Source organism: Megalobrama amblycephala, linkage group LG4, assembly GCF_018812025.1.
Source record: "Megalobrama amblycephala isolate DHTTF-2021 linkage group LG4, ASM1881202v1, whole genome shotgun sequence".
Lineage (NCBI taxonomy): Eukaryota > Metazoa > Chordata > Actinopteri > Cypriniformes > Xenocyprididae > Megalobrama > Megalobrama amblycephala.
In genome coordinates, this window is record NC_063047.1 from 48,182,918 (window position 1) to 48,304,866 (window position 121,949).

The 121,949-nt window shown below is 38.2% G+C and overlaps 1 protein-coding gene across 1 annotated transcript; it reads right to left on the reverse strand.

Moving 5' to 3' along the window:
* Positions 1-20,868: 20,868 nt before the first annotated feature.
* On the reverse strand, positions 20,869-121,619 carry flrt1a (fibronectin leucine rich transmembrane protein 1a). The gene is made up of 3 exons (XM_048189679.1): positions 121,170-121,619; positions 62,322-63,003; positions 20,869-25,422 (listed from the first exon to the last, which is right to left on the reverse strand). The coding sequence occupies exon 3, from the start codon at positions 25,292-25,294 to the stop codon at positions 23,207-23,209; it is 2,088 nt and encodes a 695-aa protein (XP_048045636.1). The 5' UTR covers positions 25,295-25,422; positions 62,322-63,003; positions 121,170-121,619; the 3' UTR covers positions 20,869-23,206.
* Positions 121,620-121,949: the final 330 nt, after the last annotated feature.

Below are 121,949 nucleotides of genomic sequence, written 5' to 3' on the forward strand. Positions count from 1 at the left end.
GAGAAAAGATGGGAAATGTTAAAAAGGACATCTTCTGTGTCAGAAAGAGAGTGGGAGAGAGAGAGAGACTGCTGGAGTGATATTTGATTGATTTATTCCATCTGCAGCAATGTCCAGACAGCTGTGTCCATGTGGGAATAGTCGTAGGATTAAGGCACTGGTTCGTGTAATTAATGGCTCGTGTGTGCCAGCGAGAAGGAGATCAACACTAAATCAAAGTAGAGAATGTGTGTGTGTGTGTTACACAAGGGAGAAAGGGTCAATACTAAATCACAAAAGCGCAAAAAAACAACAACAAAAACCAATAGGCTTTAGAATAGAGCAGAGATTGTGTGTTTGGTGATTAAAGCATGTCTGTGTGTGACATGGAACATGTGTGTGTGTATTTGTATCTGTGTTGCATTAGTATGTTTTCAAGATAAGAGATTAGATTAGATTTCCTTGTGCTTACAGTGCACCAACTACCAAAAGGACCACATCTCATGTTATCAGGAGCATGTTTCCACCGAGGGGGAAACAATTCATGCTGCTGTTCTGTATACCAGGAGTGTTGTGATGACCATTAGCCTTGTGCCTGCTTATGCAAAACACTCTTGCTCCTGTCATATTGCTTATAGCGATTTTCTTGATATATTCTTGCTGCTGTTTTAATGTTCAGCCTCACAATTGCATTACAGTTTTTTATTATTTTGGTGCTGTTTTCACAAGCCTGTAAAACTCTTTGTACTAATGTCACAACAGATCATTAAGCACAAGCACAAAATCTAAACCATTGTAGCACAAAAACTCATGGCCTGATATCTTTTGATAAGTATTAAAAACATTATGGATTTGATTTTGTCTCAGCCTCAGACGTCACGGCCACGGACCATTGGCTGAACGTCTGAAGCATGTGGCACACTTATATGGAAACACTTCAGGATTTTCGAAGTCGTCATCTGGTTGGTTGAATTCTACAGGATGTCTGGGAGATTTGTGTGTCACGTTCTTTAATAGTCCCCCTGGAAACAAATGCCATTATGCCAAACCCCCTGGCAGAAGAATGCAGTTGTTTTTACAACTGTGACAATGAGCGCTTATCAGGATAGAACTAAACTCTGGATTTTCAAAAGTATGTGAAGTTGCACAGCGTTCTTGAATGAATAATTTATTAGATGCACGCGGTCTGTTATTGTAGGGACATCGACTTTTACATTTTCATGCCTTTAAACATGATGCAGAACAAAACAAACTGTGATTGGTTGCAATACATGTCAGTCAAAGTCCTTTTGGGCAGTCGTATTAAAATACTATGTACTTACTGTACATCATCAAAATAATTGTTTGGTACAATTCCCTTATTGTGTTGATGTTGTATTGCAAAACACATTTTCTGACATTGATGTGGGATATGGGGGTTATGGCAGGTTTGGTAAAATTCTCCTTTAGTACTCAATCTTAAGAACATCTATGGGTTCAAGTGTACTATAAGTGGTATCTAAATACATTTTTAAATACAGAGATAGTATATTAAAATCACATTTTAGTTCATATTTCATGGCGTCTCAAAATAGCACAGTTGAATACACTTGGATGTTCTTAAGATGATCTTAAGTAGTACTAAAGAAGCATTTTTAGTATATTAAGTACAAAATTAGTGTGCAAAAATAGAGCATTTTAAGTACATTATAGGAGTACTATTTTTTTTTTTTTTGAGTGTGTGGATTAAGTGATGTTGTGTAAGAGATGATTGTTGCAAACATGGAAAATATACTGTGATGTAAGAAAAATTTCAGACATGTTCTGTAGGGGTGGTTAATCTGTCTGATTTCCCGATTCGATTCGATTACGATTGTTGAAGTCCCGATTCGATTACAGTCGATTTTCGATTGTTAACGATTCTCGATTAGCGATTATTGATTTTCCATTTCACAACAGTAAACGAAAATACACTACAAAGTGATTGCAGTATTAAAAAAAAGTCAGCTACTGAATTACTTAACTCTTTTATTGAGTAACAACAACTCAAAGCACTTTCTGTGTCGTGTAGTTATAACTTCAGAATTATTTGTATGTAGCCTATGTTCTGTAGAACACAGAAATGAATACATCACATTGTGTTGTGACTCATCAAGTTGAACTAAACAATAACAAATAAATGAAAGGCTTATTTCCTTTAGGAAGTAGATCAGAACCAACATACTGTAGAAATTGGACAATTTTCTTCTAGAAAGACAACGTGTTCAGGTGGAGGAAGACTGCAGGTTGCAGTCGAAACATGTCAAGGTAAAGAAAAAGTTTTTTCTCCACCTGAACACCTTGTCTTTCTAGACGAAAATTGTCCAATTTAATCATTAAGAAGACAAAATGAACATTTTTGAACAACTTACTGTAGCTTCAGCTTATATACTGTACTGTAGAACACAGTGACAAAATGCAACACACTAACTTGTGAGCAATCAAGTTGTACTAAACATACATAGCTCTGGAATAACCAGATTCTTATGGAGGAAGACCAGCTGGTCCACATGTTGTGGCGTGAGTGTGCTCCGTTGTGCTGACAATTTTGTCATATCGTGGAGAGTGCGCTGATTCGTGGGATGACGGGCTTCAGGCGGTCGTCTTTAACCCACCCTGCCTCCTCTGGATGAAAGCGGAAATTTCATCAAAATTTTTTACAAAATAAAATAATGCAAAATTTTTTTTTTTTTTTTAAATAAATAAAAAATCAATTTTTGAAAATGTAATAATCGATTCATACTTGTCCATAACATACTCGCGATTAATCAATAATCGATTTTTTTCACCACCCCTAATGTTCTGACAATAAAGTATCATATCATATCATATCATATCATATCATATCATATCATATCATATCATATCATATCATATCGTATCCTATCATCAAGTGTACTTTTTTCACCTGGGTGATTAGGTTTAAGGGAAGGTTAAGGTGTAAGGGGAGGGTCAACTGTGTAATTATAGATGTAATTACAAAAATTACAGATGTAATTATGCAGGTATTTTTAAATATAAGCAGCTTATAAATCATACTTGGTGATGTTTTTTGAAAAAGTAAAAATGCAGAAAGTTTTCTGTGATAGGTAGAGCATAGAATATACAGTCTGTACAGTATAAAATCATTATGTCTATGGAAAGTCCCCATTAAACATAGATACTCAATGTGTGTGTGTGGCCCTGGTAAATCCTACATTGTGGGGATGTCTGTGTGTGTGTGTGTGAGACAACACTTGTGATGTGTGAACACAGAACAGGATAGAGTACAAGGAAGAGGAAACAATCAATGACTGTGAAACCATCAGATTGATCAGAGATGCATCAGAAGGAGGGAGACAGATAGCAGGTAACTGCTGTATCAGATACAGACATTTTGCTTCACAGTGTGCCATGTGATACTGTAAACCAAGGCCTTACCATGGGACTGTCAAATTTCTGCAAGTCACCATTTCAATTACCAAAGTAAGTTAATGTAAGTCCATTTTCTAACGTGACATCTTTATTACTGTTACATATTCAATTCAGCAACGAGAGTGATTTGAAACATGTATCTTACTTTGTTTGCTATTGACTGAAACGTAGACTGAGACTAAAACTAGCTTTATCAGTTCCTTTTCGTCCTTTTTACCATCATCTCAAAATATTGCTGACCTCATTAGAAAGTAGTGATCACACAATACACATCCACACAGTCGAAAATTTGTCCTTGCTAATGCTATCTTTCCATGCTTAATTAGCTGCTTTGAAATGCACTAATCAAATGAAATAATACATTATAATTCAATCCCCTCTCTTAATAAGATTTGCAAGGTAAGTAAATGCTGTGTCCTGCTCTCTCTGACGCTCCATTTCAGTTTTTCAACCTTGCACATGGCTGTAGGCAATTCAGCCACGCTTACTGTTGTGAGATAAAAAGGAAAATGATTGATTGATTTATAAGAGTCAAATGAAGGACAAAGAGTCAGAAAAGAAGGGTTGAATGAATAGACGGTTGGATTGAAGATCAGGAAACGGAGGGAGCATGGCGAGACAGAGACAAATGGAGGTCAGTGAACAAGAAGACGGGGGAAAAAGTCAAATGTGTAGCCGGTGACCTCTCCCTTTTTCTGGGATAATCAATAAGAGAGAGACAAACAGTGACAGAGACAGAAGGGGAGAATATTATAACAAAAGCTGTCTTTCCTTTTACATTCTTTCCAGTCCATTCGACCTCTGTGGAATTCTTAACCAAAGTCTTTTTTAAGCATGTCAGTTCACTCGATGACCATTTTGGTAACGCCCCTGGGCTTCTATCCATGCATGTACATCTCCTACTGTATGCTTGAATTGAAATGAAATGCAGGACTTCCTGCTGCTGGCATGATGGGCCTGTCTCGCTTGTGTAAGCAGCGATGCAGTGTAACTACATCAGTAGACTTGCATTGTGCTTTCACACTAAGAGCCAGAGCTTTTACATGCACTTTAAAAGTTTGATTTCAAAAGGACAAAAAAAATGGGCATGCACAAAGCTTTTATATAATCACCATCTACTTTCATGTGGAAAACCTTTGTGAAAAAGAAGTGTGCTTAATTGTATTCAATGTGCACTTGTAGTGTATTTAAAATCTTAAAGTGTATTTAAAAAAACTGGATAATATAATTGTTACGGTCTCCAGCTCAGTCAATGATCATCCCTTTCAGCAATCACCCACACCTGTTTTCCATCAGCCTCATTAACAGCGCCTCATAAAAGCACAGACCTCACACCAGTTCAGTGTCCAGTATGTGGACTACTTACCTGCCTCCAGTGTTATTCTCCTGCGTCTGTTTCCCTTTGTGTCACCCTGTTGTTCCTATGTGTATCTCCATACCTACCAGTCAGCGAGGTGTGCTCTGTCCAGCCATTCACAATTCCCTGCAACTGTAAGAAATTAAATTTCAGTTACTATCCATCTCCATTCATGGAAAGTATCACTGCACTGTCTACTCACCTGTTTTCTGCCATTACGCTCAGTGCTCTCAATAAAACATCCTGTTCACCTGATTACTGTTTCAGAGTCTGTGTCCCGTAACAATAATATTACTGAAATACTCTTACATTTAAAGAGTGTGCTTAAAGGATTAGTTCTCTTCATGAAAATTTCCTGATAATTTACTCACCCCCATGTCATCCAAGAGGTTCATGACTTTCTTTATTCAGTCGAAAAGAAATGAAGGTTTTTGAGGAAAAGGATTTTCCAGGATTTTTCTCCATATAGTGGACTCCACTGGGGTTCACCGAGTGGAAGAGTATATATATATATATATATATATATATATATATATATATATATATATATAATTTTAATTCAGAAGAGAACTAATCCTTTAAAGAGTGTACACTTTAATGTTTGACACTCTTTAAAATAATGTCAAATTAAAACGTTAAAGTACATTTTATTAATTTATTAATATACATCATCGCGTAAACGATTGGCCCTCTGGCTTGTCAATCACTGCCATGACGTTCCTTGTGAGAGACGTGCGCGCTCCAGTAACTTTCCACAGGCGCCGCATGCAATGTTTTTGTCAGGAGTAACAACTGCAGATTATGAGTTACATGCGGCGAGTCCGACATAATGAATCCACGACACAGCGAATGCCGGTGGTAAACAAACACTCGTGTTCCAATACTCGTGCACGAGTTTTGGGAGGCGTTCTCTCGAAATGAGCTGTGAAGGAGGGGGGTTGTTCTTACGCATGCGCTCATTTCAAAAACTCACTAACAGTCTTTGGTTTCTCAGTCGACGAAAACAACCTCTGTAGTACCTTTAATATATTTTAAAGGTGCAGTGTGTAATTTTTAGCGGCATCTAGTGGTGAGGTTGCGAACTGCAACCAACGGCAGCTCACCCCTCCCTGTTGCGTGATTTGAGAAGCTATGGTGGCCGTCTGGCCGACACAAGTCAAAGATGTCGTCGTCTGAGATAGCAGAGAGTACGTTAGCCAGTCAAGCCATGAGGTTTCTTCTTACTTCTAACAAAGAACGGTCTCTGCTTCTAATAAACCAGACGACTACTACTACTACTACTACTACTTTGTGCGTATTCAACGTAGTGACGATGCAAGCTGCCTTTAAAAACACTAACGATTTAGAAGACGAACACCATAGTGATGAAACGCGCTCTGTAGAGTGTTTGTCCGTTTAGGGCTGCTGTAGATACATGCTGGCGCAAAATGGTGACATGGAGGGGGGACCCGCGGTGTATGAGATAGAAATGACTCATTCTAAGGTAATAAAAACATAACAGTTCTAGGGATGCACTGATGTATCAGCCCATTTTTGCTCAAATTACAACCACCGACATATCGAGATATAACAAACCGATGGTTTATTAATTAACTGTGTGAAGGCACTGAGCTGTATAATGACTGTTGCGTAATCCTAGTGCTGCTGTCTGCACTTTAATGTTAATCAAATAACAAAAGATCGCACACTATTCTTGACTAAATAACTTTTGTAACTTTCATAAGTGTAGCAGACCCCATCCGAATGATGACCAAAACTTTACTGATGCTTTATTAAGTTTATTGCGTCCGTTTTCACTCCAAAAAAAAAAAAAAAAAAAAAAAAAAAAAGAAAATCACCACAAAAGCTAAACAATACAGAGCACAATAAGTGTGCATTAATCTCTCTCTCCATTGCATTATCATCAACATACAACGAATTACACAAAACATTTATCACAACTAACAATAAATAAATACATACAGATATGCTTTTTTGGGGTGCGCAGCTGACAAACTTTAAATCTTCAAAATATCTCAGAAGCTTTCCATTACCTGTATTATAGCTCCATAGACGAGAACACCCAACAAAATAAGAGTCCAGCCTTAATAAAGGAGATAGTGCTGATCTCATTCATATTTAACTTACAAATATTAAAATGTATACAAAAACAAATTAGAAGATTAATCACAATAAAGTCTGTTACAATAAAGAAGGATTAACATGTATATAATTTATACAGTGAAGAATATGCAGTGTTATTTTATATTTTTTTATTTCAGTACCTGAAAACTATTAAACCTACCTAAAAAGCACTGTTTATTTCATATATATCTTTGTTCAGTTGTATTTATGTAGGCCTGCTGAATGTTAAATGGATCCAATCCATGTTCATTAAAAATTATTTGAAGATGCAGCAATGAACCTGCTAGTATATTTCAATGCAGGTGTTTTTGAACTTTGCTTATTTAAAACATGATCAAAATACTATCTATTTTGATGAAAACATTTCAAATAAGAGAGGAAGTGACAAATATCGGCATCGGCCAATAATTGTTTGTTAAAATCGGTATCGGCCCCCAAAAATCATATCAGTGCATCCCTAAACGGTTCTTTATGTAAGGTCTTTATACACCACCGAAAACATAGTTATTTATATTATATTGCATTTCTGTCAATAGATCCTCCAAAATTTTACACATTGCACCTTTAAATATACTAAATTGCAACTTCATTACAAATGTGTAATTATAGATATTTAAATAAATGGCAGATATGTTGCAATAAATGTATTCAATTTATTCAGTAGCAAACAACGCAAGACATGTTTCAAATCATGCTTGTTGCTCAATTAAAGATGTTACAGTAATTCAGACTACAGTTGCCATATTGGAAAATAAACTTACATTGGCTAACTTATGTAACTGACATAAAATCCATAGTTCTGTCCATTGTCTTATCAAAAGGTGTGATGAAGGTATGACATGGCCACAAAGTTTACTAGAACAGTTTGCTGCCAATACAATTTTCACTGTAAAATATGAATGAGTATATACTATAGTTGACACTTTCAAGGTGAGATACAGTAATTTGTCAGTTTCTATGGTAAGGCCTTTGTTTACAGTATCACGTGGCATACTGTAATGAAAAATGCTTGTATTTGATGCCATCTGTCTCCCTACCTCTGATCAATCTGATGGTTACACAGTCAAAGATTGTTTCATCTCTCTTGTACTCGATCTTGTACTGCTCTGTGTTCACAAATTGCAAATGATCTCTCTCTCTCTCTCTCTCTCTCTCTCTCTCTCTCTCTCACACACACACACACACACACACAAACATTGCGGTTATTATCTGAGATAAATCATTTATACTGTAACAAGAATTCATTACATTTAGTTATCCATTTAAGAAATTGCACGCCAGTCCTAGAATCTATATCTATAGAAATCAATATATGTACCAAATAACCAATCAAGATTAAATGATAGAAAAATGCATTAAACTCAATGAGTAGAGATGCAAATGAAAAGTTGATAGCAATAGCATTATGAAAGGCAGTTATAAATTTATATTATTTTGTATAGTAAAAAGGATATTTTGTATAGCCTCAAAGGATAAATAGTTTTGAAAATGTACCACTTGCTTGTGAAAATTGCACTAAAGCAATTTTAAAAAGTGTAAGTAACATGTAGGCTCTAGAATGGCAGGGGTAGTAAGGAGTATGAATGAGGAGAGGGAGTGAGTGAAAAGGATGGACGGTAAGATTGTGTCCTCTGGTGCAGTATGGGTTCTCCAGAGAGGCCATCTGTCATGTTTGACTGCACAGCCTCAGGCCCTCTGTCACTTCACCCTGTTACCCAAGCCTACACCGACCCAACATGCCTTTCACAGTCATCATTTACCTAGCAGCTGGGTGGAGGGAAGTATGTGTCTTGCTCTACCTCTTGTCATCAAGTATGCGACGAGCAGCACAGTATGTCTTTGAATGCTACAATATGAGGGACAGTTGGTGATCTGCTGTGTCTGTGCCTCCATTACTAAACTTAGATCTGTCTTCACTTAATTTAGCACATTTAATTTATGCTTGGTCTTTTGTTTACCTTTCTATTACACTTTTAATCAGAGTACAGTCATAGAAAACCAGAAAATATTACGGAATTTTAATAGATATACATAGTTATGCTCAGCTCTGAAATATTTAATCAGCTAATTTTGCTAATTGCTAATTTTGAATGCAATCACTTTACGAGATTTACAAGATTTTTTGTCATTTATGACACAACTGGTGCAGGCGAAATCGCATAATGTCTGAGTATGTACTACATTTGAATTTGAATTTACTTCATGACTGTTAAAAACATAGTATGAATATGGGAAGTATGAATGAAATTTGGACGAACTACGTCTGCCATATTGTTACTGTCACGTGACCTACCCGTGTCAGCTGGGTCGCTTCACTGCCATTCACAAATCCGTAGAGCTACTATATAGTAGGGAAGTATTTGATGTCACATGCAGCAAATGCCATTAACAAGATTTTCCATCATTTATGACTCAACGCTTCCCCGCCTTTGAAGAGTTTTTCCAGCAATCCATGTTTTCACTGTTATACAGTAGGGGGCGCAGTTACGGATCTTCTGAAATAGTGCAACAAGCAAAGAAGAAGATCTGCGTAAACCTGAAGGACTGGAGAGATGTTTTTTTTTTTTTTACGCACAAGTAAGCTAATGTGATCATAAAAACATTAAACTGCATAATATATAAATCAAAACTGCCTAACAGTACTGAGAAAGATGTCGAACCAAAGAAGAGGAATTTGACTGTGCAAGGTTTGGAGGTGATGATGGACTCAGTCTACTCCATCTATGTTCTGATCATCATTCAGTCTTTGACAAAAACACTCGGCTTTTTGTTTGAAATGGTTAAACTTACATTCTAGTGTAGATAAAAGAAAAATTAAAGAGGCTTTGTTCTTTCTTTTGATATATTGTCTGTTTACATATTTGTACAACAAAATTTTCTTGGGGTTATGAAATTTTTGTGAATATGGTCAAAAATGGCTGGTAACTTTTTAAGTAAATGCTGGTGGGGAAAAAGTTAAAATGATTTGTCAAAATTCTAATCAAAAATCACAAATGAAATGTTATTTTATGTGTATTTTTTATTTATAACAGTTAGCTCTGGTCCTCTAATCTGATTGGACAAGCATTGTTACAGCGACACACAAAACTTGATGCTTTGGCTTTTTTTCCCTTTATTTTTCTTTCTTTTCTTTTTTTTTTTTTGGTAGAGGGTGAACAATTTTGCTTATTTCATGTCCATACCTAGGAAAAATAAAAAGTAGAGAAATGTTGATATTGCTGTGCCATTGCAGTTAGGAGAAAGATAAATGAGAACGAGAGAGAGTGGAAAGCAGAGAGAGAGACTGGTGTACTATTACCTTAGGACTGTCTGTCTGTTGTGGAAATGACAAACAAAGCCATTTCTGGTAAGTTGAGGAAGGCTGTTCAGAGCCACATGTGTTGACTAAAAAGAGTCATTTTCAGCAGATTCTTTCCCCACGGATGAGGAGGATGTTGATTCAGAATAATCATTTCAGCATTTCTCTCACCTCTCTCTTATTTTCTCTCCTTCTGTTCAGAGAGGGCCCAGGTGCAGGGATAGACAGAATCATAGCTCTTCTCCATTGGACTGATGCATACTTCTCAACCTGGCTTCACATGCATCCACAGCATCTCTTTGCATTTTTTCTGTTTAGGGATTTGTAATATTGGCAGTCAACAAAGTAGCACAAAAATACAAAAAATAATTAATTCTGCCGAGCACAGCTAAGTGTGTTTATGTGAGACAGAGTAACATTTAGAGTTTTCACACTACATTTAGCCAGTGTATAAATGTCTACATTCTAGCAGTTATGTGATGTCTACCATCCAGTCAAGTTTGATTAATTAAACCATATACAATTTAAAAAACTGTTTTTCAACTGTTTTATATTTTAAAGGTGCCCTAGAACCAGTTTTTACAAGATGTAATATAAGTCTAAGGTGTCCCCTGAATGTGTCTGTGAAGTTTCAGCTCAAAATACCCCATAGATTTTTTTAAAATTCATTTTTTTAACTGCCTATTTTGGGGCATCATTAACTATGCACGGATTCAGCGCGCGGCCCCTTTAAATCGCGCGCTCCCTGCCCCCCCCAGCTAATATAACCCTCAAATGGATCTTTACAAGATGTTCGTCATGCATACTTCATGCATGCGTCGGATCATGTGAGTATAGTATTTATTTGGATGTTTACATTTGATTCTGAATGACTTTGATAGTGGCTTTGATAGGCTAACGGCTAACATTACACACTGTTGGCGAGATTTATAAAGAATGAAGTTGTGTTTGTGCATTATACAGACTGCAAGTGTTTAAAAATGAAAATAGCGACGCTCTCTTGTCTCCATGAATACAGTAAGAAACGATGGTAACTTTAACCACATTTAACAGTACATTAGCAACATGCTAACGAAACATTTATAAAGACAATTCACAAATATCACTAAAACTATCATGTTATCATGGATCATGTCAGTTATTATTGCTCCATCTGCCATTTTTCACTGTTGTTCTTGCTTGCTTACCTAGTCTGATAATTCAGCTGTGCACATCCAGACGTTAATACTGGCTGCCCTTGTGTAATGCCTTGAACATGGGCTGGCATATGCAAATATTGGGGGCGTACATATTAATGATCCCGACTGTTACGTAACAGTCTGTGTTATGTTGAGATTCGCCTGTTCTTTTAAACAAATGAGATTTACATAAGTAGGAGGAAGCAATGGTGTTTGAGACTCACTGTATGTCATTTCCATGTACTGAACTCTTGTTATTCAACTATGCCAAGATAAATTCAATTTTTGATTCTAGGGCACCTTTAAAGTTTGTATCTCCACTGAAAATAACATAAAAAATATTTACCTTGAGGTCAATTGTTTTCACATGGTGTGGAGCGAGGCCGGTGGCGATAGTGTGAATGAGCGTCACATGCGCAACACACCAGTCTCAAGTCCCACGGAAGAGCTCTGAAAGGATAAAAGGTGCGAGACGAGAGAAGATCAGGCCTGGACTTTATGTTGGTGCTTTATTTAAGTTTATGTGGCAGTCGTCCGTGAGGGGCTGCCGTTTTACTTTCGTTTTGTTTTTTATGTTTATTTGGTGATTAAATTTATGTTTACTAATCGCCGGTCCTACCTCCTTTAACATTGTAACACTGCTATTTTATTTTCCAGATGTCAGTTATTTTCAGTTATGTGGTCCTGTGTAGAATTTAATATATCTTCCTGTTCATAAAAAGAATTATATTCATTCATTCTGCATCATGCATCATCCTTTGGATCATCTATACAGCTAACCCCTGACAGAACACAAGACCCAGAAAAGATTTCATCAGCAAAATTAAATATTACATGGATATCCCCCCTGTCCATCTCCTCCTGCTGGAGCGGGGGATCGCTCCCTCAAGGATCACAGAAGGGACTTTCTCAATCTGGTGTGCCTAACTCACTACCCTTACCAATCGCTATGTGTTTTCTACAACATCAGCCTCAAAGAGCAGTCGAAGGCACTACTGCCAGTGCAAGCTTTGCTGAGTTTGTGGAGTGTGTGCTGGTAGAAAATGACTCACCATTTACTGTTTACATCGCTGAAGAGGACATCGCCATCCCCACTCCAGATCCAGAGCTCAGCCAACCTTCAGCCATGCTCACCGAGGATATGCCAGAGCCCACCGCTGACTTGGAGCTCTAGCCAGCCATGAAAACAAAGCCAGAGCAATATCCAGAGGCTGATTTCATCCTGGAGCCTGAGCCCAATGCAGAGTCTATCAAGGTGTGTGAGCTGGCATCAGTGTTGGTTGTTGAGGGCATTTTGATGAAGTTCAAGGGTATGGATTGGAGCCCTGCCCACATTCCCATCACTGATGTTAGTGCAATGAGCTAGGATAATTATGTATAATGAGCTGGATGAGGAGGTTTTGGCTTTGCTACAATCACCACTGGTCCCATCCAACTCCAAGTCATCTCAGTCATTGCTAAATAAGCCCAGTTCCAAGCTGTCCAAGTCATCACTGGTTAAGCCCAGCTTTAAGTGGCCGCTGATTAAGCCCATATCCAAGTCTCCTTCATTGTGGATAGTCCTGCCCAGCCTCGCTCTCCTTCCTCCACTGCCAAAGCCAACCAGTTCATCTGCGTTGTCTCAGCTGTCCCCTTTCAGCCCTTCAGTTCCTCCAGTGGTTCCGCTCTGCTGCACAGATCCACCTGGGGCTTCCAAGTCATAAGCTCTGCCTTGGCTTGTGGACCCCTCAGCTCCAGTTTAAGCCTCCGAGCCTCGGACTCCACCTCGGCCCTCCATAGCCCTTGCAGCTTTGGCTCCACGCTGGCTCTTTGTCTCTGTCTGGGTCTCTACCTCCATCATCTCCACTTCAGTCAGTCATCTTGCTGGTTACATCCAGACTCTCTACCAACACTTCACCATAGCTCCTCCCTCCATTGGTTCCTCTGTGGACCTTCTTCATGTCTGTGCTCTGGGTCATCCTCCTGCTCCTCCTTTCTCTGCTCTGGTCCCTCCTCTCTTTGCCCTGGCTCTTCCCACCTTCATCTCCTCCCTGGTCTCCTCTGTGTCTTCCTCAGCCTGCTCCTTGTACTCCTTCAGAGCCCATGCCATCCCTTCTCAGTTTGAACTGGGGGGTGGGTGGGGGGTTGGGTTCCCCTATAGCATAAAATGAGCAAAGATTCCATCGATTTGGAGGAGATCAAACATGTTTGATATTTTGAGCCAATTTTAGAACACATATTGTTCTCATTTGTCATGCAGCTGCTAGCAAAAGTGAAATGTTTCTGAGTGAGTTTGTTGAGATCGGGACAACCGGAAAGTCTGGTAGTGTGTGATCTTCAGTCATTTATCTTTAACCATTTATAAAGTTGGTAAGTGAATGATGCCTAATGTTTTAACATCTTTTCAGTTTATTCAAGCCTTAGAGAGGAGCTATTTTTCTTTTTTTACATTTTCAACTCCCTCAATTGTAGTCTTAAGTTTTCTTCCAAGAAAACCTCACAATATTCCTCATTTAAATAATTTCCACTCAAGGCATATGCTATATAAAGCGACAAAAGCCTGGTTGTGTTGCATTAGTAGTGTTTTTAAAACTTACTGTTATGGTGAGGGGTGTGACATTTCCCAAACACGTTCGAAGTGGTTGACCAATCACAACACACTGGTCCAGCTGACCAATCAGAGCACATTGCACTTTTTGTAAGGAGGAGCTTTATAGAGACAGAAACTATACAGACAGACTGGAAAGAGAGGTACAGCAACAATGTACACTGTAAAAAATGACCGTGATTTTAACAGTAAAAGACTTTAAAAATGCTGTGGTGAAAAACTGTTAATTGGCTTACAGAAAGTTCCCGTACTATATACGGTGAATAACTGTAATAGATCTAACAGTACATTTAATGTAATTTTACGGTAAAATACCGTTAAATTCACAGTTTTTGGAAGTGAAAATAACAATTCATTGTAATATTTACAGTGAAAAACCGTAAATTGACATTCCCACAATTCCCTGTGTGACACTTCACATTTGATATATTTTCGTTGAAATAACTCTGTTTCTTCTCAGTTCTTCTCATTTTTTTTAATCAGTTATGTACATTAGGGTTTTATGTTACACCTAATGTTGTTAAATGTGTTACCATGATGGTGTTTAGTGTGTGTGTGAATGACACTGTGCACCTTCTATATATAAGTATTGTCCTTCTCAGCTTGTGGAAAAGCTGCTTGTGATGAACTTTGATTAATCATGTGACTCTCATCACCACTGTGTTTTGTGATTGTCAGTGTATTATAAAGGTGCAAAACAGATATTAGTACTTCATTAGGTTGGTAAATTAACATTAATATCAGTTAATGAAATATGTTATTTTACTGTAAATGTAACAGATTTTTATTTTTTTTTAAGTTGCTACTGTATTTTTTGCGGTAAAATTCTGGCAATCACAGCTGCCGTTTTTTTTACGTAAATTTTACTGGGATTTTTTGTTACAATGTAAAATATGTGAAAAAACAATTATAATAACAATTATAAACAACATAATTTTTTCTTTTCTTTTCTAGTTTTCTTATTTTTGAACATTCAAGCATGAAACCCTATTCTAATAAACACCAAAAACAAAATCAAGACTCTGTAAAAGGGCATAATAGGTCCCCATTAAGAATTATTTCACATTTGACAAGCTACTAGAACACTAATTGCTCCTTTTTGGGATTATTTTCAAATTATTTTTATAATTAGTGGAGTATATATGTTGCCTATTGTAAGGATTCCTTTAAAAGACACCTTTTTGCCTAACAAGCCTTGAAGGTGGATGAAAGATTGTTTTAAAGAAATAAAATTCAAGTTTATATCTGCAGAATGAGTGTTGCCCTTTTTTTCTAAAGTGTGATACAGACTGGAAATATACCTGTATCAGTTTCCATTGCTGTGGCAGCAATAGAAATCAATATAAATATCTAGTTCAGTCATGAAACTCTAGAGAGCACAGGCTGATAGGTCCTTTCCATGCAATCTGCAAGCAAATCATTACCACATGGCACAAGCTAATTGGCTTCTGCTGATCCTGCAGCCAATGCTTGCTCAACATTTAAATAGTCTGGTCCTGTTTGCTGTAAGCTAGTCCTGTAGCGCACTTTCAAAGTTTCCCTGAAACCCTCCACCTCTCCCAGCTCCACCTGCCTAAATATGCTATGGGATTAATGTAGCCTATGTCTATTTATCCAGCAGCAGCATATTTTATATGCTCACAGCAGCATGTCTGTGTATCTATTAGCAGTAGCAAGTCCATACTTGCTCTGCAACAGCAGCAGTTGCAACATTCAGCAGCATAGCAGACGTATTCTGCCAAGTCCTAATACATTAACATTGCCATATTCAATAACATGCTAAAACTGTTGTCATGACTGAAATCCATGTTTTGCTTTGCAGAGATTAACATACTGTATTTGAGTAAACACCAAGCTAACTCATCAAGTTATGTATGAGTAATGATACATTTTCTTTTTTGGGAGAAAAATAATATAAGTCTTACTTTATATTAGGTATCGTTAACTACTATGTGCAATACAACATGAATACAAGTACTTTATTTGGTACTGATATCTTTCTAATGCACATATAACAGATAAAACATACAAGTTAGCAAGTTCACATTGTTTAAAGAACTCAGTCCCAGAGGTAGTTTCAGTACATTTGCCTTTATTCACATAGAAAAAAAAAAAAAAAAAACATACTTTATACAAAATAGTGTTGTTGTTTTTTGTTTTTTGTGTTTTTGTCTCTGAGTTTTCATCACACAGCTTGACAGAGAAAGAAAGAGTCATATTTTCAAAAGCTGCAACCTACAAAAAAAGACATTCATAAAACTGTTTTCCTCTCGCTTTGTGAGATGACAAATAAACAATCATTAGACAGTCAGTGACCTCATACTTTCTACTTTTAAAAACACTTAAGAGAACAGAACTTAAACATAACAATGTGATTCACTGGGGGTTTCAGGTTTTGTTTGTTAAGTAATGATAGCAGCATTTGTTTGCTTTGATGACGTTATCCAACAGCAGTTCATAGAATGAAATATGCATCAAACATGAGAAACAGTAAGGGGTCCTCTTAGTCTGAAAAATAAGGACAAAAATGTAGTAAATATAACAATGATAAGGACTGAATTAAAAAGTATGATGCATTTGTGTGCACTGTGTATCTGGTATACTGCCAACTTTAATAATAATTAAGGGTTTAGTTCATTGTAAGTTACATTAACTATATTTGCAAATAAAAAAAAAGAAAAAGTGTGATTTTTGTTGTGCATCTTGAAAGTTACATGATAACACAGTAACACTATTATCAAGTAAACTGGATTGAATGTTACACGTTTTCGGTACAGCACTATTCAGTACAGTATTTACCACAACATATATTTGCTGGTTTTGTTGTAGATATAGGGGCAACAAATAAAAAGTATAGAACAATTTTATTCATGCTTTTAATGTCAGTAAATAATAATAATAATAATAATAATAATGGTAAAATGTAATACCATGGTGCTTTATACACTGCACAAAAAAAGATTTAAACCATCTTAATCAGTATGTTGTCATGTTTTCCTTTAAAAAGTATCTAAACATCCTTAAAACATAAATTTACTAAACTGATGAATATAGACATTTTTTTTTTATGTTGTGGATAAATTTGATTTGCCGTCCACCATTGGCATTTTTTCTTTTTCTTGTTTTAAAGGTACACTATGTAACTTTTTTGTTCATAATTAACAAAAGTTAATGAGTCAATACATCATCAATCCTTTTTTCCAAAACGTGTTTTTGTCTTACCATGATTAACTATGGTAAACCTATTATAAGTGTTTATTAATCCCCCATTTAAAAAAAATAAATAAAAAAACGCTGAACAGAGGAGAGTCTGCTGGTTAAAAGAGAATGTGACAAAGCTTGTAATAAAACAAGAATCAACATTGTCTTGACTTTTCGGAGATGATGAGAATCAAGGGATTTGAAATGCTGTAAAAAAAAAAACGCACATATGGTGTTTTTATTTTGCCGTTTTACTCAACAGGTGAGTAAGGTATTTTATTGAACAAATAAATTGTCATATGTAGCTCTCTAACAGAGCTCATTGTAAAACATTATCTATTGTTAAGGGTCATTTCATTATGGTTGTTGTAGCGCTGTGCTGGAATTTATTTTCAAGGAAGAAGCATGTCTATTAAGGGGTATATCTACAATAATGTCTTAAGCTAGTCAGCTTGAGATCCTTTCCATCTAAACTGGTTATATCTCTTAAGCCAGTGAAAGTTTTATGAGCAGCAGGATCCACACAGTCATGCAGAGCCAAAGCTCAACCAAAACAATGTTCTTCTGCAAAATGCATGAAGTTTTGTTTTTTAACTTCTAGGGGGCCAAAAGTTACATAGTGTTCCTTTTTTTTACAGTGTTGTAATCATTCAGTACCAGTATATGTCAAAGTACTATCTGATACCTCTAGTGTACCATGCTCTGCCACATAACTTGTTATGAGAGGGGGTCTGCTGTAATTTTCCCATAACATAAAACTGACTGCAATGAGTAAATGAAATCCATTTTGAAATCCACTGAAGCCTTGTATTGGGAATGTTTTCCTATTGTTGCACACAACTGAACTCTATAAGCCAGGGGTCATTAACTGCTTGCATCACTTACATCACTTAGACAGCATAAAAGAGTCATATTACACCATTCCCAGATGCCTCGGTTATGACAGTGTGGAAGGCCATAGAGATGAGATGAGAGTGCACCAGTGACATATGACAGACAGAGAATGAGAGGAAGCCTTCAGATGATATGGTTGAGTGACAGGCTATCACTCTCAAGGCATCAACTACTGCCAAGTTCAAATTGAAAATAATACCCCAAAATATCATCACTCCAAATTCTTCAGATACAGAAGCAGCTGATTAAGGGCCAGATTTACTAAACAGGGGAAATTAGCATGCGGCCGCAATCTCATAAAACCTCTGATGGGAGTTGAAAGTTCTGTGGGTGATCTACTGAGAATGTGTTTTTGAGCGGTAAATAATTTTAAAATAAAAATGTGTTTTTGAGTGCAAAACTGGTCACAAACTTTTCAATGCTGCATGTCTGAGTAAATCCTGATAGTCGTTTTTAAAAGCCAAAAGAGGGTATGCGCTGGTGCAAGCTGTTAGTAAATCTGCCTTTAAATGCACAAAAATACTTAATCAATTTATAATACAGCTTCCTTTTGAAATCTGGAACATCATAAGGGTGCTTTCATACTAGCACTTTCATTTGAAGTCAGAGTTTGGTTCGTTTGAATGATGTGAATGCTGTTTGAACTCAGTTGTGCACCTGTAAACTTTATCCGAGTCCACTTAAAAAGATGGTCTGCGGTATGGTTCATGTGAACTCCAGTACGGTTCACTGCTGATATAAAAGGAATCGTACTAAATCATGAGAGTGAACCATTATTGATGTGTTCTCACTCGCTTTTCTAAAGAGAGACTGATGCACTCCAACAGTATTCCGCCATAATAAAATAAAATAATAAAAGCTTTATGATTTGAAATGTTAAAAGCTTGAGGGTTTGAACATTATAAAGAGAAAAATTTAAGACCTAAATATTAGTATTAGAACTTGTAGTGTAAAATACAAATGTTATTATAATGTCACATATTCATTTGTTTAATTAACAATACAGTTGTAATTTATAACAGTGATGTATTTCTGTTATTCATTTTTCATAATAAAAGTTAATTAAAACTACTACTACTACTACTAATACTAATAATAACCCTGCGTCGTTCTTACCTATCAACAGCAGCTGCTTTGGTAATGTACAAATACTGCAGTTAGGAATAAAAAAAAAAAAAAAAAAACCAGTGTGAACACAATTCAGTGGGGGATGGGAGGAGAAATCGAACTCTGGCTCGTACCAAGCAACTGATCCAAGTATGAAAGCACCCGACGCTAAAGGTTTTGTGCTTAAAGCAATGGAGTTAATGACCATATTGCTATAAAGGCACTAAGGGACACCTTTATCATCTGTGTGTAGTGACATGAAAAACTCGAGCAGCAGTATTTGATGCCTTGGGAGTGAGAACGGGTTGTGTGTGAGGTGAAAAGAATTGCTGTTATTTTACAGAATGAGTATGCAGGTTGAGCTCCTGTCTCAGGGGTGACAACAGAAGGTGTGTGTGTGGTTGTGTATGCATGTGTGTGTATACAGTGGAGCGTGTGCTTGTGCAAAGAGACATCTGCGTTAATGGGGTGCAGGTGGAACAACTGCTGGTCAGAGTCGGCAGGAGATACCGAATTTGCAGATGGTTTAAATAAAACAGACAGGAAAAATTGCAACAGAAAATACTTTTAATGTACACCTCCATATTTTTGAAGCCCTAAAGAACATCATCATCACACACGCAAGGACACACACTGACTCTGTAATCCTTCTTTGCACATGCTGCAAATTCAAATGAAAACAATGGCGGCGGATCAAAGAGGTTTCTCAAGATGGGAGGGGGAAGTGAAGGCAGGAAATGAACGCCTGAACATTTCAGCTGCAAGCTGAGATAAAAATACGATAGGTGGAAGTTGAATGCAAGACCCCATTTACACCTGTAGAGTTGCAAAACCTGCAATCTCACTGCCTTTGTGAGAGCTGCATGAATCTGCATTACAGAAATCATGAGAAATAAAATAGGTTTCAAGTGCTCTCGAGATGCAGTGAATATTCTCTTGAGAGCAGTAGCAAATTATACCTGAGATGAATGCAAACAGTTCAGCCAAAAATGAGCTAAGCATTTACTGACCTTCATTCAATTAAATTTGGCTAGTTTTGATTACAAGACATACAAGAACTCGTGGCATCTTGTGTCATTAAGCTTTCCTGTAGCTCAGTGGTTAGAGCGTGGCACTAGCAATGCCAAGGTCATGGGTTCGATCCCAGGGATTGCACATACTCAGATACAAATGTATAGTATAATGCAATGTAAGTCGCTTTGGATAAAAGCGTCTGCCAAATGCATTAATGTAAAATGTATTAATTTCATATAGCTACAGAATGAGAACTATTCCGATAAGTGGTTGGAGAATGGATGGAGAACTATTCCTTCATGTTTGAATGAGTGCAAGCATGAATTTGATTTGATTTGATAACAATTCAATTTCGACTTGTTCCTCACACAAAAGATTTGGAATATAGTCTTCAGAGTCATACACAGTACTTTTTTTGTGCTTTTATGGTGACATTTTGTCCTTTTCGGAGCTTGGCAGCCCCTAATGACTGTAAGTTTTATCAACATTCTGCTTCGCCAATCTGCTAAACTATTTTTCCAAAACAGTTTTTATATGTTCCAAAAGTAAGTCCATTTCTTGTAAATTTCATGTTGAATTTGGAATCATATGAAAGTGAGAAAACAATGACTACATAAAACAAACCAACAATATATATATATATATATATATATATATATATATATATATATATATATATATATATATATATATATATATATATATATATATATTTATGTGTGTGTAAATGGGCTATGTTATCAAAGCAATGGCAACCGTGGGTAGTTGTCTCTCATCTGGCCTATAAATAAAAGTCTGAAAACCCCACAGGTAAAATTTAAAAAGGCTCATTAAAAGCACAGTGATATTTTTGGTTTACAAAGAAAAACTTACTGTGAGACTGTAAAACCAATTTGCACTGAAATGCCATGAAGTCTTGATTCATTTCCATCTCTGAAACAGAAGTTAGTAGTCATCCTTTGTGCAGAGAGAAAGGAGAAAGACCAAACGCCAGCACAACAGCAGACAGCAAAAAGATGACAAAACATTTCATGCACAGTTCAACACCACAGCCTTCATTTCGGTTAGGCCCCTGTTTTAATATGAAATCCATGTTTTATCAGTGAAATCTCTTGGTATTTTTCAGTTTGAAACATTCTACTTCTCTCTCGCTTTCTCTCTCCATCCATCCTTTCCAATTTTTGACAAGTACAGTACATTGCCAAAGAGTACATAAAATACAAGGCAGTGTAAGCTGTCTTAAATTCTCCACAAGTCCTCAAATACATAAATACAAATACAGCAGAGCAGAACAGAAATGTCCAGAGACTCGGGGAAAGTCTTTCGTACAACACACACATACCTTTTCTCAGTGTCTACCTTTGCGTAAGTTGACTGATAAGAGCTCCTTTATTAGCATTCTCTCCTGCTGTTGGCTTAAATGAATGGGTTGAAGACATTAACAAAAGGATAATTGCTACACAAGGAAATAAATGAAAAAGAATTTTCAGCAAAAATGTATCCACCTCACAAAATTATACAACAATCTAATGCACTCTCTATCTCCCACAGTGATGGTCCACAGTGTTATGGTTCAAATTCCTGGTTTCCCTCTAACACCCTCCCTCTTCTTCCTAAAACTCGTAACAGTACAACCGCTGTGGTTAGCAGCGAGGCCATATCCTTTTCTTCAGTGACATTTGGAGATGTAAATAAGCAATATTGTGCTAAGAATGTAGCCAAGCAACCTACAAACCATGGTCCACCTTAACAGAACATTGGTTTACTCTCTGTGCAAAACATTACTGGGGACGATCTATTGAAAACAAGAAAGTTTTGTGTTACCATTAAGTTTTTTACAGATATATTCCCATTTTTAATAAGTGTGAGACTGCCATGTTTGTGTAAACCGGGACAGTTTGTTGATACAGTGGGATAGCTTGGCTTGTCTGGCTGCTGTAGCTCTGATTGGTTGTTTGGGGGATTTAAAAATGGAAAAGTGATAACACACTGACCTCAGTTATAAAGGAAAACCTTTGTTTGAATATTTCATTGAAACTATCAGCAGGGCTTTATAACTTAAAAATTAAAGTGAAACAAATCTGGAAAGAACCAAGAAACAAAAATCACTAGGGAACAGAGTCATGACAATGTCAAATATCTAACTTGCGTTGTTTGTTTCTATCAACATACCAGGGTTCAGTTGCAATTTTAAAAATTGAAAGTTCTCAAGACACATAAACCCCTTTCATTCATCCTCTCAACTTTACACCAGTCTGAAAGTAAAACAATCAGCGTAACGCTTGTTGGACGTTATCATAGTAGCATCAGGCAGCTTTCAAGTGTATAAGATTTCAAATTATTTTAGTTTTTGAGGCATTTCAAACCTTGCTGTAGTTTTTTAGGGCCATGTCGTTGCTTGGTCCAGACACTCCTTCTTTAATAGGAATAGTAGTCATATTCTGCAGCTCATATCTCCGAAAAACAACTATGCATGTGAACCCATGCATTTTCCATAAGGATCACATCCCACAACACATTTCCAGTTTCTCTGAGCAAAGAAGTTATCTTCCTTTATGCAGGACTCACAATCCTGGATCAAATCCTTGACTCAGGGACCTTCATTTCATAGGAGTCAACTATTAAAATGTATATCAGGTTGGTTATTTCCTTTGAGAAGGCTGCCTCTCTCCCATATATGCATTGAGCTCTGTGAACAGTCTGTAAGCTGAATGCAGTGTGGGCTGCCCTTGAATCCACCTCAATGCACAGCCAGAGATGAAACAGCAATGTCAGGGACACTGATCATTACACCGGGAGGTGAAAATAGCATTTGGTATCACCACCTGAAATGGCATCATTGCCTCCTGGCACCACATTTATAATGCTTCCTATAAGCATCTGGGCCAATTAAAAATGTTATAGTCTCATGAACAGCAGGCTACATTGTAATGGAGACCAGAAGGCACAAAGGGATTCTGCAGAGCCCATGTTGATTAAAAACTGTGTATCTATGCAATACATGACTCCTAATTATGGTTTCTAAATCAAAGCTATCATGTGTAAGAGTAATCTATATCTGGAATGCCTCCTTCTCTATAGCCACGGTTGGTACCATAGCCAGAGTTGGTTATGTTTTGGGATGGCTTGTATAGACCTGTGCCATTCGAGGGGAAGATGGTGTGTATAAGGTAATCCTCTCGCACTGGTTTGGGTTGAAGAGACTGCCTTGTTGCCATTGGTGTCATCTGAAATCCAGGACCTCTGATCTCTAAGATGGTATTGTCTTTCTTTGTGCCTGACTCAATGTAGTCATCATAGTGTTTGCTCTTGCGAGAGCCACTATGGCTGTAATGGTCTCGTGATGCGAGGTGCCCTGCACGGTGCCCATACCAGCAGAAAATGGCAATAATAAGAGCGAGGGAAACTATTGCCGTTGCACCTCCAATAATTCCCGCAAGTGGAAGAGAAGTCATTTGATCAGAGCTCTCATCTTCCCCTTGTTCATCATCAGGCTGGCTGGGATCAGACGTCTCTGTTCTGGCACAAACTGGAACCTCATTTGATTCTGTGTCCCCGCCAGGCAAATTGCTTCTGCTACCACTGTTAGACACTAGAGGCACCATGCAGATGATGTAGCTGGAAGCAGGCTGCAGGGAAGTGAGAAGGTACTCCCGCCGGTCACCTCTAACCAAAGTTTCTGTGATGGACCCCATGGCAGAGCTAGTTCCCAGGCGAAGCCAGCTTAATCGAAAGGAAGAAGATGTTTGTGCTACACTCCAAGTAACACGGATGCTGTCATGGGATAAGGGTTTCACATTCAGGGCTAGGTTCTTGCCCACACCACTGCTGCTTAATGTGTAGTCCAACCCTGTTTCTGGAAGACCCAGGCCTGGTCGCTTGGATCTGAGAGTGAACAGGGACCCTTGAGGGGGAGAAAGAGTGGTAGAAATGGCTCCCACCGCTCCTCCACTCACCCTGTTACCGCCAACGCCAACCCCTGTACCTACTCCTCCACCAGCAGCAGCAGATAACTCACATTCATCCATCTGATTTGTGAGATCTCTAAGCGCCATGTCTCGGACTCGCTCTGGTGTCTGGCAGATAAAGCCTCTCACAGTAATTGTGTTCCCCTTTGCCTCCAGCCAGTCATGCAGCCAGCGCAAGTTGCACCCACAGTGCCATGGGTTTCCTCGCACAAGCAGCTGCCCAAGGTTATCCAAGTCCCTGAACAATCCTCTGGGAAGGGTAGTCAGATTGTTTCCAGAAAGATCTAGGCGTTGTAGTCTGCGCATTCCATCAAGTGAGCCCCGAGGCATGTGTATAAGGTTATTGTCCTGAAGGGAGAGTCTCTGCAGATGGGCACTGGGCAAGTTAAGGGGGGGTGTTTGAAGTGAATTACGGACCAGGGAGAGTTCTGTTAAGTTTGACAGGCGTGAGAAGGTATCGTCAGCTATGCGTTGATTAGCTAAAAGATTACCATCCAAGACCAGGCGGCGTAAAGAGGACAAACCTCGGAAGGCATGAGTGGGAATTGTGGAGATTCGGTTGTCATCTAAACGGAGTTCTTCAAGTGAGGCAGGAAGACCAGATGGAATGCTGGAAAGGTGGTTTCTGGAAAGGAAGAGTAGACGTAACCGAGGGTTGTCCGCAAAGGCTTGGTCCTCAATACTCACTGTAGAAACAGAGTTGTCGTCGAGATGCAACTTTTCAAGGAGCGGAAGTCTAGCAAGTGCAGTCCTTGGCAACACTCTAATGTTGTTGTCCTGCAGGTGGAGCTCTCTTAATGAAGGTGGCAAATGCATGGGAAAATCATCAAGCTCGTTATCATAGAGATATATAACACGCACAGTAGTGTGATGCTCCAAGGACCTAGGAAGCCCTGCATTGTCAATGTGATTGTTCTGAAGATAAAGGACAGTTGCAGATGGTGGTAGAGGTGGGATTGCGCTCAATCCACGGTCGTTGCAGTAAATAAAGTCCTCATCACAGCGACACACAGAAGGGCACACTATGTCACCTTCACCATCCAATCCCTGTGAAGAAGCTGCAGTCATCTCCAATAGCTCAGCCAACAGTGTGAAGCACAGCAGCAGAAAGAAGAGCAAGTCTCGAAGCTCCCCTATACCTTCAGGAGCCATCATGCAACCAGCAAGCTCTCCTCACCTCCGCTTGCCTTTTATAGCACAATTCAACCAATATAATGGTTCTTTAGAGAAGATGATTCAGAAGTCCATTTGGACTTTGGACTTGTGGTGTGTCTTCTTTCACCCTGGAAATAGATAAGAGAGAGACACACTAGTTAGCAAGTTAATACCTTGCATAGATTTTTATGATGTTCCAATAAAAGTCAGTGAAAGGCTAACATCATACATGGAAGCACATGTTAATTGAATCATGTACAATTGCTTAGTAATGCTGATGTTAATCTATTTTGCATTCTTGCAGTTCAACTGATGTTTGAACTTGCTGGCCTCATTTACTGATGCACTAATCATGAAGTATTAGAATGTTTTGAGTGAGAAAGTATGATATAGTATGACATGTCTTCCTCTTCAAACAAAAGTTAATGTATTACAAGTGTTGTAACTAAAAGTTGCTACTAAGTTAACTATATTTACTTTAGCAACAATACCGTAGCAAAGTTTTCAAAATAATCTATCTTTTCCAGTAACAAGCTACTTCCCACCATGTAGCAGTGCACCATGGGTTTTTATGCCATATTGTGTTGTACAAAACTGTATTTGTGGATTTGTTCAGTTTTAAACCCAGCCTACCTATAATCATCTGATTATAAAATTTATATTATAATCAGACTAGCCATCCTTTTCTCATTAAAGAGGGTTTTTAATTAATAAATCCCTATTAGGCTAACAGCATTAGACATATGAAAACTAATAAACAACACATGAAATATATACCAAAAATACAAAAAAAAAAAAAAATAATAATAATAAAAAAAAAAAATATATATATATATATATATAGTCATGGAAATCATCGGGGTAAGTGAGATATCTTTTCAAGTATTTTGTGTGTTTTAATTGGAAAGCAATATATTTAGTCACGTCTGGCAGCTAAAACAAATATTCACTATCATTAGGATATATAAAAAGGTAAACATACTATTTAATCTATAAGCATTTCAGAGATCACAGAGTCACAAAATCACAAGTTATACACTAATCCCTGTTCCACAGACAAGGCTTAAGCCTAGTCCCAGACTAAAATACATGTTTGAGCTGTCTTAACTGAAAGCAATTTGCACTGACATATCTTTAAATATGTCAGTGCCATTGTTTTGTCTCAAGATGCACACCAGTGATGCTTTTTTCTAAGTCATGTTTATAAAAGCCACTTAAATGTCCTAATTGAACTAAGGCCTAATCCTGGCTTAATCTAAGCCCTGTCTGTGAAACAAGGCCTAAGTGTATCATTTAGAACAGATTAATTTCTATTTCATTTTTTATTGCATGTTAAGCTATTCAACCAAACTATGAGACCTAAAAGAATGTATTACAGTCTTCCTCTGTGATTCACTTTAATTTAGAGATAATCATAATGTGTACCAACTTTTGTAAAGTTTGGACATTGTGTTTACCAGAAATAGGCCAATTAGTCATTATGGGCAACACCAATAATGATGACACTGATGACATTTTGTCAGGAGTATCTGTTGATAGCGCATACCAAATTTTGTGCAAATTGGACAAATAACCTAGGATAAATTCGAAAAAGTAGGCAGAAAATTTTTCATGTGGAAATGAATAAGCACATGTTTCATGTAGGTATAACCAATGACCTAAGAGGAAACTCAATTTTAGGCAAAAAAAGCATAACTGGAAAAACAGTACAAATAAAACAGGGTGAAAATGGAGCTATGGTTTAGTGTAAAAGCAGTGCATGTCTGTTTGCAGCCACATATGCTGTGTTTTAAGCAAAACATCTGGTTAAATGAGACTGCTGACCAATATTGAGTATTCAGGTCACTGCATACAGTACAGAGATGAATGATTGAGAGAGAAGGAGACAGACTGATATGCAGAGGGAGTGGGAGGGATTAGGAAACGTGATTGTGACTGTCTGGATTAAGCAGGTATTTTAGCTTACAAGGTTCACACACTTTTATGTTCAGCCTCAACTGGAAGCAGAGACAATCCACAATCTATGTTTATGATAATACACACATGTGTATTTTCTAGAGCAGGGATTCCAACCTGTGGGCTTTAGTTGGGGAAAGTCATTTTTAATCATTACTGTTTGGTGATGTTTTGCATGTGCAAGCATTTCTCACATTTTCTTGAGAAAATGTAAACATTTTGTTTTTACAACAATTTATTTCTTACTATGCAAAAAATTGATAGATGTTACCTAATTTTTTTCCCTTACACGTTTTCCCAATGAACCTTCCTTGTAATAGCCATTACCAAAGTGTGTATGGTGACATTTCTGCAAAAATATATTTTGTAAAAATATATTTTCCCCACATTTCGTGACACTTTTAAAGTAAAATGTCCAGTGAGTAGTGAAGGTTTGTTCAGGTTGTTCACCAAGCCGACACCGATGAACTAGTGGCGATGAAAGCAGACTGTGGGGTTGGCTCACGTCGGCAGCATCTGGGTCCAAAGTTGCCCTGACACACCAAACCGAAGACACCCGATGGCCAAGTAGCACGTCCGTTCTGTGCCTGCGTAAGAAGAAATGCCTCTCTGTACCAGCAGGTGTCAGTAGCTGAACAGCCTATCAGAATGATCAGATGGCCCAACCGACCGGCGAGCTCTGACACGATTCAACGTTGAATCGGCCGAAAAAAAAGCCGACGAGGACCAACTTCAGCCAACGGTGCGGAACACACTGAGAAAACTTAGTCGGCCGATGAACAAAAACTGCCCGACGGCCGACCGTCAACTTGGTGTGTTCCAGGCTTTATGTCAACAACTTTAACATTAGACATTACGTTTATATAATGATACCTTAATTGACAAAAACACAAAATGCTTACTACAATTATGAGCTTAATTGCATTACTTTAATCGAAGTATTGCATTTACATGAGGTAAAGTTTAATCGCAATATTGCCAAAATCCCATTATAATCGCATTACGAGGGTGCATGTAAATGGTTTCATTGAGTTCTTTTATTGTGACTCGTGTTTCACAGGACTTGTACCCGAGTGCTCCGTATCACAAGTGCAGTGCTGTACAAGGTAAGCTACTGAGCAACCTTGTTATTCAAGAAAATCCATAAATACGTAGCTGGTTATGTGATGCGAATGTGAAAATGTATTATTAATGGTAAAGTGTTTAATAATAATAGGGCATAATATCCCTGCTAAAAAATCTTATATAACCCAGGATAAATTCCATGTTGGTCCAGGCTGGTTTATGCTGGTTAGAGCTGGTATATTGCTGGTGTAGCAGGATAGTCATGCTATTCTCAAGCAAAACTGAGCTGGTGTTGTTGGTCCACCAGCACTCCTGCTCCCCATGCTGTGGACCAGCAAACCAGCATCCAATACCGGTCCCAGCATGCAGAACATACCTTATACCAGTGGTCGGCAATAGGCAGCCCGCGGGCCAAAACCAGTTACAAAAGACATTGTAACAGTCTAGTTGCATTTTTCATCAATTAATTTAAATTATCCTTTGACTATGTTCTGGCCTGCCATCTAAATTTTTTTTTTGGCCCAATGCCAAACTTAATTGCTGACCCCTGCCTTATGCTGATGACCAGCAACACTATATTTTTAAGCAGTGATAGCATTGTGAACTGTATGAAAATAAGTCTTAATCTACCCCCGTAATCATAATTTGTGTGTAAAGGAATAAAAGTTGTTGGTGTTTAAAGCTGCAGTAGGTAACTTTTGTAAAAATGTATTTTTTACATATTTGTTAAACCTGTCATTATGTCCTGACAGTAGAATATGAGACAGATAATCTGTGAAAAAATCAAGCTCCTCTGGCTCCTCCCAGTGGTCCTATTGCCATTTGCAGAAATACACCGCTCCCGGTAAGAAACAACCAATCAGAGCCAGGAGGAGTGTCTTAGCAGTATCAATCAAGCTCGCGTGTGCGCTGATCACACCCCTCTCATGCACAGCGCGTACAGGCGTTCAAATTCAAGATTACCGGTGTGCCGCAGATTTGCTTATGCCGGACAAACAATCCAAACTGCCAATTCCTCGAGTGGCAGCTGCTCATAAAATAAAGACGGGTAAACGTAAAAAGACAGATGACGATGATAAAAAAAGCCAAAAAGAAATAATTAGATAGAGCCCGAAATAAAACGAGGGTAAATATCGGAGCGGCTTTTCCGAGGTGAAGGGAGCTACGTGTCCTGAAAGGATTAAAAACTGATGCAGAGTCAGCCACATTTCTGCTTGACAAGTAAGTATCCCTGCTTGATTTGTTTCATTTTTTAAGAACTACACAACTAAGATAATTTCAAAACAGGCCTGCCCGTCCCCTGCCTGATGCTCCGCGCACACCACGGCTTCCTCTTCTCCCCGCCCGTTGACTCCTTGAAGTCGCTGTGGGTGTGAATTCCTCATCGGATCCCATTGACTCGGTGTCAAAACTCTAGCCGCATAACATACAGATAAAATGTCACACACTGTTTAAAGCAACTATTGAAACCTACTAATTCACTGGCTTGTCATGTTGCTGAAATAATGTACTAGCAAACCTTATTTAGCATTACATATCGATAGAATAATTACTTGCATACTGTAACGTTAATTACAGTTATATTATCTAACTAGCTATTTATTATTGATAGAAATAGTGCAACGTCATATAGTTACATTACATGTATTGCAAAATACATAATGTTTTGAGGACCAAGTTTGTAGTCAAAGTATGGGCAGGCCATAGTCAATGTAAATCACATTGTTCTAATGTGCCATAACTGTTTATCCGCCGTCATCGGTGGCCCTGCTTGCTTACTAGCCTGCGCGTTCACGGCAGGCTCATTTGTGATGGGGGAGGAGCTGTGGAGGGAGGGCTGTAGCACAGCATAGAGCAAGGGGGTGTGACCTGTGAGTTGTGCTCATTCAAATTTTCAGGCTAAGTCAATGTTTTCTAAAAACTCCCTACTGCAGCTTTAACTGCTACTAGTGTTCATTTCAGCTGGAAATGCAGTGAATTGTATGTATAGGTGCGTTTTTGTTGTTTTTTGTTAGTTTTGCAAAAATCTAGGCAATGAGCCTATGTTGATTATGTGTGTGTCAGACCCAGACACCACAGCTTACAAACCAAGAGATTGACTGTAATTGGACCATCCAAACAGCTGGTGTCTTTGTATGTATATGCGCACATACTGTATGCTGGTATGTGGATGTTTGTATCTGTAGATGGCATATGTTTTATGCATGCCATCTTCAGTGTGTATATGAGATGTTTAGGTGCACGTGTGTGGAGGCGAGTAAGGAGTGTGGTGTAGTCACAAGGGGACTTGTAAAAATGGGGCTGTCCAGACAGACTGTCGCCTTGGGGTGTCTTGCTCTCTCTCCTTTCCAATATTCCATCCATTGGGAGGGCAGGACAAGACTATATCAATTTACATTCAGGGACTCTGGGACAGACCAGAGGAACATCTGAATGACTCTGTGTGCATCGCTTCAGTGCTGTATCTACCACTAAACTCAGTGAAATAAAATGATTTCAGCTCATCCCTACTGCCAATTGGTAGCTTATAGTAAAACTGTGTTTTATTTGAAGAGAACAATACACTAGTCTGGCCGTACTCTTGAGGCTATTTGTCACAAGAGCCATACTATAACAATAAGGTTTGGAGTCACAAGTCCATTTGTAGAAAAATGCTTGTTTTATCTAGCTGTGGTTATGTATAGCCTATTGGTTTCAAAAAACAGCTCCAAATGTTCTAGACTGTCAGTGTGAAACGAAAGTTGTGATCATCTTTTCTTCTTTATTGTGACATATATCTGAGTTAAAAGGATTCTTGAACATAAAAAAAAAAAAAAAAAAAAAAAAAAAAACGTAGGGTAGGACTTTATTTTGTCTATCAGGAATTAATCGCTGCAAGAGTGAGTGGATGTTATTTGTGCACAGATAAATAATTTATAATAAATACTGAAATATTACATATAAAAAAGAATTGGCATTTTTCATTTAATTTTATTTATTTTATTTTTTTATGGTGAGTTTAAACAAAAATAGTAAATGTCACAATTTTTTTGAAACAATTTAACACATTCATTTACAATCAACTAGAGTGCATTCAGAAAGTATTATTAGTGCCCATTTATTTATTTGTTTGTTGCCCAAAACAAAGGTTTGACATTTTGGTATGTTATCTTTTTCATTTTTGCTGTTTCATGAATTATTTTTTATCTCTTAATTATTCAAATTTAGCTGAAAAGGCATTACATTGCTTATAGACTTTAAATACAGATATAATGTGAAAGATATCTTTTAATACATTCGATAGTATTTCATATTTAAACAAAGCTATCCTTCTCAAATGATTGTCAATAAACAGCAGGTTCCTGTTGTATCAATTTAGCCCATATAGTATGACAACATACCCGGTATAGATCCACATGTGTTCAATGCAATGTATCTTTTTTTCCCCCTAGCAATGTTCAATGTAAATTTAAAAAATAACCACTCTGAGAATCATTTACTAGACTTGTGCATTACAAGTCTAGTAAATGTGCATACATACACACACACACACACACACACACTGTTTTCCAAATTATTATCCAAGTGACATATCATTAGGATTTCAGTACAATAAACATTCAGATTTTAGTTTTTCTTAGAAAGTGATTGTTTGTTTATTTATCCATGTCTTTTTAGATAACTGGTATCAATCTCAGGCAAAATAATTTACTTAGGTACATGGAAACCCTATTTAGAGGTTGTTCCACATTATTAAACAAGTCACAGTTCTCATGCAATATGGGGAGGAAGAAAGATCTTTCTGAAGATGAAAAGCATGAAATGCAACGATGTGCAAAAGGCATGAAAACAACTAATATTGTGTGAAACTGAATGGAGATTATCAAATTATCATAAGGTTTGTGAGTGATTTAGAGCACAGCAGAACTCGGTCAGATAAAGGCTTATTAAGGAAAGTTCCTGTCAAAAAAAAAAAAAAAAAAAATTATTTTAAAAGGGCAGCTATAAAAAAAGCCAGTGTTGAGCACCAAACAGGTATTTGAAGCTGCTGGTGTCTCTGGAGTCTTGATAACCTCTTCATGCTGGCTGGCAGTTGTGTGTAAAGATGCATTTCAGTCACCACTAACCAAACCTCACAAAGAGAAACATTTACAGTGTTGAACACAAATTATTTTGTCTGAGATTGATACGAGTTATCTAAAAAGACATAGATAAATAAACAAACAAACACTTTCTTAGAAAAACTAAAATCTAAATGTTTGTGTACTGAAATCCTATTGATGTGTCACTTGCATAATAATTTGTATATACATGTAAAATAATAATACAGTCTCCAATCTCGATGCATAAAAACTGGACGACTATGAATACTTAAGTAGAAGTGAATGGTTGTGGTCTTCAGACCGTGTGTATTTTTTAATCTTTCAATAGATCTTGAAGTTTGTATTTTGGCTTTTTGACAAATGGACTGTAAACACTGTTAAAACACAAATTTATGGCATCATGTGTCGACTGCAATGTTCCTGTGGAAAGTCGTTACACGCCATTACAGCTTATCTGTCAGGCAATGCATTGCTGTAAATATTTTGGGAACTGAAAATGTCAGATTCAGGAGAGAGAGAGCGATGGGTATGATGATGGACGTTTACAAGTAACTGAGGAAACAGAGCGATTAAAGGTTGAATGAAAGCTGCGAGGGAGATGGAGGGACAGGGGTGAGAGACACTGTTAAGTCAGTGAGCTCTTGGATTGATGTTTTGGGATGAGATGTCTCTTTATACAGGTCCCACTGTGGATTTCACATAGCGTTAAAAGATTTACCTAATCCATCCGTCAGTTAAAAGATTTACCTAATCCATCCGTCAGTTTACTGAGACAGGCAGCATGCCAGTCAAATCTATTCATACTCCCGCTATCAATTTACTATCAATCTATCAATTTATTTTTACAACACCCTGTTCAAGTTGTGAAGTAAAACACATTTTAACCTTTTCAGATCAAACACCTAATGCTGATTTCTCCAGCGGCAAAACATGCCAATATTCAATATTTTAACTTAATAAAAACAAGTATTAAATGTATGTGTCAATGTATTAAAAACTTGATACATTAATCAACAAAATCACAGTAAATTAGATAATATAGTTCTTTATCTTAGCTAGCTGCTGTACAGCCGAAATGAACTCTGTTTGCATCATTGAATCATGTTCCTGTTATCAGTGTAAAGCTGCTTTGACACAATCTGTATTGTATTAAGTGCTATATAAATAAAGGTGACTTGACTTGACTAGGCTGTTAACGGTACAGATCTGTGTACAGTGTAAGGTGCTCTGAATGGGACTTTTCCAATCTGATTTCAGAATCCAGTCGTAACTATTGTTACATGTGGCAGTATAGAGCGTAACAATTGTGTTCTGAAGGAAAAAAACTCGTAGGAAAACTAATTTGTAACGATAACTTATAAACCTTTAAAGACAGACCTACTGTGTTTTCCGAGGTTGTTAATCAATGGTATTTGGGTTTTGTTAAAGCCATCTGTTCACTATTTAAACTTAAAATAAATTATGTTTAACAGCTAAATTTGCTGTGAAAAAATTCCACCAATCAGAGAGTAAAATTGTGACAAAAAAGCTTGCTGGGAACATCCACTCCCATGAAGCACCGCAAATGACATTATCGAGTCGGTCTTGCTACGCTGGCAAAATAGTAAAATGTCTGTGTTTTAATATATATATTAAAAAACATTAAAAATAGTGTTTCTATAGATATAATTAACAACTTATATTTCTCCAATTGTATTATGTCATTCAAAATGCTTCATGGGATTGAAGTTCTTTCCCTCACTAAAGCAAATAAAGTGTTCGTTCGCCCAAAAATGAAATTTCTGTCATTTATTACTCACCCTCATGTCATCCCACACCTGTAAAATGACTGGAGTAAATACTTCCAGAACCAACACTGCTGAAAATTGGACAGTACAGACTCATACCTGACTATCATATTATTTGTGGTGCATGCACAGCGCCATATGAAATAAAATAGACTAATTATCCCTTAAACACATACCTCCAGTCTTTATTTGCCCGGGACATCATTCACTACCCTCCCCCTCATTCATTTTTTTAAAGGTCCCGTTTTTCGTGGTTTGTTGAAGCTTTGATTGTGTTTATAGTGTGCAATATAACATGTGTTCATGTTTCGCGTGTAAAAAAACACAGTATTTTTCACATAATTTACTTATCTGTATACCGCTGTTTCCACTGTCATAAAAACGTCTCGGTTACAAAGGTAACCCTCATTCCCTGAAGGAGGGAACGGAGACGTACGTCGGACAGACCGACGAATAGGAATCTCGCTAGAGAGGCCAATCTACTTCGAGTGTAACTAAAACGAGCCAATGCACATTGGCATGCAATCATATGCATCAGCTGCTCGCAGCGCGGGTATATAATGAGCAGCAGGTGCGTTGCATCTTCAGGTTTTCGCTGAGGAGCCGAACCGGATAGGCGGCAGCATCAGCGGGGTACGGCGACTGTGGCGATGGGACGTACGTCTCCGTTACCTCCTTCAGGGAACGAGGGTTACCTTTGTAACCGAGACGTTCCCATTCAGTTGGTCACGTTCAACGTACGTCGGACAGACCGACGAATAGGAATCCCTACCAAAGCGCCACAGGAGCTGCCCCCTTCCAGCGCTCTGTTGTAAGCCACCTGAACCCCTTTGCCTGAGGATGGTGGGACAGGGCTAACACAGAGAGAGTCGATCACTGCTGTTCCCCAAAACCCATTCAGTGAGACTATTGGATAACGCTGGGAAAGCGTACCCTTTTGCTGGGAAAGGAACGCTGCGGAAGCCACATCCTTCCCCGAAGGAGTTATGTGGAGAAGTACATATGGACTAACCCTGTAGGGCTCTGCTACATATGGAAGAGCTGGGGTGACTCCAACCCGATGAAGGGTAGGTTCTCCCAGAGGGAAAGACACGGGCTTCGTTTAGGAGCAACCGTGGAACCAAGCATATGGGATCCCCGTAGGGTCACACATATGGAACCCAGCCTAAACCCGGTTCTCAAGGATACAACGGAGTATAGGCCTGGCGCCAGACGCTCCGCCACGTCGGCTGCCGAAGGGATATCGGAGGATTCAACAGGGTCTGCCTTGTAGGGACTCTCTGGAGAAAAGAAGCGCATGTAGCGCAGCAAGCCGACACTAAGCCGGGGCCTCTCCGTGCCTCTGACCTGTGGCGAGAACAAGGGAGGAGACCGGCTCGACACGAAGGCTATAGTATCTAGCGAAAGTGTTAGGTGTCGCCCAGCCCGCAGCTCTACAAATGTCTGTCAGCGAGGCGCCATGAGCCAGCGCCCAGGAGGATGCGACACCTCTCGTGGAGTAAGCATGCAACCTGAGCGGGCAGGACACGCCCTGAGCTTGGTAAGCCAGGGCGATGGCATCCACTATCCAGTGGGCCATCCTCTGCTTGGAGACAGCCTTTCCCTTCTGCTGGCCTCCATAACAGACAAAGAGCTGGTCTGAGGTCCTGAGGCTTTGGGTTCTGTCTATGTACTGTCGCAAAGCGCGAACTGGACAGAGCAAAGCCAGGGCTGGGTCTGCCTCCTCCAAGAGCAGCGCTTGCAGGCTCACCACCTGGTCCCTGAAGGGAGTGGTAGGAACCTTGGGCACATAGCCAGGCCGGGGTCTTAGTACCACGTGGCTATCACCCGGCCCGAACTCCAGGCACGATACGTCGACCGAAAATGACTGCAGGTCCCCTACCCTCTTGGTAGAGGCCAATGCAACCAGCAGCAAAGTCTTCATAGACAGAATCTTTAAGTCTGCCGATTGCAAAGGCTCAAAGGGAGCAATCTGAAGTGCTCTTAGCACCAGAGTGAGGTCCCAAGAGGGTATGGAGGGGGGACGAGGAGGATTTAACCGTCTCGCCCCCCTAAGGAACCTGACGACCAGGTCATGCTGACCAACAGATTTGCCATCTATGTGGTCGTGGTAAGCGGAGATAGCAGCAGTATGGACTTTGAGGGTGGAGGGGGACAGCCTACGCTCCAACCCTTGCTGCAAGAAGGAAAGCACGACTCCGATCGAGCATCCTCGGGGGTCTTCTCGGCGAGAAGAGCACCACTCGACGAACAGGTTCCACTTCGAGGCGTAAGCACGTCTCGTAGACAGTGCAAGTGCCGAAGTGATGGTGTTAAGTACCTCAGGGGGTAAGTCACCTAGAACCTCCGCGTCCCGTCCAGGGACCAGACATGGAGTTTCCAGAGGTCTGGACGCGGGTGCCAAAGAGTGCCCCGTCTCTGAGAAGAAGGTCCTTCCTCAGAGGAATGGGCCAGGGAGGGCTGTCGCAAGGAGTGAAAGTTCTGGGAACCAGGTCTGGTCGGGCCAATAGGGCGCAACTAAGAGGACCTGCTCCTCGTCCTCCCTGACTTTGCACAGGGTCTGTGCAAGTAGGCTCACTGGGGGAAACGCATATTTGCGAAGGCCCCGGGGCCAGCTGAGTGCCAGTGCGTCTGTCCCGAGTGTTCCCTCGGACAGGGGGTAAAACAACTGGCAGTGGGAGGTTTCCGGTGAGGCAAACAGGTCTACCTGAGCCTCTCCAAACTCTCTCCAGATCAGCTGGACCACCTGGGGGTGGAGTCGCCACTCTCCTGGCAGCTCAGCTCGTGATAGCTCGTCGGCCACATGGCTGAGCACACCAGGGAAGAGAATGGCATGAAGCGACCTCAGACGATTCTGACTCCAGAGGAGGAGATGGCGGGCGAGTTGCGACATGCGACGGGAGCGTAGACCACCTTGATGGTTGATGTACGCAACGGTCGCAGTGTTGTCCGTACGGACCAGTACATGCTTGCCCCGTAGCGGCCCTTTGAGGCGGCTCAGAGCAAGACGTACTGCTAGCAACTCGAGGCAATTGATGTGCCAATGCAGAAGGGGTCCCGTCCAAACCCCTGACACTGCATGCCCGTTGTACGTGGCACCCCAGCCAGTGGCAGGAGCATCTGTGAATACCACAGCATGCCAGGACACTTGTTCTAGGGGCACTCCTGCCCGGAGAAACAAAGGGTCCGACCACGGACTGAAGGCTTGGCGGCACTCCTGAGTGATTAGCACCCGGAATGTGCCGCGTTGCCACGCCCATCTCGGGACTCGGCCGTGAAGCCAGTGTTGAAGCAGTCTCATATGAAGCAGACCAAGCAGGGTTACTGCCGCCGTGGCCGCCATATGCCCCAGGAGCCTCTGAAAGAATTTCAGTGGGACCGCTGTCCTGCCATTGAACGTATTCAGGCAGTTCAACACCGACTGAGCACGTTCCTCTGTGAGGCGTGCCATCTGTTCGACCGAATCCAACTCCATGCCGAGAAAAGAGATCCTCTGCACAGGGGAGAGTTTGCTCTTTTCCCAGTTGACCTGAAGACCCAACTGGCTGAGGTGTCTGAGCACCAAATCCTTGTGTTCGCACAACTAACCCCGGGACTGTGCTAGAATGAGCCAGTCGTCGAGGTAGTTGAGAATGCGAACACCCTGTTCTCTCATGGGAACAAGAGCTCCCCCTACGACTTTCGTAAAGACACGGGGAGACAGGGCCAGCTCGAAGGGTAGGACTCTGTACTGATATGCTCGACCTTCGAACGCAAAGCGCAGGAATGGCCTGTGTCGCGGAAGAAACGAGACATGGAAGTACGCGTCCTTCAGGTCGATCGCTGCAAACCAATTTCGGGGACGGATGCACTCAAAAATGCACTTCTGCGTCAGTATTTTGAACGGTAGCTTGTACAGGCTCCGATTCAAAACTCGCAGGTCCAAGATCGGTCGTAACCCACCGCTCTTTTTGGGTACAATGAAGTAGGGACTGTAGAACCCTGACCTCATATCGGCTGGAGGGGCCGGCTCTATCACGTCCTCCGCCAGTAGGACTGCGATCTCTCCGCACGCAAGACAGGGGCAACGACATCTTTCACTGTAGTGAAGAGGACGTCCCTGAACTTGGGGGGGGATACCGGGCGAACTGAATCGCATAGCCGAGCCTGATGGTCCGAATGAGCCAGCGAGACGGACTGGGGAGCGCTAACCAGGCTCGCAGAGACCGTACAAGCAGGACCAAAGGGACCACCGGCGTACCCGCAGCGGGGCAGCGAGGTGGAACACAGGGACGCGGCTCGGGGGGCTCTCTTTGTGAGGCGGCCCGAAGCGGCGTCACAGTGTGCTAGGCAACACTTACCTGGTTCCACGGATGGACAGAGGGAGCAGTCAAGGCTTTGGCTGCCCGCTGCTCGCTGCTGTCTGCTGGCGACAGAAGAGGGGGATGAGAGTGGTGAGGTTTTTCTCCTCCCACTGCTCTCCAAACCCTCTTCAGACCTGGAAATGGAGGAACTGCTCTTTTAATTTTGGGTACCACTGCCTCTTGGGTCAGTGGCGGAACAGAAACAAACCCAATAAAAGGATTTACCACCCGGCCCTCCTCCAGGGGTGGAAGAGCAGCCCCACCCATCTCTGGGTCGCCCGTCTCAGGGGTGATTCTCACCAACCACTTAAACAGCTGCAGAGACGGGAGGCGTCATCTCCCCGCAATGGACACAGCAGAGCCTGCTGGGCCAGAGTTTCTTGCAGGGGACGACACCCTTGGCGACGAGCAGACCGAGGGGCGGCCCAAGAGGAACTCAATGGTTTGTCATGGGAAGCTCCCCGATCCGCTACTAACTGAGGAGAACCGCTGGGCTCAGTCCTCGACAGTGTCACCGAAAAGGCCACCTCGTAAGATGGGAGCATTGAGAAAGCATTTAGCTTGACAACCTCTCGCACCTCACAAGGTAAGCCAGGGGGCACTTCTGGACCACTGAGGTGGACATCGTCTGGCTGAGGGCCTGCGCCGTGACTTTGATCACGGTTAGTCAACAAGCGCAGCTCAACCCCAGCACAGAACTACCTTCATGCAAAAAGAGTGCCTTGGCCTCACATGCAGGGTGGGTGTGGTCTGTGTACATCCACCCCAACCAAGAGGGTAGTGAGAGAGGAAAAACTTATGCAGATTTTGGCACTTTTGGCATTCGCATCTAGAGCGCAGAGCGAGCGCTGGGTTGCCGTGACAACCCGCGCTGCAGCCCGGCAGCTCGACGGCATACGACACGCAGAGGAGCGAGAGGTTTGCTCTCGCTGATCTCCACGGTCTTCCCAGAGTGTCGGGCAGACCCGCGGCTGTGCTTTTACACACAAGCGGCAGCTGGCCAACAACAGAGGGGACTCAAGCTTCCCGGAGAAAGAAGAGTCACGACCGGCGTGTCGACGTGATCATGTTCTCATATGAAAACATGAAACACCCACGAACATCATTTCAACACGTGCCCAGACATGTGAAACAGTGATCGTGGCCGTCAGTGAGGACAGGAACGACCGCATCCAGAAACACAAGTAGGATGTCATCTTTAAAAAGACGTGAATCTACTTGTGTAAGCTCTTTCAGGGACTTTACTCTTTTAAAAGTGCTGAAGCACGCAGGGGAACGGCCGCCGCAACACAGACAGGGATTGTGTGCAGCCTGTCGTGTGCTCTCTCTCTCTCTTTGAAGGCGCTCACTCTTACCAGCCGTAAAAACGGCTTTTCAGCGCTCAAAAGCACACCGTACTGGCCGTGAGAACAGCCTTCCGACGCTGTCAAAACAGCTATTTGCTCAAAAACGGCAAACGAAACAAAAACAGAAAAAGAGAGGACTTCAACCCCGCTGCTGTGCTGTTCGCCTGCACTCGGAAAAAAAGAGAAGTTCAACCAAAAAGCTTGACTCGTCTTCTAGCAGACACTCGCTTGCAGAGAACAGGAACAAACACCGTTCGGCTCCGAAGCGAAAAGCTGAAGATGCAACGCACCTGCTGCTCATTATATACCCGCGCTGCGAGGCGAGCAGCTGATGCATATGATTGCATGCCAATGTGCATTGGCTCGTTTTAGTTACACTCGAAGTAGATTGGCCTCTCTAGCGAGATTCCTATTCGTCGGTCTGTCCGACGTACGTTGAACGTGACCGACTGAATGGGAACGGGCTGATGACTTCCTTGTTCTATGAAGTCCCTCCTTCAGAAATACGTAACGAGTTCTGATTGTGCCAGCGGTTCCTGTGTTGTGATTCGACAGCAGCTTAGCGCTCCTTGCCCGGAAAGGTCACGCCTCTTACCATAACGTGGAGATGCACGCGCTCAGTGTTATAGTAAACATGTCTTTAATTTTACCCTATCAATTTGAGCCGGAATCAGACCCGGTGATTGGACTGCGGGATGAAAATAACAGCGTTTCGACGACATGGCGACAAACACACTCTACAAACGCAACTCTTGTGTATTCCTGTGGGCGGAGGTTAGTCAAAAAACTGTTTTAGTGACGTCATTAAAGAAGGAAGTAGAGGGATGTAGTCCAAACTGGCCGTTCGATGTAGGCGACTTCTGTTAAATAAAATATCTCGCTTGGCATTGAACTTTGAGCTTTAAAATTTTACAGATTTTATTTATACTCTAACAACAACATTACACACTAACTAAAGTTTGAAGCATGGGATCACGAAGAACGGGGCCTTTAAAGTTAGACACAACTAATTTTTCTGTATTATGCGGACCAGACAAGTCATTTGGCAAATATCACTTTTTTTTTTTTTTTTAAAGACCAAGCTTCTGCACACATACACACTCAAACATGCAAACCTATAGACTAAACATGTAAATGAACGGCAAGTAGTAATTAATAATATTACGGAAAGTAATAATTAACCATTTTTACAATGGAAGTTATTCAATCAAAAAACAACTTTAGCTCGATAATAATTTTCCTGCTGTCATTGTGAAGCTGCTTTGAAACAATATGTATTTTGACTTGACTAGTTTAATTATCATTCAATAAACTTATTAATAAATGTTCATTTATTAAACATATTAATACATATTAATTAACAAACATACTTTGGGTTCATTTTAAGCAAGCAATACAGTAATTTTTAAACAATCGTTAAGTTAAATAAAACTACCCAGCAGGTTGGGCAAACATTTAACCCAACCACTGGGTTAAAACAACCCAATAGCTGGGTTAAAACAATCCAGTTCAGTTCAGGCTGTTCTAACTTTAGCAGGCCAAAATTAGTGAAAATGAATTAAATTTGGTAGTGGTATCATGGTAACTTGTCTGTATTCACGGTAAACCTGCTGTGTATCTAAGACATATATATGTCTGGTGGTCTAAAATGTGTTTATATCATGGGTGTAGATTTTTCAAACGTCAGCCTAGTCATTTTTTTCTTTCATTCTTTCTTTTTTTATTTGCTCTGGAATCCGTAAGTTACTCGGTATCTTTTAGTCTCATAGTCGTAGTAACATGTTTGTTAATGTCCGACAAATAAGTGAATGGGCCACTTCTTTACTGGTCACAATTATTTGTTGTTGTATGTAAAAGAAGCATACATACTTTAATTATTCTCCACAAAAAAACAATAACAGCTTTCAGGTTTTGAATAATTTCACACTTTTGTTTTTTGAGTGAACTATTGCTGTAAAGGGGGAAAGGAGAAACACAAGACAAAAATTACAGACTTCTCCTTTAAAACGACATTGTGGTTCCAACCTCCATATTTTCTCTGACACAATATACACAAGCCACAAATCCTAACAAGACCTGAGGAAGAGGGAGAAATAATGGTTTTCATATTCTCCTTGTGTCAGCAGTCTCCTGTCAGTGCAACTACATTTTACTGACAATCAAACCTTCAGATCTCTATCTCTCTCCCTCCCGCCTCTCTTTGAGAGTGACGTTAAATAAGTACATATTCCAGATCCCTGTTGGATGCTAAAGGAGCCGTTCCACCATCAAAACCTGTTGCCATCGAATTCATCTGGCTCGATGTCTGTCCCAACAGAATCTCTGATTAAAAATAAATCCTGGAAGCATTAGCGCTGAAGCTGTGTTCGCCTCCACAATCAAATGGCAGGGGACTGAACAAAAAGGCCACACAACCATGTGAGGAAAACTGGAGGAGAAAAGAATATTCAAATGTGAATAACTGAATACGAATTAAATCTTGTGCTATCATGTTTTTTTTTTTTTTTTTTTTTTTTTTTTTGGCATGAAGGATATGCTTCTTATGGAAACTTGTTTCTGCCACTGAATAAAAAATGAAAAAGGTATAACTGCGATTTATCTCACAATTCTGCACAATTCTAGACATTGTAATAATTCATCAACTTGAGTTCATCAGCAATCGCTTGGCATAAATCTGTGTTTTTCATTGATTGAGAATCACTTTGAAGCAGTCTGAAGCGTTGCGCGAGCCTGTGGAAGTGTAGAACGTGCAACAGCACCACCTTGTGACACTGCAACATCTCTGCAGCACACGTGGGAATGTCAGCGGGAGTAAACAGTTCTGATGCACACGTAACGAGCAGGTATGAAACACGTAGGATAAAAATATAAAAAAAATAAAAGCATAAATGTGTTTCCAAATATACTTGGGTAGCCGTTAATATACCTGGGCAGCCCGCCCAAGTAAAGTCTATGTGTGGGAAGCACTGTGACAGTGTGATGAAATAGGTTGGTTGTGTTGTTTTTCACCGTCCGATGACATATTTTACAGATTGTTTTAATCTGCGTCTAGTCGCTTTTCAAATAACCAAACCACTTCCATTTAACTGAATACGTGCTACCTTTATTGTCGACCATTTCATCATTTTTGGATAATAACTCGAGGTTAGTTTCACTTTCATCGCTGCTTCCACTCATTTTTGTCGTCCTTGAGTCGAGTTCGCTTTGCAAAGTGCTGTAGGAAATTGACTTTGTTATTTGACGTGAACGTTAAAAGCTGCACGCTGATTGGCTGTTGTCGCATATTTCTGCTGTATGATTGGCTCTTATATTAATCCATATCGAGTAAAGATGCCTAGAGCTTATCATCGTTATCAACATATATTTTATCGCGATTCGATATGATATCGTTTATTGGCACAGCCCTAATTCTGACTTTTTTTCTCGCAATTTTGACTTTTTTCTCAGAATTGCATGATATAAACTCACAATTGCGTGATATAAAGTCAGAATTGTCTTTATACAATTTATACAGGTCTTTTTTCCTCAGAATTGGACTTTATAACTCGCAATTGCAAGTTTATATCTTAGTTATATCTTACCTTATATCTAGTTTAGAGATATAATTATATATCAGAATATATTGATTATATATCAATATCAGAATTGCGAGAAAAAAGTCAGAATTGTGAGTTTATCTCTCAATTGCAAGAAAAAAGTCAGAATTGCAAGAAAAAAAGTCAGAACTCGCAATTGTGAGTTTATAACTCTCAATTCTGAATTTATTCCTTGCAATTGTGTTCATATCTCACAATTCTGAGAAAAGTCAGAATTACGAGAAAAAAAGTCTGAATTACAAAAAAAGAAGTCAGAATTGTGAGTTTATATCGCAAATGCGAGAAAAAGTCAGAATTGTGAGAAAAAAGTCAGAATTGCGAGAAAAAAAGTCTGAATTGCAAGAAAAGAAGTCAGAATTGTGAGTTTATATCGCAACTGCGAGAAAAAGTCAGAATTGTGAGAAAAAAGTCAGAATTGCGATTACTCGCAAATGTAATAGAACTAATACAAATGTAATTTATAACACACAATTGTGAGTTTATAACTTGCAATTCTGACTTTATTTCTCGCAATTGTGAGTTTATCTCGCAATTGCTTATTTCTCACCATTCTGACTTTATTTTTTGCAATTGTTAGTTTATATCACGCAATTTTGAGAAAAGAAGTCAGAATTGCAAGATAAAAAGTCACAATTACCTTTTTTAGTTTTTTGTTTATTGGAGGAAACAAGCTTCCATAGATTCGCTTTATAAAATAATTTGATCAAATGAAAAACATTTTCTGCTATAAAATATGCAGTTTCTTCTTTTTATTTGTATTTGTGAACACTGAAGACCATTTCTGGACACCCAGAGGAAAGAAAATCACAAAGGAATCTTTTTAATATCTCGGATGGGTACTAATGAGATTTAACAGAGATCATGTACAGAACTTTCTCAAATCTGCTTTTCTCCTGAGATAAAGTCTTCAAGAATCTCACATGAGTCTCCAAGAGATCTCAACAAAGTCTTAAACAGAGCTCAGATTAGCCTGTTTCCCCAAGAGAACTCATTATGAACTCAAATATATTTCTCAAACTCTCCCAAGAGCAAATGATCTGAACTATGCTTCTGTTCTCTTACTGAATGTACTGTAAGTTATTGTTTATTTTTATTAAGTTAGAAATAGCAACATCTGAGCAATAAAATTGTCATCTGAGCAAGCAACTTGAAAAATGTATATTATCCTTATCTTTATCGACCACGCAGTGCCAACTAAAAGTGACTAATACAATATTACAACTGGCACTATCAACATGTTACTAAAGACTTTGCATTCATAACATGCATATCTTTAGTGTCATATGCAACAAAAGCTTCTAGCCTGTTGGCAGCTGTTTGAAATGTGTCAGTAGCAGTAAAAGAAACTGGCATGATTAATTTGTCATTTTCTTGTACAAGAGCCCTCATGACAGTCATTCAGTAGTCATCGAAATTTTTTAAACGCCTGCATATTATTGCATGTGCCATTGTCTGCTCTGTGTATTTTCATGCCAGGCTTCTCTTTACCGTAAATTTTAAAATTTTATTCTAGCTTCATAGCATGAAAATGGATTTGGATAGAAGGTATTTAATATTACAAGGTTGTTCACTGAATAATAAGCGACGCACATTCATGTTAGGTCATGTCTACTTTAAAAAATGACTTTCGGTTGCTTTGTTACTACAAATCACAGTCAGTGCTCCTTTACAATATAGATCATAATTTTCACTTTGTAAGTTTTGACATTGCATTACAGATTTAAAATCATTCTAAGAGCTAAATAATAGCAGCTTAACATAAAACTGTGAACCAAGTAAAAATTACAGCAGTTTTACTACCCAGGCTATGTTCGAAATAGAATAGGCCTACATTATGTGGAAAGTATACATTTTAGTATGTGAATATGCTGTAATTTGTATGACAATAAACATTTGCTATCTTACTCTTGTCATATTTTATCAAATGACCTCACTACAATATGTAGCATGTTTAATTCAGTGAGTGGCATCCAGTTTTTATCACATATATATATAAAAATATATAATTTTGCCTTTTTATTCTGATTTTGTCTTTGTGCAGTCTGATCAAATATTTAAGAAAGACTCTCGGTTGATATTGCTTTGGTTCATTCATCACATTAAAAATGGAAGGTCATGTCAAGGGCATTGCATTGTAGGATATATGCAACCCATGCAGTGTGCTTCTGTTATATAAGATATTATACATCATCGGTATTGCTGGATTATGGACTGAGCCAACGAGGCCTGCCAAAGGAAGCTGAGCACCAGGACCATTGCTGCAAACAGCACAAGCTGACCACTCCGATCCCCTGGATAGGGCAGGGCAAGGCCTGGTTGAGTTGAGTTAGTAGTGTGTTGAAACTTGCTGTTATGGTAAAGGGTGTGACATTTCCCAAACACGCTCGAAGCATTGACCAATCACAACGCACTGGTCCAGCCGACCAATCAGAGCACATTCTGCTTTTCGGAAGGAGGGCTTCATAGAGACAGGAACTAAACATGGGTGCATTTCCCAAAGCCAACTATGGTCACAAGTTCTGTGGTTACCAACACAATTCAACTGAACTTGCGACCTAACAATGCTTTTGGGAAAAACACCCCATATGACTATCAGAAATGCACCATCACATGACGACTTTGAAACTCCTGGAGTGTTTCCAATTTTGTGTGCCATCAGATGCTCAGCCAACGGTCCGTGGGCGTGACGTCTGAGGCTGAGACTAGTGACAGACTGGGAGAGAGGTACTGCAACAGTGTATATAATATGTGAAAAATAATGTTTTAAGCAACATTCAAGCATGAAAACCTGTTGTAGTAGACTCCAAAAACAAAATCAAGACTTTGAAAAAAGCCATAATATGGCTTCTTTAAAAACTAGCAGGTAGACTGTAAGAAATTCTGCAATCTCTTTCAAGACTCCATTATTGAACATTTTATTGCTCAGAGGTTGCTTTTTCTAAGCTTATGAGCTTTTCTGAGCTTTGTTCCCATTTAATAGACAGGACAGTATGGAAGAAGAGACAGTAATCATGGATAGGAGAGAGAGGAACAGGAACGGGAAATGACTTTCAGTCAGGACTGGAAATCAGGTTGCTCGAGGCTCTTTCTAAACTCAGGATACTAAGTGGTGATTCTCTTAAACATCTCATTTAGGTATCAACTTTGTCTTCAGATGATTCTCCTAAAATTCCTTAGGAGAATGTACGTAATGTGCTTGACTGAAATTTTGTGGATGAATAGGATTGAAACTAATTAAAATGTACTAAATAAAATAAAACAAAAACACTGTTCATGAAATCTTCAAGTTTATGTTGAAGGCAGTTCACCAAAAAAAAAAAGAAAAAAGAAACTTCATCATATAAAAGCAATCATATTTCTTCACAAGACTTAAATTAAACTGCTTGATTCATATGGATTCATTTTACGACACATTTATAAGCTTTTTGGATCTTTTAAAGGGTTAGTTCACCCAAAAATAAAAATTCTGTCATTACTCACCTTCATTCATCTTCGGAACACAAATTAAGATATTTTTGATGAAATCCGATGGCTCAGTGAGGCCTCTATTGACAGCAACTAAAGACATATTTAAAACAGTTAATGTGACTACAGTGGTTCAACCTTAATGTTATGAAGCGACAAGAATACTTTTTGTGCTCTAAAAAAAAAAAAAAAAAAAAAAAAAAAAACCTTTATTCAACGATATCTAGTGATGGGTGATATCAAAACACTGCTTCATGAAGCTTCGAAGATTTATGAATCTTTTGTTTCGGATCAGTGGTTTGGAGCTTGTGGAGCTTCAAACTGCCAAAGTCACGTGATTTCAGTAAACGAGGCTTCATTACGTCATAAGTGTTTCAAAATTTCAATAGTTCACCACTGGGGGGCGTGACTTTGGCAGTTTGATACACGCTTCGAACCACTGATTCGAAACAAAAGATTCGTAAAGCTTCATGAAGCAGTGTTTTGAAATCGCCCATCACTAGATATTGTTGAATAAAGTCGTTATTTAGTTTTTTTGGCGCACAAAAAGTATTCTCGTCGCTTTATAACATTAAGGTTGAACCACTGTAGTCACATGAACTGTTTTAAATATGTCTTAAGAAGCTTTCTGGGCATCTGAAAGTGTTAATTATCTTGCTGGCAATGAAGGCCTCACTGAGCCATCGGATTTTATCAAACATATCTTAATCATCTTAAGATGAACGAAGGTCTTACAAGTGTAGAGCGACATGAGGGTGAGTAATCAATGACAGAATTTTCATTCATTCAACCCTTTAAGTTTTGGTAACCTTGACTTTCATTGAGGGACAAAAATGTCTCAGGTTTCACAAAAAATATATTAATTTGTGTTTCAAACACTAACTAAAGTATTATGGGTTTGGAACGACATGAGAGTGAGTGCATGATGACAGAATTTTTGAGCACTGACTTAAACACACTGTCCTCCCACCCTCTCTTCCTTCTGTATGATTCCGTATGATTCATCATTCTAAGGTGCGGTTCCCAGAGGCAAGACATGTCTTTCTCTACACGTGAACATCTCTATTCACAGCTTTGATCTTAAAAAGAGCAGAAATTAAATTCCAGGGAATGCCCATTAATAAATGATGAGGCCACTGTCTAAAACAGGCTGCAATAAATGTTGTTTAATTTCAGCCCGCATGTATATTTTAGATGAATAAAAGTTTAAAAAAATGGCCTTGATACTGCCCTTGTCCTTCAACAAATGTGCATGTATTTGTGTGCTGAGTTTAAAATAAATGAATGTACTATTGAATCTCCAGCTTTTGTAGACATCCTCCACGTCTTTATATGACTTTCACTGCCACATTTTTGCTATTCATTATGATGTGGATCTTTTTTTTCCCCCCCATTAGCACAGATTTTCCATCTTTTTCACTTTTGCTATTTCTTTCCTTATTTCCACATGATGTGAGAAGATTCTTCAATGACAAATAATGCAGAACACAGATGTCCAACTCTTTTATGAGGATGAAAATCTCTTGCATATTTCAGTCGTTCAATCAATCAATCAATCAATCAATCAATCAATCAATCAATCAATCAATCAATCAATCAATCAATCAATCAATCAATCAATCAATCAGTCAATCAGTCTGTACGTTTCTCTATCTATCTATCTATCTATCTATCTATCTATCTATCTATCTATCTATCTATCTATCTATCTATCTATCCATCTCTATTTTCTGAGAAAAAAAATATATATATACCTACATAAATCAAATAAGAACTCAATTAAATCTCCTGAGCTATGACGGATAAAGCAAACATAATTTTCTTTCTTTCTTTTTTTATTGTGTTTTTATGATGGGCAAATGATCTTTATTGAAAGTATCTTATTATATTATATTAAAAGCTTGTTTACTGAGCAAAAGGTTCCTCTGTTATGTGCTAGATTTAAAACGTAGCTCATATTTTCTGCTTTGGTTGGACATAAAATGACTCAATAACAGAGACTGAATCAGAATTAAGACAAACACTTCACATTCAACTAAAAAGTCAGAAGCCTCAAATAAAAGCAATTACAGCCAATCACTATTAGCATTTGGACACATCTTTAGTTACTATAGACACTACAATGACCTGAATCAATACATAAACAAACCAAAATTAAGTTAAATTAATATACCATGAATCAAATGTTGGCACTATAAGAACTATACTAACCATAAGAAGGAAATGTTGATGTTGGTATGAAAAAAGAAATAAAATCTACCTGAATCCTCTCTCAGAAACTTGTCAATTTTATAAGTGATCCGGCAACGTTTTAAATGTGCTTATTTTTTTTAAGTCATTTGCAATATACGTAATATATGCTGGCCAATATCTTGGCCAGGTGCGTGTCATTGCATCGTTAGCTTCTGCACCAAATGTTTTAGAGCTGATTTTATGCGTGACATTTGCAGTCTGTTGTTGTCTCTCAAGTGTAGATTTTTTTAGGGGATGATGCTTTCACAAGAATGTTGCCTTTCAATTTGTGCGTTTGTCTGGTTGAGTCAGTAAGGTGTGTATTTATTCAGCAGGAGAACTGCATTTGTATTCAATTCATCATTCTTTGTAAGATGGCAGTGTGTTTAAATCCAGGCCGAACAATCTCAATCCCCTCGCCACATCTCCCTCTCTCTCTCACCCCTCGTCATCTCTCTCTCCTTTTCCGAACGTGCCCTGCATGAGAAGCGAGGTAGGCGATTGAGTCGCAATTTCTCTGCGCCGCTTTCATGCCCTTCTGTTTCATCATGGCACTATTTTTCACTGTTCTTTTTATATTTCAGCTACTTTTTTTCCACTGACGCTTGCATTTGAACCTCAATATTAAATAATCTTCCTCTCAATTCATCTTCATTTGATTCTCTTTTCATTTGCCAGTTCCTGCAAACCACAGACCTGACTTCCTCTAACTCTTTAATCCCAAATCATTCCTTTATAGCGGACACAATCCTAATAGTCTTGCATGCAAAAAAAAAAAAAAAAAAAAAAAACATGCAGTGATAATCTGCTTTCTGACTGCTGATGTCTAATAGCATCAGTGACCTCTGCCACATCCCTCAGTCTGATCTGATTCTGATGGGCTGAGCAGTTGGAACTGTTGGAATCCAACTGTAAGGATTAGGGATGTAATGATTCATTTGTTTTCTTGATGAGTCGATTTAAAATTCTGACACAACCGCATTGATCTGTTCCCTCCAGTTTTGGCTTGGCTGGTTTTGTCACCATCACTTTATGAAATAGTGCTCCTTCCTGCAAAAATGATGAAAAATTTCTGTCCAGATTCAGGCCCCATAAACTGCTCTCATTAAAATTACAAATGACTTACTTCTAGCTTTTGACCAAGGCTGCATCTCAATACTAGTTTTACTTGATCTAAGTGCTGCGTTTGACATACTCTTAGATCGTCTACAAAATTACACTGGTATTCAGGACAGGCATTAGGGTGGTTTAGATCATACCTATCAGACCATTACCATTTTGTTTATTTAAACGAGGAATTATCCAATTTAATGTCAGTAAATTATGGAGTGCCACAAGGGTCTGTGTTAGGCCCTCTTCTGTTTTTAATATAGATGCTGCTGCTTGGTAATATTATTAGAAAACATGGAATTAGTTTCTTTAGTTTAGTTTTTTTTCACATCATTAAATTTTTTAGAGCATAAGGAAAAAACTTAAAAATAAAATTTTTGAAAAATTATATTTTATATAATTCATATTTTATGCTATGTCCTCTGTAGGGGATACCAGGACTAAGTTGTTTAAAAAATAAAATGACATTAAAGGTGCCCTAGAATTAAAAATTGAATTATATCTTGGCATAGTTGAATAACAAGAGTTCAGTACATGGAAATGACATACAGACAAACACCATTGTTTCCTCCTTCTTATATAAATCTTATTTGTTTAAAAGACCTCAGAAGAACAGGCGAATCTCAACATAACACCGACTGTTACGTAACAGTCGGGATGTACGCCCCCAATATTTGCATATGCCAGCCCATGTTCACGGCATTACACAAGCCAGTATTAACGTCTGGAGCTGCACAGCTGAATCAACAGACTAGGTAAGCAAGCAAGAACAACAGCAAAAAAATGGCAGATGGAGCAATAATAACTGACATGATCCAGGATATCATGATATTTTTAGTGATATTTGTAAATTGTCTATCTAAATGTTTCGTTAGCATGTTGCTAATGTACTGTTAAATGTGGTTAAAGTTACCATCGTTTCTTACTGTATTCATGGAGACAAGAGAGCCGTCACTATTTTCATTTTTAAACACTTGCAGTCTGTATAATTCATAAACACAACTTCATTCTTTATAAATCTCTCCAACAGTGTAGCATTAGCCTTTAGCCACGGAGCACTATCAAACTCATTCAGAATCAAATGTAAACATCCAAATAAATACAATACTCACATAATCCGATGTATGCATGCAGCATGCATGATGAACACTTTGTAAAGATCCATTTTGAGGGATATATTAGCTGTGTGAACTTTGTTTATGCAAGCACGAGCTCCGGGTGCAGGGAGCTTGAGCATTTAAAGGGGCCGCAGCATGAATCGGCGCATTTCTAATTATGCCTCAAAATAGGCAGTTAAAAAATTAATTAAAAAAAATCTATGGGGTATTTTGAGCTGAAACTTCACAGACACATTCAGGGGACACCTTAGACTTATATTACATCTTGTAAAAAAACGTTCGATGTTAAATTACATGTATAGGCAAAACCAATGGAATTTTTTTATTCACCAATCAATTTTTAGGTTTCAGGAATTTTTTTAAACAAAATTTTGTTTAAAGATGATTCTCAACTATGTTATGAAAGATAGAACAGAATGAATCAATACACCATTTTACTTTATGCAATATGTGGGTAAAATGGCCATACATCGGTTTTCCTATTTAATACAATGCATCTATACACTTTAATTTGCATATTAATGTGTTCTTGGAGCAACATGTAATGAAAAAAGAAGTGTAATAATGGGAGTAAAAATTGGCAACATTTTCATGATAATATCGAATAATTAATAGAAATATTGATATATAATTTATATCGCTATTCACTTGTTGTGTCTTCCAAAATGCCTGATAATCATGATTTAAGTCCTGGTGTCCTCAGAGGTCATGTATGAAATCAATGTCCTGTTTTGTAACAGAAAGTCACATTTTGATTAGAAACCCCATAACATTTTCCTGAGATGTTGATTTATAACAAACAATTTGAAAATTAATCCGATTTAAATGATAATTACAAAATATTTGTTGAGAGAGTGTGTTAAAGATATAAAATATTGGATGACCAGTTATTTTCTTCTATTAAATTCAGATAAGATTGAGGTATTACTTCTTAGACCAAAAACCTTTACACAGAATCTTTTAGAATACAATTTGTATCTAGAAGGATGTACTGTTATTTCATCCTCTACAGTTAAAGACCTGGGTATTTTATTAGACAGCAACTTGTCTTTTGAAAATCATATTTCATATGTTACAAAAGCAGCCTTCTCCCACCTCAGAAACATTGCTACGCTTTGGAACATGAAGCATCGACTCATCAAGAAAACAAATGAATCATTACATCCCTAATCCTTACAGTTGGATTCCAACAGTTCCAACTGCTCAGCCCATCAGAATCAGATCAGACTGAGGGATGTGGCAGAGGTCACTGATGCTATTAGACATCAGCAGTCAGAAAGCAGATTATCACTGCATGTTTTTTTTTTTTTTGTTTTTTTTTTTGCATGCAAGACTATTAGGATTGTGTCCGCTATAAAGGAATGATTTGGGATTAAAGAGTTAGAGGAAGTCAGGTCTGTGGTTTGCAGGAACTGGCAAATGAAAAGAGAATCAAATGAAGATGAATTGAGAGGAAGATTATTTAATATTGAGGTTCAAATGCAAGCGTCAGTGGAAAAAAAGTAGCTGAAATATAAAAAGAACAGTGAAAAATAGTGCCATGATGAAACAGAAGGGCATGAAAGCGGCGCAGAGAAATTGCGACTCAATCGCCTACCTCGCTTCTCATGCAGGGCACGTTCGGAAAAGGAGAGAGAGATGACGAGGGGTGAGAGAGAGAGGGAGATGTGGCGAGGGGATTGAGATTGTTCGGCCTGGATTTAAACACACTGCCATCTTACAAAGAATGATGAATTGAATACAAATGCAGTTCTCCTGCTGAATAAATACACACCTTACTGACTCAACCAGACAAACGCACAAATTGAAAGGCAACATTCTTGTGAAAGCATCATCCCCTAAAAAAATCTACACTTGAGAGACAACAACAGACTGCAAATGTCACGCATAAAATCAGCTCTAAAACATTTGGTGCAGAAGCTAACGATGCAATGACACGCACCTGGCCAAGATATTGGCCAGCATATATTACGTATATTGCAAATGACTTAAAAAAAATAAGCACATTTAAAACGTTGCCGGATCACTTATAAAATTGACAAGTTTCTGAGAGAGGATTCAGGTAGATTTTATTTCTTTTTTCATACCAACATCAACATTTCCTTCTTATGGTTAGTATAGTTCTTATAGTGCCAACATTTGATTCATGGTATATTAATTTAACTTAATTTTGGTTTGTTTATGTATTGATTCAGGTCATTGTAGTGTCTATAGTAACTAAAGATGTGTCCAAATGCTAATAGTGATTGGCTGTAATTGCTTTTATTTGAGGCTTCTGACTTTTTAGTTGAATGTGAAGTGTTTGTCTTAATTCTGATTCAGTCTCTGTTATTGAGTCATTTTATGTCCAACCAAAGCAGAAAATATGAGCTACGTTTTAAATCTAGCACATAACAGAGGAACCTTTTGCTCAGTAAACAAGCTTTTAATATAATATAATAAGATACTTTCAATAAAGATCATTTGCCCATCATAAAAACACAATAAAAAAAGAAAGAAAGAAAATTATGTTTGCTTTATCCGTCATAGCTCAGGAGATTTAATTATTTTCACAAGCTACTGGGACAGACAGATAAAGGTAAATAGCCCACATTATGTCTGAGTCTGTAAACGGCCGTTAACAAGAGGCCAGAGACGCTGAAGACGGACGCGAAGAAGAGAAAATTCTGTAGCAGGCAGAGCAGCTCACTGTTCACAATGCGAAATATAGGAAGAAAATATAAATATTGAATTGGGGGTGATGGCTTATGAATTTATCTCTAAAAGGAGATCAGTCTTCAGGAAGATTTCGATGGCAATGGCATTTTATTTTCCTCTTACCTCCGAAAAAAGTAGCTAATTATTAGCGCATTTCAGCTTTGTTTACAGCGGTAACCAAGGAAACGCTGTATCGCTGCTGCTCTATAAGCGCCACCTGCTGTCAGAGAGTGAATTTACGTCTTATTCAGCCTGCTGTTTTTGTTTCATGCTTTTTTTGTGTGTGTAGTATTTATAATTTCACAAAGATAAAGTCAGACTGTTCTGTTTTTGCTTTAAATCTTGAAATTAAATCTAATTAAAATAAAAAACAACTGCTCATGCAACGTGCGTAGCATCTTTGTTTGAATTGTGATTAAAAAGCAGTGGTTCCCTCTAATTTTAAATGGCTATGTCTTTTTGTTTATTATAATAATATTAATATCTGCAACCAGTATCAGAATCGGCCAATTTGCTTGTAAAAATAAATAAATAAATCAGAATCTACATTGACCTTGGTAATATTATTAGAAAACATGGAATTAGTTTCTTTAGTTTAGTTTTTTTTCACATCATTAAATTTTTTAGAGCATAAGGAAAAAACTTAAAAATAAAATTTTTGAAAAATTATATTTTATATAATTCATATTTTATGCTATGTCCTCTGTAGGGGATACCAGGACTAAGTTGTTTAAAAAATAAAATGACATTAAAGGTGCCCTAGAATTAAAAATTGAATTATATCTAGGCATAGTTGAATAACAAGAGTTCAGTACATGGAAATGACATACAGACAAACACCATTGTTTCCTCCTTCTTATATAAATCTTATTTGTTTAAAAGACCTCAGAAGAACAGGCGAATCTCAACATAACACCGACTGTTACGTAACAGTCGGGATGTACGCCCCCAATATTTGCATATGCCAGCCCATGTTCACGGCATTACACAAGCCAGTATTAACGTCTGGAGCTGCACAGCTGAATCAACAGACTAGGTAAGCAAGCAAGAACAACAGCAAAAAAATGGCAGATGGAGCAATAATAACTGACATGATCCAGGATATCATGATATTTTTAGTGATATTTGTAAATTGTCTATCTAAATGTTTCGTTAGCATGTTGCTAATGTACTGTTAAATGTGGTTAAAGTTACCATCGTTTCTTACTGTATTCATGGAGACAAGAGAGCCGTCACTATTTTCATTTTTAAACACTTGCAGTCTGTATAATTCATAAACACAACTTCATTCTTTATAAATCTCTCCAACAGTGTAGCATTAGCCTTTAGCCACGGAGCACTATCAAACTCATTCAGAATCAAATGTAAACATCCAAATAAATACAATACTCACATAATCCGATGTATGCATGCAGCATGCATGATGAACACTTTGTAAAGATCCATTTTGAGGGATATATTAGCTGTGTGAACTTTGTTTATGCAAGCACGAGCTCCGGGTGCAGGGAGCTTGAGCATTTAAAGGGGCCGCAGCATGAATCGGCGCATTTCTAATTATGCCTCAAAATAGGCAGTTAAAAAATTAATTAAAAAAAATCTATGGGGTATTTTGAGCTGAAACTTCACAGACACATTCAGGGGACACCTTAGACTTATATTACATCTTGTAAAAAAACGTTCGATGTTAAATTACATGTATAGGCAAAACCAATGGAATTTTTTTATTCACCAATCAATTTTTAGGTTTCAGGAATTTTTTTAAACAAAATTTTGTTTAAAGATGATTCTCAACTATGTTATGAAAGATAGAACAGAATGAATCAATACACCATTTTACTTTATGCAATATGTGGGTAAAATGGCCATACATCGGTTTTCCTATTTAATACAATGCATCTATACACTTTAATTTGCATATTAATGTGTTCTTGGAGCAACATGTAATGAAAAAAGAAGTGTAATAATGGGAGTAAAAATTGGCAACATTTTCATGATAATATCGAATAATTAATAGAAATATTGATATATAATTTATATCGCTATTCACTTGTTGTGTCTTCCAAAATGCCTGATAATCATGATTTAAGTCCTGGTGTCCTCAGAGGTCATGTATGAAATCAATGTCCTGTTTTGTAACAGAAAGTCACATTTTGATTAGAAACCCCATAACATTTTCCTGAGATGTTGATTTATAACAAACAATTTGAAAATTAATCCGATTTAAATGATAATTACAAAATATTTGTTGAGAGAGTGTGTTAAAGATATAAAATATTGGATGACCAGTTATTTTCTTCTATTAAATTCAGATAAGATTGAGGTATTACTTCTTAGACCAAAAACCTTTACACAGAATCTTTTAGAATACAATTTGTATCTAGAAGGATGTACTGTTATTTCATCCTCTACAGTTAAAGACCTGGGTATTTTATTAGACAGCAACTTGTCTTTTGAAAATCATATTTCATATGTTACAAAAGCAGCCTTCTCCCACCTCAGAAACATTGCTACGCTTTGGAACATGTTATCTGTTTCTGATGCAGAAAAGCTATGCATTCATGATGTCTAGACTAGATTACTGTAATGCATCATTAGCTGGTTGTCCTGCTTCCTCAATAAACAAGCTACAGTTGGCCCAAAATGCAGCTGTTAGAGTTCTTACAAGGTCAAGAAAATATGATCATATAACACCAATTTTATCATCTCTACACTGGTTACCTATTAAGTTACGTATCGATTACAAAGTATTGCTACTGACCTATAAGGCCCTAAATGGTTCAGCTCCTGTATATTTAACCAATCTTCTATCGCCCTACAATCCATCACGCTCTTTAAGGTCACAAAACTCTGGATTTTTGGTTGTACCTAGGATATCTATGTCCACTAAAGGAGGTCGAACGTTTTCACGTCTATACTCTGAAATAGCCTTCCTGATCATGTTCGGGCTCAGACACACTCTCCCAGTTTAAATCTAGATTAAAGACACATCTCTTTAGCCAAGCGTTCACATAACCTTGTATTCCAGTTATATCAGATCTTTTGCTTGAAATGTTATGTACAGCAGCTATGCTAATTATATTCCATTTGCTTTTCTGTTTCTACCTCGGGATGCAAACCACACCAGAGTTTGTTAATGTGCAAAAGAAGGGTTGATAATGAATTCAAGAATGTCCTTTAAATAGCAGCAGCAGTTAGTATAACTTAATGCATCCAGGTCAATAGGTGTCAGTATAAAGACCAAAGATAAAAGTCACTCATGGTACACTACAGTCTCAGAAACTAATATTTTAATGATTTTGGTATGGAGATAAATATTAGGATCATGATTTTTCAGTAGTATTGCAGCACACTGACAGTGTAGAGCAGTGGTCACCAACCTTTTTAAGCCCAAGATCCCTGACCTCGACCTTTTTGAAAGACAAGATCTACTTGATAGAAAAAAGACAGCCCAGATTATATTTAGTATTTTTTTCGTGGTCAATGTAGATTCTGATTTATTTATTTATTTTTACAAGCAAATTGGCCGATTCTGATACTGGTTGCAGATATTAATATTATTATAATAAACAAAAAGACATAGCCATTTAAAATTAGAGGGAACCACTGCTTTTTAATCACAATTCAAACAAAGATGCTACGCACGTTGCATGAGCAGTTGTTTTTTATTTTAATTAGATTTAATTTCAAGATTTAAAGCAAAAACAGAACAGTCTGACTTTATCTTTGTGAAATTATAAATACTACACACACAAAAAAAGCATGAAACAAAAACAGCAGGCTGAATAAGACGTAAATTCACTCTCTGACAGCAGGTGGCGCTTATAGAGCAGCAGCGATACAGCGTTTCCTTGGTTACCGCTGTAAACAAAGCTGAAATGCGCTAATAATTAGCTACTTTTTTCGGAGGTAAGAGGAAAATAAAATGCCATTGCCATCGAAATCTTCCTGAAGACTGATCTCCTTTTAGAGATAAATTCATAAGCCATCACCCCCAATTCAATATTTATATTTTCTTCCTATATTTCGCATTGTGAACAGTGAGCTGCTCTGCCTGCTACAGAATTTTCTCTTCTTCGCGTCCGTCTTCAGCGTCTCTGGCCTCTTGTTAACGGCCGTTTACAGACTCAGACATAATGTGGGCTATTTACCTTTATCTGTCTGTCCCAGTAGCTTGTGAAAATAACATAAAAATAAATACAAAAATACAGTTCAAAGACTGGAGAAATGTAATGTATTTTTGTACTCATATTTCTGTTATTTTCGCAAGCTACTGGAACAGTGATAAAGATCGACGGGTTGGCGACCACTGGTGTAGAGTAACACTGTATGTTGTTTACTTCTGGAAGCAGATTGGACCCTTAAAATGCGACACGTGACGTCAGATTCAAAGTCACCGTGAAATCAAAGCTGACTTTTTTATGGAATATTGCAGTATTTATTATAAATGATTTATCCGTGCCCATCTTTTTTTTAATTCATGTGCCCTCATAATCTTTAATCAAAATAACTTCCCCTCCGTGTTGCAGCAACATCTTTTCTCTTCTCTGATGACGTGTTTACTGGCATGAGGGCGGGACAACCTGTCACTCAAATGAGATTGACCAATAGCAAACCACAATGATCCAATCAATTCCTGATGGACAAAATCAAGTCCGCCCTACCCTTTTGTCTTGTTTGAAAAGCTGTTTCACTCAAACATATGTCACAACAGAAAAAAAAACAAACAATCGGAACGTTTTGTGCTGACTTTGGAGATGCCGGATTGGAACAAACAACCATACAAAAACGTACTGAGTGCACCTTTAAATTCAAATCCATTCTTCATCTGGATGCTTTTCTCAGCAACTACTAAAATTTGCAATTAATTTGTGATTAATATAATTAATTAATAAGCATATCATGTAATTTGCTGGATCTTTTTATTCAACCTACAGCCCTACTTTAAATATATATGGTCATTTTTGTACCCACCACTTTATGAAATAGCTTACAGCAAGGATATGTCTAAAACAGGAAACATCTACAGTTGTTGAGCAGGATTTTCTTTTTGGAAATGTGCATTATAATAAGAGGCAGTCCAGCACTATAATTTGTTATCAGTTGTGGAAAGTGACAGTGGCAATGTTCTTTTGCAGGCAGCTCTAAGACATGAGCTCTAATCTATTGTCTATTCGTGGCTCGCTATGTTCTAGTGAAATAAAAAAAAAACAATGCAAACTAATGTGTCACCAAATCATCATGATATACACACAAGATACTGTAGCAATCTATTAAAGTAAAAAGTAGGGCTGTGAATCTTTTTTTTTTTTTTTTTTACTAATTAATCACGCATGGCTCGATCATAATTATTTGCACCTAACATATAAAAATATTTACACATTCAATCTGTATCTTATGATAAATATAAACTTCAATCATCCTATAAAGCTATAACAATAAATGTCTCGTTTACTGTAGCTTTGGTTTATTATTTATGAGAAGTAACTCCAGATGGTGTTTCTCTGTCTCTGTCATCATTCTATCTGCTCTACTGTTTGGAGGAAATGTCTGTTCATATTTTACTTCAAAGCTGATTTTACACATTTATGCAAACTACTTGCACTAAATGTTTTATTCAGTAATTTTATTGCTTAAATTACTAATTAAAACATTTGTGTCAGTATTTTTATGTGAGAATTGATCCTCTCTTGTATATAATGTCAGTATCATGTTTCAATATTTCTATGAAAAGTGCCCTGTATGGACTTAAAGACATGAAGCATTATTTCCAAACATATTGCTGCTCTAAGCAAGATGATGCATGGTATAAGAGTATGGATTTTAATGCAATGTAGTACAATATGGTATTATAGGCTTCAGGAAGTGAAAAAACAGATGATGCATTAAACACATTATTTATTTATTTATTTATTTATTTATTTATTTTTATGTACCTACATTTCACTGCAGTTTCTTTCTGAAATGAACACTAATGGCAGTAAATTCTTTTCACACAAATTATAAATGGGCACAGGGGTAGGTTACTGATTAATAAAAGCTTATTTTTGTGTGGTTACTACCTCAAAACACCTTTACCATAGTGCATGATTTGTAAATAATAATTACATTTTGACGTTTGTATCACATAACCAGCTCAATATGGCTTTTCTGATGTAGTAACTGAACTTGAGTCATGATAAATAAGCTCAAAGCTTGAAGCAAGCATTTTCAAATGTATTTTATTTCACTTTTGCTTTTAACACTCATTGGATTTGTATAGGATTTAGTGTATGTGGTATGCTATTTCCTAATGCGGTAGAGCATTAACCTTTTATGTTTTCTTTAAATTCATCTGTTTCAGGTAAAACTGAAAGCACTTTTTGCACCACTTACTTTGAACTTTAAAAGCGTTGTGAAAAGTGCAAGAAGCAATGTATATCATTTTGCAGAAATGTCATCATAGGCATGTTTTTCTGATGAGCCTGGGTTGAAAATATTACCACTAGACCAACATCTCATATTTGCAAAAAAAACTTTAGATTTGAATTTAATGGGAAAGAATTGTAATTTATTAATACATTTCAGTATTAAATATTCATCCATCCAACCGCTTGTTACCCACTGAGCCACAATGCCACCTGTATTCAGCATAAGTACACATATAAGTTTATATCTTCTGCTTTTTCTGCCATTTAATTGGAGAATTATCTTGGAGAACTCAAAACAAAGGGCCAAAACAAGAATGGAATAATTTGCAATAATCTTTGTGTTATGTGTCTAAGTGTCAAAGTGTCTTCCATCCACCTATTTTTATGTGCATTTTGGGATATTGCATAAAAACACACTGAATGGAAGAAAATGCAAAAGTGCACATAAATTTTAAACAACATATGCGCTCAAATGAGTCGGATAAATTTTTTATGCGATACGAAAACATGCATTCTGAGACGCAAGCAATTTATTACACTGAACAAAATTATAAACGCAAACACATTTGTTTTTGCGCCCATTTTTCATGAGCTGAACTCAAAGATCTAAGACTTTTTCTATGTATACAAAAGGCCTATTTCTCTCAAATATTGTTCACAAATCTGTCTAAATCTGTGTTAGTGAGCACTTCTCCTTTGCCGAGATAATCCATCCACCTCACAGGTGTGGCATATCAAGATGCTGATTAGACAGCATGATTATAGCACAGGTGTGCCTTAGGCTGGCCACAATAAAAGGCCACTCTAAAATGTGCAGTTTTACTGTATCGGGGTGGGTCCGGGGGGTCCAAAAACCAGTCAGTATCTGGTGTGACCACCATTTGCTTCATGCAATGCAACACATCTCCACATCAACACAGATTTGTGAACAATATTGGAGAGAAATAGGCCTTTTTTGTACATAGAAAAAGTCTAAGATCTTTGAGTTCAGCTCATGAAAAATGGGGGCAAAAACAAAAGTGTTGCGTTCATAATTTTGTTCAGTGTATATATGAAAATTATTATATATTTGTGGCTTGTATTGCAGCAACTTCTATTTTTCTTAGTGATATTTAGCGCCAGTTTATCAGGATGAGATGATTTTGTTCTCTTCTACTCACTGGATGGAAATAGTGCTTAATTTGCAAATGTTTTATGCAATATTCCAAATTTTGGCACAAGTTAAAGTTGCGTCCCAAATGACGCAATATACACCATGCACTTATGCACTATGTACTCATCCATAGTGTGTGAATTTTATAAAGTTATTTTGTCATTTATCATCAGAGTCTGACAGCCCCTCCCCTTCCGCTATGTAATAAAAGCTGTGACAGTTGAATGCATGAAGTGTCCAACATTCCACACTCCATTAATTTAGTGCATCTGGGTTTTTAAAGTGCACTTTTTCTTTTTGGATTTTTCAGTGTGAACATACTATTCGCACTATTTATTCCTAAAAACATAGAATAGTGCATAAGTACACGAATAGGGACGCACCTATGCCTGAAAATGCTGTCTAGGTATGCAGCTCACTAGGTTTTGAAATCTGTTTAGTTTACACTTGATAATTTGTCAGTAACTGCTTATTTAATATGGACCTTAACCGCATACCGTCCAAATCAATTGATAATTCTGGTGGCACAAAAGTAACCAGAAAACAAGACAACAAAGACTAACGTACCCTTTTAAGTTTGGTTTGGACATCAGATCTGTCAATTGCAGGATCATGATAAGCTAGCCGGAGAGAGTGGGATAGAAGGAGATAACATAGAGAGAGCTCTTACTTCTGACACCAAAGCTGAGTAGGTGCTGTTTCAGCTCTGAGGGAGATCTGGCAGTGAAAGCTAATGGACTCCACATCGACTCACTGGATTTCTTTCCTGCTGTTTGAGTGTCTGTTGTTTGCCAGACTGTGAGTATGCTTCTTCTCATTGGGTTGATGTTTGAGAATCAGTGAGATGCAACGGTGTACATCCTGAGCGGGTTTAATCCAGAGGAGTGGCGGTCCGTGCAGAATGTCCAGGAAAGTTGAGATTCGCAAGAATTATCCAATCAGTAAAAATATTCTGTGACAGCAAGTGATTGAATCATTTAAATCAGCAACAGTATGCTCACTTTTTGTCGATAAAATGGCCCTCAGAATGGAAAAACTATAAGATATCTCTCTCAAGGTCCCTCATGAATTCCAACTAACCAGTTCAGTTGCAAGCCAGTATTTCAAATCCTCTTTCACGGCACGCAAGCTCTCAGAATCTGACTTCTCTTCCTCACTCAGAATGGAAAGCCACAAAAAGGAGTTATTTGTAATTATGTGCCATTGTTCACTGTCATTGTTCAGTTCTGGCTTTTGGAAAGAAGCGTCCTCAGATGTCCTCGCTAATTGAAGTGGAGCCCCTTCTGTTGTGCCGGACCAGTCAAGGAAAAAGCACATTCATCATTTTTTGTTTAGTCCAAAGGGAGGTTGTTCTGTAGACGAAGCAAAAGAGAATATTCAATAATCAGATATGAGCTAGCGATGCTAAAAGTTTTCAGTGATGGCAGCTTTAAAGATCACACTGACAGTACAGTCCTGTTGACGTTTTGTATGAAAGGAAATGGGTCATTTATTAAAGATGGATAGGGAGTGGATGGATTCAAAGAAACCAGGGCTGCGTTTCCCAAAAGCATCGTGAGCACAAGTTGATCGTGGAGACCATTGTCACCGATGTTCTCTATGATCAACTTGTTTAGAAAATCAGGTCATCAGGAAAATCAGCGCTCTACCAGCTCTAACCTGCCTGACCAAGATGAACCATCTATTCCACACCATGATTATAACTTAAGGTGTGTTCACACTTGCAGATTGTGGTCTGGACCAAGAACCAAGATGATACATTTAGTCCTGGTTCCCTTAGCGTTCACAATGTCATTTTTAACACTGAACCTAAAGATAAAAAAAGGCTTTTATGATGTGTATTTTTCTACAGAACTTGTCGAACATCCAAAACAATGCTGTTTTCTGGGCTAAATGTGCTCGCTGTATGTGCGTACCTATGATGGAGTATATGATGGAGCTGACAACTTGTGAAAAGTTTATAAAATGCGTAAAGGAGTCAAAACCGAGGCAGGAATCCCTCCGTCACACACAAACGAAGATCTGCTTCGAGGAGACGCGGTTCTGATGCCTGTACCGAACTGTGATGGGCAACATCGCGACTATGACGAGAAAAAACAGGTATGCTTGCACATTATGTCCTTTTTAGGGTCGCATCTTGTGACATCATGTCCTGTTTTTGGTTCATTTAGATGTCTTTGGTCCATGTTGCATTCATATTTCAGTCGAACCGCACCAGAGTTTGTCTGAAAGTGGACCGAGACCCACCTTTCACCTTTTCAAAAGTCTTTCTACTTCAAAATTTCACATTTAATTAAATGTCTTATTTGCTGTTTCTTTGTAATTATTTGTGAATTTTAATAGCAATTTATTCGGAATGAAAATTGTTTTAAAGGTCCCGTTTTTCGTGTTTTTTTGAAGCTTTGATTGTGTTTATAGTGTGCAATATAACATGTGTTCATGTTTCGCGTGTAAAAAAACACAGTATTTTTCACATAATTTACTTATCTGTATACCGCTGTTTCCACTGTCATAAAAACGGGCTGATGACTTCCTTGTTCTATGAAGTCCCTCCTTCAGAAATACGTAACGAGTTCTGATTGTGCCAGCGGTTCCTGTGTTGTGATTCGACAGCAGCTTAGCGCATCTTGCCCGGAAAGGTCACGCCTCTTACCATAACTAAAGTTTGAAACATGGGATCACGAATAACGGGACCTTTAAAGTAAATCTACCAATTTTTTTTTTCTTTTTCAATGTACTGTATTTAGGCACTAAGACAGCTTCCTAGGTATTGGAACAGAGCTACTGTGCATCTGTGTTTGTGTTGCAGGCTGATATATCATATATTCTGAACAGACAGTGTGAATGTAAATGCAATTAATGCCTGTTTTAGAACTACTTGTGTTCACAAGTTTCATCCATATACACCCACAAACAAAAATAAAAACAATTCAAGACATACTCTACCAGCATATGCAATGCAGAAAGAAAAAGTTAATTAAGCTGCATATATAGAATATTCATTTAATGCCAATCTTAATTACTTTTTAAAGACTTGAATATTGGCAAGAGATCAGTTACAATGTAAAGAGGGATCACTAGTGGATGTGTCACTGGGCCTTTTAGCGACAGGAGATTTCAAAGTCTGTCAGTCATTCTTAATACTGACAGTCACTCTCAATAGAGTTCAAAATCTGCCAATAAAACGTATCCATTCGGCCTGATGCCAGAATGCTGAATGGCTATAAAAATGCTAAATTCAATCTACTAAAATTGAATCCTCTGACCTCTATGTAAAATGCAAAAGGAAAGAAAAGCCATCTCAAACCATACAAATGCAGAAATACCAATATCCAGAGTGTTTCAGTCTTTCAAAGTCTTCCAAAATAGTTCAAATAACCCAGAGGAAACAGGCTGCTCTTTCATAGCTCAGGGTATGAGTTGCCATATAGTTTTCATCTACGTAATTAAATTGTTCATTTAAATATGTTCCAGATGTTCTTCCTAAAATTTCAAATATACACACACACACACATATATATGTTTGTATGTATGTATGTGTATATATATATATATATATATATATATATATATATATATATATATATATATATATATATATATATATATATATATATATATATATATATATATGGTCACACTAGTTTAGGGTTCAATTCTGACTATTAACTAACTATTAACTACAACTTTTGCCTCAATAAACTCCTAATTACCGCTTATTAATAGCAAGGTAGTTGTTAAGTTTAGGTATTGGGTAGGATTAAGGGATGTAGAATATGGTCATGCAGAATGAGGCATGATTATGTGCTTTATAAGTACTAATAAACCATAAACTATTTACGTTTTGCTGAATTGGTAGCTAATTCGTATGTTTTCATATGATTTGTTTAAACCCCAGTGATGGGTTAGAGGTTAGGGGTGGTCCTTCATAATGAGATTCCTTTGAAAATCGTAAATTTTTTATGAATCAAATCGCACAAATTCATACGAAATCGCCACCCCGTAAACTACTTACGTTTTCATTTGAGGTTGGGTTAAATGTAAATTTTCTAGTTATAACTAAGTATTTCTTCAGCTAAAAACGTTCTCTTTGTGGGTCCAATCTCTATGTCTATATATTTTCCTGTTATCACAAGCATCTGGAAAAATACAGTCGGGAACCCTGGTAAAAGTATAGAGCTTTAAAATGACTGTGCATAGCTTAGATGCTTTAGTCATGGAAGAAAGTTTTGATTTCAAGCTAAAATCTCTGAATCTCTGTCTTTGGTATCTTGGCAAATCAGAGCAGTTTGTGACATTTCTGAGAACCCTTCTGAAACTCAAGAGACAAGTGTGAGATTACTAGAGGCTTTTTTCAGGAGACTTAAGCAAAAGCATTTAGCAGATGCATTTAATCTCACTGCTATCTAGTAGGAACAATTAAGATAATAATCATCTCATTATTTCACCATCTCATTATTTTTTCTTTCCTTTGGGAAAGTGTGCCCTATAACACAGCTGTAGACAGAAAACTGGGGACGGGGTGAACTAAAATAGTAGTGAATTTGTGTAGGTCACTTTGCCTCAGCAAATAAGTCACTTTGAATACATGAAAATATCGACTGCTATATTAACATGTGTCTACATGGCTGTCAACACTTTTTTCTGTCAGAAAAAGATCATGAATGGTGTACATGAAAGTTAGAGAGTTAACCTGGTCTACTAGAATGAAACCAGGTCCAACAGCTGGACCATACAATGACCAACTATGTCAACTACACACCGTGTAAAACCAACTACCGTCAGAAGCATGGAAATGAAGCTTCAGCTCTTTTGAATTAAGCACAGAGGTGATAGAAACTAGCATTTTTACATAGAACTCTGCCTGTGATCTCAACAATTTGCATCCACGGGGAAATCTTGAGTGAATTTCACATCTGGATACCATTTCACACTAATTCAAGTAAAAATATTTATTTCCAGAAAATGAAGCCTATTTTAAGACTATTAATATAGTAATGCACTGCAATGTCATTTTCATGACATTTAAGCAAATTTTCCACCAGAATTTTTAATTAGGAATTTGTTCTTTTAAGTTTGCTTGTAAACCTTATTGTTCCCATTGATGATTCTTATTAGGTTTTATTGCTGTAGTTTTATTGTGTGTGTGAGTGTGTGGGTGTGGCTGTGTGTGTGTGTGTGTGTGTGTGTGTGTGTGTGTGTGTGTGTGTGTGTGTGTGTGTGTGTGTGTGTGGCCTTGGTAAACCTTACTTTACTGGGACAAAGTGTCCCCACAAAGATGGCAATATCCGAAAACCTTGTCCTTTTGGGGACAATTTTGGTCCACATGATGAAAACAGCTTATAAATCATACTAAGTGAATTTTTTTTTTTTTTTAAATCTAAAAATGCAGAAGGTTTTCTGTGATGGGTAGGGTAAGGGTTAAAGGATAAAATATACAGTTTGTACAGTATAAAAATCATTATGTCTATGTAAGGATTACTAGTTATTACTATCCTTGTGAGAACTTAAAATAGGGAACACACACACACACACACACACACACACACCAGTGCTTAAATTCTCAATTATCGTTTAGAGAGGAATGAGAAAATGAACAGAAATGATGAAGGCTGAGTGGGAGATGGTTGTGAACTCTGAATACATTGGAGGCTGGAATTACTGTCAGAGGGAAGAACGTTTGAATTAATTGGACATAGAACTCATATACTGACAAGAAACAGCATACAAACCTGAGAGAACCCATTTCACAGTGTGTGCATGTACGTGTTTAAACCATAAAAAAAATGTGAGAGCAGTAGAGCGGTAATAAACCTCCAGCTTTATGTGTACAGTAGGAATGGCTCTTGATGTGTGAATGCAGAGCAGTTCTCAAAACAAGGCTTCTATAATGAGCAGTAAAATGTGAAGGGAAGCATGTATGCACTGTTTATTATACTCTTTTATTATTAAAACAATCTCTCTCTTTCTTTCTTCTAATAGCCATAGCCCATCTGGCTTAAATCTCTGAATCATATTCTCTACTCAGAGCTTAAATGCTGCTCAGGTTGAAGGACAGAAATGCTTATAAAAAGCATATTAGATGGACAAACATTTACTCCAAAGAATCTTATAAAAATTCAAGAAAGGTCACTTTTCAGCCCAATTTTTTTTTTAAAATTTGCTATAGGGCTGTTATTTTAACACAGTTAATGTAGGCTATATTTTAAATTTGACATAGTGTTGGGGGTAACGCATTACAAGTAACTAGAGTTACGTAATCAGATTACTTTTTCAAGTAACTAGTAAAGTAACGCACTGTATTTCAATTTACAACTTAATAAGTTACTTTTTCAAACAAGTAACCAATTTACTTTTTCACATTTATTGACTGACAGCTCTTCTGTCTCCTTGTTGAGAGAAATAAAGGTCAGAGGTGTTGTGTGCGCTGTGTGAACATGATGGTTATTGTAGTTCTAGACTAAACGTGAACATGCACTTACTCATCTCACTTGCATTAAAACATTCAGTATTCCTCTAAATGAATAAAAACAGTAAAATGCAATCTCAGAATTATATGCAAACCTGTAATAACTATATGAAATTACACAAATTAACCAATGTCTTTGCTGCTGACCTTCAATTATCTAATTCAACCATACTAGGCAAAAATTACTTTAGATTAGATTTAGTCTTCTTTAATCCAGTATGGCAGCACAGCTGAAAGGTTTGTTTGAGCTGCGCCCTCTACTGTAAACATGCATTTCCTTCATCCCAAAGGCTTATTCATTTCACTTTTGGTGTAAAAGGGCCTTAAAATTTGCCAAAAAATATAACTGTTTTGTTGTTATCAAAAAATAAACAAGCAAATCCAGCCCAGGTGAGAAAAAGTAACGCAAAAGTAATGTAACATATTACTTTTCATTAAAAAATGTAACTAAGTAACACAATTAGTTACTTTTCTAGGGAGTAACACAATATTGTAATGCAGTACTTAAAGGGTTAGTTCACCCAAAAATGAAAAGTCTGTCATTTATTACTTAACCTCAAAAAACAAAACAAAATAACGACTTATTTAGTGATGGCCTATTTCAAAACACTGCTTCAGGAAGCATCGGAACATAAATTAATCAGCGTGTCGAATCTGCTGTTCAGAGCGCCAAAGTCACATGATTTCAGCCGTTTGGCAGTTTGACATGCGATCCGAATCATGATTCGATACACTGATTCATTACGCTCCGATGCTTCCTGAAGCAGTGTTTTGAAATCGGCCATCACTAAATAAGTCCTTATTTCGTTTTTTTGGCGCAATTTGTGTTCCGAAGATTAACGAAGGTCTTACGGGTGTGGAACGACATGAGGGTAAGTAATAAATGACAGAATTTTCATTTTTGGGTGAACTAACCCTTTAAGTGGAGTTAAGTAAATTTTCCCAACACTGGTCATTGCTTCATTATAAAAAGATGAATCATAAATAAATATTTTAATTAGCAGTCCTAATTTTGCACAAAGAAAATTAAGCATATTTTAGGACCATTCGGATATTATTCATATAAAGTACATTTGCAGTCAACATGAAATCAAAATCTACCCTATATACTTTCTTAAAGTGCTTTTCTGGTCTTATTGTGAATAATTCATAAGTGCCTGTTATTCCAAGTAAATGGAAATTTGTCTCTGAGATTTTTCAAAATGTAATTTGTAAGTTGCTCAGTCTCTGAAATGACTTTTCAGCTAACGACACAAATCCCTCTTACATATTAAAAGTGTGCTTCTTACAATAAGTAGTATTTTGTCATACCAAATGTAATTTAAAATGATGCCTGTAAGATGGTGTCAGTACTGTATTACAGTTAAACAAGCTTCATTTGTTTAATGCAATAACTTATTTTAATTTCCATGTCAATAATTCCATACAAAGTCCATGAAAAGACATTTCTTCATGAGATTTAGATACACAAGCACACCCGTGCACACGCAGGTAAACCAGAGATGTGCTGCTGTTCCAGGAATGCAGTTTGATATTAATTAGCCGTGGGAGTAACGGAAATGCAGGAACCTGAAATGATTGGACGCCACACACATAAACACATACAGGGTGACGTGACCAGACTCTTAATGCACTGAGGCATAATAGTCATTCAGAGGGAGGTAGAGAGAGATCTGAGGAGAACACAAAGCCGAGAAGAGCGAGATGAGACACCACACTTCTGTTTAAATAGCTCTGCTCAAGCACCTCCACAGCGACACGTGCCAAACGGCCAAATGAGACCGACTAAAAGGCAGACACAGACAGGAAGGAGGTGGGATGGATTCATCGTCTGTGAATCCCCTTTCTATTCCATTTCTCTTTATTCCCTTTGTTAATAATGGTGTAATTTTGAGCCTTCTACATTTATGTTCTTATTTCTGAGTTCTGTCTGTCTCTCTTCTTTAGAAATGCTGGAGGAGATGAGTTTCAGTATGACTCATTTAGGAATAGAGACCGGAGAGAAAAAAAGGTCAAAGACAATATGAAAAGAAAGTTAAAAAGGGAAAGTGTAAAAGAAAACGATGGGTTTTCATGATACCATTATTTCTGAATGAAAAGGAAAAATAGGTAGAAAGAAAAAAAAAAATGTGTGGCAGTTCTGTGGGAATGAAAAATCACAAATGAGATGCTTTTAAAGGTGAAGTGTGTAATTTTTTTGATGTGTATAATTTGTTCTTTCCTAGCCCATTTTAGTATGCAGATGCAGCTAGAATTAAGCCATTCGTAGGTTGATTCCCATGAAACCTCTGTGGCTCAGACTGTGCTCAGATTTGCAACCAAATGTCAGAGATCTCAATATGAACTCAAATATTTATCATCAAATTCTTTAACTTTAGGAGAAACATCTGCATATCCAGCCTGGTCTCATTGTTAATAGGTATTAATATGACTTTCAATATAACTTTCAAAGACACAAAACGTACATTGTACGTTTAGAAAGGTGCTGAAACGTACAACACTGATGTATTTATAGCACTAAAACGTAAAAATACTTACAATTTTCAATGAAAAATATTTTATGAATCTTTCATGTCACAAAAATATATGTATAATTTCCCTTTTATCGTTTTGTAGATAAATGTAAGATCCCTAAACCCCATGCCAAACCTAAACATACCCATTTTATACAGAATGTTAATATAATAAAACATAATGGACAGAAATGTGTAGGAAAATGATCATTTTAGTAAAAATATAACATTAAAATGATATTTTAAGCCACTAATCCTACACCTACCAATAACAATTTCTTAAAACTATACTGTTATAAATAAAAGAATAAGAGACAAACAAGTGTAATCGCAATCATTTATTTATTGCGAAAATGTCAAAAGTGGTACCAAAAATAGTTCAAATGATGATGAGTTGCAGTACTCTCTGGCTGTAATAGTTTTTTTATATAGGGTACAGAGCAGAATTTAACTTATTAATCCATGAAAATATGAATCTGGCTTCTCTCCGTGAAGGCGCGCACTCATTTCAAACGTCAACCCACTGAAAAACGGCACATGACGAAGCAGGTGAGAACCAATGAGTGTTCGATATCAGTGCCGTAAACCATGTCATAAATGTTCTTGAGGGCGCAACTTTCAAATTTGAATCATAACGAGCACGGGCTTGACTGTGACGGTCGCTGCTGAGAATGAAGATGAAGATCGCCGGATAAAGGGCTGGATTTGGATCTGTTCCTTACAAACATATGAATTCTAAAGTTTTGGAGTACAGTGAACAAATAAAATTGATGTGATTTGTGAATTTATGTTGTGTTTTGGTATATCTTATGGTTGTATTGTCATTCGCTGCATAGGAGAAAACACCTTCTGTGTTGCACAGCAAACAAACTAAATATTACAAAATGGTTAAATAATTACAGAAATTGTATTCATTTTAAGGTTTCAAAGTGTAGTCATATTTCTTATCTGATCTTATATTTCTTATATTTCATATCATGATCATGAGTTGGAGTGCCCTGTTTAGCCACCAGAGGGCACTCCAACATGGACTCTTGTTTCAGTGTTTTAGACTACATTACCCATAACTCACCTCCTGGACTCATTATCCCATGTCATTGCACTCAGCTGTTTTGTGTTTATTCATTAGTGTCTGTCTATTTAGTCTCAGTTGTTTCTGTCCTTGGTTGTGGTTTGTTATTTTGTTATGTGCACTTTTGTAGCTCTGGCTTTCTGTTTGTGGGCTGTTACTTGGATTTTGACCCTTGCCTGTTTTCTGGATTACGACTTTGGATTGCCCAATAAATGCTGCAACTGGATCCTAACATCTTGTTTTTGTGTGCCACCGTGACAATTATGTAATCCTCTGAAACTAGTCTGCAGCACAAGTTAGTAGATGTAGATGAACTTTAATAAATGCGACTAAAAACATGTATTGATATGACAATTGAATACAACAGATTTAAAACATTAATGCCACGATTTTAATATTAATACATGCAAATTCATACACATTCACACTTTGATATGTAAATGAGTTCCATTTTATTGCCGTCAATACGCAAGTATTTTTAAGTTTTAGCGCTATAAATACGTCAGTATTGTAAGTTTTTGTGTGTATGAAAACATAAGTAAATGTACGTGTAGAACCACAGTTCACGTAAAAATGCATACGTATTCTCATGATATCACGTTGGCATATCTGAAATCTGAAATCAGCAATATTTTTTTTCCTTTAGCCTAGCAATGCTGTTAAGGAGGAGCTAAACTGGTAGGTTATAAAGATCTGTTACGTGTGATCATTGAACAGGAATAATAATAAAAGTAATAATAACAATAAATATAGCTGCAAGCAGCAATTATGGGGCCAAGCACAAAAACGGCACAAGAAGCCAGCCAACATGGCTGGGAGCATCAGACCAACAGCAGCAGTGAGCAATTAAAGACCTATTAAGATCATTTTAGGCAAAAGAGCTGAAAAATGATCAAAAATGAGGATTTACTGGTTCATCACTTTCGACCAATAGGTGGCGCTGTGACCAAATTAATGTGGTATGGTCAGAGTGAGGTGACAATGACACTTGCAAAGTTTGGTGTCAATATGTCAAAGCATTGCAGAGATGCAGCTTCAAGACTGGGTTTTGCATCATGCCTCAAATTCATTGCCCCGGTGTACAAAAACGGTTTGACGTATCAACTTGAAATCCACAACTTTTTGTCGGCATGGTCTGAAGATGGTACGGTTCGATTTTGGTGAAAATCGGAGCAACGGTCTAGGAGGAGTTCGAAAAAGTAGGTTTTTAAAGTAAAACTATATGGCGGACAGGAAGTTCAGCCGACTATGGCAAATTTGATATCTATGTTCTCAGCATGACCCAAGGAATCAACTTTTGACCACAAGGTGGCGCTGGTCTGAAACTTCTCAGGCTCCTTCAGGTCATTGTGCTGATGACCCATACCGAGTATCGTAAAGATACGCTAATGCGTTCATAAAATACAGCATTTTTGCACAAAATTCTAAATGGCAGACGGCCAAAATGTCCGATATGGGAAAACTGTGTATCATTCGACTCAGCATGATGCCCCGAATCCAATGAGAAATTTATGATTTGTGGACAAACCCATCAGAAGTTATAAGCAAAAATAGCCATTTTTCATATCTCCGCACCAGTAGGTGGCGCTGCACCGAAACACTGCATGATGCCTTAGGTCATGCTTGTGATGACATGTACTAAGTTTGGTCTGAATATGATAAAGCGTTGCGGAAATACAGCCTTATGTCTATTTTCGCAAGCACTACATACAATTTGTTCGCATGTTTTTCGAAAACGGTTTAAGGAATCGACTTGAATTCCATAACTTTTTGTCGGCATGGTCTGAAAATGATCTGGTTCAATTTTCATGAAAATCTGAGTAACGGCCTAGGAGGATTTAAAAAAAGTAGGTTTTTCAGAAAATTCAAAATGGCGGAAAAATTTTCATGATGGAAAATGACGAGATCGTCTTGAACCAAGGAATCAGAGGAAAAAATAATTTTGTTTCTATCCCTTACGGTTCAAAAGTTATTAACATAAACATGAGTGCAACTTTGGACAGCTGGTGGCGCTAGAGGGATTGAGTTAGAGACTCCAAATTTGCTATGGACAAATGTCAGACTGTCCTCTAACTGTGTGCCAAATTTCACAACTTTTTACCATACGGTTCTATGGGCTGCCATAGACTTACAGAGCGGAAGAAGAAGAAGAAGAAGAAGAAGAAGAATCGAAAATAAAAATAAAAATAACGCCAACAGATACAATAGGTGCCTACGCACCTTCGGTGCTTGGCCCCTAAAAATACAGTACATTGTAAAAGAAAAAAAGTTGACCTAACCTAAAAAATAAGGCAAACTAATACAAACAATTTGTTAAAGGGGACATATCATCTTTTTCTGTGTTTAAGTGCTATAATCGGGTCCCCGCTGCATCTACCAACCCAGAAAACATGAAAAAGAACAACCCAGTAACTTTGCTTTGGCCTCTCTCTGCAAGCATACTAAAAAAGCCACTCAGATTTCGCTCTCCTTGTGACGTAGGAAGGGGATCTTATTATAACATTACTGCCCCTTAATCTGCATGTTTCCACCCATGGCCCATTTTCCACCCATTTCGTTTTTGCAAGTGACAACGATGTACCAGATCTAACACCATGTGGCAAAAGTTGGAGCAAATCATGCTAACAGTTTTGTCGTTGGCTGCACAGACGAGCACAGAACACTATTTAGAGTCCCGTTAGCTTGGATAGACTGCAAGTTGACCCTGGCAAGCTTGATTGCTAAAAAAGGAGTGTTTCTGTCCAAGTGATATTTTGGAAAAAATATTAGACCATTCACGGCATTTTATAGCAATCATAAATGTTAGCTTGGGATGTATGGCTCTGTTTGGCAAACAGGTACGCTATGTATAGTGGGCATCCATACGGGTTTTGCACAAAAGATTAACATGCTAGTGGATGAGTGGAATCAACTCTACAGCAACTACATAAATTTATCCAGTAACCACTCAGAAACATAAAGTTGCATTCAACTTCTTCCTGAGTCTCTCCATCAGTGTCGACTCCGGTTTGAACAATGTAAGGCTGAACACCGTTACTGACAATCCTCATTTTGGCTGCGTGAGATTCTCCAGCTGTGTTGTTTTTGAGCAACTGAAGCGTGAGCTGTTAAAGCTCCGCCCTCTTCTGGAAAGGGGGCAGGGAGCAGCAGCTCATTTGCATTTAAAGGGACGCATACATAAATGCCGTGTTTTTGCTCACACCCAAATAGGGGCAAATTTGACAAGCTATAATAAATGATCTGTGGCATATTTTGAGCTGAAACTTCACAGACACACTCTGGAGACACCAGAGACTTGTATTACATCTTGTGAAAGGGGGCATTATAGGTCCCCTTTAAGTTAATGCAACTGACTGAATAATTTTGTTCCCCTAATGAGTAACAGGCAGGCTATTGAATTTAAAAACTGTCAAAGAAAACTACAGCAATTCTAGGTGCTACAAACCTCCTTCTTTCACCTTTACCTTAGATTTCCAAAGCCCCTTAGATACTGGCATTATTTGCCTCTTCAATGAGATGCACATTTACCTCACAAACAAGTCTCAAGTATGGCAAAACTCTAACCCATATGACAGTGACAGCAGCATAAATTAAGCTTCAGAGCAATGATCATTTTTTAATAATAGTTGCCACATTTTGTTCATGCTGCAATGCATGCTGGGAACTTACACAATATTGTGCAGCTTAAAATTGTTTGTTCAGATGACTTAATTTGGAAAGTTGGGACAACATCTGGACATGTGTTGAACAAATACTTGAGTGTATAAGTAAGGTCAACAAAACAACTTTGTTTAGAGTAATCTTTTTCAGTTCACACAAAATAATAAACTGACTCCTACTAAATAATCATTGCTTAAACTCCCTTTTTTATATTTGTTAGAAGAACTTTTTTGCAGGTTAGATTTTTAGAAGAAGAAGAAGAAACATAAATTGGTGCATTTTACACACACAAGTTGGGTTTTCATGTTTTATGGGTACTTTCCAAAGACGTAATGATTTTATACTGTACAAACTGTATATTATATCCCCTAACTCTAAACCTTCCTCTAAACAACCATCACAGAAAGCTTTCTGCATTTTTGCAAAAACATAGTTAGTCTGATTCATTAGCTGTTTTCCTCATGGGGACCACAAGGTCAATGATTTGGTCCCCATAAGGGTTTACCAGGACCCCCCAACACACACACACACGCTTGTTTTTGTGAATCGTGGGGACATTTCATAGGCGTAATCGTTTTTATTCTGTACAAACCATATTTTCTATCGCCCTACACCAACCCTACCCCTAAACCTACCCATCACAGAAAACTGTGCACACTTTTACTTTCTCACAAAAACTCATTCTGTATGATTTATAAGCTTTTTGAAAAATGGGGACATGGGGTAATATAAGTCACCCTCTCCTTGTGATACCTATGTCATACCCATATCATTATACAAATTTGTGTCCTGATATGTCACAAAGACGCACACACACACACACACACACACACACACACACACACACACACACACACACACACACACACACACACTGTACTGTTGGGTTTTGGGGTTTTCGAAGGACTCTCCATAATATACAATCATCATGTAAGTATGATTAAAAGCTGTTTTCCTCATGGGGACAAAATTTTGTCCCTACATCGTAAAAAATTCCAGGTTTTATTATGGGGACATTTATTCTATACAACACCAGGAAATACCTGGACCTCACACACACAAGCACACACACACACACACACACAGTCATTTTCATCATGCTTCAATGCTTTCCAGCATTTTCTTGTTGGATTTTTCCAACATGCACTGTTAAAAAAACACTCAGCTTAATCAAACCCCCTCTAACATCCACCCTCAAAAAAAAAAAAGAAGAAGAAAAAAAGACCCCCACACACTCTCACCCCGCTGCACACACTGCCAGCTATCACTTCCCAGTGGAAATGATGAGGTGGCTAGAAATAAACAGGCAATTTAAGTGCTGGACACTTCAGTGATCCATCTTAACACACACACACACACATACACAATTTAAAGTGTGAGACCTGCCCCCCCACACACACACATTTGCTGTCAAGGTGTGAAGCGAGCAAGGTCAGTGCATCAATGGAAAAGAGATGAAAGAGGAATAGAAGGAGTGAACATGTTAAAGACAGCTGTAGTTACAGTCGAGTTGCTCTGAATTACTGAATGCAATCATGTTCGAGAAGCTGACAAAAACTATCAGTTAAGGCCACAACAATCTAGTTATAATCCATTTTCAAATGTATTGTGAATTTATGAATTCATTCTATTTTTTCCACATATTCTGTGCTAAACACTCATATGTGGTATGACAGATCATATTCAACTTAAAATGTAAAAGGACATATTTTTGCCCAAACGATATGCTTAAATCATAAAAATGTAAAAATAAATAAAATTGAATAAAATTAATCAAAATAAAACACTCACTAAAAAAGATAGGCCTATAATTTTTATTTGTTTATGTCATGTGACCATTAACCGACATCAGAGCAGGGTTATTATCATTAACTAAAACCATTACCTGAAATAAAATTAACATTAATTTAAATAAAATAAAATTAAATAAAAAAAAAAATGTTGAAGCTCTAAAATAACAAAAACTACATCAACTATAACTTAATAAAAACTACGTAGAGATATAAAAATGAATACAAATGACAAAAATACAACAAAATTACTAAAACTTTAAAATTGCAATGAAAAATATAAAATATAAAAATAAAATCTAATTCAAAAATATATTTCAGTCATGACAACTCTCGGAGTGGATTAAATTCAACAAGCATTTATTTGCATGGGGCATGAAGTATACATGGCTTGATTTTGGCGTACGAGATCTGCTACGCTGTTGCTGAGCAAATACGAATTTGTTCAGCTTAGACAAATAAAACAACAAAGAAAAGGCTGGTGCAAGAATGGTAGAATCCCCATAGCAGATCTCTACAGGTGGCACTGGGGAGGAGGAGGGATCACAGCGCTTCACATTGCGCAACTTGTCGATCGCAGGGTACGATATATATGGTTGCGTGGATTTGGAACTACTTCTGATTGTCTGGTACCACGGAATAGAAAGAACCAATCAGTGTTCGGTTGGAGTTTCATGCCTGAACTCTGTATATATACTGTATATTGAAATATTAATGTTACATGTACACTCTGCTTTGGACTTGTTTTGGACTTGTTGTTGTTCCATTTCCCGCCACTAGTTTATCACCATGGTTTCTGAGCACTCCGATCATCACATTCAGCTGTGTCTAATCACTACCTTGTTATCCCCTGTATATAAACCCTGTGTCTCCTGTCATGTGTTGTCCGGTATCATTCTTGTATTGTTTGGTGTATGTTCCTGCCAGTTCCTGTATTCTCCTGTGGATATTCTAGTAAAAGACTTGTTTATATGTATATTACTCCTCGTCGTGTGCTTCTTACACCAGCAACCGTAACAGAATACCGGACCAAAACAGTTAGACAGATTGCGGCGTGTTAAGTGTTTTGTTGTTTTCCGTCTCAGTGTTTTTCGTGTTTCACTTCTCTTCCCCGTCACTATGTACACACCCGCATTTCTGTTGACTGAGTGTAACATCGCCATGGAGACGGAGCCCAGCAAGTCTGACCAGGTGTGTGAGTATGCTGTTACCATCGCCGAGGGAGACAGTGTGGAAGACGAGGGGTTGGATGGGAGCCCCGCCCACACTCCCGCCACTGAGAGTGAGTTCCAGGCAAGCACTATAGACTATTATGACTTTGGAGAGGATTCCCTAATTCAGTTAATTCCTCCTGAAACTGTCATTTCCATTTTGGATGAAATGGTCCCGCCCAGCCTCCCTCTCCCGCCTCCTCTCCAGCCTCCTCTCCAAAGCCTTGATAATGACTTTGTTGGTTATAATCTTCCTGCTTTTCTACCTGTTCTCCAACCCACAACCTTGCCTGCCACCCAGCCTTCGCCGTCTCACATCACGCCCTCAGCTCTACTCCAGCCTCCTCTCAGTGGCGTGGCTACATCTGGGGCCTGCTGTGAGCCAGCCTCAGGCGATGAGGATCCTACGGCTCCGCCTCCGGCCTCAGGTCACGTCATTACACCTCGACTCATCGTCCTGACTTCTCCGCCTCTGCTCCTGCCACCCTCGTCTACAGCAGTGACCATCGAGCATTCGGCTCCACTGGACTCCCTCGGTCCTGCGACTCCGCCTGGGTCAGACATCGCCATCACTTCGCCACGGACCTACGGGTCGTTCCGACCCTCCACCCCTACGGCTCTGTTGGGCTCCGCCTTCCCTCAGACTCCGCCTCGGCCCTCAGTCGTTCCAGCTCCACCTCAGCCCTCCGGTACCCTGCTGCTGCCTCGGGGGGCCATCGCTATGACTTTGTCGCGGACTCAGAGGTCTTCAGCATCACTCCGCTCCTTCGGCTCTCTGTCTTCACATAAGGATCCCTCTACATCGGCGGCGCTGCTTCCACGCCTCTCCAAGGTTGTTTGGAACGATTCGCAACCTCAGCTCCTCCCTCCAGCAACGCCGCCGTGGGTCGCCGTCCTGGCTGTGGCCTGGAGCAACATCTGGACTCCTCTGCTCAAGGCTACCACCTGGACTTCACCACCACCACCACCATCCCTGGATTTCTGCACCACCCTGGACTCCTGCACTTCGCCTCCTCCTGGATAGCCGTCCGCCTCCCGAACCGCCTCCTACATCATCTACACTTCTTCTTCATCTTCCCCTCTCCACGGCGCGAGGACGCGCCTTTCCGGGAGGGGGCGATATGTTACATGTACACTCTGCTTTGGACTTGTTTTGGACTTGTTGTTGTTCCATTTCCCGCCACTAGTTTATCACCATGGTTTCTGAGCACTCCGATCATCACATTCAGCTGTGTCTAATCACTACCTTGTTATCCCCTGTATATAAACCCTGTGTCTCATGTCATGTGTTGTCCGGTATCGTTCTTGTATTGTTTGGTGTATGTTCCTGCCAGTTCCTGTATTCTCCTGTGGATATTCTAGTAAAAGACTTGTTTATATGTATATTACTCCTCGTCGTGTGCTTCTTACACCAGCAACCGTAACAATTAACAAGCAAACTGAAATATTACAAAAATATTTTGATATATAAATACATATACATTAAACTATATGAGAACAACATTAATACTTCAGATGTATTATGTTCCCTATTTTGCCCTTAGGAGAGAATTATTTTTTCAGTTCTCTCTGTACTTGAAACCATAAAATCTTATACAGAAAATGAGACTGAATTGATCTGTTAAGAAATCTATTTGTGTGTGTACTGCGTATTTGTTGGGAATACTCTAAGGGGAAATGCCATACGATAATCAAAAATCCAGCTTTAAAATCCTAATTTAATAAATCACAACATATTTTTTACAGGGTTAGTTTAACCAAAAAGAAAATGTCAGCAGCCTCATGTGCTTTGAAACATTCATGATCTTTTTCTTCCTTCAAACACAGAAAAGTTATTATTCACTGAATGATTTCACACTACTGTATATTGCATGCTTGTTCACAATAGACATAAGAACCAAAAACATGTCTGTGTATTTTTTTGTTTTCCCTTCTTTTACCAACCCGCATATAAAAATTCTCACATAGGTCTATATTGTCTCCTCCTTAATGAAAAGAGCAACCTGAACCATTTTACTACATATATCTATTTTTGTTTCAAGGGAACAAAATCATATAGCTTTTAAGTGGCAAGATAGACAATAACTTTGTTTCCATCCAAAGTTGTGAATTTAACTTACAGTATGCAGAAAATTTCGCATAACACAATTGCGAACAAAGCACTGTTTCCATCCAATGTTTTCAATAGAACACAAGTCTCTACCAGCAAATTGGTGCAAAATATCTGTAATAAAAAATGGAACATCATAAATCGTACATCATAAATTACTTGCGCCTCAGAGCACACAGACACAGCACAATAAAACAGTCATGTTATCTTGCGTTCGGATGCCTGGTGTTTGAGAACACAATCATGAGAGACACTTCTGGGAGGTCAATATACACAACCAGTTTGATGACAAACTTTCAGCTCAGGCATTTCAGAATGACCAAACCAGCATTTGAGATTCTGTGGAGTGAAACTGATCTGTGGAGCTTTAACAGCTTGCGCTTCGGTTGCTCAACAACAACAAAGCTGGAGAATCTCACGCAGTCAAAATGAGGAATGTCAGTGTTGGTGTTCAGCCTTACATTGTTCAAACCGGAGTCGACACTGATGGAGAGACTCAGGAAGAAGTTACAACTTTTAGAATGGAACTGGACGTTTCTGAATGGTTAGTGGATAAATTTATGTAGTTGCTCTGGAGTTGATTCAACTCATCCACTAGCATGTGCCGTCATGTTAATATTTTGTGTAAATCCAGCATTGAATTGACCCTCGTTTGTGAAGCAGTCCGGCGTAAAATGACGGCATGACAACAACACTCTACTACGACGACTCTTCCTCTTCTCTAAAGCAGCCCAACATGGCATCACCCCCTTTGTTGCGTGCTCTCTGGGACAGGGTTTATGTAAATTTTGCTGTTTGTGATGTCACCAACGAAGAAGCTCATTGTAGTTCCTACCAGCTGTTTGTTGTAGTCCTTAACCCTTTAAGACATGAAGGAGTTTTTTTTTCTTTTTTTCTGAGAGACACATACACAAAACTAAAGACTCATAACTCCAAAACTGTAGCAAGAAGACTCAATTCAAATTTAAAAATTCAAAAAATTCAAAAAATTCACAAATTTAAAAAGTGATAGAACACTTTTTAAGTTTTTAGGAAATATAAATTACATTACATTTGGACATTTTTATGCTGAGAAACTGCAGATAAAATACATATATATATATATATATATATATATATATATATATATATATATATATATATATATATATTTTTTTTTTTTTTATATAATTTTTTTTTTTTTTATTTGACATGGAATAACTCAGGAAGGCAATAAGATCGGAGACAAACTTTTTTGGTGATGCTCTCCTACATGTGAGCTGCGTCTGGTTCAAATTTTGTGGTGATAGTATAAAGTATAATTGAATAAATTGTTATTCATTTTTTCGCAGCCAGATGGCGCCCACGGGCGGTAAACTCCGGTTTAGAGGCGCTTCTCAGCACTCGTTAGGAGTTTTTCAAAATGGTTAGATGCATTAAAAAGATGAGATTCTAAGCTTTAAGATAATACCTTTTTTGTGTTATTCCACATTGGAAAACGAACATGGATGGGTCCGGGAACATTGGATACACACTGCATCATGCATCGCACTGCATTACACTGCACATGTTTTTAGCCAAGTATGTTAAATCATTCCGTGAGTATTATCTTGTGATCAATGCAATATATTATGTAATACGCAATATTATTGATATATTGACTTGGGTATTAATCCGCTTTAAATAACGATGTGCCATTTTCTATGATCTGTGCATTTTTCATGAGGTTATGAGCATGTGAAATCTACATATTTGTATTCACTTAGCGGCTGTGCTGTTTTTGTTGTAAACGCATATTACTCAGACTCATTAGAGGGTGAAAACAATGCAACAAAAGCATGTTGGAGGAATGTGTGAAGTCTCTGGTTTTGTATGCAAAAATAATTTTTGTGCTACCTATATGGGTTCAGTTTTTATTGGCTCTTAAAGAGAGACACGCAGATGGGAGCGTTGACGGTCTTAAAGGGTTAAAAAGCGATTTCTGTAAAAGAAAATATCTCCCTTTGCATTGAACTTTGAGTGTCGTAACTTTGCAGATGTTGTTTATGCTCAAACAGCAACACTAACTAAAGTAATAATAATAAAAAAAGAAATCATAATCAAGGACTCCTTTAATGTTACTCTAGATTGTAATGCATGTAAGGCATTCATTCCCTTGTATACCCACTGCCACAGGCAATGCCATTGACAATATAAACTCTATACACTGTATAACATAATTAAGAAATATTACTACTTTTATCTATGTATGATACCTTATATACTAACACACAGTCTAATCAATAACTCAGATGCATGTGAGAAACTCAGCAATCTAAGCAGCAGTCTAATGGCATCACAGGTCCAATCAATGGAGCAGATGGAGGTGTGTATGTGTGCACTGACAACGCTTATAACCCTTTTCAATCTGCGTCTGCTCCTTAAACGTGTAGACACTCTCGGACTGACAGCTTCCGCTAGTGTAGAGCTCTCACTTCTCTCCCCGATAAATGTGTGTGAGTGTGCGTCTGAGTGTGTTCTGTAATGACAGATCTAGAGGAGCAGACCTAATCAAGCCTTGCTTCACTTTGCACCGCACCACTTGACGAGTAGAACCAAATGGTGCAAGAGCTGCTATATGTGCAACTCTCTGCAGATTGCCAGAGAAAGGCTGCTAGCATTAGATCGGCGCTCAAGGCTCACAGCGTGAATATTAAAAGACTGCAGGTGTGGTTGGTTTTGGAGTGGAGTGGAAGCTGGGCTTAATAATAAACCCATTAATTTAATAGTGGTGCTTGCTAGGCAGCGTTATTAGGGAACAAACCCCTTATCTATATTATTACATTCTGATATGTCCTATTCCTGCTTCATTTGTCTTATAATCATGTGGCTTGTTGAAGAGAGGTGTGGAATTATTTTTTCAGATGACAATCACTTGGCCAAAAAAAAAAAGAAAAAAGAGAGATTAGATTAAATCAGTTATATCTACAGACCAGAATATCAAAGAGACTCCTTTTTCCTTAGGCTAGTAAGAAACCACTCAGATCACCCCAGCAAAAACTTAGCAACCGCATAGCAATGCCCTGGCAACCATTCAGGAAAGATGTAGAAATGGGGGTTTGTGGCATCAACCGCCAAATGTAAAAAACAAACAAAGAAAAAACCTCCAGGACTTATAGGATTTGTTTAAAAGTAATGCATTTATGCTGTAGCTGCACACTGCAACACTCCAAGTACCCTTTTTGTAATCAGTTTTTTCCCTGTAATAATATCTACATGTCGTCAAAGTCGGCTGGAAACAATGTATCTCCATATTCCATAGTTTTTATTTTTTTAAATAAAACAATACTACTGGTCACCCTTTATGTTTGTCTGTGGGTTTAGAAAATATGGTAACACTTTAGTTTAGGGTCCAATTCTCACTATTAAGTAGTTGCTTATTAGCATGCATATTACTAGGATATTGGCTGTTTATAAAGCAGATATTAATGTCTTATTCTGCATGACCATATTCTACATCCTTTAATCTTACCCAATACCTAAACTTAGTAATTAGGAGTTTATTGAGGCAAAAGTTGTAGTTTGTTGGTAGTTAATAGTGAGAATTTGACCCTAAACTAAAGTGTGATTGCAAATATTTGACCAATGAAACATTAAAAACAGCTTGTGAGTAAACCTCATAACTCCGTAGGATCCTCAAACTGTTTAATGTATTTGATGAGTGGAGAAGAATGTCTTAGTCTAGCATTTGTCGTTGAATCAAAGACAATACTGTCTTAAATAGCCTATCCATGTTACGGTAGCTGGTAGAGGGATGAGGCAGATACGGATTTCCACAAATAACATAAGATACTTTAATCAATCAAAGACAAGGAAACACCAAACTACACATTAACACAACAGAGAACGGACAAGGAGTGCAGGGAGTGAGTGCATTATAAAGGGAGTGCAGATGATAGAGTCCAGGTGCAGGTGATCCGTGATGATGAGGAGCTGACGAGGGAAGTGAGTGCAGGTGTGGAGAACAGGAGGATCATGGGATATGAAGTCCAGGAGAACAAGGGATCTGTGACAATCCATAGCACTTTGTCTTTAATAACATGAGATTTTGGACAAAAATCTGAGCACCCACATAGCTACAGTAAATGTTATAACCTCTAAGTTGATGTAAACGTAATGCAATGCCTCAGATGCAGCCATTCTAATGACAGACAAACGTACTGTATGTCCGAATTTCTCCAAAATTCGCTGGTCAAAATCCCTGTAACTTCATTTGAGCTTGATTTTGGTAAAATGCTAATAATATCATGACACATGCAAGTGTCTCAGTAAAGCCACAATATCAACTTTGTGTAATTATTTTAAAAATACAGTGTTTTTTTTGTTTTGTTTTTTCATTTCCTGAAAACTTGCTGTTATGGTAAGAGCTGTGACATTTCTCAAACACGCTCAAAGTGGTTGACCAATCACAATACACTGGTCCAGATGGCCAATCAGAGCACAATGTGCTTTTTGGAGGGACGGGCTTCATAGAGACAGGAATTAAACAGTGTTTCTCATAGAATGGGAAGAGAGATGCTGCAACAATACCACCTCATAATGTGTTTCTGAACATTCAAGCATGAAAAAATGGCATAATATGGCCTCTTCAAAACACGTTTCACTATAAACAATGCTGGGTTTCATGTTTAACCCAAACGCTGGGTTTAGACTGTACGGAAGCTGGGTTGATTTGACCTAATTTGGGTAGGTAATCATTCATAATCAGTTACCCAACGGTGCTGAGTTGGGAATGCAGACATGAAAGAGAAGATGCATGTCACACAATTTCCAACCATTCTCTGAGTGCTGAGTGCACTTCACCTATCCGTTTATGACACTCATGACAGGAATATGTGTGGAAATTATAAGATAATTAATTGAGAAGAGAGGACTTTGAAACTGCCCATGATCGAAGAGTGAGTTCTTTTAAAACTGGAGGGTTTTGTCGTAGTTTGTTCTCTCACACCAAAATCACTGGCGTGGTGATCGAAAGCCAGAATTGCTCTTGAGGAGTGATTAAAACACTTTAATCCTGTCAGTTCTTTATAATTCACAGTTTATTCCTGACTTTCAGTGTTTATTATAGGCTTTCAGTCCGTGTGTTTCTTGGCCGAGCACAAAGCCCAAGGATTGGCCCTTGTGGGACTATTTTCAGTGGCGGAAGAAAAGAAAAATAACTGCGAAATTTGGTCTTAAATGTAAGTTAGTCAATATTTATTCAACAATGTTCACTGAACTTTTAAAACGCAACTTCGTTTCACTGTATATGCTGTGTAACCATTGATTTGCCTTTTTTCCCCCCACCTTTTCTCTATTACATACACCTGTACATTCTGCTGCCTATGTTGTTACTGTAGTCATTTTGTTAAAGTGATTTTAATTTTTAACCCATTTTGGGTTGATTTTAAAATGTTAACCAAGCAGTATAGTATTTTTTAGACTAATCAAATATTTAACCCAATCCAGCTGGGTTAAAACAGCACTGGTTTCATCCCTTTTTGATCCAGTGTTGGGTTGCCAAAATGTCCAAAATTAAGTTGTTTTTAACCCAGCATTTTTTTTAAGCAAAATTGTGTAAGATGTTCATAAAATGTATCTTTAAATATATTCTCTAAAAACAAGTCTTGATATCTTTTGTGGAATGATCTTGGAAATATCATCTTCAGAAGAGAGTCAATATTTGAGAACCCACATGCAGTTTATTATTTTCTTTGTATGACTCACTATACAAGTTACTGTAAGACACAAATAAAACATGAATCAAAAGCATGAAACAAGAAGAAAACTTATCCAAACATGATATCGAACAGCAGATTCCTTTATGATGGTTCAGGAACATTCAAAGACTAACCTTTTCTGTGAACACTGAAACTGTATATTAAAGGGGACCTACTATGCCTCTTTTCACAAGATGTAATATAAGTCTCTGGTGTCCCCAGAATGTGTCTGTGAAGTTTCAGCTGAAAATACGCCACAGATCATTTATTATAACTTGTCAAATTTGCCCCTATTTGGGTGTGAGCAAAAACACGCCATTTATGTATGCGTCCCTTTAAATGCAAATGAGCTGCTGCTCTTGGCCCCCTTTCCAGAAGAGGGCGGAGCTTTAACAGCTTATGCTTCGGTTGCTCAAAAACAACAAAGCTGGAGAATCTCACGCAGCCAAAACGTCAACTGTCTGTAGCGGAGTCGGCCACCGATGGAGAGACTCAGGAAGAAGTTACAACTTTTAAAATGCATCTGGACGTTTCTGAATGGTTAGTGGATAAATTTATGTAGTTGCTGTGGAGTTGATTCAACTCATTGACTAGAATGTGCCGTCATGATAAAGGTGGGGTAAGCCATTTTTCAAAAATGCTGTTGGACATTGTTGATATTTGAAATCAGCCCAAACAAACCCACCCCTCTCTTCATTGCTCCGCCTACCAAACTCACCCTCCAATCCTAACCACCCTGCTCCAAGTCGGTCTCGAACCCCGGCCCGATCGCTGTTGGTAGGCGAGGAGCGTGCACTAACAATGATGCCAAACACTGCATTCTCTAGCAGTCGTCAGTGCGCAGTGGTTTACCTGCACAACTGTCACTCTCAGTGGTCAATCTGACCACTGCTACACATGCAATGCGAGAGTGGACGTCTGTATCACAGCTGAAGCGCAACAAAATAATGCTTCATGAAAAATAAAGCACAGATGATGAACGAATGACAAGGAAGCACAAAAAAATTAACATACAGTACACAAGAGTAAATAGAAAGTGTTCGTTGTTAGTCGCAAACAGCACAGCAGCTCCAGACAATCAAACCCAGTGTTACTCACATGTGAAGCAAGGTCAAAGCAGCCTCTGCATCTGTTTTCAGGCCTTCCCGCTTACCTCTTTCCAGCACTGGAAAGCTTTTCTAATATTAACACGGGTCCTAAAGTGCTTGCCCAGTCATAAACCTTCATTCCAGTGATATTCTTTTGAGCTTTTTTTATTGTGTCTCATCTCTCTTTCTATTGTTTTTTTTTAAATCTCCCTCTCGCTCGTTCTCTCTCCTTGACTGCCATACGCTCCCTAATGCTGACTGGTTACTAGGGTTGTGCCGATGGACGATATCATCGTCCATCGTGATGGCTGACCGACATCACGATGGAGAGACACCATCGTGATGCCACGCCCCCGCCCCGCACCCCCGTCCCGCTCCGCTGCGAGTCTTGCGAGTCGACACACTAATCCTAGTCTCTTCTATAGACTATAGTTAACCTAAAATCTTTGCAGGAATTGCTCTGTAAATTAAATTGAGAATATAACTAATGCATATATGCTATTTTAAATACTGTAGTTTATGCCAGAGATGTGACGTGTGTTAGTTTGTGAAAATACCATGTCAGGCATACCTATTGGAAAGCCCGGATGAGTCATTAGTTGGGAAATAAAATAACCCTTTCGCACGTAAGTTTAAAATATTCTGGTTGAACCGCAGCGTGAGTTTTTCAAGGCGACCGTTATTTAGAACGTATCACTTTATTGTTTCCATGGTGACGCGTCATTGCTTGTCATGTCACACACCGCAGCGCTGTATGACTGACGATCTGCTTTTATTTCAGTTTTCCTTTTTTATTCAAAATATACACAAATTTGTTAACTATAACATGAAATATCTGATATTCCGATTGTCAGTTATGAGCAAGTGGATGTGTTTTGCTGTTTAAACACCTTTATAATGATCGCGTTAGTTGAGCTATACACGTTACGGGCGTCGCCATGTTAGTTTGTGCCGCAGGTTCTGTTGGATTTACAACATGTGAATTCATCCACTTCTCCCGAAATACATGAAAGTAAGTAAGCTGGTGAACTGGGGAAGAATAGAGTAAACTTTAAAGTTACTTACACAATGTGTATCTGATATGAATAAAACGTATCCTCTAATTATAATGGAAAGAATTGTTATTGCCGCTTCTATATGCATCAATGTGTATTTTACAAACTCTAAATGTATTGTTTTGTTTGTATTTATATGTATTTAAACATCCGAAATCCTAAAATAAACATTATGTGGTTGAAAACACTGCATATTTGTTACGCGTGTCCGTCTATACTTGCTGCATATTTGCTGCTCGCGTCTGTCTCTGGTTTAGTGCCAGCCAAAGCGCACACGCACATTTGAATTTGGCAGTTGATCACGTGATGCACTGAACGTTCTAATCACACCGGTGTAAAGTAAAATAACAAATAATAATTATATAATATTGAAAAATTAAAATCCCCCCCCTGCCCAACGATATCATCGTCCATCACAATGTTTTACTGTAAACATCGTCAACTGCCAATTTAGGGGACATCGCCCAACCCCATTTTGTTACACGTTTGTTGTTGGTGTCGGCACGACTAACTTCCAAACAGTGTTTCTGAAAAATGACTTACCCCACCTTTAATCTTTTGTGCAAATCCAGCGTTGAACTGACCCTCGTTTGTGAAGCAGTCCAGGGTAAAATGATTTTCGGAAATATATAACACTTTACCGACATTATAAGCTGGTTGTTTACACACACTGTGGACACACATCTGTGTTCAAACACCTTATAAAAGTGAATTTCGCATAAATGGTCCCCTTTAAAAAAATTAAAAAAAAAAGAATCTTGTCTATACTTTCATTTATCCATTTCTTTCTTTTTTCTGTCTTCCAGCCTGTGCGCTGAACAATTTTGGAACTCTGCATTGTAGCACTTCTTGTGTTACTGCCTCTTTAGAATTAATTGCTTGTTGTATAAACACCATGGGGAAAAGTGTCTTCTAAATGAATAAATGTAAAATATCTTAATATGATTCTAGCTTATAATATTAACACTTTATTTTGGTGGTCCACTTTAGATATTCTACTAGTAACTGTGCAACATGTCAACTAACTCTCATTAGTGCATTAGTAGACTGTCTGCTTAAAGGATTAGTTCACTTTCAAATGAAAATAATGGGGGGGGGGGGCCTTCTTAAGCAAAACGATGCATTTGTGAAAAAAAAAAAAAAAATCCATATTTAAGAAGTTAAAATATCTAGCTTCCGCCAGACCGCCTTCCATATTCAAGTTATGAAGAAAGTATTAAATGGCGTCGCGTAAGTTTAATAGAGAAGACGTAGGACGTAGCATAAGCTTTTTGAACTGTGAGAGTTTTACACTTTCTTTATAAGTAGATATTTTACTTATTTCTTTTTACACAAACGCATCGCTTCACTTCAGAAGGCCTTTATTAACCCACTGGAGCCATGTGGAATATGTTTATGATGGATGGATGTGGATGACACTTTCTTCAGCTCATACTCGTTGGTCCTGTTTACTGCCATTATAAAGCTTGAACATGTCAGGATATTTATTAAAATATCTTCGATTGTGTTCATCAGAAAGAAGAAAGTCATATACACCTAGGATGGCTTGAGGGTGAGTAAAGCTTGGGGTAATTTTCAATTGAAAGTGAACTAATCCTTTAATATCTGCTAAAACTTTATTTTGATGCTCCCCAACAGCTATTCTACTAACCATAAGTAACTTTGCAACTATATGTCAACTTATTCCACTAACCCTAACCCCTTATTCTACTAACCCTAACCTAACAGTCTACTAACAATCTGCTACAGTCAACTAATACTCTAATGAGAGTTAGTTGACATGTACTGTGGTTACAAAGTTGCTTAGTAGATTGTCTGTTGGGGAGCATCAAAATAAAGAGTTAGCAGATATTAAGCAGACAGTGAACTAATACACTAATGAGAGTAAGTTGACATGCACTTGCAGAGTTACTAGTTACACAGTTAAGCAGACCATCGAAATAAAGTGTAAACATATTTTTTTCTAAAATCAGTATAATATTAATATCGTTCAAGTTTTGCTTATCTAGTAAACTTGATACAAAAGTGTTCTAATGTATTAAGTTACTAAAGGATAAATAAATAATAAAATCTCTCATTTAATGCACAAATAAACATGAACTATTTCCATTTGTATTCTGTCTGTTATCCACTAATGCAAAATGACTTGAGTACAAATGCTCGGTTCGTCATTTATAAATAAATGACATTTATTTGCAGATTGCACAGTGAGCTCACAAAACACAGTATATTTTAACGCACACATTCGAGGGAGGTGTTCATGTACTTGTGGATCTTCTGTATAAATATGAGATGTGCAAATATGAACTGATGTGTGCATTGATGCTGATTTAATTTTCACCATATATCCAACTGGTCCAACGTATCTCTACATGCATGTTATGCAAATCTCTCTGGAGGTGTTGATTCACCCTCAGCACCCCTGCTTCTCACAGCCTTAGGCTCTGTTTACACCTGATATTAAGATGCATTTTGGTCGATCGGATCTCAAGTGGATGAGGGAGACATACCCGTTTACTCCTGGTGTTTTATTCTGTCTCTTTTGTCCACTTTCAACCACTTCTGTCCTGATTTCTTCGAGGGGAGGGTCTATGGGCAGGTAAATGTATGGGTTTTTGTTTCAGCTATTTTGATCTAATGGACAAATCAAGCTTGCGCAATTTACATATGAACGCGCCTGGAAGACAACGGAAAAACACGGAGAGCAGAAGCTTTCGTTTCTGCTCTGATAGCCATAAGACTGAACGCTGTGAGTGCATGCTAGAAATCAGAAACGGTGAGAGAACACTGTGCTCAGTACGTTTTTCGTCTTTGTCTGTTTATTTTGGTATTAAAGTTATGTTTAACGTTCGCCGGTTCCCGCCTCCTTCTTCCTTATCTACGAACTTTGTTACATTGGTGCCGAAACCCGGGAGGAAGGAGGGACATGCTGTCGAAGAGCCCTCGCTGCTGAGGGGGATCGCGGTGCTGCGGAGGTCGGGCAGCGCGGGAATGAAGACCGCGAGAGGCTGCCAGAGGCGGTGGTGCTGGAGCCTAGTGATAGGTGGGACGGAGAGCTCGATGCCGTGCTCCTGGGACGAGGTGGGGTGGCTGCCGTCCAGGAGCAGAGGAGTCACCGCCGTCCGCCGTGAAGGGGAGGAGCAGGGGACGGCAGACTCGCTGCCGGCTGCCCTCAGCCAGAGGATCCATCGCCGGCCGCCAGGGGGCGGACAAGGATCGAGCCGTACACGGAGCATCCAGTACCATCGCATGGCACCGCGAGGAAGAGCCTCTCAGCTGGCTGAGGACCGAGCGGCAGTGTGTCCGGGAACGGACCAAGAATTTTTTTTTCTCTTTTTCCTCTCTTCTCTCTCTCGTTCTGTCGCTCCCTGTGCTTCCGTCTCCTTTCTCTCGTCTTGTCTGTCCTTACCCCCAGGTGCTGCGGCCGCTGAGACAGGCCCCGGGGGGGAGTAAGCGCCGTCTCTGGGGTATCCCCTGGCCTGCGAGGGGCGATGGGGGTATGTGGCGAGCAGGGCGGGCGAGAACCGTGAGGGAACGGCGCGAGGCCGGTGACGCGAGAGATAATGAGCTCCACCTGCGAGGCGCACCGGCCTTGAGTCTCTCACGGAGGAGCTTGTTTATTTTGGTATTAGATATGTTTAACGTTTGCCGGTTCCCGCCTCCTTCTTCCTTATGTTTTCCAGTGTAACCCTGCCATCTGCATTCTATTTAACTATTCTTCTCTGGTATTCTCTACCTATCGGATCATGTCAGCAAGTGTAGTCAATAGTGTTCACACTCTCCTTGTCTCCTCTTATTTTACACTCCTCTACAGATGGAAATTGAAGGCACAATTCTAGTTCTGGCTCTTGAGGAAGCACGATAAAATGGTCTTAAATGTATACTAAATAAAAACAACAGTGTTGTGGTAACATATATTTATTTTTTATCATTAATGTACAACAGAAAATTATGAATGTGTATCTTTAATTTGTCATAAATTACATTAATGTAATAAAAAATAATTTGTTTTGGGTGGTTACCAGTCTTTTCTATCACTGACAGCAGAGCAAAACTCCATTAGCTGGATTGTATTTTTTACTATAGTACTTCAGCGAACAGACGCAGAGTGAACCACACCCTAATCAATCTTAACAAGGCAATGATGCAAACCATGAACTCCTAAAGATATCGTCTGACATGGACCCTAAACACAGAACGAATCCTGAAGGAAAAACATCACTGCCTCCAGATTCTTCAGGCTTCCAGGAAATATGGCACAAGAACTGCAGTGAAAAAAGTGATTAAAAAATGCCTTTGTTTATTGGTTTAATCGAAAATCATGGTTTCTGGTTTAAACCTGTTTTGTTTAGTTTATCTCAAAGCAAATAACACTCCCCAAAGTATGTTCAAATGTATGTTCTGCTCTGTTTAGTTTAACTGTTTTGTTTCTGTTTTCCCTGTTCCTGTTTGCCTGTGTTCCCTGTCATTGTAAGCTGACCTATGCTGCAGCCCAATTCGCCTACTTATACTATGCCCTAAAAGTACGTACTCATTTTGTGAAGAAAAGTACATACTTTTGAGTGTACAGCAAAAGAGTAGACAAGCTTTGGGACATGCAATCACGTCATAAAATAGAGTCTTTAAGGGTTGCTCTCTATCGCTTAGTTACACGCATCCTGTCACCGTAAACCGGCATGTAAATCATCTTGTCACAATTAAAATCCTCCACATTTCATTTAATTATCGGAGAGCAATGGTTGACCTGCCAGTCGTGGGTCTTTCATGCGGAGACTCTCCTTGTATTAATGCATAGCGATGCATTTAAAAGTTAATGACCAAACGGATCTTTACAAAAAGTCCACATTTTTGTTGCAGCTGAAATATGATGGATAACATTAAATATTTTCTATCAGCTTAAATGTTGATTTTTAGTCACTCAAACCCCTTTATCTAAACCTCTATACTTCACCATCAGTCGTGCACATCAGCCATGTTTTGTAGTTTTTTTTAACTCCTCGTGTTTGTAGTTCTGAACTGAATCCTCCTCCAAAGCGCAATGAGTTTTGGGCAATATTAGCCGTTGTAGTGTGGATCCACACTTTGAAAATCTACCAGAAATAGCAGACCATCCGGGGACTTCTGGGATACTTTTTTCAACATACTATGCTTTGAGACACACTTATTTTAATCTCACATACTATTTAGGATGGATATTATGGACATTGGGATGCAGGGCTAGTTTGCTTACTGATTATGTTCACCTGTTATTCCTTTAGTTTCCTCATTACCTCTTCTTGTGTATTCAAGCCATTAATTCTTCTCAGTGGTTTGTAATGCGTTAACGTGGTATGTTTGCTTAGTGTTTCTCATTCCTTGTATGTGCCAGTTTATTATTTTTTATATTGTATTCTCCATCATTGTGTTTACTAACCAGCAGATTGTTCCTGGTTAAGCTAGTTACAGTAAGAGCACACCATTGCACTTCTGACTTGGGTTTAAAATAAGTTTTAAGTATGGTATGGTCTTTTTAATATTCTTAATAACACTTTACAATAAGGTCTCATTTGATAACATTAATCAGTAAATTAACTAACAACGAGCAATATATCATTACAAAATGTATTAACCTTTGTTTATGTTAATGTTAATGTTAGTTCATGTCAACATATACAACTTGTTGAGGTTAACATTAATAAAGATTAATAAATGCTGTAGAAGTTTTGGTAATTGTTAGTTCATGTAAACTTTGTAAAACTAAAGTTTACAAAGGAAACCTTATAGTGAAGTGTTACAATAATCTTTTTTATTTTGGTGAATGCTTTTATCTTTGGGAAAAGAAATATTATTGATTATTATTACATGAAAATTTAGGGTTTGAACCAAACCATAAATAGTAAGATACTGTAAAAAAAAAAAAAAACATTTGTCTTTTTTTTTTATGTTGGTCCAAAGTATCTTTTTTTCAGTGCTGTAGAGAAATGAACTGTGGTATTCAGAGCCTAAAAATGACATCTTACAGTGGCTGGTAAATTGAGAATTCAACATTACTCCATATTTTGAATTATTTACTTTAATTTTTTACTTTGAATTATTTACTTTACTTTATAGTTTGATGCAAAGAGCACAAACTGTCCTTTACACAACAGTCTCAAATAGAAGTTGATGTGTTTTCCATGGAATATCATACTCACCTTATGATTTCACTATCGTTTTGTTTTGCATTCCCTAAAAAAAGGTTACCAGCCAACATTTTATTTACTCACCAAAGCCAATTTTCACTTGCGATTCATTTTTGGCAAGTGTTCAATTGTACCCTGGCAGCATTATAGAGAAAATCCTGTTGTGTTTTGGCAATGCGGGAATAGAAGAAGATCGAGATTGGTGTGAAGACTGCTGAGAGGATCATGCTTTGATAAGGCAATTTCTGTTGTTCATACTTAGGGTTAAGGATTTGAACAAACCGGGCTGGTGCTTATGTGCTGTTGCCTTTATATTACATCTGCTCTAGAGCAACCCCACTAATTTCAGAAGCATCCATTTTGTTCTTTAACTGAACCCTATAGCAACCCTTTGTGAAAAGGAAGTACACTTTAGCATACTTTTAAAAAGAGTACTTATTATGGAATTAATATACCATACCATAATATACCAATACTGTCGATTTCCAAACGGTAGATGCATTTTATATGTATTTTATAATGTATTTCTATACTACGCAGTAGTATAGAGATCTGAAAGTCTTGCAGCAACATAAGAATAATGCTCTGATTAAGTCTTTTCACTGCTAATACAATTTGGTCTTTCCCTCAGAAAAGTGCAGGAGAAATTGGCCTGCATCCATCTTATAAAGACCCTTTTCTCTTTGACACTTAGCAAAATTGAATTTTAAATTAAGTAGATTCAATTTTCAAAGAGATTGTTAAAGCAAGTAAAATTGCAAAATACAGCTAAAAATAAAAATTAAAAAAAATGCAAGAAAATATGTTGGTTGGGGGGTGTTTCTGTATAGCCTGAAATATGAATCAAAAGTTTTTGATAAATTCATTAAACAAAGGCTATAGGCTAATGAAACAATATACAATTTGTTTTGTTCTTTTCTTAAACTGATCGGTCAACGGTACAGTCCTTCCATCACAGGGAAAACACACATACACACATTCACAGCTACGGACAATTTAGTGTTTCCAATTCAAAGTTATTATATTATATTATATTATATTATATTATATTATATTATATTATATTATATTATATTATATTATATAAATTTGCAGTTGCATACTGTGTGTTCTCTTTCCCACAATGCAGTACATGTGTCCTTAATGCTGCACCACACATTTTCTTATTAAAGTAGGAGACGGCAACCTTTGCGTCTGTGTCGCTGGAGAAATGGTCAAACTGGCTGCTTGTAAGCCAATCATATAATGGCTCTGACATCATTGTAACCATTTTAGTAACCGTTTGCAGATACTTGGTAGTTTCTTCAAATGAATCCTATCTGTCACAAACCTGCCTGAGCTTTCTCTTATAAAATAGCTATTTTGGTAGCAGACTCCAAATATACCTCAAAATTAATATCTAATGGCTAACACGTTGAAAATTAGCACACAGGCAGTTGATTAATTATGCGTTTCCACACAAAAGCAGTTTATTCAGCGTACTTCAACACTGTGGCTACAGCACAAGAAGCTTGACATCCAGATTGTCTTTAATGTGGTTTTATTACAATGTAATGGCTAATAAATAAGGTTGTTTGTAACTGAGCACCACCAATGTTACTTATTTTGTGATATTTTACAACAACTCTGATTTCAAGCTTTAGTAAAAAGAAATAGGGGGAAAAAAAATCCTAATCCAAATCTAAAGTATATAATCTAGTGCTATTGCTCTTGCATGTTCCATGATGTCACATTACTAATGCAAAATCCCTATTGGCTGAACGAACATCAGTGTGTGCTTGTGAGTGTTAATGCATAGACATAAAACAAGAAAAGCTTGCGTCCCAATTCACATATGATCTGTCCTAAATAGGCTGAGATTAGAATGTTTGTCCCCTCAAATCCTAGTATAGTTTGGCCTATATATCTTATTCTGTTAGTTTCATATGGTTCTTTTTATTATTAACTTCATTCATTTAAGAATTGTGTTTTTTATGACAGTCAATCGTGACACTATAGAAATCAAAATGAATATATCATGGCAAACATGATTAGCAGACAGGCATGGTCTTGTTTTTCAGCCCTCCAGCCACCTTTCATACAGAAACCACTTTTCACCATCCAATGAATTTCCAGTGGATAAAATTAAATCCGATACAATCTTCCTAATAGCAAAATTAAAGAGGTTTCATGCTGACTTTAACTGTATATACTAGGGATGCCACAATTCTCAATATAATATTGAACCGTTCGGTACGACATCCACGGTTCAATACGCGCTTGTGAATTGCGTTTTTTTCGGTTTTACGTTTAAATAATTTATGTGCGTTTTATTTCTCTCCGAATTGACTGTTTGTGTGTGCCTGTAAGTCTACGAGTACTCCTCCTCGCGAGTAAATATTCAATCACTATGCTCTAAAGTTAGGGGGCGCTGAACCATCATTCCACACTTTAACATGGCGAGCGGCGGGGAAGTGAGGCTACAGTACGAGGAAGCGCCGGCGTCTTTCAAATCCGTGGTGTGGAGACATTTCGGTTTTGCCGTTGAGTATAATCAAAGACTATAGAATAACACAAGACGCGTCACTCGTATTGTTTTGAATGGGAGAAAGTGAAACGCGCAATATGGTGGAATAAGTCCCGTCTTCTAAATAAGAGCCAATCGCTGACTGATAAAGTCATCGCGTCACTGCAGCGGCCGTTAGAAGCACCGGTTTCTATAGAAACAGCCAGACGAGTGTCTCCGAAATGAGGCACAAGAGACGCGCATTTAGGTCTGCGCATGCGCATTAGCTTGATCCAGCCTGAAAAGTACAGATTTTTTGTCATGATTCCAGCGTTTGAGAAAAAAAATAAAATAAAATGAGGCAGTTGTTGTCAGATTTTATTGGTGATTTCAAATATTAAATTTAATCGAAAGCTTGGTAAACAGCTTTGGAGAATTTGTTTGTACAGTTTGTACATGGGCTACCAACAGCTGTGAGATGTCAGTGTTAATTTTAAAATAAAAATTATTTTATATTATACAATACACTAGAAACTAGTGGACTTTTCTTTGCTTTTAAATAAAATAAAGGAGTATTGCAATAAATCGTTTTTACTTTTTCTACTAACCTCTTACTGTTCCTATTGCCTAAGCATAGAATAACAAACTGAACCGAACCGAACTGAAAACCGTGGTTAAAAAACCGAGGTATGTATTGAACCGTGGGCTAACTGTATTGTTGCATCCCTAGTATATACATTTGATAGGTAGCTTGCGCATTTATATTAATATTCACAGAGCCCTTGGCCAGCAGAATCAAATCATGAATGTATACATGCATTGTGTCAAAGCCGGTCACAAATTGTGCATGTACAGTATGTGTGCATTAGTTTGTTTCTAATGTCATTTAGAGGTTCACCCTTTCTCCCTCCTTCGTTCTGCTGTTATGCATGTTAATGTGATCCCATTACGTCCAGCACGTGTATGTTATCAAATTAAGAAATGCCTATGTGATGGAGTGTAGCTCTTAATGCAAAGCATCCAATAAAGCCCTGACTGATTGCAAACATGACTGACACACTGACTGATTTCACTGTGAAACAGATGGTCAACCAGTGCCAGCCCAATAACAAAAACAAATAATATTACAATATATCTTCATACAAAAAAAAAAGACATAAAGAATGACAAATTCAGCAAAAGACCCTTTCAGAAGACAAGGCATACTTTTAAAAAAAAGCAATTATTCTTAGTTGTTTGTTTCTTTTCAAGCTGCTGCTGGTTAGTTAAGTTTCGATGGATAAATTTGAATTCTTTCATGTTTACTATTAGTTATTCATACAGGCATTACATGAGGCATCCCGTAAGCTGTTCTATTCAGGACTTTTGAGAGCCACACCTGTTAACTCTTTCCCCGCCAGCGTTTCATTTTTAAGTTGCCAGCCAACACCAGCTTTTTTTTTTTTTTTTTTTTATCATACTCACAAACATTTATGGCACCCAGAATATTTTGTTGTATGAATTTGTAAACAGTGTGTGTATGTGTGTATGTATGTATATATATATATATATATATATATATATATAAAGAAAGAACAGAGCATCTGCTTTTAAACAAACAAAACTTTTTAAAATTATTCTTTCTTTTTATCAACACTTGAATGTGGATAAGTCACATAAAAAAAAGACTTAATCCGGGGTGGATTCAGAATGATGATCAAAACATAGATCACGTTAGCTTACTTGTGCTTAATGCTGCCTTCACATGCTATCGGAAATTGGATAATTCCCACTTCTGAAGTCATGATTAAGAGCTCATTGCATTCAAGTCGAAAACTTGCATTTACGTTAATTCCAAGAGCGTGTGAATGCAGCATAAGAAACTTCTATCCTATCCTTCTGGTTTATGCAGATTTTCTTCTTCGCTTGATTTTGGATTTCAGAAGGTACATAACTGCTCCCACAGTCTGTTAAAATAACATCCAGGAAATATTCCGCCTTGCCATATAAACACAACCAAACAATGAAGAATTAGTTAGTTGTAATTGTCTGGATGAAGGTATTTGTAATTAGTTTAGTGGAAAAATAGTTCTTAATTCACTATGAAGATCTACAGCTGCTCTTCAGAGAGTGTGTTGTGATATGTGTGAAGTTTGTCATTGCCGCAAGTACAGCCTGGAAAGCTCGGCCTACGCAAACCAAATCAAGATTGCTTATCATTAATTAGTGTTGATTGCTAAATATAGCAGCAGTTCTGATATTTATCTAATGAGGCTCTTTGTCACGCACTGACTTTGGCATTCTCCTCCATTCATTATGTTTGTCTCTCCTTGTGTGTCTTCCTCACGCTCGTCTGTCACGACTTTTGTACAGATCACAATTTGGTGGCAGAACTGCGATCTAAATGTGTCTCTTTTGAAAGCAACAACATTTTCAGTACTCAAAACAACATTATAAATAATAATAAATGTTGAATAAATATTAACTGAAACAAAATATAAAAAAGTATAATTTCAACTAGTTGCCAAGACAACGTTTTTTTAGTTTAACTTGGTATACTAAAATAACTACAACTGAAATTTATAACATTATTTTACAAAAACTACTGAAAATGACAAAAGCACACAACAAAATAATGAAACTTCAAAATCAAAATGAAAACAGAAAATATAAAAATGAAAACTAATTCAAAATGTTATTTAAAAACTATCTTAAAGGTGCAGTAAGCAATTTCCGTGAAACAGTTGATATTTGAAATCAACTCAAACAAACATGCCCCTCCCTTCATTGCTCCGCCCCAAAATGCACAAACACGCAAGAGTGGATGTCACTTTATCATACCTGAAGCAAAGCTAAATAATGCTTGGCAAAAAGTAAAGCAAAGACAGTGCTTCCCACAGGTTTGAAACATACTTGCGGTGGTAGCTGGGCGAAAAGTCCTCCTATTACCCACAGCACAAAAATGGTCTACTACATGTGACAAACAAATAATGTGTGATTTTTAACAGTATTTTTATTTATTGAAATTCATTTTAATTACATAGCATATTACATTTAATTACATACTAATATTATGCATTATTATGTATTGTAAATTATGCAAAATTACAGCATTTAAATGGTTCACCTTTTCCTATGTTCTCCTTGCTGTCATATAGTGTCTCTCTCAGTGAATGGGACAGATTTTACTAGTAAAATTTATATAATTAATAATTTGTGTGTCAAATAATGTTCTTAGTCTTTTCTTCCTGTGGGGGAGACTACAATAATTTACTATGAATTAAATGGAAATCAAATTAAATACAATTTATTGTGTAACCAAAATACCAATAATGCCCAAAAGAAAAATAAAAAAACTTAGCGTGTGACTTTTAATTATAAACAAGCCCGAAATACACAGGTACTCTTATTTTGAAATGTCTGAACTATTGCAGGATGATCCTTCAGATTCTTACAATCGTCTAAAACATTTTATATAAAGGCCATAAAGTAGACTTTGTAATAATTCATCAACTTGAGTTCATTAGCAATCGCTTGGCATAAATCTGCGCTTTTCATTGATTGAGAATCACTTTGAAGCAGACTGAAGCGCTGTTGCGCGAGCTTGTAGAATGTGCAACATCGCCGCCTGGTGACTTTGCAAAATGCAGCGCCCGTGGGAATGTCAGCGGGAGTAAACAGTTCTGACGCACACATAACGAGCAGGTATGAAACGACTAGTTTATCGATCGCGGCTGGTTTCATTATCTTGCGCGGATATAAAAGTATAAGAGGATAAAAATAATAAAAGCAAAATTGTGTCTCCAATTATACTTGGGCGGCCGTTATTATACGTGGGCGGCCCGCCCAAGTAAAGTCTATGTGTGGGAAGCACTGAAAGATGAAGAACGGACAACAAGAAAGAACAAAAAATGAACAGAGTACACAAGAGTATATACAAGCCAGTTGCCAGCAGCTTCAGACAAACAATGACACTCAAAACTGTCCTGTTACTACAGCTAACACTACAACAACAGCATATTCACAGGTTCTGAGAAACAGCAAACCCAATGTTACTCACGTATGGAGCAGAAATAATCCAACCTCTGCATCCGTTTTCAGGCTTTCCCACTTAGTTCTCTCCAGCGCTGGAAAGCTTTTCTAATATTAAAGGGTTAGTTCACCCAAAAATGAAAATTATGTCATTCATTACTTATACTCATGTCATTCCACACCTGTAAATTTTGTTCATCTTTGGAACACAAATGAAGATATTTTTGATAAAATCCGATGGCTCAGTGAGGCCTGCATTGCCAGCAAGACATTTTGCTGAAACTGCCAAAGTCACGTGATTTCAGTAAACGAGGCTTCATTAGGTCATAAGTGTTTTGAAATTGCAATGGTTCACCACTGGGGGGCGTGACTTTGGCAGTTTGACGCACGCTCCAAACCACTGATTTGAAACAAAAGATTCATAAAGCTTCAAAGCTTCATAAAGCAGTGTTTTGAAATCGCCCATCACTAGATATTGTTGAATAAAGTCGTTATTTTGTTTTTTTTGGCGCACAAAAAGTATTCTCGTCGCTTCATAACATTAAGGTTGAACCACTGTAGTCAAATGAACTGTTTTAAATATGTCTTTAGTAGCTTCCTGGGCATCTGAAAGTGTTTTTTGTCTTGCTGGCAATGCAGGCCTCACTGAGCCATTGGATTTTATAAAAAAATATCTTAATTTGGGAAATTGTAGTTTGCATAAAGAAATTAAGCCTAATTTTAGGACCATTAAACTGTTTGCATTATGATATTATATGACAAACCTTATTATCTTACATAACTTTGCTTCTTAAGTAAATGTATCTTGTTTGAAAGATGTTTGCATATTTTATTGGAAAACAAGACAAAATTACTTTTGCTGTGGCATCACTATGCATTTTGTTGCACATTATGGATTTATTCACATTGCACACTTACAACAGGTTGTTCAAAATTTTAGGACTAACTGTCCACACTATTTTGCAAGTGATTAAATCATGTCCATTTGTTTAGGCGGTGCAGTTTATTTTCAGTTTATATCTACATTGGTTGCTATGGTAATGATGTAGGTGTCAGCACAATGCCAAGTGATTTCTACAACAAGTGAAATTAGAAAGAATTCAGGATGCATAAAGCAGATGGAAGACTGAAAATGAAGCCTCTGCTCACCTCCATCGAGGCATCCCACTGTGGTTATGAACAAGGAGGCATAGCTGTATTTTACAAACCCATGCCTAGACACTACTGAGTAGTTAATACATGTTGCTTCCCAAAGTACAAAAAATACTGAATCCAAATCAGACAAAAACAGATCTCAGAAATTCAGTTTTGAATCCAATTTCAAAACTTATAAATGCGACCAGATTTGAGTCAGATGCAAGTAACTAAAATCTGATTTAAAAATCTGTCATTGCAGAGCTGAAACCACCAAACACATTGACTATGATCACAATGTCAGTCCAAATTAGAGCTTAGATCGGGCCCAACAAATCAAGCCCGACCCTACCCGAGCCCGAGCACGTTGTGTCCGAGCCCGGCCCGGCCCGACACGTCCACTGTAATTATGAGCCCGAGCCCGATATAAACCCGACCATTTTTAATATGTGGGCCGTTATAACCAGGGGCGGCGCCAGATTTTTTTTTTTTTTTTAACGCAGGTGCTGCTGTGCTAGATCATTTAGGCTACAGGGGGGAGCTGCGCAGTTATATAAATTATATAAATACTATTAATAAATGAGCAAAAATTGGCCACTCAATATTAAATATTAAATTATTTTAATTATCATAATTAAAGTTTTAATTTTATTAAATTGAACAAGCTCAACATTCAGCATTCAATCAAATATTCTTAAAGATTAATTATTATTAATAATGTTACTTCAACATATTGTTATTTCAACATAATATATGTGTGAGCAACAAGCAAGATGTGCATTTGTAAATTCGGTGACAGCGTGTGTTACCAGTTTCAAAAGGTGTGTGACCGCGGCGCGCCGGCGCCTCCATGTCATAATTACATTGTCTGCTATATTGCTTTTTATGTATTAAATCGAGGTAATTGGATGATGAAAAATGTATTAAAATTAAGATACAATTTATACTAAACGAAATTCACTTTAAAGAAAATCTTTCTTCAAAACAAAACTTAACAAACTTGAAACTAAATGTGCTTATTTAATGGCTAAAACACGCAGACTCTCTTTTTGTACAAATTGCAGCACATTCATTTAATTCTGAATTTTGCACATGTAAGTTGAAAAGCATTTGTTTGTGCATAGTAAACATATCTGTAACATTTATCAAGTTCATAATTGTGCGTGCATTTATTAATTATTATCTTAATGAATAATACGACAAGGAAGAAGCATGTAAACTGCGTTGTTTGTTTATTAAAACTAGTTTAAAATGTTTCCATACCTCCGATTTTCCTCCAGACTTGCTCAAAGTTAATTCTCCTGTTTTATTTTTTTTCTTTGCTTCTTCAAGCTCCATGTTGTACTTAAGCCTCGTTTACACTGTTCGTATGGCTCCGACAAGGTTTTGTTCCATCCTCTGAGCAGTGTCAACTCACACCAGAAGCATTTCAGAAGAGAAGCGGCTGGATTCGCGAGACCACTAGATTTGCCTGGCCAATATTGTTTTCGTTAAATTTTTCATGTTTTTCAACTTCGAATCTCTTGTCTTCAGTTTCTGTCATTGTAGTGATGTGAAATATCAGCAGGAGTTTACAGGATTATTTTGACTTTATTTTGTATTTGAGCTGCGCGTCAAAAATAGGCGAGGCGCCTATTAGCGAAGCGGCGCAGTGAGCCCCTTCTGGGACGCTTCTCAAACGCACCGCGGCGTAACGTGCCGCACACGCGTGCAGTGTAAACGAGGCTTTAAGCTACTGAATAGTACAGCACGCACAGATGCGTCACGCGTGTGCGAGTGGACGAGACGCTGCGCATGACACGTGACGTGATTTATCAAGGGCCCGGCCCGACCCGGCCCGAGGACGGTGGCGGGAAATATCGGCGTGCCGAGTCCGGTCGGGCCGAGTCCGGGCTCGGGCTCGGGCAGAGAATCTAAGCTCTAGTCCAAATCTTATTATTTGTCTATCCGATTGGAATCTGATCTAAATAATTGACTGTCCACACTGTGTATAGCAACTGTTCAGATCCAATTTGTGTGTCCTGCAGCTCTTTGTTTTATGGAATATGCGATATGGAAATGATGTTGCATTGGTAGGCATACACCAAAAACAACATAAAAAGATTTGAAATGTTGTCTTACAATATGACAAAAATGTATAGCTGGACAACTATGTCTAATGAACCAGCGTCAGAATTGTAGAAGGCTGGCATGCGTGGCTTTATTCCATGCTGCCATCTCCACTGGTCTCCAAATTCAAAAAGACACCTCATCTTTGGACCATGGAGATGTCTCCATTTTTTTTTTTTTTTTATACATTTCAGCATGACTTGCACATCGACAACAACACAACACAACCTTGTTTCTGCAAGGACGTTTCATGTGTTAAGGTTGCATGAGAAAGTCACATAAGCAAAAAAACTACACAAAATCCGAATAGAGTGGTCACGGATTTGTAAAATTCAGATTTCATGTGATTTTTTGTAGTTCACACTTGCTAATTGGATTCCAACTGATATGCACAAAAATCGGATTTGGACTGACACAGTCTGAACAAGGTTAAAGAGTCCTCCTTACATTTGGTCATCCAATTCCAAACATGAGGTTACATCCTGTGTGGTGGGCTCATCTTGTAAAGCAGTAAGTCGAAAATGTCATGTCTAGTGTCACTCTATATATGTGTGTATGTGTGTGTGTGTGTGTGTGTGTGTGTAAAAGCAAACAGATGCGTGAATGTTCCATGTTTGTGTGTGGGAAGTTTGTGTGTATAATCTTTGCACAGCACCATTGCACACATCTTTAAAGTGTTAGACTGTCTCAGCAGCTGAACACACAGTTCTTCTCATGCAGCTCTTAAAGGGACAGTGCACTCAAAGAAAATTCTGTCATCATCAGTTTCACTCTGCTATTGTTTGGCTTTTTAGGACTAAGAAAAGGGATGGACAATTCTGGTCTTGGAGGTCCACTTTCCTGCAGAATCTAGCTCCATGCCTAATTATAGACACCTGCCTGTGATTTCCAAGTCATCCTGAAGACATTGGTAGATTTTTCAGATGTGTTTGACTAAGAATGGAGTTAAACTCTGCCCTGCAGGACCAGAATTGTGCATATACATTTTGTAGACATATTGAATAATTTTACTTTTTTGCAACTTGACACTTTCATTGGGTGGGAAAGGAGCAGTTTGGACAATCTTCTAAATATCTTCTTTTATGTTCCTCAAAATAAACAAGTCTTCCTACTAAGTTCAATTATAAGATCAATATGAGGGGGAGTAGATGATAGAATTTTCGATTTTTAAAACTGTTTCACAGTTCAACATCAGGCACGCAGAAATGAGACACAACAGGAACTCATGTAAAATATAACAGTAAAATCAACTACATTTTATAAAGTAACATTTAAAATAATATTTCTCAACTGGTTTTGCCTCAAGACAGTTTTCATACTTTTCATACACAAACACTCCATGATCTGCTGCTTGGAGCTATGAAATTTTGTCAGTAAGTAATGATCATAAAATATAAATGTATCGTGTTCAAAATGACATATTAAAGGAAAAGTTCACCAGCAAATAAAATTCATTCATCTGCTCGTTCATGTCACTCGAAAGCAGTAAGATTTTTCTTTTCCCACAGAACACAAAAGTAGTTCTCTTTTCTATCAAGGAAATGGATGATAACTTCAGCTGTCAAGCTCCAAAAATGTCAAAATACCCCAAAAGTAGTTGATATGACTTCTGTCTTATATTCCAAGCCTTCTCAATCCAAATGTAAGGAACAATTGACGATGGGTTGTTGAATTATGAGAAAATAATGCACACCTGAGGCGGCAATTCGCATTGTGGCCATTACGCCTTGGGTGTGCATTGTTTTCTAATAATTCAACGGACCGGAGTCAATTATTCTACTTATACTACAGTTACCACACGCCAAGACATTGTTCAGATGGTGTATTTCAAGGCATTTTGTCCTCTTGTTTGTAGGACTAATCTCATCCCATGCCTCTGTTGCTAATTCCAAAACGTCATTTTAGAACTAGTAACAGAGGCTTGAGCCATTGATAGCAGGATAATACAGTTATTAGAGAGAGAGAGAGATTAAGCATGTGTGAATTACCTGAATCTGTGCGTCTCTCAACAGTGTTTGGTAGCAGCATCTCTAGTAATACCGAAACTGTAAGTTTATCTGCTTCAAGAAGAGCACCATTTTTACCTCGCTAGTGAGAAATGTCATGTAGCTTTTAAGTTGCTGAACTATTTTACTGATAATATTACCAGAGCAGCACTGACAAGTTTCTGTGCAAGCGTGTGTCCGTACTGTAAGTGTGTGCGTAAAAGAAAGAGAGTATAAAAAACATAATAAAACATAATTTTGTGGCAAAAACAGAAATAATTTATCGTTTTGTCAACAGTCACTAGTTACCAGGGCTTGACAGTGGCTAGTGGTTTTCCAAAGTTACTAGCCACTCAGCATTTTCTCACACACAATTTTGACATTGATACCCTGGGGAAAAACTGCCATATAGATATTTTTAATATTATCTTATAATTTGGCAGCAGGTTTATTAGGCTGCTGTCACTTTAAGACCTGACGCATGACACATGCATTTCATTTCTCAACTGTTTACATTCACTTAAATCATAACTGACTGTGTTTACTTGGATACTCGCTAAGACAGGCATTTTGACATTATTTTGTGTGTATAAGGGCTGCATGATTTATCGCACAATACGAAAAATAACATTGAACTTGAACGCGATTACCACTTAAACGTGATTCTTAGTGCGATTATGAAATCGCAAAGGCTGCGATTATTTTTATATGCGCAGCTTGTCAATGAAGTATGACTCCAAATACTAATCCATCAGAAAGCACTGCGAGTTTGAATCACTTATAATGTACATTTGAAAGAGCAACACACATCAAACATCTTTTCAGACACAAGAAGCATTTATTAATATCTTGTCCAATAAAAGACAACATTTAATAACATATTTTACTCCAAACTCACTTCATAACGACAGTTGAGCATCCTCCTGTGAGATGATGTGGCTTCTTACACGGAATAAGACAGTCGTGTGTTTATTAGTCATGTTTAATTAATCAAAGCATTTCAATCTTCTGTTTATTTAGCTACAGGGATATGATGCGTGTTATCTTCTTCTGCTGCAGGGCATATTTTGAGTTTCTGCGCAAGAGCGCCCTCTGGCTTTCAGATGGAGAAGCATTTACTACTGATCACAGAGCCGTACAGCTCTGACAAGCTGCGCATTAAATAATCGCAGCCTTTGCCAAATCGCATGCAATAAATGGTACAGACCTAGTATGTATTTGACTGTTTAAGCTCTATAAGCAGCGGAAAATGACTCAATGTAGTACTGAGAGGCGGCTTTATGTGTGCGCACTTTGGGTGTGAGCACAAAATCTGCGGGAATGAGTAGAATTATGCACAAGACGTGCATACCCTTGCCGAAATTCAAGCCCTGTAACACCAACAATATTCATCTGGAGCAAATGACACGAGCGAGTGAAGGGAAGCGGGTTTGTGTGTCAACTTGCTGTCGGAGAGATGAGAGAGAAAAAGAGCAGCTGGTATCGTATATCTGTTCTGCAGAAGATTAGCATTGCATGCATTTCAGATATTTGCATACAGTATCGATATTGAAAAAATAATATTTTTTGTCAACACTACATTGCATTTAGTTTATTATTTCAGATGACTTTTTAAAAGACTACAATTAAAAAATGTATATATTACATATAAAATGAAACCCACCAAAGTGGCTAGTAGGAGTGTATGCGTTACACGCCACTGCTGAAATCCACCCGCATTCGGCGGGTGTTAATGTCAAGCCCTGCTAGTCACACTTCATTTTCATTATGTGGAAAAGAGTAGCCTGGACAGTCTGAAATGTTTTGTATAAAAACTAAAAAAGAAATCATTTATAGGTGGACATTTAATATCATATTCCATTCTACATCCAGTTTAATATACTACCATACATTTAAATGAATTCTGAGCTAAAGTGAAATTCATTAAATCGAAATAGACCACACAAACCTCCAATCAAATCAGCAAAATAAAGGCCATCTCTGAATTGTTTGTTTGGGATACACAAGACAAATAGATTTCCTGTGCAACTGTTTCGTCTCCCGCGGACTCTCACAGATAAATAGTCTGGACCGACTCCAACACATTTAAAGTAAAGAGAGTGGTAAGGCTTGGAGGATATGGCTTGTGTAGTGCAGTGTGAATCTAGGGCGGAATCCATTGATCCAAACACATGAACTACGCTGGCGCAAGGTGTCGCATTAATCAAACAGGAAGCCTTAGCAGGAAAGAGAAGGAAAGTCATTCCCTCCCATATTTAAAACATTTTAGGTGGGTTTTGTTTCAGCAGGGTGGGCCTAATCCTGTTTCCATGGTTACCGGCGGCCGCGCTCTTGATTTGTATGTAAGAGCGTGTGTGCCTTGAGCTAGCAGCTGTACCGTTTCACAGTTTTCTACTAAATCCACTTTTATAATCTGGTCACACAATATGCTAACGTTTTACCCACTGCTGATGTGATGCAATATGCTCCATTTGTCAAGGTACAGGGGTAAAGTATGTGTGTGAATTCACCTGTGTGTCCTACAGTGCTCAACAGTGTGACAAAATTCTATGGGTGCAGCACATATAACATGCATTGAATTTGTAATCTGTATAATATGCTGTGCGTGATGGAACGCAGAAGCATAATGTTACTAGAATGTTATTTTATTCATTGTGTGTGTTACATGCATTAAAAGTGTATAATGCACTATGCATGATTTCATTTTGTAGTTTTATGCATTATATACATGCATATTTATAATGTTAGGATTTTGCTTTTTTATGAATTATGTGTGCAGCATAAATGTATAGGATGTATTGCATGGTTGAAAACATTTATTATGAATTCTGTTGTTATACAAGTTACTATTATTAAATATGTATACCTACACTGTAAAAAAAAAATTTTCATGTTTTGTCATAACAATATTTATTCTTTTGTCATATCAACTTCAATAATTAATGTGGTTCAGATAACATATTCTGAGTTTCTGTTGATTCGCCTTCATTGTATTAACTCAAATTTTTAATTTCAATGAACTCAAAATTTTAAGGCAACCAGGTAACTTACTTTTTTAAGTTAAAACAACAATTGTTTTTCACAGTGTAGTTTTGCATTGAGGTAAACAATATATTAATGTTACAATTTTATGGTTTTATGTATTACATGTGTCACATGTATTATGTAATATATTATACTGTATCTATGATATATGTTGTGTAGGATTACTTTGAAACAAAACTCACTAGTAAATTTCACTAATAAGAAACGGCAAGTAAGACTGAAATAGTATTTTCTTATAAAACACACTCCAATAATCTAAAAAAAAAATCATTTTTACAGTCCACACCTGACACTCAAATGATTTATTTGAAATAATAGTAAAGTAAAATGCTGGGTTGTTTCAACCCATGTTTGGGTCAAATATGGACAAACCCAACCGTTGGGTTTAAAAATTAATTAAAAAATTCAAACCAACGGTCGGGTTTGTATATATTTGACCCAATCTTAGGTTGAAACAACCCAGCATTTATATTGCTGGTTGTTAGAGTATTATGATCATGTTTATGTGTTTGGTATGTATTGCACACATGCAGAAAACTGGATGTAAATCTCTGCTGTGAGTCTGTAAGGCTGACTTCCTTTGGCAATGCCACTGTACCCTACTGCTAGCCAGCTGTCACCCTGTGAATGAGAAACGGTTGGTAGGGGACAAAGACACACACCCATGTCTCTCTTCTGTAACCCAACCTCACTATGTTATGGCTTCTTGGTCTCTCCTCTGTCCATTTCTCTTTTCAATCCTTTTCTCTGATGACACAAGCAACATGGCTATTTACAACAGCCTGGCAAAGACAGACAGAGAGGGAGGGGCATCTGCGCGAGCAAGGCGAGAACAACGGAGACAGATCAAAGAAACATCACAACATGAGGAAAAAATCACAGATGGAGAGAGGGAGATAACTATAAAAGGAAGGAAATTATATTCACCACGAGAAGCCCTCTTAAAAAATAAATATATAAAATAAGCATTTATACCTATAACAAGAGATGCCTATTCACAAATAATTGCATCTTTTTCCTTGTTTGTTCTTTGTCCTAAATGTGGACTTCCTGTCTGCTTGTGTTTCAGGCGTTTCATTCTTTAATTAACAAAAAACTGACCAGAATTTTGGATGATAGCTGATTATTTGTATTGCTTACTACTAGTATTGCTCAAATGGAATAGGAACAAAATGTATTCCAGTATGGCACATAACTCAAATCATGCAGCTTGTTGCTATTACGTTTCTAAGTGTTCAGACTTATGATTACCTGCTCACAATAAAATAGGCAGGAAAATCCCAGGTACTTACATTGTATGGGACCTGAGCCGAAACTTAGGGATGGGCTCTTTTGTCTTGGGTCAGTTAGCAACTACAGTATAGCAACCACTGAGAACCACTAACAACTAACTAGCAACATGTTAAAATCCCCTTAGAACAACTTAGCATACATAGCAACGCCCTGGCAACCAACAACAACACCTGTGCAAAATACTGTTTGATTTTAAAGAAATAATCTGCTACTGAAATTATCTACTTCAAATACACTGAAAAAAAATTCTTTAGTAAATTTATTTTGTATTTGTTTTTGTCTTTAATTAGTACAAATATCTAAACATTCTTAAATCAAGATACATTTGCTTGAGAAGCAAAATATTAAAGTCAGCATGAAACGGAAGTTGTGATAGTCTTTTCTTCATTATTGTGACATATATCTGAGTGAAACGGCTTCTTGAACAAGAGAAAATGTAGGACGGGACTTGATTTTGTCCATCGGGAATTGATTGGATGGTTGGATGGTTGTGGTTTTCTATTGGTAGATCTCATGTGACAGATTGCCCCGCCCTCGCGCCAGTAAACACATCATCAGAGAAGAGATGTCACTGCAAGAGGAATGCAAAATTAATTTGATTAAAGATTATGAGGACACATGAATTTAAAGAAATAATGCGCACAGATAAATATATCATTTATAACAAATACTGCAATATTTCATAAAATCATTTTTGTTTCATGGTGACTTTAAGTCTTATTGTTCATGAAGAAAGTTCAACATCAATGTTGGGTGTAACTGATTACCAAGTAATCTAATTACTATAATTTAATTACTTTTCCCTTGAAAAAGTAAAGTAAGGGATTACTCTCAGGGCCCTATTTTATCAATCTAAGTGCATGGTGGGAATGGGAGATGAGGCTCTGATTCCACCAAAGCATTTTTATCTTTATTTTAAGCATTTAATCTTTTACATTGTAATCATTTATTTTTAATATTTGGCATGTTTGTGTGCTGCTGTGCATCCCTGAGTGTGTAATAAGCAGAGTGTACGCGCGTTGTGCACCCGCATATATGCTCATGTTACTAACGCACCCTTTAATTAACAAAAAAAAATATTGCGCCACTTTAGACCAGGTTTCAGTTAGTCAATGGTGCAGTCTATTTCAGTTGCCTCAAAATAGCAACACGCCAACAATGCACCTGAACACACCTCGTTTTCAAACAAGCACGCCCATGGGTGCACAAATGGGTGCAAATGCATTTACTATTTAAACAACGTGGCCCAGGACGTGAAAATGATAACAGCGTCGGGCTGAAACTAGCAAAAAACACTTGCATCGCACCTGGCTTGGGTCAAATATGGACAAACCCAACAATTGGTTTAAATTTTTTAATTAAATTTAATTAAATTTTTTTTATTTTTTTTTTTATTGTGTGTATTTTGATTCAAGAACATTTAGATATTTGTACTGACAAAAACAACAACAACAACAAAAGGGGGGGGGGGGGGGTGTATCTGCCTAATGATGCAGATGATGATCATTTCAACACTTGTATTAGCCAATGCTGATATGGTCACCAGTATATTATGCATCCCTGTTTTCGAAATACACAGCATTGCACTGTGCTTTGTATTCTATTTAAATTAATTTAGACAAAGAAAACAACAATAACAATAAAGGAGCAATGCACTGAAACCTATGCAGGCAATACAGCATTGACCTTTTAACCAACTAATATTCTCGAACCATATATTCACAATAGTGCCTTCAAATGTCTGAAATCATTTGCAGTGAAGGGGAATACCGAGACCTTCGCTACCCATCAGAGAGGCCATAAATGATGCACATACTCATCCATATCCACTCTGACAGTCAGGAAGACTGAGAGAGAACATGTTTACAGCCAGGATGGTCCCTTGGATCTGGAAGAGCTGAAAACATAATCCATTCCCCCGAGATAGTCACAGAAAAAAGCAGGGAAGCTCTTCACAATAAAAAGCAAAAGCGAGGAACATCTGAATTTTGAACAAATTGCTCCAAGTGCCAACAACTGTTATTCAGATAAGATGCTCTTTAAAATGATTGATGTTACTGTGACTGTAAGGCAACACACGAAGCCGTTTTGATGGTCATGCTTGAAAAAGCATGAAATGTTTATGACTAAAATATATCTGAGTTATTTCTGCAGCGTGGAGATAGGACTTCGATATCCACATAGACTTATTGACCCCTGATTTAAATATAAACAAAAATCATCTAAGCGTTGATCAATATCCTTGGAGCTCTGCATGTAGTCTTCAGAGAAGAATTCAACTGAAGGGCAGCTGAATCAATCAATCATGCATTCAATCTACATTGTTAAGTAGAAGCAAGCAGTAGCATTTGATTGGTATTTCAAGGTCTGAGAGCAGGCACTCACTGGTTATAAACTTTGTGCAATACTCAGAACCTAATTTGTTAAAAAAGACAGCTGGTCTGAGTGATAAATAATCTTATGGTATGGACCACAAAGGCCTCAGTCATATGTGGAAATAAATCTGATATGAATCGGATACGTGCATTTGAGTCTGCCATGTAAGCAGACAGACTGGATATTTCCCTGTCAATGCAAGTCGTACCTCATTGAAAAAGCGACGGTGGCGAATAATGTCACCTCATGGACACCAATCGTGATCACATGACTCTATTCAGTGTCGCAATGGAGGAACGAAAGCTCAACCCAGTGGAGTCGTGCTGAAGTTTTATGTCTTTTGAGCCTCGGGGGCGACCTTTAAAAATGGTGTGGAAAGCAAAAGCTTGTATTATCATTTTGTCTGAGTCCATTGCAATCACCCTTTTTTTAACTTTCTTTTCAACCTAAGCTTTTCCGGATCAGTACGTCTACCTTGGGTTGTTTCGCCAAGTGTATAATGTAAATGCAGATATCGGATATGGGTCATTTTTTTAAAAAAATATGTAAGCTGGTCATCAAAAAATCATATATCATCAACAAATTGGAATTGGGCATCAAGACATCCAGTGTAAATGTAGCCAAAGTCAACTGGATGTAGAGGAGAGAGGGGTACAGAGTTTTTTGACTTTCTCAGTTTGTGTAGGGTTCAGAGAATTTCCACATTAATTTCACATATGTCTGGTACAAATATGTGGCTTTGTTTCATTAATAAAGTGTATACTTTTTTCTTTATTCACCCCAAAAGAAGAGAAGTGAAATGTGGCAACGTGCCCCATAGGTAGGGCACATTGTAACATGTGATGGGGCATGTTGTAACATGATCATATGACAGCTTAAAATGTTAGCTGATTTAATGAAAAAATATATATATACATACATGACAAACTAAAATATTTTGTCAATAAAAGACTTTTTTTTCATATAAAATAATAACATTTATTTTAGAAATTCAAATTTAAATAATTTCGTAGTTTGACAATGGACACTGCAAAACACAGCTATAACAGCATTTGTCAAAACAATACAGGCAAACAGCTGAAGAGAAACATTCAGAAAAACACAGAGCTGAACATAACACTCCCCTCCCTCCACTCACAGCTCTCACAGAACAGGAGATAAACAGACCAGCCAGTACAAATGCTGTAAATTGCTAGAAATAATATTTTCTGAATGTTCAAGTTCTTCCTCTCAGTCTTTATTCAGCTGGTTTCTTAACAGAAATTCATAAAAGTTAATTATGCCAGATGTATCAGTAACTGTATAGAATAGTATAGTTGTAATAGTGCGGCACATTGAAACGCAGTGTTACAATGAACCCTATCCGCGCAACTAGAAATTTAAACCTAGTTAGTATCTTCTGCTAGTTAGTGAAGCATTAAAGAACTATCTAAACTGCTATATAACAGATTGGATATTAAAATAATATCAGATTAGTCTCATTTTAAATAAACAAAAAATATAGATAAAAATGCACTTAAATTTTCGCTATTGTTAAATAAATGTTCAGTGAGATCTCCCAAAGATTTCTGAATTTTTGCACATTTTTTTCTCTATATATTGTTGATATGGCAACTAGTAAATACATGAAGATTCATCATGCTAGCATATGTGCAAGTATTTAAACCATATGTGTTACAACTAACCCCGCGTTAGGTTGTGACCCGCGCTCCCCATGACAGATTTCCAGTCGTTATTCACTGATTAGCTCTAAAACACTATTTGCATGTTCCAAATTTTACAAATGGTTTACAAATGGTTATGAAACGTTATTCAGTATTCACTGCTGCCAAGCGTGGCACAATACTTGACACACCCGATTTAAATATGTAAATAACATATCTGTGTATAACGAATTACATTTCAGCCTGCCTCTCACAGAAAGCTGTTGTATGGCTTTAAAAGACTTGTCATATAAACTACTTTTAGGGACCGTTCACATGTTGCGTCTTTTGTCCGCTCAAGTTCGTTATTTCAAATGTAGGCACATGGCAAGCATGCTTATGAAGGCTGATTATACTTCTAGTTTAAACCAGCCTTAATGGAAGCGACAGGGTGCGTTTTCCAGGCGCAGCGAGATGAAAAATTCTCAACTTTTCAGAATGCCACAAGCGTACCGCAGGTCATGTGACAAGAACTAACTGATCAGCTTCAGCCTTTCTGTAACAAAACATCAAAAGAACAGCTGATCATAGCTGTACAGGGTAGTTTGTATTTCTCATCTCCATAAATATATCTAGTAGTAGAGCTAATGCAAGGGCTAGAAATCAATTTATCCTTTGCTGAAACTTCCTCGTCATCATGGAGAGCGCAGTTCTCTGCGTTCGTCTCCGTGTTTATCTGAGTTCGCCGCCGTGTTGGTTCCATGCCGCTGACTGAACGAGGCGGAGTCACTACATACGCAGCAGGGCCAGAACAGACAGAATGGCCCCCACTCACTTTCATGGGTGGCACACATTTTTATGATCCGAGAAACAGACTGTGGCGACCAGGGCGGGCGAGAGCCGTGAGGGAACGGCGCGAGGCCGGTGGCGCGAGTGTTAATGAGCTTCACCTGGGAGGCGCACCGGCCTTGAGTCCCTCACGGAGGAGCTCCGGGAGCATAAAAGGAGGAGCGACTACAGTGAAGGACGAGAGAGGACCAGGCCTGGACTTTACGTTATGTTTTATTATGTTTGTGTGGCCGGCAGACGTCCGCGAGGGTCTGCCGGCATTACTTTCGTTTTGTTCTTTGTTTATTTTGGTATTAAAGTTTTGTTGAATGTTCGCCGGTTCCCGCCTCCTTCTTCCCGTATTGACGAACTTCGTTACATTGGTGCCGAAACCCGGGAGGAAGGAGGGACATGCTGTCGAAGAGCCCTCGCTGCTGAGGGGGATCGCGGTGCTGCGGAGTTCGGGCAGCGCGGGAGTGTGTGTAGACCGCGAGAGGCTGCCCGAGGCGGTGGTGCTGGAGCCTAGTGACAGGTGGGACGGAGAGCTCGAGGCTGTGCCCTGGGACGAGGTGGGGTGGCTGCCGTCCAAGAGGGAGCGGAGGAGTCGCCGCCGTTTGCCGTGGGCCGGAGCCTGCTGCCGTCCGCCATAAAGGGGAGGAGCAGGGAACGGGGGACTCGCTGCCGGCTGCCCTCAGTCCGGAGGAGCCATCGCCGGCCGCCAGGAGGCGGTCGAGGATCGGGCCGTCCACCGAGCGTCCAGTGCCACCGCATGGCACCGCGAGGAAGAGCCTCCCGGCTGGCTGAGGACCGAACGGCAGTGTGTCGGGGAACCGGACCAAGAATTTTTTTTTTTCTCTTTTTTCCTCTCTCCCCTCTCTCGTCCTGTCGCTCCCCTTGCTTCCGTCTCCTTTCTCTCGTCTCGTCTGTCCTTACCCCCAGGTGCTGCGGCCGCCGAGACAGGCCCCGGGGGGAGTAGAGCGCAGTCTCGGGAGTACCCCCCGGCCTGCGAGGGGCGATGGGGGTATGTGGCGACCAGGCGGGCGAGAGCCGTGAGGGAACGGCGCGAGGCCGGTGGCGCGAGTGTTAATGAGCTTCACCTGGGAGGCGCACCGGCCTTGAGTCCCTCACGGAGGAGCTCCGGGAGCATAAAAGGAGGAGCGACTACAGTGAAGGACGAGAGAGGACCAGGCCTGGACTTTACGTTATGTTTTATTATGTTTGTGTGGCCGGCAGACGTCCGCGAGGGTCTGCCGGCATTACTTTCGTTTTGTTTGTTTATTTTGAGATTAAAGTTTTGTTCAATGTTCGCCGGTTCCCGCCTCCCAGGTGAAGCTCATTAACACTCGCGCCACCGGCCTCGCGCCGTTCCCTCACGGCTCTCGCCCGCCCTGGTCGCCACACAGACTAATATCAAAACAATAATATCTTGTATTTATTATTAATGAAATAGACTATATTAACACCAAAACACAAGATAGTCTATCCTAATTAGACCAAACTATACCAAATACTGGAGATTGACTCATTTTAAGAAATGAGTCAAGGCCTACATTGAATAATGTAGGCCTTGCGCTGTTGAGGCTCGTGCAGCTCATCGAGCAGTAATCGAAACAAATGAGAACAGCACACACAAAGAAACTCAGTTAACATGTGGTAAAAATTCAAAATGTGGAGTTTTTATATTTATAACATATGATACAGTTAAGCAACATCACACGACCAAGAGTGCCGTCCTCCCGATTACGTTACCATCACAATTGAAAATGCGACACCGATTTTACGACAGTTCAATAAACAAGTAGTTAATATTAAGTCACTTACATAAGACGCAATATTGACTGTTTTTGTTCTATTTCAGCAGCGAAAACAGTTCCAAACAAAGGTCACAGCAGAACCATTGTGCACGTACCTTACAGCAACACTCAGCCATCTTTCTTTACTGAATGATTCAGCATTTTGAATGAATCGGTTGAATCAAAGATTCAATGACCCATTCATAAACAACTGAATCGGTCGTCTGAACAAATCGTTTGAATGAATGACTCAATGGCTCAATTATTAAGGTGGTCAAATGCTGCCACCTACTGGCATTTTAGTTTCATGTTTTCTCCCCAATATTTCTTATTTGTATTTTCAAAAAACGTGCAACAAAGGCTACTCACCATTAAAATAGCTGGTGACGGGTCTCAAGTGATAGTCATTTATAAATAAAGCCTAATTATGTTTCAAGTTCCGTTTTGTGTAATAATGTGTTAACTATGAATTTTCTGATCATAGGTGGAGGGTGAACCAACTCCAGGGTAAAGAGATGCGATTCCTATTTAAAAAAAACATTTAAATAGATTTCCTTAAAATAGTTTTAAGTTACTTGCAACTGCACAACCTACATAACCCAACATAAACGCTGCTGATAAATTATTTGCTAATAAAGCATCTACGATCACAAACCAGTGTTAATTTTAACAGATTACGTAAGCGGGATTTGGCAGAAAGCGCGCAAAGGGCGCTCCCTAAATCTCACTCATTTTAGTTCATCGCGATCTCGGATAATGTGTTATTTAAAGATACCGTTGTAGAGATAGTGTTCCTGTGAGATAAATGCTGCTATTTCAGACATTTTGTTATGGAATATGTGAATGGCCAAATCCACAGAAATAAGGTTTTTGCTCTCAATAGTAAATTTGCTGAACACCATAAGATTAGGGGGGCACGTTGTGTCATCTGGGGGGGGCACTGCCCCCTAATGCCCCTCCTTGGCGACGGGCCTGATATGCCATAGTATGTTTTTAAGGGGAAAATAAAAACAGGATTAAAAAAAAAATGGAATAACCGACATGGGAAAAGAGGTTCTGAATTTTGGTTTCGATTACTTTTCGATGAATCGTCCAGCCCTAATGCATTCTTGTTCTTTTTGATGGATAAATGCCCCCATTCCCATTCACTTTTATTGTACTGAAAAGAGCAGCGTTAACATTCTTCAAAAACGAAGTGACTGTTTTGGAATAACTTGAGGGTGAGTAAATACTGACATAATTTTCATTTATGGGTGAACTGTTCCTTTAAATGCTAACTTGCTGATTTCAAGATGCAATGATTGTTATCTAACTGTGAACTGTCTTGTTAGTGCCCTGTGGGAGAGCCAGAGTGTTACGCATGCAGGCAGAATCCTCGTTTATTCAACCACTCCAAATTTGCTAAAGCTCAAGGCCAGGGGATTATTCATTCAACAACATAACATTAAAGCCGTTTTAACCCGGCTGTGCCTTAAGAGGATATTGCTTAGGTTTTCCTATTGAATCAAAGGCACTTCATATGTGGCCATGCTTTTGCTTCTCTGATAACACAGGTACGTCAAACAGTCTAATTGATGTGTGCACTTTCATCTGGAAAAGGTAATTTATTGAGCTATTGCTGATCTGCAGTAGGCTATGTCTCAAAAACGTTCCCTTGGCTGACATTAAAATGATGTTTATGATTAAGAATATCTGTGAATGAAGCTGTTTATCAGCTGTTTATCAACAATTAGATGCTTTCCAAATGACTTGCTCTTTAGCAGAAATACTGGATGTGCTTATTGGGTTGTTATTATTATGATATAAAAACAATGATAGCGTTCAATGATGGTTCAGCCAGTGCTACCTGCTGCCATGATCACACTAACTCTTCACTGATCACAATGTACCACTTAAAGGTGCAATATGTAATATTTTCTGTCCGCTAGAAGATTCAAAACAAAGGCGTAGCTTGATGACGCCAAGTTTGAGCGCGAATCCTGGGATATGTGATTTTCACCTCAACGGCCGGTGGAAAAGAATTGGGACAGGACTCGGGAAGAAATCATGTTCATGGATGCGATTATTAACGTTACTCTAGTATGAAGCAGAGCAGGACCGAGTGTTGTGGGAGCTGAACGAGGCTGCTGGAGCGATTGCGCAACACACGCCTCACGAGCAGAGAAACTTTTATTATGCCTCAGTCGCCGGCGCCGCTTCCGCTTTTCCGGTCATGAGTATGAGGTAACACAGCTCTGTATATCATATCAGATACATCAGAGAGTGTTGAAAATTTTATAACGTTACTGAGCGTTCGCTCGGTGCCTGTTATGAGACACTTGTCTGAGACACACTGCAGTAAGATAGATCGATTTTAGAATATCATATTAAATGCTGGATGGCTTGTGTTGATAAATGACAATTAATTTTAAAACGTATTGTATGATGGAGAAAATGCTGTATTACTGTTACTAAAAATAAAGCTGCATCTGATGATGCTATGTTAGCTACTTGACAAAATAGTGTTTTTCTCTGAGGCATGGTAAAGCATGGTACTCGCAAAAAATCAAGAAAATTAGATTTAAACAATAAGACTAAACGTGTTCAGCTATATAACAATAATTAGTTTTCTGTCTATAAATATATCAAAACAGTTGTTCCCTTGTCTATTAAAACGTGTAATATTTTAATTTTTTTTAGCATCTTTGGTGTTTCCATGGTTTCTACAAAATAATATACTACAATAATTGACAGGCGACTCCTCACACGTCCCGGAGCCTTGGTTAAAATTGCAATTTTCTCACGATTTACAAATAGTTGCAAACGGAATATTGTAAGTACTCGAGTGAACAAAATATATAACACTGGCCTAGTGGTTTTTGGATATTTTACTGCAAAATTCTTACATATTGTACCTTTAAATGTAAAAAGTGATTTCAGCCGTTTTGCTAACCTCCAAAATTTGGCTAACCTCAACGTCCTCTTCCCGAAACCCCGCCCTCCAAAGACATGTCAACCTACCCAATGTCAGTAATCTGCAAATTCAAAATGATTGACAGGCAGAAGTTGTTTCTGATTAGCAAAAGAGCACGGGCCAATCAATCCCTTGACTCCTTTTGGCCGATGCTAGGGCTATCACAGGTGTTATTTCTCACCCCACCTACCCTATTTTAATGATATCTGCCAGGTAGAAGGCACATTTTAGTTTTGGTGTTCACAAATATAGCTCGCTGCACCTTGAAGAGTATATCTCTTGGGTTTCAACAATTACATCTAAAGGTTTTGTCATTACACACCGTTCACAAAAGACGGTTCAGCGCCGCTACCTGCCGCCTTGACCGCACTGACTCCAGCTGTTCATGAGCACAATGTACCGCATTAATGAAAAACCAATATTTGAAGGTGGTCTAAATGCCTAACCATTATAGGTACTTAAACCTGCCCGTCAAACAGACTACACATCCACATTATGAATGGCAATGATTCGCGCCAAAGCCAGATATCGCGCAGGGTTTATCATGAGGTAATGAACACGCGCACATGCATTCTTATTGAACTTTTTTTCTTCTTTTTTTTTTTTCATGAAACGATAATCCCCTTACGCAGTGCAATAGAATGAAATAAAACGCTTTTTAAAAAAGGCTGAACTGTTATTAACTTAAAGACATGCGCCTTGAAACAGCAACGCTCACAACGCGACGCCACTGCCACGCATGTGTAGCAACAATTAAACGATTGCGCAGAAACACATAACACGTGTGAACAGCTCTTATGTTGTGCTTGTCGAGCTGTAGGTCATATTTCTGCAAAATTTTCTGAAAGTCTCAGCAGTCGCTTTGTATGCTGTGACAGTTGTGCTTAATTTTGACTGCGCTAAACGCGTCTGTTCTTTATATTCCAGTGGATTCACATTCATTTACACAGTAGCGATTTCGTGTAATGCATACAGTCAGCAAATAAAATAGAAAAATTGAATATTATGACAACTTACCTTTTCATCAGAGAGCCTTTTCTTTTGCCTGTTTCTCCATCCACCTCTCCTTTACGGAATAAAACGCGTTTTTGTTATTTCCTCAGAATTGCGAAGTTCCACGCTATTCAAGCTGTAATTCAAAATTAAGTGACGGTCCGCTGTAGCCTGTAAGTCATCATTAAAATCATATACCCCCTGCCTCACTCACTCACTCTCTCTTCCTTTCTCCGACCATCCGATATCTGCTATCGTTTTCTTTTGCAATAAAATCCACCCCGTGTAGTACTGCGTAGCAATAAAACACTATATTAAATTAATCATATGTGCGTATAACGCTGCGACGAGAAACCGCTTCACATAACTTCATCGCCCTTTTAATGCATCTTCTCCGAGTCCTCTGTCCTCCTCTCTGAGCATCACTTTCCCTTGTTAGTCCGAATGCATAATTCAACGCTCGGTTCGCAGCGTAGCGATGTCCGATTCCCAAATGAATCGTTCGTTTGAGTCGGTTCATTGATTCATTCGAATTGATTCTAGTATCTTATGTGTACTAGGTGACAAGTTGGAGCCATAATCAACGAAACTATTGAAACAATATTTAAGCGATGAGAAAATCACAGACTAGACGTGGTCATATTTATGCAAAATATGGCAAAAAAAAAGGGTAAAGAGTAAACAAAAGGTAAATCTTAGTAAATAAATAACAGTATTTGACTAAAATATTTCTCACTAAAAAAAAACAGCTGGGACTTCTGGGAACACTTTTAAATGTTGACTCGAAAAAATCAATTCACCGAA

Coding starts and splice junctions, on each gene's coding strand:
- flrt1a (XM_048189679.1), bottom strand. CDS start 25,294: ATGATGGCTCCTGAAGGTATAGGGGAGCTTCGAGACTTGCTCTTCTTT.